Source organism: Triticum aestivum, chromosome 3A (assembly GCF_018294505.1).
Source record: "Triticum aestivum cultivar Chinese Spring chromosome 3A, IWGSC CS RefSeq v2.1, whole genome shotgun sequence".
In the NCBI taxonomy this organism is placed as follows: Eukaryota; Viridiplantae; Streptophyta; class Magnoliopsida; order Poales; family Poaceae; genus Triticum; species Triticum aestivum.
Window position 1 is genome coordinate 552,672,760 of NC_057800.1, and position 144,179 is coordinate 552,816,938.

The window sequence follows — 144,179 nt, forward strand, 5'->3', positions numbered from 1 at the left end:
CCAACTTGACAAACTATCATTGTGGTTTTGATGCGTAGGTAAGAACGGTACTTGCTCAGCCCGTAGTAGCCACTTAAAAACTTGCAACAACAAAGTAGAGGACGTCTAACTTGTTTTTGAAGGGCATGTTGTGATGTGATATGGTCAAAGCATGATGGTAATTTTTATTGTATGAGATGATCATGTTTTGTAACCGAGTTATCGGCAACTGGCAGGAGCCATTGGTTGTCGCTTTATTGTATGCAATGCAATCGCCCTATAATGCTTTACTTTATCACTAAGCGGTAGCGATAGTCATAGAAGCATAAGATTGGCGAGACGAGAACGATGCTATGATGGAGATCAAGGTGTCGTGCCGGTGACGATGGTGATCATGACGGTACTTCGGAGATGGAGATCACAAGCACAAGATGATGATGGCCATATCATATCACTTATATTGATTGCATGTGATGTTTATCTTTTATGCATCTTATATTGCTTTGATTGACGGTAGCATTATAAGATGATCTCTCACCAAATTTCAAGATAAAAGCGTTCACCCTGAGTATGCACCGTTGCCAAAGTTCGTCGTGCCCAGACACCATGTGATGATCGGGTGTGATAAGCTCTACGTCCATCTACAACGGGTGCAAGCCAGTTTTGCACACGCAAAATACTCAGGTTAAACTTGACGAGCCTAGCATATGTAGATATGGCCTCGGAAAACTGAGACCAAAAGGTCAAGCGTGAATCATATAGTAGATATGATCAACATAGTGATGTTCACCACTAAAAGCTACTCCATTTCACGTGATGATCGGTTATGGTTTAGTTGATTTGGGTCACGTGATCACTTAGAGGATTAGAGAGATGTCTATCTAAGTGGGAGTTCTTAAGTAATATGATTAATTGAACTTAAATTTATCATGAACTTAGTACCTGATAGTATCTTGCTTGTCTATGTTGATTGTAGATAGATGGCCCGTGCTGTTGTTCCATTGAATTTTAATGTGTTCCTTGAGAAAGCAAAGTTGAAAGATGATGGTAGCAATTACACGGACTGGGTCCATAACTTGAGGATTATCCTCATTGCCGCACAGAAGAATTATGTCTTGGAAGCACCGCTAGGTGCCAAACTTGCTGCAGGAGCAACACCAGATGTTATGAATGTCTGGTAGAGCAAAGCTGATGACTACTCGATAGTTCAGTGTGCCATGCTTTACGACTTAGAACCGGGACTTCAAGGACGTTTTGAACGTCATGGAGCATATGAGATGTTCCAGGAGTTGAAGTTAATATTTCAAGCAAATGCCCAGATTGAGAGATATGAAGTCTCCAATAAGTTCTATAGCTGCAATATGGAGGAGAACAATGACAATTGCCAATGGTGAGTTGCATCATTGCAGTGTCACAGGGGCGTTTCAATGATGTGTCTCTCCTGACGAAGGTCAAGAAATTCTTCGTGAAATCCATGAAGGAGATTTTGGCCATCATGTCGGTTCAAAGTCCCTTGTAGCCAAAGCCTTTCGTCATGGATTTTACTGGTTGATGGCTCACGCTGATGCGGAGGATCTGGTCAGTAAATGTGATGGTTGCCAGAAATTCTCACCACGAGCACGCGTGCCGGCTCAAGAATTGCAGATGATTCCAATTACTTGGCCTTTTGCAGTCTGGCGGCTCGACATGGTTGGACCTTTCAAAAGATCCAAAGATAAAAAGACACACCTTCTGGTGGCAGTTGATAAATTCACAAAGTGGGTTGAGGCAGAGCCGGTTAGTAAGTGTGATGCAGCCACGGCGGTTCAATTCATGAAAAAGGCGATCTTTCGTTTTGGCTTTCCACCCAGCATTATAACTGACAATGGTACTAATATGTCCAAGGGTGCTATGGAGGAATTCTGCCAACGTGAGCATATCCGTCTTGATGTTTCATCAGTATCTCACCCCCAATCCAATGGTCAAGCTGAAAGAGCCAATCAGGAAATCTTGAAAGGTCTCAAACCCCGTCTTATGGTTCCCTTACAACAAACGATGGGTTGTTGGGTGGAGGAGTTACCCTCTGTGATATGGAGCATCAATACTACCCCTAACAGGTCTATAGGTTACACGCCTTTCTTCATGGTTTAAGGAGCAGAGGCAGTCTTGCCTAGTGACATCCGTCATGACTCGTCCCGCGTGGCGGCTTACGTTGAAGCTGATAACTAACAAGCCCGTCAGGATGCACTTGACCTGTTAGATGAAAAGCATGACTTAGCAGCAACCTACTCGGTGATTTACCAACAACACCTCCGCCACTATCACAGCCGCCGAGTTAAGTCCAAAACCTTTCAAGAAGGTGACTTAGTGCTCTGGCTCATCCAGGATCAAACTAATGCGCACAAGTTATCCCCACCTTGGGAAGGACCTTTTGTGGTCAGCAAGAACTTGAACAACGGGTCATACTACCTTATCGATATTCAAGAGTACAAAGACTCACGTAAATTGGAGGAAGAGACCCGCCGGCCGTGGAATATCGCTCATCTTCGGCCTTATTATACTTGAGCCACCGGCTCTCATGATGTACATATTTTGACGTTGTATATATTTTGATAAGTAATAAAGCAGGACATCTGTCCTTTTCATCCTCAATAGTCATATGTATTCATCATTATAATTTCAAAATGACCAATTGGGGGCCGATTGTGTTCAAATCCAGCTTAACCCTTTGGTCCGACTCTTGATCGTATTCGAATCTAGCCGTTAAACCATATGATCATTTGGGGGCTTCCTGTTCAAACATAGGTCGTATTCAAACCAAAGAGAACATAGTTGTCGGTACCCTCTTGATCGGCACAATGCCAAACTCACTAGGGGGCTTCTTGATCATATTTGAATCATAGCTTAACCCATTTTGGGTCCGACTTTGATCGTATTCGAATCAGAGTCGTTAAAAAATTTCTCAAGGTCATTTGGGGGCTTCCTATTCAAACATAGGTCGTATTCCAACCAAAGAGAACATAGCTGTCGGTACCCTCTTGATCGGCGCAATGCCAAAGCCACTGGGGGCTACATGATCGTATTCGAATCCTAGCTTAACCCCTTTGGTCCGGTTTACTGATCGTATTTGAATCAGAAGCCTCCAAAATTTTCTTTTTATTTGGCTTACATTTTTGAAAAACAATTTTTGTTTTTTAGTTTTCGGCTTTTCGTCTAAGATCTAAGTATAAGTATGGTCTCAATTTAACCCGGCTTAGTTTTTTGACAATAAATCGCCAGTGTATGATAATCATCATACATATGGAAGTGTTGGCTTCTAAAAGATTGGGTTATCACCCTTACTGTTCGGGTCACATGAACCGGCAGTGCAAATTCAAATTCATAGGTATGATATTGCCGTTGTGTTTCAAAGTTAAAATTCATAACAGGCTTATCGGTGTCTCTTCTTTCAATATTAATGGTTGTATATTATGACCGACCCTGTGGTAAGACACCAATATAATTCAATATCATAGGAATGATATATTTCATGTTGATTATTCTTGCATCCAGCCTTAATTATACAGTTATGTTGGTTTCCATGGTTGTGTATTGGGCGTTATGACCCGTCCGGCGATAAACCGCTAGGATAGTTTTTATATATTGCATGCAGGAACAGATTCAACACTACTGATAGTGTAAGGGATGTAAAGCATATGTTCACACGACGAACAAAAGTGTTGTACGCAGCACAATATGCACGATGGCATAAGCAGAACATGAAGTTTTAAGCTAGCCTATTACAAGGAGCTTGGAACCCAAAAGGATAATATTGTTTTTACTCTCGCACATAGCAGATGATAAACTGGAGCCGGTTCATGAATCCTGGCCGGGTTGACTAGATGGTTGCGACTCATCCCTTGTCGGTTCGTCCTCCTCCACTGTTTGGAAATTGGATTTGGACCAATCAAATCCATGAAGGGCGACGAACTCAGCCTCATCATCAATCAGACCGGACGGGTCAACTTCAGGGGCAAAAGTGTGCTTGCAAATCGGTGGGATTAAGTCCGTCACTTGATATGAAGGAGTGGCCATCTTCTTATTTTCTGCATCAAACCCCGGCTGATACTTGGTGAGATTAGTTTCTTCAGCAATGATGGTCGCATGAGGACGAATCTCTTTCACACAGGCAGCAAAGTCTTCTTATCGAAGGGGCTTCCATCTTCTTTAAAGCTGGCGTACCCCCTGGCTACGTCCGCCGGGTCTAACTCTGGTACCCAGGCTTTGGAGCGGCTCAAAGCAGTTACGGCTCCGGCTCTCGCACAAGAATGCTTGACTTCCTGAAACCTGGCGGGTAAGATGATGGACAGCTTCTTCAAGACATCACTCAATAAGTTTGGTCCTTGGTTCGCTTGGGAGATAATGGCAAGAGCCCACTGAGCTCCAGTATACAATTGCTCCACAAGAGTGTAAACCGCCTTGAGCTTTATCAGACTATCTTGACTCAGATTGCTGCTCCGGGGACCTATGAAGTGTTCCCAATGAGTTAAGTAGGCGACTTACATTATGGTGACAAATATAGACTTTGAGTAAGTAATAAGGTGATTTACCGAAGATTGCAGAAACCATCTGAGACACACGGTTCTTTAAACCGGTGAGTTCAGCGGTAACTTCTTTCAAAGCCGCCTCGGCCATTTCAGCACGCTGTGTCAGGGCAGTCTTCTCATCAGCCCAAGCCTTTTTCTCTGCACTAAAACTGGTCTTTAGTTTCTCTGCTTCAGATACACTCAATTGGAGTTTGGATTCAATTTTCTTTGTTTCAATCTCCTGAGTCGACAGTCGGGTCTTGGCTTCAGACAATTGAGATTCCAGTTCTGCGGTTGCAACCTATATACAAAATAAGGTTGTTAGTTTCATGGCGGATTATAAAAGCAAGTCCCAAGTGCTTTTGCAAGTAATAACACTTGGCACTTGGGGGCTAATGTCCGTCAGCGCAATTTTATTGTCAAAGGAATTGGATTTTTTCCAGAAGTCCCAAGTGCTTTGCAAGCAATAACACTTGGCACTTGGGGGCTAATGCATTTTGCTATTTTTCCTACCAAAGGTAAGCGGGATATGTTATTAATAGCCTCAGCCAGCTCATAAGGATATCTGGTCAAAGTATTTGTTTCTTCCATATTGGCTACAAGGACCAGCTCATTCATACTGATTAAACCGGCCCTTGGGGACTACACATGCAAATTGAAAGAACTATCAGCATCCGGTTTGGTTGTAAACCGGGAATCGAAAGGAGTCCAAGGCAAAAGCTTATAAGTCTATTAAAAGTCTACGGATCATTCACTCTTATCATACTCCACAGACTTGGGGGCTGCCATGGTACATAACTTATATAAACCAGAGAACATACCTCATATTTTTGGTACATCTGTTTGACCATTTCAATCTCTAAGTCATGGCTGGAGTTGACTTGGCTAAGATAGCCAGATAGTACTTCACCAATACTCAGATGGATGTAGTGGGAGACATCAAACCTCACTTTCTTCCTCTCTATGACTTCTTGCTTTGCGGAGTGTTTGGCCAGCATAGTCGGATTGCCTGGTTCAATGAATCTGGTACTAGTGATTAAAACATCATTGCCGTAAGTCTCTGGCGGGTTAGCTGAGCTTGACGGTTCAGCAGTGGATGGATTAAGAACGGTTTCATCAATAGATGGCTTAGGAAGATCTGATTGAACATTGATACCAGGGTCTTCCGGTGCTTCAGTTTGTTCCGGGGCAAGAGTCGGTTGCGCCGGTTCAACGGCTTTTGGATCCTCAATTGGTTTTGCCACTTTTGCTTTCTTGGGCTTTGCTTGACCACTAAGAAGAATTTGATGAGTCAGTATAACAATATGAGCAGAAAGGTGCAGAAGAAGGATAATTATCTTTACCCGGGGGGTCTTAAAAGCCGGCAGCTGAGTTTGTGAAGAATCACCAGAGGAGGAACGAGAAATCTCCTGCAAAGTGGAATTATAGTTGAGTGACTTATAAAAGTGACTCGTTCATCAGAGTTAAGATTTAAAAGGACCTCATTTTGGCATTTCCGAGGGGTTTTCGGTAAGCCAGAGGGTAACTCATCGTCTCCACTAGTCTGGGTCTGACGGCGGCTCTCATGTTGATGTTATTTCAAAAGAAAATGAGGATCCAAATAAGCCAAGCGGCATGAAAACCTTACTTTCCGGGTTACCCGCCGAAGTTTCTGCCTTGGTAAAGGTTCTGAGTCGGAGGAAATAATAGTTACCTCTTCTTCAGCTGCCTGGCTGGCCCTCTTGTCCTCCTGATAATAGTCAGTGTCAATAAGGTTATCAAAAAGCAGGCCAAGAGAGTCAAGGGCTACCTCCGACTCAGAGATGTCATCCAACTTGAGTAAGTCAGAAGCAGTTGTTTTATTCTTAGATTTTCAGGCGGTTTTCTTGGCGTCTATTGCAGCGGCTCTAGCTTTTTTGGCAGCCTCATGATCATATTTAGCATTCCAAAAGTCAGATTTAGCCTGTCGAAAAATAGCATGTTGAAACTCATGCAAATACTTAACTGTTGAGGAAAAAGGAGTCAAGAGGATTTACCTCTGGTGCCGGGTTAAGCTTGCAGAAAGGATTCAACCCTACTTTGTTGCAGTCTTCATATTTGTTGTTGACGAGGGTGGTCGCCATTCCAACAATGGCTTCTTCGGTCAGACGTAGGGAGCTATGACATAACGGATCGTCTATTCCTCCGGTATAGTTGCACATCAAGTCAGATTGGCGGCTCAGAGGGATGATCCGCCATGCGATCCAACAGCGGATCAAGTCAACTCTAGTTAAGCCATTTCCCAGCAAGGCTTGAACCCTTTTGATTGTTGGGATAAGTTTCTTGCGTTCAGCGGCAGAAAGTTTATCAGGGAGTAAATATTTAGCGTTAAGACGCTCAGCGCGATAACCCGACATTGGTTTTTCATCAGCCGGCGACGTGTCTTTGCAATAGAACTAGGTTTGGTTCCAGTCCTTGGGATGGCTTGGCAAGAATACTAGAGGAAAGACAACATCCCGTCTACGCTGAATCGAAATCCCGCCAAGTTCCAAGCTGGGGCCGTTGGTGTACTCATTCTGGCGGTTCAAATAGAAGTATTCTCTGAAGAGTTCAACAGTAGGTTCTTCTTGAAGATAAACCTCGCAGAAAACTTGGAAGTTACACATGTTTGATATGGAATTGGGTCCAATGTCTTCCTGATGAAGCTTGAAAAAATGCAGAACATCTCTAAAGAATTTTGAGTCGGGCGGCGAAAAGCCCCGGTTCATATGATCAGTGAAGACGATGATTTTACCATCCTTTGGCCGAGGTCTTTATTCGGCCGGGTCAGGGGCGCGGTAAGACATGACGCTCTTCTCTGGTAAATATCCGACAGTGACAAAATCCTTTAGAGTATCTTCAGTGACTGTGGAAGTGACCCAGATGCAAACTGTCGTCATCTTCGGCGGCATGGCGAAAAGACAATCTAAAAGGAAGTAATTTACCGGCTCAAATTAATTGGTGGAATTACAAGCTAATGACTGCAGTACAGATGTATAATGGCGGCTTAAATAAGGGCTAATGGTATATTAAGGAAAAATAAGCCGGCATGGTAAGCCGCCATGAATAAAGATACTCAAGAGTTGCCAGCAACGAAAAGTTGGCTAAGTACTAAGATAAACAAGTTTCACAGGCTGCAGCTATTATTTTGGATCAAAGGTTGTTCAGAAAAGGAAAAATAAATCTAGACCTAAAAATTAGTACATATGAGTTCATGAGCTTGCACAAGATTTTTTCTTCCAGAAAAGGAGATCTACTGATATCAAAGGTAGAAATAAAACAACTACCACATTGGTTTAACATAGTTTTTAGATCAAAGAAGCTCGTGGTGCAGCTTGGAAGATGAACTACGACGAAATAAGAAGAACACAAAGAAGCTCGCAAACCCTAGTGCGGATCTAAGGTATGAGAAGGCAGAAACTTACAGCTACAGATCTGCTGCGGAGGGTCGCCGCCGTTACCTGGATCGACTTAGGCTGATGCAGCGGCCGAGGTTGAGGAAGACGAGGTGCTCTGTGGCGGCGGTGGAGCTCGAGCGACAGAGGGGTTGCGAGACAAAGAAGGAAGAAGGAGAAAAAAATGGGAGATGGCTTTCAGATCCTATTTATAAGGAGATAGGGAACAGACAGGTGCAAAATACGAGGATACCAAAAATATGGTTATCCAGCTACGAGGACGCCTCGATTCTCAGGATAATCATTAAAATAAAGATCCACTGAGATATGTTAAATGAAGTGTGAAGTAATGGCAGATAACGTCATGGCGGGTTATCACAAATCCTGGAGATGACATCATGGCGGGTTACAAATTTTTGCACAATAAAGAGCAGAAGATTTCCTATAAGTGTTGAAGATTGACATGAACCAGTTCAAATCAATCTAGGGCCTAATGTTGGGGATATAACTATTAGGTATGACCCGCCCAGGAGGGATCGGGTTATAGCTATGGAGATTCATGAAGCTCAAGATAGCTCTAGAAGATGGCGGTTTAGTTAAGGGCCCAAGACCCAAAGGTGACTCAAGGCCCGTAGAGATAAACCACCATATGTACAAAACTTGCATTGTAAGGCAGGAATAGTTAGAGACCGAGTCGGACACTGTTTGTGAGCCGGCCGGGGGCAGCCTCTTTATATAAAGGGACGACCCGACGGCGGTTCAGGAAGAGTAAGATCAGATCGAAAGCTAGGTCAAGCGGATTCGCTCCCTAGTAATCAAAACATAATCAATACCACCTCAAACTGGATTAGGCTTTGACCTTCACCGCAAGGGGGCAAACCAGTATAACCCTCATGTCCTTTGTCCTGTTTTAACCCCTTTAAGCTTCCTAGTTGCGATGGCTCCATGATTAAGTCCTTCCACTAGGATATCTGCTGTGGCAATTCCACGACAAGCAGCATTATCACGCTGAAGACATTTAGACATGGTGGTTCAAATCCTTCCTGAGTGGAACTGATCTATTGAGCGTGGAGTGACTCGTTCTCCTTTTGAAGATCTTCATGAGCCGATCTCAAGTTCTCAAGCTCTTGCTTCCTTTGAAGATAATCATAGGAGAGCTTTTCATGAATAGTTGAGAGAGTTTCATGACGACTTTCAAGTTCCTCGTACTTAACATGAAGACTTTTAATGTCTTCAATTAAGGATTGAGTTCGAGTCATTTCCGTGTCCAACGGGTCATCGCTTTTGTCTAACAGTTTTTGAATATGTTGCATAGCATTATGTTGTTCAGTTGCAATTTTAGCAAGTGTTTTGTAGCTAGGTTTAGATTCACATTCAGAGTCATCTTCACTTGATGTTTGATAGTAAGCATCGCGTGAGTTTACATTGGCATCACGTGCCATGAATTAGTAGGTGGGTGCAAAGTCATACTCATCATTAGCATCAGCGTTGGTGACGAGGCCATTGTCTTCACTGTTGAAGATGGACTTGACGACGTATGCTGAAGCTAGAGACAGGCTTGCCACGCCTGAATCAGATTCCTCTTCAGACTCCACCTCCACCTCCTCAGATGCAGACTCCTCCTCTGAATCTATCTCCTTGCCAACAAACGCATGAGCCTTGCTGGATGAGCTCTTCTTGTGTGATGAAGACTTCGACGAAGACTTGGAAGAAGACTTTGAGGATTTCTTCTTCTTATTGTCATCAAAATCATATTCCTTGCTCTTCTTCTTCTTCTTCTTGTTATTCTCATTGTCCCATTGAGGACATTCAGAGATGTAGTGACCAAGTTTCTTGCACTTGTGGCATGTTCTCTTCTTGTAGTCACGGGAGGAAGCTTCATCATTTCTTGAGCTGGATCTCGAAGACTGTCTGGAGCCTTTCTTCTTGGTGAACCTCTGGAACTTCTTCACTAGCATGGAAAGTTCCTTTCCAATGTCTTCAGGGTCCTCAGAATTGTAGTCAGATTCTTCTTCAGATGAGGAAATAGCCTTTTCCTTCAAAGCACGAGTTCGGCCATAGTTGGGACCATAGATATCTCTTTTCTCAGATAACTGGAACTCATGTGTGTTGAGCCTCTCAAGTATGTCAGACGGATTGAGAGTCTTGAAGTCATGGCATTCTTGAGTCATCAGGGCCAAGGTGTCAAATGAGCTGTCGAGTGATCTCAAGAGTGTCTTGACGATTTCATGCTTGGTGATCTCAGTGGCGCCGAGTGCATGAAGCTCATTTGTGATGTCAGTGAGGCGATCAAACGTCAGTTGAACATTCTCATTGCCATTTCTCTTGAAGCGGTTGAAGAGGTTGCGAAGAACAATGATCCTTGAGTCTCTCTGGGTTGAGACGCCTTCATTGACCTTGGAGAGCCAGTCCCAGACTAGCTTCACAGTTTCTAGAGCACTCACACAACTATACTGTCCTTTGGTCAGATGACCATAGATGATGTTCTTGGCAGTAGAATCCAGTTGAATGAACTTCTTGACATCAGCTGGGGTGACACCTTCACCGGCCTTGGGAACGCTGTTCTTGAGACATACCAGAGGTCAACATCAATGGCTTCAAGATGCATTCACATCTTATTCTTCCAGTAGGGGTAATCAGTGCCATCGAAGACAGGGCACACAGCGGAGACTTTGATTATCCCTGCAGTCGACATAGCTAAAACTCTAGGTGGTTAAACCGAATCACACAGAACAAGGGAGCACCTTGCTCTGATACCAATTAAAAGTGCTAGTTATGAAAGTCTTCAAAACACGGGGGCTTTGAAGACAAACAGTAGAAATGAACCTATTGATATGCAGCGGAAGGTAGACTACACTAGACAAGCATAGTCAAGTAAGCAATGAAGTGAAAGCATGAAGACTATCAGCAGCTAGGTAGTATGGATCAGGATGGAAGATAATATGAAGCCAAACAACAATAGTCTTCACACAATGAAGTCAATCAGATCATGCAAGAAGGCAATGACTTCACGAAGACAAACTGTAAGTAAAGAGAGGTAAAGGATAGAACCAGTTGCTTGGTGAGGACAAGGATTTGTTGGACCAGTTCCAGTTGCTGTGACAACTATACGTCTGGTTAGGGAGGCTGAGATTCAACTCAGAAGACCGCGTCTTCACCTTATCCCCCTTGAGCTAAGGACACACAGTCCTCGCCCAATCACTCTGGTAAGTCTTCAAAGTAGACTTCCAAACCTTCACAGACTTCATTCACCGGCGATCCACAATGACTCTTGGATGCTCAAAACGCGATGCCTAACCGGCTGGAGGATTCACAGTCCTCAAGTGTAACAAGTCTTCAGATCACGCAGACAGAAAGACTTCAGTGATGCCTAAGACTCTTTGGCTCTGGGTGTTTAGGGCTTTGTCCTCACAAGGATTTCTCTCTCAAAAGCTTCGGAGGTGGGTTGCTCTCAAGCGACAAAAGCCGTGCACTAACTCTGAGCAGCCACCAATTTATGGTGTAGGGGTGGGCTATTTATAGCCAGGAGGCAACCTGACATGATTTGTCCGAAATGACCCTCGGTCACTAAGGAACTAACACGTAACGGTTAGATTTCAAACACACGCGACAACTTGACTTGGGCTACAAGTAAAGCTGACTCATCTAGCTCTGGATAAGACTTGCTCTCATTGTCTTCACTCGAAGACATAGGATTTGGTTGAGCATCACTTCAGTCACACCGACTTTGTTCACTTGGACCCCACTTAACAGTACGGTGGTTCCTATGACTCAACAAAGAAGAAAAGGAAACTACGAAACAACTATGTCTTCGCAATCCATAGTCTTCATGCGATGTCTTCTCATGTCATAGTCTTCAATGTGAATCTCTTCACAGACCACCATTGTCTTCAATGTCTTCACACATTTTTAGGGGCCATCTCTGGTAGGTAAACCGAATCAATGAGGGACTACTACATGTGTTATCCTGCAATTCTCACAAACACATTAGTCCCTCAACCAAGTTTGTCATCAATACTCCAAAACCAACTAGGGGTGGCACTAGATGCACTTACAGAGTCCCTGTTGAAGAACATCGTATAGTAACATTACTTAGCAATGAAGTTTAGCTTGAAAAATAATGTATGCAAAAGATGCACTGATGACAAATAGTAAAAATCTTACCATCTTTCCTAAATAGATGTGACCGTAGTTCAATACGATCACTATTCGTTGCATGTTTTGAGTACTAAGATTTTTAAATTCAGGAAAATAATTTCTCTTGACAGCATCAAGATCCTCAAGCCATGAAACATAATGACTTATCTCCTCGCAGTTTAGTTCAGCCCTGAGGCAGTGGACGGTCCTGTCTACCAAGCGCTGGACATGTTTGCTTGAAAGGAAATAAGCTGTCAATAGAAATTAGTTGTCAACTATTTTTGAATAAACAATATCAAAGACATAAATATGGTTGAGAAAACTCACATAATGGTACAACTGGAGGCGTCTGCACATCGACCCAAATGTCTCTATTACCTTCAATATCATCTTCGGGACGAATATCAAAGGTGATAAACATATTAGGCTCAAATGCATAAGACTTGCATAGTGCTTGCCAAGTTTTGCATTCAAAATAGGTGTAGGTGTCTACATTGTATAATTTGACATTGAAGGTATAACCATGCTCGGTCTTCAGGTAAACTCTCTTTACCTCCATAGTTTTGTTAGGACTAGAACATATCTTATCCAAGACAAAAATTCTTGCATGGCAGGGGATACGCTAGTAGAATAGTGAAAATTTAAAATTATAAGTTGAAGCAAATGAAGCATAAGTCATGCTTAATTACGAAAAAAGATTGTCGTTGTGATTTACTATATCCACTTTGAAGTTCTCATCTAACTTCATGCTGAAGCGTCTACCATCAACTAGGAAATTTCATCCCATAGGCCGCGCTGGCCTTCACGGTATTCGCACATAATGAAATTGTTTTCGTCGTCAAATGACATTTCCTATGTTCATAGGTGAAACATTAAACACTTATTAGTTCTATTAATTCAACTAGTTCTATTAATTCAACTAGTTCAACTAATTAACTCAACTAATTCAACTAAGCACTTTCTAAAAATATACCTAAATAAAGTAGCTCAACTAATTCAACTAACTAGTTCAACTAATTCAACTAATCCAACTAAACTAGTTCTATTAATTTTCTTACTAAAAATAAAGTAGCTAGTTCTATATAATATAATTTTAATTAGATGATCAAATCTCATATACCTAAATTTAATATATATATATATATATCTAATTCATCTAACATTAATATATCTAATTCATCTATAACTAAAAGTATAAAAAAACTAACTCATCTAACATTAATATCTAGCTAATTCATCTAACATTTATATATATAATCTAACATTTATATGAACTAAAAGTATAATAAACAGAAAACCGAAAATTCATCTAACATATATTTATGTCTGTGTGTGTGTGTTAATTACTTATGTGTCTGTGTGTACTGTGTGTGTGTGCGCATCTGCACAGAGGCCGCCGGTGAGCGGCCGGGCGCGGGGTCGATCTTACAGCGGGGTGACGACCGTCGACGCAAGGCGACGGGGACGGGCCGGGGCGATGACAGGGGCGGCACAGGGACAAGGGCGGCACAGGGACGGGGGCGGCAACGACGGCAACGGGGCGACGAGGACGACGATGGGGGCGGCGATGGGGACGATGAGGGACGGGGGCGGCGAGGACAGCGACGGGGGCGGCGCGGGGACGGGGGCGGCGACGGGGGCGGCGCAGGGAACGGGCGCGACGAACATATGAAGAACTGAACTAACTAAAAATTTTGTAAGTGCGGTTTATATAGGGGAGGCCTTTAGTGCTGGTTGGAGCCACCAACCGGTACTAAAGGTCAATTTTGGCAGCCCAAGGGGCGGGAAGCGCACCCTCTTTAGTACCGGGTCATGGCTCCACCGGGTACTAAAGACTAGCCCTTTAGTACCGGCTCGAGCCAGGAACCGGTACTAGAGAGGGTGCGCTCCCGTTCTGCGGTGCACAAAGTTTAGTCCCACCTCGCCGAGCGAAGGACAGCCGCACTGATTTATAAACCCAGCTGCGGCTGCTCCTTCGAGCTCCTCTCTAAAGTAGGCTTCTGGGCCTAACTTTGATGCGCTGTCCTGTGAGACTGCTGGGCCTTATGGGCCTACGTAACCACGCCCAAGGCCGAGCAGGCCCATTGGGCAGCGCTGAAATAATTTTTTATATAATTTTTTTCTTTTGTGCTTTATATATTTTCTTCTATTTATTTCTGAGTAGTTTTTTGCTGTATTTAGAGTTTCTTTGTGAATATTTTTGCATTAGGTACAAAAAATTTGAATAGTTTAAATTTGAATTATTTGAAATTTGTGTGAATCACTAGTTTGTGAATAACTTAACTTTAAAAATAGAATTTTCAGTGATTATTTTCTCTTATGTTTAATATTAGTGTGTTTTATCATTATATTCAAATTGGTAATACGTCCAGAGTTGTAATAAGTTAATAAAATTTTGAATAGCCGGTGTAACAGATGAGTTTTTGTCCTAAACCCTGATACTTCGAAAGAGATTGTCGAGTTTGTACACAAAGTGCATCTAGTTTTTGCCGTAACCCTCTCTACTTTTTTGCACATGCTATGTGGGTGAAATGATGATACCATGCCAAGTTTCAACCTTTTCAGAGTTCATTTGTAGTGCTTTTCAATTTTAGGGTCATTTTAGCTCAAAACAAACCAGTAAATGCATGAAAAATAGCAAATGAAGGCACAAAGGTTTGAAAGTTGACGACATGGCTTTGAATGGTGCAGAATGAATGCACAAAGAGTCCTGAGTTGTAATAAGTTTAAAAAATTAAGTGCCTTTGTAACAGATGAGTTTTCGTCCTAAACCCTGATACTTTGAAAGAGATTGTCCAGTTTGTACATGAAGTGCATCTAGTTTTTGCCGTAACCCTCTCTACTTTTTTGCACATGCTATGTGGGTGAAATGATGATACCATGCCAAGTTTCAACATTTTCAGAGTTCATTTGTAGTGCTTTTCAATTTCAAGGTCATTTTAGCTCAAATCAAATTAGTAAATGCATGAAAATAGCAAATGAAGGCACAAAGGGTTGAAAGTTGACGACGTGGCTTTGAATGGTGCATAATGAATGCACAAAAAGTCTGGAGTTGTAATAAGTTTTTAAAAAATGAAGTGCCTTTGTAACAGATGAGTTTTCGTCCTAAACCCTGATACTTCGAAAGAGATTGTCCAGTTTGTACACAAAGTGCATCCAGTTTTTGCCGTAACCATATCTACTTTTTTGCACATGCTATGTGGGTGAAATGATGATACCATGCCAAATTTCAACCTTTTTAGAGTTCATTTGTAGTGCTTTTCAATTTCAGGGTCATTTTAGCTCAAAACAAATCAGTGAATGCATGAAAAATAACAAATGAAGGCACAAAGGGTTGAAAGTTGACGACATGGCTTTGAATGGTGCATAATGAACGCACAAAAAGTCTGGAGTTTTAAAACATGTAAAAATATACATAAAAATACATTGATCATCAATGATCTTTTTGTGTAGAATCTGAATTGTCAATAGGAATCTTCCCCGGTTTATTCCTATTGCGGCCACAGATCCTACACATAGAGTTCAATGAACACCAAGTGGTTGTGATAGTTTGAGCAGTAACATATTTAAGGTGGTAAAAACCCTCTTAGGGGAGCAAGGTGGGACTAAAAAACCACTACATGGTGAAATTTTGGTGCCGGTTTGTGGCATGAACCGGTACTAAAGGGGCTGGTGGGGCCTGTCGGTGTCAAAACCGGTGGATCTCGGGTAGGGGGTCCCGAACTGGGCGTCTAAGGTCGATGGTAATAGGGGGCAAGGGACACAATGTTTACCCAAGTTCAGGCCCTCTCTATGGAGGTAATATCCTACATCCTGCTTGATTGATATTGATGAATATGTGTATTACAAGAGTTGATCTACCTCGAGATCGTAATGGCTAAACCCTAGAGGTCTAGCTTGTATGGCTATGATAATGAAAAATCTCTCCAATCCGGACTAAGTCCTCCAATTTATATAGACACCGGGAGGATCTAGGGTTACACAAGGTCGGTTACAAAGAAAGGAATCTACATATCTGGTCGTCAAGCTTGCCTTCCATGCCAAGGAGAGTCCCATCCGGAAACGGGTGTTGTCTTCGGTCTTCGTATCTTCACAGCCCATCAGTCCGGCCCATGGCTAACAGGCCGGACGCCCGAGGACCCCTTAGTCCAGGACTCCCTCATGGCCACAGTCTGCCGACAGCCTGCCACAAACTCTTTAGTACCGGTTTGTGGCACGAACCGGTATTAAATGTTCTCCATGGACCGGTACTAATAAGTGCCACCCGCCTAGCCATTTGAACCGGCACTAATGGTCACATTAATGCCAGTTCAGCTACAAACCGGGACTAATGTGCTGAACATTAGGCCCTTTTCCTACTAGTGTGTGTATCACTACTATCACGATTTAGTAAAAACAGACCACTCATCAAGGGTGCATGACCATAAAAGATATTATTCATATAAATGGAACAACCATTATTCTCTGATTTAAATGAATATCCGTCTCGCATCAAACAAGATCCAGATATAATGTTCATGCTCAACGCTGGTGTAACACCCATAGTGTCTTGCTACAGCAACCCCCTATGATTAAACTAATCATTTTTTTAAACAGTCCTTGGTCACTTTGATCAAAATTCCATTTCAAATTCTAGTTGAATTCAATTTGAATTTATGTGTGAAATTCAAAAATGCTCAGACATGAAAACTGTAATGTTCATCATGTGGAACATATTCTTCCGGTAATATTGGTGGTGAACCAACATTTTTGCAAAATGTCTAAGTGGCCTAAAAATAGCTAAAACAGAAAAGCTTTAAAAAAACAAAAACAAAAGTTAAACCCCCCACCCTCCCTAGTGGGCCTCGTGGCCCAGCTAGCCATTGCTGGCCAGGCCGGCCCGATCCCTCACGCCCCCTGGCCTATTAGTCCACTCCCTCCCCGTAACTCTAACCCCGCACGACCCCCACTCCTCCTAGTTCCCCACTCCCCCTCCCTCACCCGATCCCATCTGGATCGATATCGGGGCAGCGAGCCCCGACCACCTCGCCGTCGCCCCTCGCCACCTCATCGGCGCCCGCCTCTCCGTCTCCTCCCGCACGGCGCGCCCCGACCCTGAGCCTTCCCCTGACGCCGTTGCCTCGCCGCTCGCCGTCGTCGGACCCCGACGCCTACGCCACCACCCAATGTCTCCACCGTCACCTCACCGCCCGACCCCGCTACCGCGCGGAGTTCCCCCTTGACGGACCGCCCAACACCACCCCCTCGAGCTCGCACGCGACCCCCCTGTGAGCCTCTGATACATCCATTTTGCATCATGCTTTTATATCGATGTTTATCACATTATGGACTGTTATTTCACTTTATGTCACAATACTTAAGGCTATTCTCTCTTATTTTACAAGGTTTACATAAGGAGGGAGAATGCCGGCAGTTGGAATTCTGGTCTGGAAAAGGAGCAAATATTAGAGACCTATTCTGCGCAACTCCAAAAGTCCTGAAACTCCACGGAACGTCTTAAAAGAAATAAAGAAAAATCCACGCCAAAGATGAAGGCCAGGGCGCCCACACCCTTCTCACGAGGGTGGGGGGCGCCCCCCCCTAGGGCGCGCCCCCTGGTGGCTCTCCGATGCCCATATTCTCCTATATGAGGTCTTTCGATGAGAAAAAAAGAAGGAGGAACTTTTCGGGACGAGACTCCGCCGCCACGAGGCGGAACCTTGGCGGATCCAATCTAGAGCTCCAGCAGAGCTGTTCTGCCGGGGATACTTCCCTCCCAGAGGGGGAAATCATCACCATCGGCATCACCAACGCTCCTCTCATCGGGAGAGGGCAATCTTCATCAACATCTTCACCAGCACCATCTCATCTTCAAACCCTAGTTCATCTCTTGTATCCAATTCTTGTCTCAAAGTCCGGGATTGGTGCTAGTAGGTTGCTAGTAGTGTTGATTACTCCTTGTAGTTGATGCTAGTTGGTTTAATTGGTGGAAGATCATATGTTCAGATCCTATATGCATATTATTACCCCTTGATTATGAACATGAATATGCTTTGTGAGTAATTACATTCGTTCCTGAGGACAAGGGAGAAGTCTTGCTATGAGTAGTCATGTGAATTTGGTTTTCGTTTGATATTTTGATAAGATGTATGTTGTCTAGCCTCTAGTGGTGTTATGTGAACGTCGACTACATAAAACTTCACCATTATTTGGGCCCAGAGGAAGGCATTAGGAAGTAATAAGTAGATGATGGGTTGCTAGAGTGACAGAAGCTTAAACTCTAGTTTATGCGTTGCTTCGTAAGGGGCTGATTTGGATTCATATGTTTCATGCTATGGTTAGGTTTACCTAATACTTTTGTTGTAGTTACGGATGCTTGCAATAGAGGTTAATCATAAGTGGGATGCTTGTTCAAGTAAGAACAGCACCCAAGCATCGGTCCACCCACATATCAAATTATCAAAGTATCGAACGCGAATCATATGAACGTGATGAAAACTAGCTTGACGATATTCCCATGTGTCCTCGGGAGCGCTTTTCCTATTATAAGAGTTTGTTCCGGCTTGTCCTTTGCTACAAAAGGATTGGGCCACCTTGCTGCACTTTATTTACTTTTGTTACTTGTTGCTCGTTACAATTTATCCTATCACAAAACTATCTGTTACCACTTATTTCAGTACTTGCACAGAATACCTTGCTGAAAACCGCTTATCATTTCCTTCTGCTCCTTGTTGGGTTCGACACTCTTACTTATTGAAAGGACTACGATAGATCCCCTATACTTGTGGGTCATCAAGACTCTTTTCTGGCGCCGTTGCCGGGGAGTGAAGCGCCTTTGGTAGGTGGAATTTGGTAAGGAAAAATTTATATAGTGTGCTGAAATTTACTGTCACTTGTTACTATGGAAAGTAATTCTCTGAGGGGCTTGTTCGGGGTATCTTCACCCCGTCCAGTAGAGCAAAGAGTTGCTCCTCAACCCACTGAACCTATTGAAAATGAAATTCCTTATGAGTATCCTTCGGGTATGATAGAAAAACTGCTAGCTAATCCTTTTACAGGAGATGGAACAAAGCATCCTGATGAGCACTTAATATATGTGGATGAAGTTTGTGGATTATTTAAGCTTGCAGGTATACCCGATGATGTTGCTAAGAAGAAGGTCTTCCCTTTATCTTTGAAGGGAGACGCATTGATATGGTATAGGCTATTAGATGATATGAGATCATGGGACTATAAAAGATTGAAGCTGGAATTTCATCAAAAGTATTACCCTATGCATCTTGTTCATCCCGATCGCAATTATATATATAATTTCTGGCCTCGCGAAGGAGAAAGCATCGCTCAAGCTTGGGGAGGCTTAAATCAATCTTATATTCATGCCCCAATCATGAGCTCTCGAGAGAAATAATTATGCAAAGTTTTTATGCTCGGCTTTCTGAAAACAATCGCACCATGCTCGATACTTCTTGTGTTGGCTCTTTTATGATGAAGACTATTGAATTCAGATGGAATTTATTGGATAGAATTAAATGCAACTCTGAAGATTGGGACCTCGACGAAGGTAAGGAGTCAGGTATGACACCTAAGTTTGATTGTGTTAAATCTTTTATGGATACCGATATTTTCCGTAAGTTTAGCACTAAATATGGACATGACTCTGAGATAGTAGCTTCTTTCTGTGAATCTTTTGCTACTTATGTTGATCTCCCTAAGGAGAAGTGGTTTAAATATCATCCTCCCATAGAAGTAAAAGTAGCTGCACCTATTAAAGTTGAAGAAAAGACTGTCACTTATAATGATCCTATTGTTCCTACTTCTTATATTGAGAAACCACCTTTCGCTGTTAGAATAAAGGATCATGCTAAAGCTTCAACTGTTGTTCATAAAAGCAATATTAGAACTTATACACCTCCTGAGCAAGTTAAAGTAGAACCTAATATTGCTATTGTTAAAGATCTCTTGTCTGATAATATTGATGGGCATGTTATTCAGTTCGAAGGTGAAACTGCTAGAATTGCTAAACCTTGTGCTAAAGATAAACATAGACCTGTGGTAGGCGTGCCTGTTATTTCTGTTAAAATAGGAGATCATTGTTATCATGGCTTATGTGATATGGGTGCGAGTGCTAGTGTTATACCGCATACTTTATACGAAGAAATTAAGAATGAAATTGCACCCGTTGAGTTAGAAGATATTGATGTTACTATTAAACTTGCTAATAGAGATACTATTTCAGCAATGGGAATTGTTAGAGATGTTGAAGTCTTGAGTGGGAAAACTAAATATCATGCTGATTTTCTTGTTCTTGGTTCCCCACAAGATAGCTTTTGTCCCATTATATTTGGTAGACCCTTCTTGAATACTGTCAATGCTACCATAGACTGCACTAAGAATATTGTTACTGTTGGTTTGGATGATATGGTTCATGAGTTTAATTTCTCTAAATTTAGTAAACAACATTGTGAGGAAGAATTACCTAGTAAGGATGAAATTATTGGTCTTGCTTCTATTGCCATACCTCCTAGTGATCCTTTAGAACACTATTTGCTAGACCATGAAAATGATATGTTCATCAATGAAAGAAGGGAAATAGATGAAGTATTCTTTAAACAGGAACCTGTTCTGAAACACAATTTGCCTGTTGAAATCCTAGGGGATCCTCCTCCACCCAAGGGTGATCCCGTGTTTGAGCTTAAACCTTTGCCTGATAATCTTAAATATGCTTATCTTGATGAAAAGAAGATATATCCTGTTATTATTAGTGCTAACCTTTCAGAGCATGAAGAAGAAAGATTGTTGAAAACTCTGAAGAAGCATCGTGCTGCTATTGGATATACTCTGGATGATCTTAAGGGCATTAGTCCCACTCTATGTGAACATAAAATAAATTTGGAAGCAGATGCCAAACCAGTTCGTGATCCTCAATGACGTCTAAATCCTAAAATGAAAGAAGTGGTAAGAAAAGAAATACTAAAGCTTCTGGAGGGAGGTATAATCTATCCCGTTGCTGATAGTGAGTGGGTAAGTCCTGTCCATTGTGTCCCTAAGAAAGGAGGTATTATTGTTGTTCCTAATGATAAAGATGAATTGATTCCACAAAGAATTATCATAGGTTATAGGATGGTAATTGATTTCCGCAAATTAAATAAAGCTACTAAGAAAGATCATTACCCCTTACCTTTTATTGATCAAATGCTAGAAAGATTATGCAAACATACACACTATTGCTTTCTAGATGGTTATTCTGGTTTCTCTCAAATACCTGTGTCGGCTAGAGATCAATCAAAGACTACTTTTACATGCCCTTTTGGTACTTTTGCTTATAGACGTATGCCTTTTGGTTTATGTAATGCACCTGCTACCTTTCAAAGATGCATGATGGCTATATTCTCTGACTTTTGTGAAAAGATTTGTGAGGTTTTCATGGACGACTTTTCCGTCTATGGTTCCTCTTTTGATGATTGCTTGAGAAATCTTGATCGAGTTTTTCAGAGATGTGAAGAAACTAATCTTGTTTTGAATTGGGAAAAATGCCACTTTATGGTAAATGAAGGTATTGTCTTGGGGCACAAAGTTTCTGAAAGAGGTATTGAAGTTGATAAAGCCAAGGTTGATGCTATTGAAAAGATGCCATGTCCCAAGGACATCAAAGGTATAAGAAGTTTCCTTGGTCACACCGGATTTTACAGGAGGTTCATTAAGGACTTCTCAAAAATTTCTCGGCCTCTGACTAATTTATTGCAAAAAGATATACCATTTGTCTTTGATGATGATTGTGTAGAAGCATTTGAAATACTTAAGAAAGCATTAGTCTCTGCACCTGTTGTTCAGCCACCTGATTGGAACCTACCCTTTGAAATTATGTGTGATGCTAGTGATTATGCTGTAGGTGCTGTTCTAGGGCAAAGAGTTGATAAGAAATTAAATGTTATTCATTATGCTAGTAAGACTCTACACAATGCTCAAAGAAATTATGCTACTACTAAAAAAGAGCTTTTAGCAGTTGTATTTGCTTGTGATAAGTTCAGATCTTATATTGTTGATTCTAAAGTAACTATTCAAACAGATCATGCTGCTATTAAATATCTTATGGAAAAGAAAGATGCTAAACCTAGACTTATTAGATGGGTTCTCTTGCTACAAGAATTTGATTTGCATATTGTTGATAGAAAGGGAGCTGAGAACCCCGTTGCAGACAACCTGTCTAGGTTAGAAAATATTCTTGATGACCCACTACCTATTAATGATAACTTTCCTGATGAACAATTAAATGTTATAAGTACTTCTCGTAGTACTCCATGGTATGTTGATTATGCTAATTATATTGTTGCTAAATTTATACCACCTAGCTTCACATACCAGCAAAAGAAAAAGTTCTTCTATGATTTAAGACATTACTTTTGAGATGACCCACATCTTTATAAAGAAGGAGTAGATGGTGTTATTAGACGTTGTGTACCTGAGCATGAACAGGAACAGATCCTACGCAAGTGTCATTCCGAGTCTTACGGAGGACACCACGCTGGAGATAGAACTGCACATAAGGTATTGCAATCTAGTTTTTATTGGCCTACTCTCTTCAAGGATGCCCGTAAGTTTGTCTTGTCTTGTGATGAATGTCAAAGAATTGGTAATATTAGTAGATGTCAAGAAATGCCTATGGATTATTCACTTGTTATTGAACCGTTTGATGTTTGGGGCTTTGATTATATGGAACATTTTCCTGCCTCTAATGGATACACACATATTTTAGTTGCTGTTGATTACGTTACTAAGTGGGTAGAAGCTATTCCAACTAGTAGTGCTGATCATAACACTTATATTAAAATGCTTAAGGAAGTTATTTTTTTAGGTTTGGAGTCCCTAGATATTTAATGATTGATGGTGGTTCACACTTTATTCATGGTGCCTTCCGTAAAATGCTTGCTAAATATGATGTTAATCATAGAATTGCATCCCCTTATCACCCACAGTCTAGTGGTCAAGTAGAGTTGAGCAATAGAGAGCTCAAATTACTTTTGCAAAAGACTGTTAATAGGTCTAGATAGAATTGGTCTAAGAAACTTGATGATGCATTATGGGCTTATAGAACTGCATACAAAAATCCTATGGGTATGTCTCCGTATAAAATGGTCTATGGAAAAGCATGTCACTTTCCTCTCGAACTAGAACATAAGGCATATTGGGCTATTAAAGAGCTCAACTATGATTTTAAACTTGCCGGTGAGAAGAGGTTATTTGATATTAGCTCACATGATGAATGGAGAGCCCAAGCTTATGAAAATGCCAAGTTGTTTAAAGAAAAAGTTAAAAGATGGCATGACAAAAGGATACAAAAGCGTGAGTTTAATGTAGGTGATTATGTATTGCTATACAACTCTCGTTTAAGATTTTTTGCAGGAAAACTTCTCTCTAAATGGGAAGGCCCCTATGTTATCGAAGAGGTCTATTGTTCCGGTGCCATAAAAATCAACAACTTCGAAGGCACAAATCCAAAGGTGGTAAACAGTCAAAGAAATAAACATTATATCTCAGGTAATCCCATAAATGTTGAAACCAATATTATTGAAACCATAACCCCGGAGGAATACATAAGAGACACTTTCCGGAACGTTTCAGACTCCGAAAAGGAATAGGTATGTGGTACGGTAAGTAAACCGACTCCAAAACAATTTTAAGGCAATATTTCTCCATTTTGGATTATTTAGAAAAATAGAAAAATAAGTAGCAGTCCGGGAAGGACACGAGGGCCCCACGAGGGTGGTGGGAGCGCCCTATCCCCTGGGCGCGCCCCCTACCTCGTGAGCACCTCGTGTGCCTTCCGGACTCCGTTTTCTTGCACGTTACGTATTTTGGTCGGTAAAAATTCATTATATATTCTCCCGAAGTTTTTGACTCCCGTATCACGCAAAAATCTCCTGTCTTTGTTTCGAGCTGTCCCGTTGTATATTAAATCAATATGTCTTCCCAGGATTCGGAAGGAGAAAGCTATGTGGATGATTACTTAGCAAATCCAAAGGTCTATGGAGATGTGGAACATAATGGATGGACCACGGAGGAAGAAGAGGACTATGAACCCAAGGGGAAGGAGGAGACGAGCTCAGATGAAGATGAAGCACCATTGCCTCAACCTGGGGACATGCACGTGGAGTTCAAAAAGTCAAGTCTCCCTGATAGGGTAAAGAAACCCAAGTTCGAGTTTATCCCTTTTCGTCTCTTGCAGGAAAATAAGCAGGACCTATGCAAAAAGATACTAAACCTGGAGTGGGAAGTTGATGGTCTGAGGGATCAAAATGCCGTCCTCAAGCGCAAATTAAGGGAGAAGACTAAGCCATCAACTAAGCCAACATCACCACCACCTTCTTCACCAACCAAGGAGACATAATCACATGGGTATGGGCACTCCCCTTGGCAACTGCCAAGCTTGGGGGAGGTGCCCCGGTATCGTACCACAATCACAACTCTTATCTTTACCGTTTTTCTTAGTTCGATCCTTTTGATAATATCTTGATCCAGTAGAATAAAGTTTATGTCATGATCTAGCTTTGAGTTTTGCTTTATGATCTCTCTATGTAATCGAGTCCGTGAGCTATATATAATAAAGATTAGTGTTGAGTCAAGGGCTTGATTATTTTGCTATGATATTGGGTGAATAAAAGAAAGAGAAAAAGAATAAAAAGAAACAAAAAGTTCATATTGATCTTATTGAGAGTAATGACTTCACATAGAAAGAGTATGATGATTAAAAGTTGTTGGGAATTGACAGACATAGCTTTGGTCATTGTTGCAATTAATAGGAAGTAATAAGGAAAGAGAGGTTTTCACATATAGATATATTATCATTGACATCTTTTATGATTGGGAGCACTCATTAAAATATGACATGCTAAAGAGTTGATGTTGGACAAGGAAGACAATGTAATGAGTTATGTCTTTCTTATATCTGAGATAAAGTATGTTGTCACGGTTCCTCTAACTTATTGAGCTTGCCTTTCCCCCTCATGCTAGCCAAATTCTCAGCACCAAGTAGAAATACTACTTGTGCTTCCAAATATCCCTAAACCAGTTTTGCCATGAGAGTCCACCATATCTACCTATGGATTGAGTAAGATCCTTCAAGTAAGTTGTCATCGGTGCAAAGCAATAAGAATTGCTCTAAATATGTATGATTGATTGGTGCGGGAGAAATAAGCTTTATACGATCTTGTGATGTGGAAGTAATAAAAGCGACGGACTGCATAATAAAGGTTCATATCACAAGGGGCAATATAAAGTGACGTTCTTTCGCATTGAGATTTTATATATCCAACCATAAAAGCGCATGGCAACCTCTGCTTCCCTCTGCGAAGGGCCTATCCTTTATTATCATCTTCTACCTTATGCAAGAGTCACGGTGATCTTCACTTTTTCTTTTTCATTTTATCCTTTGGCAAGCTCAGCATGTTGGAAAGAACATGATATATACATATATATCTAATTGGATGTAGGGGAGCATGAACCATTATTGTTGACATTACCCTTGAGGTAAAAAGTTGTGGGGCAAAACTATAAGCCCCTATCTTTCTCTGTGTCCGATTAAAACTCCGTAACCACAAGTATTGCGTGAGTGCTAGCAATTATGGAGGACCAAATGATAGTTGAGTATGTGGACTTGCTTTTTAGCTCTGACATAGACTCTTTCCGATGTTATGATAAATTGCAATTGCTTCAATGACTGAGATTATAGTTTGTTGGAGCCCAATAAAGTTTTGATTTATACTTTTGCATTGTGAATAGATCATCACTTGAACATAAGTAATCATATGACAAAATCTATATATGTTGCTGTTATAAGAATAATCATGATGCCTTCATGTCCGTATTTTATTTTTATCGACGCCTCTACCTCTAAACGTGAGGACATATTTATTGTTATCGGCTTTTCGCTTGAGGACAAGCGAGGTCTAAGCTTGGGGGAGTTGATACGTCCATTTTGCATCATGCTTTTATATCGATGTTTATCGCATTATGGGCTGTTATTTCACTTTATGTCACAATACTTATGGCTATTCTCTCTTATTTTACAAGGTTTACATAAGGAGGGAGAATGCCGGCAGATGGAATTCTGGTCTGGAAAAGGAGCAAATATTAGAGACATATTCTGCGCAACCCCAAAAGTCCTAAAACTCCACGGAACGTCTTAAAAGAAATAAAGAAAAATCCACGCCAAAGATGAAGGCCAGGGGGCCCACACCCTTCTCACGAGGGTGGGGGGGTGCCCCCCTAGGGCGCGCCCCCTACCTCGTGGGCCCCCTGGTGGCTCTCCGATGCCCATCTTCTCCTATATGAGGTCTTTAGATGAGAAAAAAAGAAGGAGGAACTTTTCAGGACGAGACTCCGCCGCCACGAGGCGGAACCTTGGCGGATCCAATCTAGAGCTCCAGCAGAGCTGTTCTGCCGGGGATACTTCCCTCCCGGAGGGGGAAATCATCACCATTGTCATCACCAACGGTCCTCTCATCGGGAGAGGGAAATCTCCATCAACATCTTCACCAGCACCATCTCATCTCCAAACCGTAGTTCATCTCTTGTATCCAATTCTTGTCTCAAAGTCCGGGATTGGTGCTAGTAGGTTGCTAGTAGTGTTGATTACTCCTTGTAGTTGATGCTAGTTGGTTTAATTGGTGGAAGATCATATGTTCAGATCCTATATGCATATTATTACCCCTCTGATTATGAACATGAATATGCTTTGTGAGTAATTACGTTCGTTCCTGAGGACAAGGGAGAAGTCTTGCTATGAGTAGTCATGTGAATTTGGTATTCGTTTGATATTTTGATAAGATGTATGTTGTCTAGCCTCTAGTGGTGTTATGTGAACGTCGACTACATAACACTTCACCATTATTTGGGCCTAGAGGAAGGCATTGGGAAGTAATAAGTAGATGATAGGTTGCTAGAGTGACAGAAGCTTAAACCCTAGTTTATGCATTGCTTCGTAAGGGACTGATTTGGATCCATATGTTTCATGCTATGGTTAGGTTTACCTTAATACTTTTGTTGTAGTTGTGGATGCTTGCAATAGAGGTTAATCATAAGTGGGATGCTTGTTCAAGTAAGAACAACACCCAAGCACCGGTCCACCCACATATCAAATTATCAAAATATCGAACGCGAATCATATGAACGTGATGAAAACTAGCTTGACGATATTCCCATGTGTCATCGGGAGTGCTTTTCCTATTATAAGAGTTTGTTCCGGCTTGTCCTTTGCTACAAAAGGATTGGTCCACCTTGCTGCACTTTATTTACTTTTGTTACTTGTTGCTCGCTACAATTTATCCTTTCACAAAACTATCTGTTACAACTTATTTCAGTACTTGCAGAGAATACCTTGCTGAAAACCGCTTATCATTTCCTTCTGCTCCTCGTTGGGTTCGACACTCTTACTTATCGAAAGGACTACGATAGATCCCCTATACTTGTGGGTCATTAGCATCGGCCTCATCCCCCCACTCTCCCTGCCCCGCACGCCCGCCGTCGTGTCTGGATCGCGCTCACTGCGCCCGGCCGCGCCCAGTAGCCCGCATCCGTCTCGCGCTCACCGCGGCCACCCCGTGCGTTGCCAACCGCTTCCGGTCGTGCTCCGACTCTCCCCGGCGACCCCATGCGCCCCCCTGTGCGCGTCCCACCGTGCTCGTGGCTCGCCTGCTCCTGCCGCCACCGTTGCTTCCTATTGCTACTGCCGCCGTTCGCTCACAGCCGTTCGCCGCTGCAGTTTTCCCCTGCCTCTGCTCCCCGCTATGGCACCCTTCTGTGCCCCCTGCCTCTCTGCTTCTCGCCGCCCTCCTAGGCCCCCGCTCGCCACCACTCGCTCACGCTGGCGCCACCCGCGCGCCCATGCCACGCCGCTCCTCCTGGCCGCCTCTGCTTCGCGCTGGCGGCCGCCCTCGCCGGCTCCAGCCGCCGGCCCTCGCCCCGGCGCTGGCCGCCCGTAGCGCCCGCTCCCCGGCGCCGGCCTGTCGTGGCCTCGCCGCCGTCGGGCACGACCCCGGTCGGCTGGCCTTGCCTCCCCTTACCCCCCTGCGCCCGTTAACACGCCCACCCCCTGTTAAAAAAATAAAAAATAATAATATATACCTAATTAATTAACTTAATTAATCTAGTTTAATTAAACTTAATTAATCCTACTTAATTATAAACCCTAATTAATATGTTTAGTCCATGACAGGTGGGTCCCACTAGACCCACATATCAGTTTTGACTCTGGTCAACTGGTCAGTTGACCTGATGACGTCACGGTGATCTCATGCTGACATCACCTTTCACTGTTCTGGATAATGTTCGTTTTAAATAATTGAATAATTTCAAAATATTGCTAAAACTTTAGAAAATCATAGAAATTAATCCGTAACTCGGATGAAAATACTTTGTACATGAAAGTTGCTCAGAACGACGAGACGAATCCGGATATGCGGTCCGTTTGTCAGCCACACGTCCCTAGCATATCGAACGTGCAACATTTCACCTCCGATTCATCTATCCAAAAACGTGAAACACCGGGGATACTTTCCCGGATGTTCCCCCCTTCGCCGGTATCACCTCCTACCGCGTTAGGTCACACCCGGCACATCTTATTGCCATGTTATGCTTTGTGCTGCTATGTTTGCTTTATATTTACTGTTTCTTCCCCTCTTCTCTTCGGTAGACCCCGAGACCGATGCTGCCCTTGTGATCGACTACGTTGTCGACGACACTTCTTCTTTTTCAGCAGAGCTTCTAGGGAAGCAAACCCCCCTTGAGCATTTCGATATCGCCCATTTCTTTCCCTCTCATGCTTGCATTAGAACTGCTACTGCTTTCTGTATGATCCTACTCTGATGCATAGCCTGTTTTTGTTACCTGCTTTCATACCTTAACTGCTTATTCTAAACTGCTTAGTATAGGTTGGTTAGAGACCCATCAGTGACCCCCACCTTGTCCTAGTTGCCCCGCTTTAAGTTCAATGACTAGATCAACGTGATCGACGTCCAGGCCCCGACATTGCACATCACCCCCCTAGTTGTACGACTCTGCAGAGTTACCATCGAGTGCCGAGGGTGGAACCTCATACATCACTCCTGATGAGATCTCTGTAGTGTAGCTATTTGGTCGTGGTCATCGAGGGTGATTTCCTCCTTAACCACTAATGATACAGCTTTGTCGTGCAACCCCTCAAGTGTGAACCTCGAGGGTGGATCCTCTTACGTTCACCTTGATGATTACATCGAGTGGAATTCACCGGGGGTGATTCCTCAGGTTTCCCCCTTGGTGTTAGACACATAGTTACTATGGTTACTATGACTTTACATTGAACCATGTTACTAAACACGGGTCAGCCCTGAGGGGTACCCGCGCGAGCTTAATAGCGAGTTATGTGGAGTCGGGTTGACCTGGAAGGTGCCCGCGAGATACTTACGAGGCGTGGCCGGGCATTCTTAGCCCTTGCTGCAAGTACTCGAGACGGGGAGACGGGGTCACATCTTTCGTGAGTCTCTGCTTGTTACCGCGTGTTCCTAATCCACTACGATTTGGGTATTTGATCCGAGGGGCCTCTAGCCTTATAGCACTAACCATCACGTGGGCATTGTATGGGCGTTCTGCGTCGTATGCATCAGCCGAAGCTTAATCGACGTCAGCGACTGACCGGTGCACGCCGGGTTGGACTGGTAAGCACCTGCCTTTTTGAAGGAGGTAGCTAGGTCTGCTCACCGGCCGCGTATGCAACGTGCAGGAGTTCCCGGGGAGATGGCCCATGACCCCCCTGGGGGCATAGGTTTAGTCCGGCGTGCTGACCTCTCTATTAAGCCTAGGTTGGGTTGCGGCGTATTGTTTGGCCGAGGCCGGGCATGACCCAGGAAAGTGTGTCCGGTCGGAGTTAATTGAGCGTGGTGGGTAAGTTGGTGCACCCCTGCAGGGAAGAAAACATCTATCGATAGCCTGTCCTATGGTAACAGACACTTGGAGTTGTATCCCGATCGATACAACTAGAACTGGATAGTTGAGATGAGAAATGGATATGAGAAATGGATAGTATGGCTCTGGGATTGCTTTCTCGCAGGGAGTTGAGAAAGGATCTATGGCCGAGGTTGATAACACTACTACTACTTTACATTATTTTGATCTGTACTCTTCTACATGCTGCAAGATGCTTGAAGATGCTGGAAGATGCTAGTCTTCGATAGGCTAGGATTTCCCCTTCTTTCTGGCATTCTGCAGTTTAGTCCACAGATACAGCCCATTTCCTTTGATACATATGCATACTTAGTTTAGATCTTATGTAAGTCTTGCGAGTACTTTGGATGAGTACTCATGGCTGCCTAGCTACCTCTTTTCCCCCATACCCGATTGTTGCGACTAGATGACGGATCCCAAGAGCCAGACGACACCACTGATGACTACTGCTACCCCGAGGGTGCCTACTACTACGTGAAGACCGCCGACGACAAGGAGTAGTTAGAAGGCTCCCAGGCAAGAGGCCTTGCCTTTTCGATCGTTGATGCTTTTATGCTAGCCTTCTTAAGGCAAACTTGTTTAACTCATGTATGTACTCAGATATTGTTGCTTCCGCTGACTCTTGTGTATTTGAGCTTATGTATTCGAGCCCTAGAGGCCCTTGGCTTGTAATATAAAGCTTGTATTATTTTAATTTGTGTCTAGAGTTGTGTTGTGATATCTCCCCGTGAGTCCTTGATCTTGATCGTACACATTTGCGTGTATGATTAGTGTACGGTCAAATTGGGGGCGTCACAGCTGGCACCAAATAACAATTGTTTAGGTCTAATACTAATCCCGAAGGTAGATGTAGAGGTAGCGTGCCGACGGCGATCACATCGACTTTGGAACCATTTCCCGCGTGCATCGTCACCTCGTCCTTAGCCAATCTTCGTTTAATCCATAGCCCCTGTTTCAATTTGCAAATGTTAGCAACTGAACCATTATCAAATACCCAGGCGCTACTACGAGCATTAGTAAGGTACACATCAATAACATGAATATCAAATATACCTTTCACGTTGCCATCCTTCTTCTCCGCCAAATACTTGGGGCAGTTCCGCTTCCAGTGACCAGTCCCTTTGCAGTAGAAGCACTCAGTCTCAGGCTTAGGTCCAGACTTGGGCTTCTACACTTGAGCAACAAATTGCTTGTTGTTCTTCTTGAAGTTCCCCTTCTTCCCTTTACACTTTTTCTTGAAACTGGTGGTGGTCTTGTTGACCATCAACACTTGATGCTCTTTCTTGATTTCTACCTCCGCAACTTTTAGCATTGCGAAGAGCTCGGGAATCGTCCTATAAATCCATTGCATATTATAGTTCATCACGAAGCTCTTGTAGCTTGGTGGCACTGATTGAAGAACTCTGTCAATGACACTATCATCAGGAAGATTAACTCCTAGCTGAGTCAAGTGGTTGTGGTACCCAGACATTATGAGTATATGTTCACTGACAGAACTATTCTCCTCCATTTTGTAGTTGTAGAACTTATTGGAGACTTCATATCTCTCAATCCGGGCATTTGCTTGAAATATTAACTTCTACTCCTGGAACATCTCATATGCTCCATGACGTTCAAAACATCGTTGAAGTCCCGGTTCTAAGATGTAAAGCATGGCACACTGAACTATCGAGTAGTCATCAGATTTGCTCTGCTAGGTGTTCATAACATCTGGCGTTACTCCTACAGCGGGTTTGTCACCTAGCGGTGCTTTCAGGACGTAATTCTTCTGTGCATCAATGAGGATAATCCTCAAGTTACGGACCTAGTCTGTGTAATTGCTACCATCATATTTCAACTTAGCTTTCTCTAGGAACGCATTAAAATTCAACGGAACAACAACACGGGCCATCTATCTACAACAACATAGACATGGAAAATACTATAAGGTACTAAGTTCATGATAAATTAAAGTTCAATTAATCAAATTACTTAAGAACTCCCACTTAGATAGACATCCCTGTAATCATCTAAGTGATCATGTGATCCATATCAACTAACTCCCACTTAGATTTTGATCTGCGGAATACAACTGCTTTGACCCAATCCTAGAAATGGACAAGGTACTAGAGTTTGTTTCTCCTAGTCATTCCGGAATAGAATGGCTTGACGGACCACAAAAATAATAGGCATCGATAACATGAATGCACAACTATTCTTGACTATCAAATGATATACGGGGGTCAGAATACAACTAAAGTGAACAACTCAAGGAACATATAACTTTTTGAGTTGTGGATTCATGGGTTAGTATGTCAAACGAGTTCAACATATTTCTTCCGGATAACCCATGCAGAATGATAGAACTGGCAAAGTCACAATATAAATGGAGTACTCCTCAAGAGCACCCTGGTTGTGATCTTTTGGTTCAAAGAACTTCTTCCTTAATGGTTCATGGTATTTGGAAGAAGGAAATACCACGGACCTCGAGGACTACCGCAAGGTTACTAATTTCCTAAAGGTACGAGCAACACTATCAACACGGGGTAAGTAGAGTGAATCTTGGGTCAAGAACTCAAGAGTAGAATACCTACTACTAAGTAGCATCGCGGGATGCTCTCGAGAATGGTGGCCAGAATCATCACAATGGGAATGCAAAACATGGCTAGATTACTAGGTGGTCCTCTAAGACACCTAGGGTCGTAATAATAACTCCAACATATATGTCGAGGCAATAAATTACCTTAACGCATCGGATAGTATGGTTAGACTGGCCCAAAAAGACATCGAACACAGGAGAAAGGGATTTGCAAATGCATCAGATTGTTTAGAAACCTGGGATGACTCGGACAGCATAACGGCTGTAAATGCTCAAAAAGATTTGAGACATCCTGCAAAATGGTGGCATAACCACTCAACATCACAATATCAAAGTTCCAGGATCAACGGTCAACATACGGAAGTAGTAGGAACTGAACTGAGGCTTAAACCCAACAATCCTAGGCAACAACGGTTTAGTAACACGTCATCCTGAGAGATAGAAGAGAAGCCTAGTTCTTAACCCCCATAGAAAAGAAGAGGTTGACTCAGAGCAGAAGGGCATAAGGTAAAGGAGTAAAAAGAGCCTTACGTTCCCATCCACAATCAATTCCCATATATAACTAAAGCATTTCTAGACACGACTTTGACCAACTTGGCTTGGTAATCCTACAGGCAGTCAGGCTCTGATACCAACGCTGTCAGGACCCCGATTCCAAGTCACATCAATCTAGCCGGTAACACCTCATATCACTTTGCGGCCTCACCCACGGTAATCCCACGAGTGTCGCCTTACCATGGCCCGGGACCGTTTACGCCTTTTGGCTCACGTATATGATAGTGTCGCTAGCATCCATATGACAGAGAACCCGGGCCGACATGGCTAGTCGTGATCCCAAAGCGGCGACTAACCTATGGGGACAGGCATACATGAATCACATCGAGCATGTTGGTCAACAGCGTGTGAATCCGGGCTGTAGCACTGGGCTAACAGGACTCCGGGAACCCGGGCTATAGCAGGCTAGGCAGGACTCCGGATGTCACCGCGTGACATTTCCCCAAAGGGACAGACACATGAACGAAGTGAATCACATGCCGGCCAGCCAAGTGTTCTGGAGCAGTAGTGCTGGGCTAGCAGGACTCCGGTGAACCGGGCTGTAGCGGACTACTATGGCTCATGGAAGCACAAGACTACATTTTCCCATAAGAGAGGCTACCAAGGATAAACAACTAGGTTGTCGGATCCCACACATACCAAGCATTTCAATCATACACACAATATGCTCGATATGTGTAAATACAACATGGCATCACAGCATAACTCTATGACTTAGAGTATTATTCATTAGGCTCTGAGGAGCCAAGCATTACAAACATGGGTCTCATGACCCAACATACAAAGCATACAAGCAACAAGCACATGCGGAAGCTTAACTTGTCTGAGTACAAACAACTACAAATGAAGAAGGCTCTGAAGCCTGACTATCTACAAGACCCTCCCAAGGTACAAGATCGTAGCTGAGGTAACAAGCTAAACGTCGAAGTCCACATGGAACTACTAGCGAGATTGACGTCTCTCTGCAAAACATAGAATAAGCAAACGTGAGTACAAGTGTACCCAGCAAGACTTACATCAGAACTATCTACATATGCATCAGTATCAACAAAGGGGGGGAGTGGAGTTTAACTGCAGCAAGCCAGCTTTGACTCAGTGGCTAACCTGAACTACGACTACAAGCAACTCTTTGAGGTGGCGCACACGAGTCCACATATTCACCATACCAATACACCATTATGGATCCGCTCTCGTCTCCCTGCGAGAACGCCATCCATAGCACTCACACTCATCTTGCGCATTTTAGAGTATCCACTTTCACTTGTCTATGAACTATGCAAGGGGTCCAAGTTTCCATATCCAAGGAATCCGGCTATTCGAATAGATAATGATAACATTGCAGGGGTGTACTTCTTCACACACGCTCTCGCCACTTACCACCATGTACACGTCGTGTATCTTGGCAACCTTCAAGCGGAAGCCTGGTGAGGGAGTCGGCCACGACCTGACTAATCACACAAGTCTCTCGTCCAGGTTTATCGCCTATTCGGGTTCCATCCGCAAGGAGATCCGGCCGGGGTGTCGCTCACGGCCCCAAACGATGTGTACAGGGTTCCCAAGCCCACCATCCGGGTGCCACTTGGTACACCGGGCCACTGTGCCTAGTCTGTCCCAAGCCCACCTGTACCGGGTGCCACTTGGTAGACTACTAACACTACCTACAAACACCAAAAACTAGTTGCAACTCCTGGACAGAGATCGAGTTGATTAATAAGTTGAGAGAGCTTGGAGCGCCCGGAGCCCAATGTGTGGTAGTAACTATTCATGGATCACAAACACAGAACTCAGTTCCGGAGGACGGCTGCAATGAGACAACCCACCATGTACTCCTACATGGCCTCTCACCGCTACCTTTACCAAATCGTGTTCACACACTTAGCTCACACACAGTAGGACATGTTCACCACATTCTAATTCATCCCCGATGAATCGGACCTGACTCAACTCTAAGCAGTAGCAGGCATGACAAACAAGCATGAATGAGTAGGCACATCAGGGCTCAAACAACTCCTACTCATGCTAGTGGGTTTCATCTATTTACTGTGGCAATGACAGGTCATGCAGAGGAAAGGGGTTCAACTACCACAGCTTGTAACAGTTGAATCGTTGTTGTCCTAATGCAGTAAAAGAGAGCAGGAGCAAGAGAGTAGAATTGTATCGAAATGAACAAGGGGGTTTTGCTTGCCTGACACTTCTGAAGATAGTATAGTTCTTCATCGGTGTCATCGATCAAATCATCAGAATGTCATCTACTGAGAGGGGACAAACACCAGCAAACAAGGAAGAACACAATCAATGCGATGCAACAATATGATGCATGATCATGACATGGTAATATGTTGTTGATTGAGATAATACAACTAGCAACAAGTTAAATGGAGTTGGTTTGAACACTAGGTTCAAATTCAAACTCCACATATGGTTATTTAAATGCCATACATTTGATTTGTCCTAAACAGTAGCTATAAGTTGTTGTAACATGCATGAAAATTGTACAGATAGCTAGATTGGATTTTTTTGATCATTTTTCATATATAAATCGTTTCATTTGGAGTTACGGTTGAATTTCTATGAATTTTAGAAGTTTGGGGTATTTTCTAAAATTTATAAATCATTTCTGATTTATTTTAATTCTAGAAAACATTTACTATGTAAGCATGATGTCAGTGTGACATCAGCAAGTCAACAGAGGTGGTCCAGGTCAAACATGACAAGTGGGACCCTCACGTCAGTGTAATAGGGCAGGGAGAGAGGCTGACCTGTGGGTCCGGGTCAACGTACACGTCAGCATAGTCAAAGCTAACGCGTGGGCCCGCTGCAATTAGATTAACCTTAATCTATTATTGATAGTCGATTGGTTAGGCAGTGGGGCCCGGCTGTCATTGACTCAGGTGGTAGTTAGTGGGGTAATTAGCCCTAACAGCCGGGTTAGGTTGGCGGTTAGTCACCGGCGACGTCCAGAGACGGCGGCGTTGCTCGGGTTTTGCCCTCCGGCGACCAAATGGGCGGCGGAGGGGCTCTACGTGCAGCTGCGACTCGTCCCTGTCCAATGGTGCGGTTAGCTCGAGCCGGGGTGAACCAGAACGACGGCGGGGAGCACATCCGCGGCGGCGCCCTCACAGGGTTGGCCGGGGCGGCGTTGTGGTGTGCGGGAAGAGGAGTTGGTGGAAGTTATTGGATCCTAGGAGCGTGATGAGCATGATGACGCCCTCGTACGCGAGCTATAGCAGCTGTGGCTGCGGCGGCGCCATGGCCGGCGACGAGGAGCGCTCGGGCTCAACGAAACCTGCGGTTAGAGGAGGAAATCGGCAGAGGGAAGAGAGGGGTTCGGTGCGGAGGCTCACAGCAAGGCTAACGAGCGTGAGGGGGAGGTCGGGGACGCCCGGTAGCTCCCGAATCAACGGCGAGGTAGCTGATGGTCGGAGGTTGAGGATGAGCTCGGGGACGACGCTACAGGCCCCCCGCGGTCGAATGGGTTGGTGCAGACGACACATAAGGTGATGGCGGTTCCTCTGGAAGCATCAGCGAGGTGTGGGGTGGACGATGGCCCCGGTGGTGCTCGTCGGCGCTCTCGGGTGTGCGTGGTCGACACGGGAGAGGGAGCAAAGGAGGGGGAGGGGGTCCAGAGCGAGAGAGGGGGAGTGAGAGGGGGTTAGGGGGTGTCGTGGCGCTGTCTGGGCGCGACGAGGACAAGCCAGGCAGGCAGCTGCCGGCGTGGCGCGCCGTGGCACCATGCTCGGCCTTGCCTCTGCCAGTAGGCAGAGGTTGAAGACAAGGATGCCCCTGGTGGGCCGGGCTGGTTTGTTGGGCTGCCAGGTAAGACGACCCAGGTGAGTCCTCTCTCTCTCTCTCTCTTTCTAATTCTGTTTCTGTTTTCTATTTATTTTGATTTGTTTTGAATTAGTAAAAATACTAACTCATTTTGTAAAATCCTGACAAAAATTGTGGGCACTATTTGAATTATTTCCAACAGCCCCCAATTGTTTTTAGAAGTATTGAAGCATTTAAAATATTTATAGGCATTAAATGCTCCAATTCAAATACAATATGATTTAAATCAAAAATCCATAAATGTCCAAGAAATATGCTCATCACCTTTATCATAAATCATGAACATTTTCCAAGGGCATTTTGTGTTTATTGAAAATGATTTTATGTTGAACCTATTTGATTTGATCTGGTGCTAGGGTTTGATCAATCTCCATTTCAATTTCAAAAGAATTTAAACATGATGCAACACGTGACTAGCTAGCTCAGAGCATACCAGAAGTAGGGATGTGACAACTTGCCCCCACTAAACAAGAATCTCGTCCTGAGATTCAAGAAGTGGAGTAAGAAGACAGAGGGGTCACAAAACTATCACAGTCTTCTCGATCCAACTGCCCTTCTCGAAGATACCGATATATTGCATCACATTGCTCTTGACGTCTTTGTCTTCGAGATCTTCATCCAACACGATGACGACGGAAGGAAACTCTACAGGAAACGATCTTCTCAGAGATCGAGCAACTCAAGATCAACTCATGGAGTGAGACGTTGAAACATCTCTTGGGCTGAGACACAAAACACACATCGAGAGAGATGGGAGGTAATAGATGACAAGGGTTGAAATTGGTAGGCAACAATTCCACGCTGGAGTAGGATGGTGCATGGTTTCAAAGTAGCGAGGAGGTAATTGCCATGATTCCAGGACACCTTAGGGAAAGGTGACTCGTAGAGCATTTCCCTTAAGTGGCAAAAAGAATTACTTTTGATACAAAGATCATTGAAACTCTTTATACCAGCCTGAGGTAATCACAATCGATCGTTGGAAGGGGTTCAAAAGAATGGCATACTCCGACTAGGATGGATGATTTGGACTACCTTGTTGAAGACAACGCAATGTATGATTTTGCTCATCATCAAAAAAATGGATGGGACCCATGGTAGGACCACTTCTGAAGATGATCCGGAACAACAATTGGTGAGCAGGGCAGCCCATGGGAGATTGGCACAATGGCGGTGCAAGCTGGGAACAACATGCAGATGTTGGGGATTTTTTCAACCATCATATCTGCCTGAGATTCAGATCTGGTTGATAACAGGATATTTCAGACGTCATATCTGGAAAAGAAAGTTTGCAACACAAACCGACGAGATGACGTTGCGAGATTCTCGGGAAATGAACTGCGATAGCAAGCTCCAAAATATGAGCTGGTTCTGCTACATACATGTGAACACACTGTCCGAGACAAGCATGATCACGTAGTAGTCTTATAATAAAACACTACTGAGTTTTGATTGGGAACCATCATTGCGGAGAGCGAAGTCCTGCGCATGTACCTTTGGGTCCTTAAGGGTTAGCACTCAAGAACTTCTTTTCCTTGAACAAATCAATCAGTGGCTTGGTGTGCTAGGGAATACATATGGGGTGGAGGTAATTAATCTACCAAACCATAGTATACTTTGCACATGCATGACTGACTTGGGACGATTCCAGAGGAAGCAAAACTAACTCTCTCAAATTCACGGTGGGAACTTGCATCGAATGCACATGAATGAGAGGAAGTCACTTCTTCATCCAAACATATACTTCATGAACGGGGCATGAAGAAAATGCTTACACAAGTTTTCAACACTAGGTTGATGTTCAACATGAATCATGGGGGAGACAAAATGTTGTTGATGGGCTCAATAGCAACTCATCGGGATTTCCATATCACTGGACTTCCACCATCGTGTGAACACGGTGATAGCATTGGTCAGACCGAAAGATGTAATGGTGTATGCTCGAGGGATGAACCACGAGTAAGACAACATTACGAACATCGTTGGTTCTGATTTGACTTGACGATAGCCCATACTCAAGTCAAAGTTTTGACAAGACAAATAGATCCAACAACTGATCATGAGGACCAATCGATGAAGATATCATCTTTCTTCAACACACACACAACACACAAGGATATCCCTTTGGAGATGAACTAAGCGGGACAAGCTTTCATCTTCCAACTCTCCAAGTTGTTCTCTAGCTCAACCAACTAGCTCAGGGATATCCTACACAAGTTCTTGGAGAAGGGTGGTTCATAAGAAAACCAACTTGATCGCGAGCTCAACATAACGGTCAGGGGGAAACCTGGTGATACTTCCAAGAAGATAATCGGAAAATCATGAACCACCAATATGTTACTAAGCTTGAGAACAATATTGCTTTTCAGACAAGACGATATGATCAAAAGAGCAAGGGATTCAATCCTAACTCAAAGATCGAAGAGTGCACCAGAAATAAGAACAAGGTAGCACGATCAATCCTAGAATAGTGTTTCGATAACCAACACGCTAAGAATGATATTAGTGTCCATTAACTACCAAGCAACACGGTGGCTAGGAGTATTGATTTCACACATCATGATTCACTTGTCGGCATTCCAGTTACGACAACACGGGACCGAGGAATGAATAATGATGGAGAGAGGTATCACTGCCTCAAGTGTTCATAAGAGGCGGTGCAATTGTCATGACATTCCTGGCATAAAGATGGTAACACTCCAAGGTAGAACAAAATAAAAGCTGGATTGGCATTTTGATCTGCGGAATACAACTGCTTTGACCCAATCCTAGAAATGGACAAGGAACTAGAGTTTGTTTCTCCTAGTCATTCCGGAATAGAATGGCTTGACGGACCACAAAAATAATAGGCATCGATAACATGAATGCACAACTATTCTTGACTATCAGATGATATACGGGGGTCAGAATACAACTAAAGAGAACAACTCAAGGAACATATAACTTTTTGAGTTGTGGATTCATGGGTTAGTATGTCAAACGAGTTCAACATATTTCTTTCGGATAACCCATGCAGAATGATAGAACTGGCAGAGTCACAATATAAATGGAGTACTCCTCAAGAGCACCCTGGTTGTGATCTTTTGGTTCAAAGAACTTCTTCCTTAATGGTTCATGGTATTTGGAAGAAGGAAATACCACGGACCTCGAGGACTACCGCAAGGTTACTAATTTCCTAAAGGTACGAGCAACACTATCAACACGGGGTAAGTAGAGTGAATCTTGGGTCAAGAACCCAGGAGTAGAATACCTACTACTAAGTAGCATCACGGGATGCTCTCGAGAATGGTGGCCGGAATCATCACAATGGGAATGCAAAACATGGCTAGATTACTAGGTGGTCCTCTAAGACACCTAGGGTCGTAATAATAACTCCAACATATATGTCGAGGCAATAAATTACCTTAACGCATCGGATAGTATGGTTAGACTGGCCCAAAAAGACATCGAACACAGGAGAAAGGGATTTGCAAATGCATCAGATTGTTTAGAAACCTGGGATGACTTGGACAGCATAACGGCTGTAAATGCTCAAAAAGATTTGAGACATCCTACAAAATGGTGGCATAACCACTCAACATCACAATATAAAAGTTCCGGGATCAACGATCAACATACGGAAGTAGTAGGAACTGAACTGAGGCTTAAACCCAACAATCCTAGGCAACTACGGTTTAGTAACATGTCATTTTGAGAGATAGAAGAGAAGCCTAGTTCTTAACCCCCGTAGAAAAGAAGAGGTTGACTCAGAGCAGAAGGGCATAAGGTAAAGGAGTAAAAAGAGCCTTACGTTCCCATCCACAATCAATTCCCTTATATAACTAAAGCATTTCTAGACACGACTTCGACCAACTTGGCTTGGTAATCCTACAGGCAGTCAGGCTCTGATACCAATGCTGTCAGGACCCCGATTCCAAGTCACATCAATCTAGCCGGTAACACCTCATATCACTTTGTGGCCTCACGCACGGTAATCCCACGAGTGTCGCCTTACCATGGCCCGGGACCGTTTGCGCCTTTTGGCTCACGTATATGATAGTGTCGCTAGCATCCATATGACAGAGAACCCGGGCCGACATGGCTAGTCGTGAACCCAAAGCGGCGACTAACCTATGGGGACAGGCATACATGAATCACATCGAGCATGTTGGTCAGCAGCGTGTGAATCCGGGCTGTAGCACTGGGCTAACAGGACTCCGGGAACCCGGGCTATAGCAGGCTAGGCAGGACTCCGGATGTCACCGCGTGACATTTCCCCAAAGGTACAGACACATGAACGAAGTGAATCACATGCCGGCCAGCCAAGTGTTCCGGAGCAGTAGTGCTGGGCTAGCAGGACTCCGGTGAACCGGGCTGTAGCGGACTACTATGGCTCATGGAAGCACAAGACTACATTTCCCCATAAGAGAGGCTACCAAGGATAAACAACTAGGTTGTCGGATCCCACACATACCAAGCATTTCAATCATACACACAATATGCTCGATATGTGTAAATACAACATGGCATCACAACATTACAAACATGGGTCTCATGACCCAACATACAGAGCATACAAGCAACAAGCACATGCAGAAGCTTAACTTGTCTGAGTATAGACAACTACAAATGAAGAAGGCTCTGAAGCCTGACTATCTACAAGACCCTCCCAAGGTACAAGATCGTAGCTGAGGTAACAAGCTAAACGTCGAAGTCCACATGGAACTACTAGAGAGACTGACGTCTCTGTGCAAAACATAGAATAAGCAAACGTGACTACAAATGTACCCAGCAAGACTTACATCAGAACTATCGACATATGCATCAGTATCAACAAAGGGGGGTAGTGGAGTTTAACTGCAGCAAGCGAGCTTTGACTCAGTGGCTAACCTGAACCACGACTGCAAGCAACTCTTTTAGGTGGCGCACACGAGTCCATATATTCACCATACCAATACACCACTATGGATCCGCTCCCGTCTCCCTGTGAGAACGCCATCCATAGCACTCACACTCATCTTGCGCATTTTAGAGTATCCACTTTCACTTGTCTATGAACTATGCAAGGGGTCCAAGTTTCCATATCCGAGGAATCCGGCTATTCGAATAGATAATGATAACCCTGCAGGGTTTAGTTCTTCACACACGCTCTCGCCACTTACCACCATGTACACGTCGTGTATCTCAGCAACCTTCAAGCGAAAGCCTGGTGAGGGAGTCGACCACGACCTGACTAATCACACAAGTCTCCCGTCCAGGTTTATCGCCTATTCGGGTTCCATCCGCAAGGAGATCCGGCCGGGGTGTCGCTCACGGCCCCAAACGATGTGTACAGGGTTCCCAAGCCCACCATCCGGGTGCCACTTGGTACACCGGGCCACTGTGCCTAGTCTGTCCCAAGCCCACCTATACCGGGTGCCACTTGGTAGACTACTAACACTACCTACAAACACCAGAAACTAGTTGCAACTCCTGGACAGAGATCGAGTTGATTAATAAGTCGAGAGAGCTTGGAGCGCCTGGAGCCCAATGTGTGGTAGTAACTGTTCATGGATCACAAACACAGAACTCAGTTCCCGAGGACGACTGCAATGAGACAACCCACCATGTACTCCTACATGGCCTCTCACCGCTACCTTTACCAAATCGTGTTCACACACTTAGCTCACACACAGTAGGACATGTTCACCACATTCCAATTCATCCCCGATGAATCGGACCTGACTCAACTCTAAGCAGTAGCAGGCATGACAAACAAGCATGAATGAGTAGGCACATCAGGGCTCAAACAACTCCTACTCATGCTAGTGGGTTTCATCTATTCACTGTGGCAATGATAGGTCATGCAGAGGAAAGGGGTTCAACTACCGCAGCATTTAACAGTTGAATCACTGTTGTCCTAATGCAGTAAAAGAGAGCAGGAGCGAGAGAGTAGGATTGTATCGGAATGAACAAGGGGGTTTTGCTTGCCTGGCACTTCTGAAGATAGTATAGTTCTTCTTCGGTGTCATCGATCAAATCGTTGGAACGTCGTCTACTGAGAGGGGACAAACACCGGCAAACAAGGAAGAACACAATCAATGTGATGCTAAAATATGATGCATGATCATGACATGGCAATATGCTGATGATTGAGCTAATGCAACTAGCAACAAGTTAAATGGAGTTGGTTTGAACACTAGGTTCAAATTCAAACTCCACATATGGTTATTTAAATGCCATGCATTTGATTTGTCCTAAATAGTAGCTATAAGTCGTTCTAACATGCATGAGAATGGTACAGATGGATAGATTGGATTTTTCCGATCATTTTTCATATATAAATCTTTTCATTTGGAGTTACGGTTGAATTTCTATGAATTTTAGAAGTTTGGGGTATTTTCTGAAATTTATAAATCATTTCTGATTTATTTTAATTCCAGAAAACATTTACTGCGTAAGCATGACGTCGGTGTGACATCAGCAAGTCAACAGAGGTGGTCCAGGTCAAACATGACAAGTGGGACCCGCACGTCAGTGTAATAGGGCAGGGACAGAGGCTGACCAGTGGTCCGAGTCAACGTACACGTCAGCATAGTCAAAGCTGACGCGTGGGCCCCCTGCAATTAGATTAACCTTAATCTATTATTGTTAGTCGATTAGTTAGGTAGTGGGGCCCGGCTGTCATTGACTCGGGTGGTAGTTAGTGGGGTAATTAGCCCTAACAGCCGGGTTAGGTCGGCGGTTAGTCGCCGGCGACGTCCAGAGATGGCGGCGTTGCTCGGGTTTTGCCCTCCAGCAACCAAATGGGCGGCGGAGGGGCTCTACGTGCAGCTGCGACTCGTCCGTGTCCAACGGTGCAGTTAGCTCTAGCCGGGGTGAACCAGAACGACGGTGGGAAGCACATCCGCGGTGGTGCCCGCACGGGGTTGGCCGGGGCTATGTTGTGGTGTGCGGGAAGAGGAGTTGGTGGAAGTTATCGACTCTTAGGAGCGTGATGAGCATGATGACACCCTTGTACGCGAGCTACAGCAGCTGTGGCCGCGGCAGCGCCATGGCCGGCGGCGAGGAGCGCTCGGGCTCAACGGAGCCCGCGGTTAGAGGAGGAAATCGGCAGAGGGAAGAGAGGGGTTCGGTGCGGAGGCTCGCAGCGAGACTAACGAGCGCGAGGGGGAGGTCGGGGACGCCCGGTAGCTCCCGAATCGACGGCGAGGTAGCCGGCGGTCGGAGGTTAAGGATGAGCTCGGGGACGACGCTACAGGGCCCCCGCGGTCAAATGGGTTGGTGCAGACGATGCATAAGGTGATGGCGGTTCCTCTGGAAGCATCAGCGAGGTGCGGGGTGGACGATGGCCCCGGTGGTGCTCGTCGGCGCTCTCGGGTGCCCATGGTCGAACGTGGGAGAGGGAGCAGAGGAGGGGGAGGGGGTCCAGAGCGAGAGAGGGGGAGTGAGAGGGGCTCAGGGGTGTCGTGGCGCTGTCTGGGCGCGACGAGGAGGAGCTAGGCAGGCAGCTGCCGGCGTGGCGCGTCGTGGCGCCGTGCTCGGCCTTGCCTCTGCCAGTAGGCAGAGGTTGAAGACAAGGATGCCCCTGGCTGGGCCGGTTTGTTGGGCTGCCAGGTAAGACGACCCAGGTGAGTCCTTCTCTCTCTCTCTCTCTCTCTCTCTCTCTTTCTAATTCTGTTTCTGTTTTCTATTTATTTTGATTTGTTTTGAATTAGTAAAAATACTAACTCATTTTGTAAAATCCTGACAAAAATGCACTATTTGAATTATTTCCAACAGCCCCCAATTGTTTTTAGAAGTATTGAAGCATTTAAAATATTTATAGGCATTAAATGCTCCAATTCAAATACAATATGATTTAAATCAAAAATCCATAAATGTCCAAGAAATATGCTCATCATTTTTGGCAGAGGTTTTCACCTTTATCATAAATCATGAACATTTTCAAAGGGCATTTTGGGTTTATTGAAAATGATTTTATGTTGAACCTATTTGATTTGATCTGGTGCTAGGGTTTGATCAATCCCCATTTGAATTTCAAAAGAATTTAAACATGATGCAACACGTGACTAGCTAGCTCAGAGCATACCAGAACTAGGGATGTGACACGATCATCACGTGGTGTGTCGGCACGACGAACTGTAGCAACGGTGCATACTCAGGGAGAACACTTGTACCTTGAAATTTAGTGAGAGATCATCTTATAATGCTACCAACGAACTAAGAAAAATAAGGTGCATAAAGGATAAACATCACATGCAATCAATGTAAGTGATATTATATGGCCATCATCATCATGTGCCTTTGATCTCCATCTCCAAAGCACCGTCATGATCACCAGCGTCATCGGCTTGACACCTTGATCTCTATCGAAGCATCATAGTCATCTCGCCAACTATTGCTTCTACGACTATCGCTACCGCTTAGTGATAAAGTAAAGCAATTACATGGCGAATGGATTTCATACAATAAAGCGACAACCATATGGCCCCTGCCAGTTGCCGATAACTCTATTACAAAACATGATCATCTCATACAATAAAATTTATCATCATGTCTTGACCATATCACATCACAACATGCCCTGCAAAAACAAGTTAGATGTCCTCTACTTTGTTGTTGCAAGTTTTACGTGGCTGCTACAGGCTGAGCAAGAATCGTTCTTACCTACGCATCAGAAACCACAACAAGGTATAGTGATTGCTTTTTGATCTTCAGAAAGAACCCTGTTCATTGAATCCGATTCAACTAAAGTTGGAGAAACTGACACCCACTAGCCACCTGGGTGCAAAGCACGTCGGTAGAACCAGGATCGCGTAAGCATACGTGTAATGTCGGTCTGAGCTGCTTCATCCAACAATACTACTGAATCAAGAATCAACTAGTCGTGCATATAACATCTATGCATAGACCTGGCTCGGATGCCACTGTTGGGCAATGCGGTAATTTCAAAAAAAGTCCTACGCACACGCAAGATCTATCATGGTGATGCATAGCAATGAGAGGGGAAGAGTGTTGTCCACGTACCCTCATAGACCATAAGCAGAAGCATTATGACAACGCGGTTGATGTAGTTGAATGTCTTCACGATCCGACCGATCCTAGAATCAAAGGTACGACACCTCCGCGATCTGCACACGTTCAACTCGGTGACGTCCTGCGAACTCTAGATCCAGCTGAGTGTCGAGGGAGAGTTCGTCAGCATGATGACGTGATGATGGTGAAGATGAAGCTACCGGAACAGGGCTTCGCCTAACCACTGCAACGATATGAACGAGGTGGATTATGGTGGAGAGGGGCACCACACACGGCTAAACAATGTCAACTTGTGTGTTCTAGGGTGCCCCCTACCCCCGTATATAAAGGAGCAAGGGGGGAGGCCAGCCGGCCCTAGGGCGTGCCAAGGAGGGGAGGAATCCTCCTCCTAGTAGGAATAGGATTCCTCCTTTCCTAGTCCTACTAGGAGGGGGGAGGAAGGAGTGGGGGAGAGGAAGGAAAGGGAGGCGCCACCACCCTCCTAGTCCAATTCAGACCCAAGGGGGAGGGGCGTGCGGCCTACCCTGGCAGCCCTCTCTCTCCACTAAGGCCCATCTAGGCCCACTAGTTCCCCCCCCCCCGGGGGGGGGGGGGGTTCTGGTAACCCTCCGACACTCTGGTTTTCTCTGAAATCACCCGGAACACTTCCTATGTCTAAATATAGCCGTCCAATATATCAATCTTTATGTCTCAACCATTTCGAGACTCCTCGTCATGTCCGTGATCACATCCGGGACTCCGAACAACCTTCGATACATCAAAACACATAAACTCATAATATCGATCATCACCGAACGTTAAGCGTGCGGACCCTACGGGTTCGAGAACTATGTAGACATGACCGAGACTCATCTTCGGTCAATAACCAATAGCGGAACCTGGATGCTCATATTGGTTCCTACATATTCTACGAAGATCTTTATCGGTCAAACCGCATAACTAGATACATTGTTCCCATTGTCATCGGTATGTTACTTGCCCGAGATTCGATCATTGGTATCTTAATACCTAGTTCAATCTTGTTAATGGCAAGTCTCTTTACTCTTTCCGTAACACAACATCCCACAACTAACTCATTAGTCACATTGCTTGCAAGGCTTATAGTGATGTGCATTACCAAGAGGGCCCAGAGATACCTCTCCAACAATCGGATCAAAAAATCCTAATCTTGATCTATGCCAACTCAACAAACACCATTGGATACACCTGTAGAGCATATTTATAGTCACCCATTTACGTTGTGGCGTTTGATAGCACACTAAGTGTTCCTCCGGTATTCGGGAGTTGCATAATCTCATAGTCATAGGAGTATAAGTTATGGAGAAAGCAATAGCAGTAAACTAAACGATCATCGTGCTAAGCTAACAGATGGGTCAAGTCAATCACATCATTCTCTAATGATGTGATCCCATTCATCAAATGACAACTCTTTGTCCATGGCTAGGAAACTTAAACATCATTGATTAACGAGCTAGTCAAGTAGAGGCATACTAGTGACACTCTGTTTGTCTATGTATTGACACATGTACTAAGTTTCCGGTTAGTACAATTCTAGCATGAATAATAAACATTTATCATGATATAAGGAAATATAAATAACAACTTTAGTGTTGCCTCTAGGGCACATTTCCTTCAGTTTTGTAGTAATTTGGATAAATAAATCTCGCGGGAATGCGAGATAAAATGAATAACAAAAAAGTGCAACAAGGTGTTTTGGGTTTTTGGAAATATAGATCTGAAAATAAAAGCAAGGAAAAATAGATCGCAAAGGCAAATATGTTTAGAAGAGACCCCGGGGCCATAGGTTTCACTAGTGGCTTCTCTCGAGAAAAATAGCAAACGTTGGGTGAACAAATTACTGTTGGGCAATTGATAGAACTTCAAATAATCATGAGGATATCCAGGCAATGATCATTATAGAGGAATCACGTCCAAGATTAGTAGACCAACTCTTGCCTGCATCTACTACTATTACTCCACACATCGACCGCTATCCAGCATGCATCTAGTGTATTAAGTTCACGGAGAAACGGAGTAATGCCGTAAGAACGGTGACATGATGTAGACAAGATCTAACTATGTAGAGATAGACCCCATCATTTTATCCTTAGTAGCAATGATACATATGTGTCGGTTCCCTTTCTGTCACTAGGATCAAGCACCGTAAGATCGAACCCACTACAAAGCACTTCTTCCCATTGCAAGATAAATAGATCGAGTTGGCCAAACAAAACCCTACTATCGGAGAAGAAATACGAGGCTATAAGCAATCATGCATATAAGAGATCAAAGAAACTCAAATAACTTTCATGAATATAAAAGGATAGATTTGATCATAAACTCAAAGTTCATCGATCCCAACAAACACACCGCAAAAAGAGTTACATCATATGGATCTCCAAGAGACCATTGTATTGAGAATCAAAAGAGAGAGAGAGAGAGAGAGAGAGAGAGAGAGAGAGAGGAAGCCATCTAGCTACTAACTACGGACCCGAAGGTCTACAAGGAACTACTCACGCATCATCGGAGAGACACCAATGGAAGTGGTGAACCCCTCTGTGATGGTGTATAGATTGGATCTGGTGGTTCTGGACTCTGCGGCGGCTGGATCAATGTTTCGTCGACTCCCCTAAGGTTTCTGGAATATGGGGTATTTATAGAGCAAAGAGGCGGTATGGGGGAGTCCCGAGGTGGGCACAACCCACGAGGGCGCGCCTGGGCCCCCAGGTGCTGCCTTGGCCCATTGGGTGTCTTCTAGTCCACAAAAAATCTCCATGAAGTTTCGTTGCATTTGGAATCCGTTTGATGTTGATTTTTTGTGATGTAAAAAACATGCAAATAAAAGCAACTGGCACTTGGCACTATGTCAATAGGTTAGTACAATATATATAATGACTATAAAATGATTATAAAACATCCAAGATTGATAATATAACATCATGGAACAATCAAAAATAATAGATACGTTGGAGATGTATCAGCGGTCAAGAGCATGAACCCTGATTCCGCTCCAGGCCCCGACGGCCTCCAGGTGTGCTTCTTCCAAGTGTTCTGGCTGGCCGTGAAACATGAGCTTATGGCCATGTTCCAGGACGGTTTCGTGGGAGTCTTAGATCTATCACGCCTCAACTACGGGATTATGGATCTTATCCCTAAGGTGCCGGGCGCATCGGACATCCGACAGTTTCGGCCGATCACGGTGATCAATGTGTTGGGGAACGCAGTAATTTCAAAAAAATTCCTATGCACACGCAAGATCTATCATGGTGATGCATAGCAACGAGAGGGGAAGAGTGTTGTCCATGTACCCTCGTAGACCATAAGCGGAAGCGTTATGACAACGCGGTTGATGTAGTTGAACGTCTTCACGATCCGACCGATCCTAGCACCGAAGGTATGACACCTCCGCGATCTTCACACGTACATCTCGGTGATGTCCCGCGAACTCTAGATCTAGCTGAGTGTCGAGGGAGAGTTTTGTCAGCATGATAGCGTGATGATGAAGCTACCGGAATAGGGCTTCGCCTAAGCACTGCAACGATATGACCGAGGTGGATTATGGTGGAGGGGGGCACCGCACACGGCTAAATAATGTCAACTTGTGTGTTCTAGGGTGCCCCCTGCCCCCGTATATAAAGGAGCAAGGGGGAGGCCGGCCAGCCCTAGGGCGCGCCAAGGAGGGGAGGAATCCTCCTCCTAGTAGGAGTAGGATTCCTCCTTTCCTAGTCCTACTAGGAGGGGGAAGGAAGGAGTGGGAGAGAGGAAGGAAAGGGGGCGCCACCCCCCTCCTAGTCCCATTCGGACCCAAGGGGGAGGGGCGCGCAGCCTGACCTAGCAGCCCCTCTCTCTCTCCACTAAGGCCCATCTGGGCCCACTAGTTCCCCACGGGGTTCCGGTAACCCTCCAGCACTCCGGTTTTCTCCGAAATCACCCGGAACACTTCCGGTGTCCGAATATAGCCATCCAATATATAAATCTTTATGTCTCGACCATTTCGAGACTCCTCGTCATGTCCGTGATCACATCCGGGAGTCCAAACAACCTTCGGTACATCAAAACACATAAAATCATAATATCGATCGTCACCGAAGGCGTGCGGACCCTATGGGTTCGAGAACTATGCAGACATGACCGAGACTCATCTCCGGTCAATAACCAATAGTGGAACCTGGATGCTCATATTGGTTCCTACGTATTCTACGAAGATGTTTATCGGTCAAACCGCATAACAACATACGTTGTTCCCTTTGTCATCGGTTTGTTACTTGCCCGAGATTCGATTGTTAGTATCTTAATACCTAATTCAATCTCGTTACCAGCAAGTCTCTTTACTTGTTCTTTAATGCAACATCCCGCAACTAACTCATTACTCACATTGCTTGCAAGGCTTATAGTGATGTGTGTTACAAAGAGGGCCCGGAGATACCTCTCCGACAATCAGAGTGACAAATCCTAATCTTGATCTATGCCAACTCAACAAACACCATCGGATACACCTGTAGAGCATCTTTATAGTCACCCAGTTACATTGTGACGTTTGATAGCATACTAAGTGTTGCTCCGGTATTCGGGAGTTGCATAATCTCATAGTCGTAGGAACATGTATAAGTTATAGACAAAGCAATAGCAGTAAACTAAACGATCATCGTGCTAAGCTAATGGATGGGTCAAGTCAATAACATCATTCTCTAACGATGTGATCCCGTTCATCAAATGACAACTCTTTGTCCATGGCTAGGAAACTTAACCATCTTTGATTAAAGAGCTAGTCAAGTAGAGGCATACTAGTGACATTCTGTTTGTCTATGTATTCACACATGTACTAAGTTTCCGGTTAGTACAATTCTAGCATGAATAATAAACATTTATCATGATATACGGAAATATAAATAACAACTTTATTATTGCCTCTAGGGCTGCTACCTCTCGAGCACTGCGTTGGTTTTCCCTTGAAGAGGAAAGGGTGATGCAGCAAAGTAGCATAAGTATTTCCCTCGCAACCAACATGCACCTACACAAACAAATAAGAACCTCACAACCAACACGATAAAGGGGTTGTCAATCCCTTCACGGTCACTTACGAGAGTGAGATCTGATAGAGATAATAAGATAGATATTTTTGGTATTTTTATTATATAGATTGGAAAATAAAGATTGCAAAATAAAATAGATTGGAAACTTATATGATGGAAATAGACCCGGGGGCCATAGGGTTCACTAGTGGCTTCTCTCAAGATAGCATAAGTATTACGGTGGGTAAACCAATTACTGTCGAGCAATTGATAGAAAAGTGCATAATTATGAGAATATCTAGGCATGATCATGTATATAGGTATCATGTTTGCGACAAGTAGACCGAAACGATTCTGCATCTACTACTACTACTCCACACATCGACCACTATCTAGCATGCATCTAGAGTATTAAGTTCATAAGAACAGAGTAACACATTAGGCAAGATGACATGGTGTAGAGGGATAAACTCAATTAATATGATATAAACCCCATCTTTTTATCCTCGATGGCAACGATACAATACGTGCCGTTCTGCCCCTGCTGTCACTGGGAAAGGACACCGCAACATTGAACCCAAAGCTAAGCACTTCTCCCGTTGCAATAAAGATCAATCTAGCAGGACAAACCAAACTGATAATTTGATGAGACTTTCAAAGATAACAAATAATACATAAAAGATTTCAGAGAAGAATCAAATTTTGTTCATAGATAATCTTGATCATAAACCCACAATTCATCGGATCTCGACAAACACACCGCAAAAAGAATTACATCGAATAGATCTCCAAGAAGATCGAGGAGAACTTTGTATTGAGATCCAAAGAGAGAGAGAGAGAAGAAGAAGCCATCTAGATAATAACTATGGACCCAAAGGTCTATGGTAAACTACTCAGACATCATCGGAGAGGCTATGGTGTTGGTGTAGAAGCCCTTCGTGATTGATTCCCCCTCCGGCGGAGCTCCAGAAAAGGCCCCAAGATGGGATCTCTTGGGTACAGAAAGTTGCGGCAGTGGAAATAGGGTTTTGTGGTGCTCCTGGATGTTTTTGGGGTATATGGATATATATATATATATATATATATATATATATATATATATATATATAGGAGGAAGAAGTAGGTCGGTGGAGCTGCGAGGGGCCCACGAGGGTGGGGGCGCGCCCAGGGGGCAGGCGCACCTCCCTGCCTCGTGGCCTCCACGCTCCTTTCTTGACCTCTACTCCAAGTCCCCTGGATCACATTTGTTCCAGAAATAACTCTCACAAAGGTTTCATTCCGTTTGGATTTTGTTTGATATTCCTTTTCTGTGAAACACTGAAATAGGCAAAAAAACATCAATTTGCACTAGGCCTTGGGCTAGTAGGTTAGTCCCAAAAATAATATAAAAGTGTATAATAAAGCCTATGAAACATCCAAAACAGATAATATAATAGCATGGAACAATCAAAAATTATAGATACATTGGAGACGTATCAAGCATCCTCAAGCTTAATCCCTGCTCGTCCTCGAGTAGGTAAATGATAAAAATAGAATTTTTGATGTGGAATGCTACCTAGCATAATTCTCAATGTAGTTTTCTTTATTGTGCCATGAATATTCAGATCCGAAAGATTCAAGACAAAAGTTCAATATTGACATAAAAATAATAATACTTCAAGCATACTAACTAAGCAATCATGTCTTCTCAAAATAACATGGACAAAGAAAGTTCATCCCTACAAAATCATATAGTTTGTTCATGCTCCATTTTCGTCACACAAGAATGCCCTCATCATGCACAACCCCGATGACAAGCCAAGCAATTGTTTCATACTTTAGTAATCTCAAAAAAAATTAATTTTCACGCAATACATGAGCGTGAGCCATGGATATAGCACTATGGGTGGAATAGAATATAACGAAGGGGGTTATGTGGAGAAGACCAAAAAGGAGAAAGTCTCACACCGGCGCGGCTAATCAACGGGATAGGGAGATGCCCATCAATTGATGTCAATGCAAGGAGTAGGGATTGCCATGCAACGGATGCACTAGAGCTATAAATGTATGAAAGCTCAACAAAATAAAATAAGTGGGTGTGCATCCAACTTGCTTGCTCACGAAGACCTAGGGCATTTAAGGAAGCCCATTGTTGGAATATACAAGCCAAGTTCTATAATGAAAAATTCCCACTAGTATATGAAAGTGACAAAACAAGAGACTCTCTATCATAAAGATCATGGTGCTACTTTGAAGCATAAGTGTGGAAAAAAGGATAGTAGCATTGCCCTTTTTTATTTCTTCTCTTTTTTTTCTTTTTTGGCCTTCCTTTTTTGGCCTTCCCCCTTTTTTATTTGGGACAATGCTCTATTATGATGATCGTCACACTTCTATGTATTTACAACTCAATGATTACAACTCGATACTAGAACAAAATACGACTCTATATGAATGCCTCCGGCGGTGTACCAGGAAGGGCAATGAATCAAGAGTGACATGTATGATAAATTATGCATGGTGGTTTTGCCACAAATACGATGTCAACTACAGGATCATGCAAGGCAATATGACAATGATGGAGCGTGTCATAAATGAAACGGTGGAAAGTTGCATGGCAATATATCTCGGAATGGCTATGGAAATGCCATAATAGGTAGGTATGGTGGCTGTTTTGAGGAAGATATAAGGAGGATTATGTGTGATAGAGCGTATCATATCACGGGGTTTGGATGCACCGGCGAAGTTTGCACCAACTCTCAAGGTGATAAAGGGCAATGCACGGTACCAAAGAGGCTAGCAATGATGGAAAGGTGAGAGTGCGTATAATCCATGGACTCAACATTAGTCATAAAGAACTCACATACTTATTGCAAAAATCTATAAGTCATCAAAAACCAAGCATTATGTGCATGCTCCTAGGGGGATAGATTGGTAGAAAAAGACCATCGCTCGTCCCCGACCGCCACTCATAAGGAAGACAATCAAAGAACACCTCATGTTTCAAATTTGTTACACAATGGTTACTATACGTGCATGCTACGGTACTTGCAATATTCAACACAAGTAGTTCTCAAATTCACAACTACTCAACTAGCACAACTCTAATATTACCATCTTTATATCTCAAAACAATTATCAAGTATCAAACTTCTCATAGTATTCAATGCACCTTTTTATGAAAGTTTTTTATTATACCAATCTTGGATGCCTATCATATTAGGACCAATTTTATAGCCAAAGAAAATTACCATGTTTTTCTAAAGGATTCTCAAAATAATATAAGTGAAGCATTAGAGATCAATAATTTCTATAAAATAAAACCACCACCGTGCTCTAAAATATATAAGTGAAGCACTAGAGCAAAATTATCTAGCTCAAAAGATATAAGTGAAGCACATAGATTATTCTAATAAATTCCGATTCATGTGTATCGCTCTCAAAAGGTGTGTACAACAAGGATAATTGTGGTAAACTAAAAATCAAAGACTCAAATCATACAAGACGCTCCAAGCAAAACACATATCATGTGGTGAATAAAAATATAGCCTCAAGTAAAGTTACCAATGGACGAAGACGAAAGAGGGGATGCCTTCCGGGGTATCCCCAAGCTTAGGCTTTTGGTTGTACTTGAATTTTACCTTGGTGTGACTTGGTCATCCCCAAGCTTAGGCTCTTGCCACTCCTTATTCCATAATCCATCAAATCTTTACCCAAAACTCGAAAACTTCACAACACAAAACTAAACAGAAAATCTCATGAGCTCCGTTAGTATAATAAAACAAACCACTACTTAAGGTACTGTAATGAACTCATTCTTTATTTATATTGGTGTTAAACCTACTGTGTTAAAACTTCTCTATGGTTCATACACTCCGATACTAGACATAGATTCATCAAAATAAGCAAACAACACACGAAAAACAGAATCTGTCAAAAACAGAACAGTCTGTAGTAATTTGTAGGTTTCGAATACTTCTGTAACCCCAACAATTCTGAAATAAATTCGTGGACGTGAGGAATTTCTCTATTAATCATCTGCAAAAAGAATCAACCTAATCTCACTCTCCAGTAAAAAATGGCAGCAAATCTCGTGAGCGCTAAAGTTTCTGCTTTTTACAGCAAGATCGCAAAAACTTCCCCCAAGTCTTTCCAAAGGTTCTAGTTGGCACAAACACAAATTAAAAGCATAAAACAACATCTGAAAAGAGGCTAGATGAATTATTTATTACTAAACAGAACCAAAAAGTAAGAAACAAAAATAAAATTGGGTTGCCTCCCAACAAGCGCTATCGTTTAACGCCCCTAGCTAGGCATAAAAACAAGAATAGATCTAGGTATTATCATCTCTGGTATGCAATCCATAGGTGGCTCTCATAATAGATTCATAAGGTAATTTAATTTTATATCTAGAAAAGTGTTCCATGCCTTTCCTTGACGGAAATTGGAATCTAATATTACCTTCTTTCATATCAATAATTGCACCTATCGTTCTAAGGAAAGGTCTATCAAGAATAATGGGACATGTAGGATTGCAATCAATGTCAAGAACAATGAAATCTACAGGCACATAATTCCTATTTGCAACAATAAGAACATCATTAATCCTTCCCATAGGTTTCTTAATAGTGGAATCCGCAAGATGCAAATTTAAAGAACAATCATCAAATTCACGGAAACCTAACACATCACACAAAGTTTTTGGGATCGTGGAAAGGCTAGCACCCAAATCACATAAAGCATAGCATTCATGATCTTTAATCTTAATTTTAATAGTAGGTTCCCACTCATCATGAAGCTTTCTAGGGATAGAAACTTCTAATTAAAGTTTTTCTTCATAAGATTGCATTAAAGCATCAACGATATGTTTGGTAAAAGCTTTATTTTGACTATAAGCATGCGGAGAATTTAGCACGGACTACAACAAGGAAATACAATCTATCAAAGAGCAATTATCATATTTAAATCCCTTAAAATCCAAAATAATGGGTTCATTGCTATGTAAAGTTTTGACCTCTTCAATCCCACTTTTATTAATTTTTGCATCAAGATCTAAAAACTCCGAATCATTGGGACGCATTTTAACTAAAGTTGACTCATCTCTAGTCCCATCATTATCAAGATTCATATTGCAAAACAAAGATTTGATAGGAGACACATCAATCACTTTTAGATCTTCATCCTTATTATCATCAAAACTACAAGAACACGCTTTTATAAAGAAATCTTTTTTAGCACGCATCCTAGCGGTTCTTTCTTTGCACTCATCAATGGAAGTTCTCATGGATTTGAGAGACTCATTGATATCATGCTTAGGTGGAATATATCTAAGTTTTAAAGAATCAACATCAAGAGAAATTCTATCCACGTTCCTAGCCAACTCATCACTCTTGGACATTTTTTCTTCAATCAAAGCATTGAAACTCTTTTGCGAACTAATAAATTATTTAATACTAGATTCAAAATTAGAGGGCATCTTATTATAATTTCCATAAGAATTGTTGTAGGAATTACCATAATTATTAGAGAAATTACTAGGATACGGCCTAGGATTAAAGTTTCCTCTATACGCGATGTTACCAAAATTGTTCCTACCAACAAAATTCACATCCATAGATTCATTATTGTTCTCTCAAAGTAGACAAAGGCATATCATTAGGATCATAAGAAACACTCTTATTAGCAAACAATTTCATAAGTTCATCCATCTTTCTACTCAAAACATTAATTTCTTCTATAGCATGAACTTTTTTACAAGTAGATCTTTCGGTGTGTCATTAAGAATAATTAACCATAATGTTATCTAGGAGTTTAGTAGCTTCTCCTAAAGTGATTTCCATAAAAGTGCCTCCCGCGGCCGAATCTAAAAGATTTCTAGAAGCAAAATTCAATCCAGCATAAAAAAATTGTATGATCCTCCATAAATTCAAACCATGAGTAGGGCAATTGCGAATCATTAATTTCATCCTCTCCCAAGATTGTGCAACATGCTCATGATCAAGTTGCTTAAAGTTAATAATATCATTCCTAAGAGAGATGATCTTAGCGGGAGGAAAATACTTAGAGATAAAAGCATCTTTGCACTTATTCCAAGAACCAATACTATTTTTAGGCAAAGAAGAAAACCAAGTTTTAGCACGATCTCTAAGCGAAAACGGGAATAGCTTCAATTTAACAATATCATTATCCACATATTTCTTCTTTTGCATATCACACAAATCAACAAAGTTGTTTAGATGGGTAGCAGCATCTTCAGTAGGAAGGCCAGAAAACGGATCTTTCATCACAAGATTCAGCAAAGCAGTATTAATTTCACAAGATTCAGCAAAGCAGTATATAGGCACCACGTCCACGACAAGTAGACCAAAATGATTCTGCATCTACTACTACTCTACACATCGATCGCTATCTAGCATGCATCTAGAGTATTAAGTTCATAAGAACAGAGTAACGCACTAGGCAAGATGACATGATGTAGAGGGATAAACTCAAGCAATATGATATAAAACCCATCTTTTTATCCTCGATGGCAACAATACAATATGTGCCTTGCTGCCCCTGCTGTCACTGGGAAAGGACACCGCAAGATTGAACCCAAAGCTAAGCACTTCTCCCATTGCAAGAAAGATCAATCTAGTAGGACAAACCGAACTGATAATTCGAAGAGACTTGCAAAGATAACAAATCATACATAAAAGATTTCAGAGAAGAATCAAATATTGTTCATAGATAATCTTGATCATAAACCTACAATTCATTGGATCTCGACAAACACACCGCAAAAAGAATTACATCAAATAGATCTCCAAGAAGATCGAGGAGAACTTTGTATTGAGATCCAAAGAGAGAGAAGAATCCATGTAACTAATAACTATGGACCCGAAGGTCTATGGTAAACTACTCAGACATCATCGGAGAGGCTATGGTGTTGATGTAGAAGCCCTCCGTGATTTATTCCCCCTCCGACGGAGCTCCAGAAAAGGCCCCAAGATGGGATCTCTTGGGTACAGAAGGTTGCGGCGGTGGAAATAGGGTTTCGTGGTGCTCCTGGATGTTTTGGGGGTATATGGATATATATATATATATAGGAGGACGAAGTAGGTCGGTGGAGCTGCCAGGGGCCCACAAGGGTGGGGGGTGCGCCCAGGGGGCAGGCGCACCTCCCTGCCTCGTGGCCTCCTCGCTCCTTTCTTGACGTCTACTCCAAGTCCCCTGGATCACGTTTGTTCCAAAAATAACTCTCCCGAAGGTTTCATTCCGTTTGATATTCCTTTTCTGCAAAACACTGAAATAGGCAAAAAAATAGTAATTTGCACTGGGCCTTCGGTTACTAGGTTAGTCCCAAAAATAATATAAAAATGTATAATAAAGCCCATTAAACATCCAAAATAGATAATATAATAGCATGGAACAATCAAAAATTATAGATACGTTGCAGACGTATCAAGGGCATATCTCCTTTAGTCTCCCACTTGCACTAGAGTCAATAATCTAGATTACATTGGGATGATTCTAACACCCATGGAGTCTTGGTGCTGATCATGTTTTGCTCGTGAGAGAGGCTTAGTCAACGGGTCTGCAACATTCAGATCCGTATGTATCTTGCAAATCTCTATGTCTCCCTCCTTGACTTGATCATGGATGGAATTGAAGCGTCTCTTGATGTGTTTGGTTATCTTGTGAAATATCGATTCCTTTGGCAAGGCTATTGCACAAGTATTGTCACAAAAGATTTTCGTTGGACCCGATGCACTACGTATGACACCTAGATCGGATATGAACTCCTTCATCTAGACTCCTTCATTTGTTGCTTCCTAAGCAGCTATGTACTCCGCTTCACATGTAGATCCCTCCACGACGCTCTGCTCGGAACTGCACCAACTGACAGCTCCACCTTTTAATAAAAATATGTATCCAGTTTGTGACTTAGAGTCATCTAGATCAGTGTCAAAGCTTGCATTGACGTAACCGTTTACGATGAGCTCTTTGTCACCTCCATAAACGAGAAATATATCTTTAGTCCTTTTCAAGTATTTCAGGATGTTCTTGACCGTTGTCCAGTGATCCACTCCTGGATTGCTTTGGTACCTCCCTGCTAAACTAATAGCAAGGCACACATCAGGTCTGGTACACAGCATTGCATACATGATAGAACCAATGGCCGAAGCATAGGGAATGACTTTCATTTTCTCTCTATCTTCTGCAGTGGTTGGGCATTGAGTCTGACTCAACTTCACACCTTGTAACACAGGAAAGAACCCTTTCTTTGCTTGATCCATTTTGAACTTCTTCAAAACTTTATCAATGTATGTGCTTTGTGAAAGTCCAATTAAGTGTCTTGATCTATCTCTATAGATCTTGATACCCAATATATAAGCAGCTTCACCGAGATCTTTCATTTAAAAATTCTTATTCAAGTATCCTTTTATGCTATTCAGAAATTCGGTATCATTTCCGATCAACAATATGTCATCTACATATAATATCAGAAATGCTATAGAGCTCCTACTCACTTTCTTGTAAATACAGGCTTCTCCAAAATTATGTATAAAACCATATGCTTTGATCACACTATCAAAGCGTATATTCCAACTCCGAGAGGCTTGCACCAGTCCATAAATGGATCCCTGGAGCTTGCACACTTTGTTAGCACCTTTTGGATTGACAAAACCTTCTGGTTGCATCATATACAAATCTTCTTTAAGATATCCATTAAGGAATGCAGTTTTGACATCCATTTGCCAAATTTCATAATCATAAAATGCGGCAATTGCTAACATGATTCGGACGGACTTAAGCATCGCTACGGGTGAAAAGGTCTCATTGTAGTCAACTCCTTGAACTTGTCAAAAACCTTTTGCAACAAGTTGAGCTTTGTAGATAGTAACATTACCGTCAGCGTCAGTCTTCTTCTTGAAGATCCATTTATTCTCTATTACATGTCGATCATCGGGCAAGTCAACCAAAGTCCACACTTTGTTCTCATACATGGATCCCATCTCAGATTTCATGGCCTCAAGTCATTTTGCGGAATCTGGCCTCATCATCACTTCCTCATAGTTTGTAGGTTTGTCATGGTCAAGTAACATGACCTCCAGAACAGGATTACCGTATCACTCTGGTGCAGATCTTACTCTGGTTGACCTACGAGGTTCGGTAGTTACTTGATCAGAAGTTTCATGATCATCATCATTAGCTTCCTCACTTACTAGTGTAGGAATCACTGGAACTGATTTCAATGATGAACTACTTTCCAATAAGGGACCAGGTACAATTACCTCATCAAGTTCTACTTTCCTCCCACTCACTTCTTTCGAGAGAAACTCTTTCTCTAGAAAGGATCCATTCTTAGCAACGAATATCTAGCCTTCGGATATGTGATAGAAGGTGTACCCAACAGTCTCCTTTGGGTATCCTATGAAGACACATTTCTCCGATTTGGGTTTGAGCTTATTAGGTTGAAGCTTTTTCACATAAGCATCGCAGCCCCAAACTTTATGAAACGACAAATTGGGTTTCTTGCCAAACCACGGTTCATAAGGTGTCGTCGTCTCAACGGATTTTGATGGTGCCCTATTTAACGTGAATGCAGTTGTCTCTAAAGCATAACCTCAAAATGATAGCGGTAAATCAGTGAGAGACATCATAGATCGCACCATACCTAATAAAGTGTGGTTACAACGTTCGAACACACCATTACGCTGTGGTGTTCCAGATGGCGTGAGTTGTGAAACTATTCCGCATTGTTTCAAATGAAGACCAAACTCATAACTCAAATATTCACCTCCACGATCAGATTGTAGAAACTTAATTTTCTTGTTATGATGATTTTCCACTTCACTCTGAAATTCTTTGAACTTTTCAAATGTTTCAGACTTATGTTTCATCAAGTAGATATACCCATATCTGCTCAAATCATCTGTGAAGGTAAGAAAATAACGATACCCGCCGCGAGCATCAACACTCATTGGACCGCATACATAAGTATGTATAATTTCCAACATCTCTGTTGCTCGCTCCATTGTTCCAGAGAACAGAGTCTTAGTCATTTTTCCCATGAGGCATGGTTCACAAACATCAAGTGATTCATAATCGAGTGATTCCAAAAGTCCATCGGCATGTAGTTTCTTCATGCGCTTTACACCAATATGACCTAAACAGCAATGCCACAAATAAGTTGCACTATCATTATTAAACTTATATCTTTTGGCTTCAATACTATGAACATGTGTATCATTACTATCAAGATTTAGTAAAAACAGACCACTCATCAAGGGTGCATGACCATAAAAGATATTATTCATATAAATAGAACAACCATTATTCCCTGATTTAAATGAATAACCGTCTCACATCAAACAAGATCCAGATATAATGTCCATGCTCAACGCTGGCACCAAATAACAATTATTTAGGTCTAATACTAATCCCGAAGGTAGATGTAGAGGTAGCGTGTCGACAGCGATCACATCGACTTTGGAACCATTTCCTACGTGCATCGTCACCTCATCCTTAGCCAATCTTCACTTAATCCGTAGCCCCTGTTTCGAGTTGCAAAAGTTAGCTACTGAACCAATATCGAATACCTAGGCTTTACTACGAGCATTAGTAAGGTACACATCAATAACATGTACATCAAATATACATTCCACTTTGCCATCCTTCTTCTCCGCCAAATACTTGGGGCAGTTCCGCTTCCAGTGACCAGTCCCTTTGCAGTAGAAGCACTCAGTCTCAGGTTTAGGTCCAGACTTGGGCTTCTTCACTTGAGCAGCAACTTGCTTGCCATTCTTCTTGAAGCTCCCCTTCTTCCCTTTACCCCTTTTCTTGAAATTGGTGGTCTTGTTGACCATCAACACTTGATGCTCTTTTTTGATTTTTACATCCACAGCCTTTAGCATTGTGAAGAGCTTAGGAATCGTCTTATCCATCCCTTGCATATTATAGTTCATCACGAAGCTCTTGTAGCTTGGTAGAAGTGATTGAAGAACTCTGTCAATGACACTATCATCAGGAAGATTAACTCCCAACTAAGTCAAGTGGTTGTGGTACCCAGACATTCTGAGTATATGTTCACTAACAGAACTATTCTCCTCCATTTTGCAGCTGTAGAACTTATTGGAGACTTCATATCTCTCAATCCGGGCATTTGCTTGAAATATTAACTTCAACTCCTGGAACAACTCATATGCTCCATGACGTTCAAAACATCGTTGAAGTCCCGGTTCTAAGCCATATCGCATGGCACACTGAACTATCGAGTAGTCATCATTTTTGCTCTGCCAGGTGTTCACAACATCTGGCGTTGCTCCTGCAGCGGGTTTGTCACCTAGTGGTGCTTCCAGGATGTAATTCTTTTGTGCAGCAATGAGGATAATCCTCAAGTTACGGACCCAGTCTGTGTAGTTTCTACCATCATCTTTCAACTTAGCTTTCTCTAGGAACGCATTAAAATTCAACGGAACAACAGCACAAACCATCTATCTAAAATAACATAGACATGCAAAATACTATCAGGTACTAAGTTCATGATAAATTATAGTTCAATTAATCAAATTACTTAAGAACTCCCACTTAGATGGACATCCCTCTAATCATCTAAGTGATCATGTAATCCATATCAACTAAACCATGTCTGATCATCACATGAGATGGAGTAGTTTTCAATGGTGAACAGCACTATGTTGATCATATCTACTATATGATTCACGCTCGACCTTTCGGTCTCAGTGTTCCGAGGCCATATCTGCATATGCTAGGCTCGTTAAGTTTAACCCGAGTATTCCGCGTGTGCAAAACTGGCTTGCACCCGTTGTGTGTGAACGTAGAGCTTATCACACCCGATCATCATGTGGTGCCTCGGCACGATGAACTGTAGCAACGGTGCATACTCAGGGAGAACACTTGTACCTTTAAATTTAGTGAGGGATCATCTTATAATGCTACCGCCAGACTAAGCAAAATAAGATGCATAAAGGATAAACATCACATGCAATCAATATAAGTGATATGATATGGCCATCATCATCTTGTGCCTTTAATCTCCATCTCCAAAGCACCATCATGATCACCATCCTCACCGGCTTGACACCTTGATCTCTATCGAAGCATCATTGTCGTCTCGCCAACTATTGCTTCTATGACTATCGCTGAAGGAAATATGCCCTAGAGGCAATAATAAAGTTATTATTTATTTCCTCATATCATGATAAATGTTTATTATTCATGCTAGAATTGTATTAACGGGAAACATAATACATGTGTGAATACATAGACAAACATAGTGTCACTAGTATGCCTCTACTTGACTAGCTCGTTGATCAAAGATGGTTGAGTTTCCTAGCCATAGACATGAGTTGTCATTTGATTAACGGGATCATATCACTAGTAGAATGATGTGATTGACTTGACCCATTTTGTTAGCTTAGCACTTGATCATTTTAGTTTACTGCTATTGCTTTCTTCATGACTTATCCATGTTCCTATGACTATGAGATTATGCAACTCCCGATTACTGGAGGAACACTTTGTGTGCTACCAAACGTCACAATGTAACTGGGTGATTATAAAGGTACTCTATAGGTGTCTCCGATGGTACTTGTTGAGTTTGCATAGATCAAGAATAGGATTTGTCACTCCGATTGTCGAAGAGGTATCTTTGAGCCCTCTCGGTAATGCACATCACTATAAGCCTTGCAAGCAATGCAACTAATGAGCTAGTTGCGGGATGATGCATTACAGAACGAGTAAAGAGACTTGTCGGTAACGAGATTGAGCTAGGTATTGAGATACCGACATCGAATCTCGGGCAAGTAACATATCGATGACAAAGGGAACAACGTATGTTGTTATGCGGTTTGACCGATAAAGATCTTCGTAGAATATGTAGGAACCAATATGAGCATCCAGGTTCCGCTATTGGTTATTGACCGGAGACGTGTCTCGGTCATGTCTACATAGTTCTCGAACCCATAGGGTCCGCACGCTTAAAGTTCTGTGACGATCGATATTATGAGTTTATATGTTTTGATGTACCAAAGGTAGTTCGGAGTCCCGGATATGATCACAGACATGACGAGGAGTCTCGAAATGGTCGAGACATAAATATTGATATATTGGAAGCCTACATTTGGACATCGAAAGAGTTCCGGGTGAAATCAGGATTTTACCGGAGTGCCGGAGGGGTTACCGGAACCCCTCGGGGGTTAATGGGCCTTGTTGGGCCCTAGTGGAGAGAGAGAGAGGGGCCGGCCAGGGCAGGCCGCGCGACCCCTCCCCCCTGGTCCGAATTGGACTAGGAAGGGGGGCGGCGCTCCCCTTTCCTTCTCCTTCTCCCCCTTCCTTTCCCCCTCCTAGTAGGAGTAGGAAAGAGGGGAGTCCTACTCCTACTAGGAGGAGGACTCCTCCTCCTGGCACGCCCTACAGGGCCGGCCGGCCTCCCCCCTTGCTCCTTTATATACGGGGGCAGGGGGCACCTTAGAACACACAAGTTGATCATTGATCTCTCCCAGCCGTGTGCGGTGCCCCCTCCACCATAATCCACCTCGGTCATACTGTAGCGGTGCTTAGGTGAAGCCCGACGACGGTAGCTTCATCAACATCGTCACCACGCCATCGTGCTGACGAACCTCTTCCTCGAGCTCTACTGGATCGTGAGTTCGCGGGACGTCACCGAGCTGAACGTGTGCTGAACGCGGAGGTGTCGTACATTCGGTACTGAGGATCGGTCGATCGTGAAGACGTACGACTACATCAACCGTGTTGTCATAATGCTTCCGCTTAACGGTCTACGAGGGTACGTGGACGACACTCTCCCCTCTCGTTGCTATGCATCACCATGATCTTGTGTGTGCGTAGGGAAATTTTTGAAATTACTACGTTCCCCAACAATCGCTACCGCTTAGTGATAAAGTAAAGCAATTACATGGCGATTGCATTTCATACAATAAAGCGACAACCATATGGCTCCTGCCAATTGCCGATAACTTTGTTACAAAACATGATCATCTCATACAATAAAATTTAGCATCATGTCTTGACCATATCACATCCCAACATGCCCTGCAAAAACAAGTTAGACATCCTCTACTTTGTTGTTGCAAATTATACGTGGCTGCTACGGGCTGAGCAAGAACCGTTCTTACCTACGCATCAAAAACCACAATGAGGTATAATGATTTCTTTTTGATCTTCAGAAAGAACCATGTTCATTGAATCCGATTCAACTAAAGTTGGAGAAACTGACACCCACTAGCCACCTGTGTGCGAAGCACGTTGGTAGAACCAGTCTCGCGTAAGCGTACGCGTAATGTCGGTCTGAGCTGCTTCATCCAACAATACTACTAAATCAATAATCAACTAATGATGGAAAGCAATATGTATATACCCACGCCCACAACTCCTTTGTGTTCTATTCATGCATATAACATCCACGCATAGACCTGGCTCGGATGCCACTATTGGGGAACGCAGTAATTTCAAAAAAATTCCTACGCACACGCAAGATCTATCATGGTGATGCATAGCAACGAGAGGGGAAGAGTGTTGTCCACGTACCCTCGTAGACCGTCGTAAGCGGAAGCATTATGACAACGCAGTTGATGTAGTTGAACGTCTTCATGATCCGACCGATCCTAACACCAAAGGTACGGCACCTCCGCGATCTGCATGCCTTCAGCTTGGTGACGTCCCGCGAACTCTAGATCCAGCTGAGTGTCGAGGGAGAGTTTCGTCAGCACGACGGCGTGATGACAGTGATGATGAAGCTATCAGAACAGGGCTTCGCCTAAGCACTGCAACAATATGACCGAGGTGGATTATGGTGGAGGGGGGAACCACACACGGCTAAACAATGTCAACTTGTGTGTTCTAGGGTGCCCCCTGCCCCCGTATATAAAGGAGCAAGGGGGAGGCCGGCCGACCCTAGGGCGCGCCAAGGAGGGGAGGAATCCTTCCTCCCAGTAGGAGTAGGAGTCCTCCTTTCCTAGTCCTACTAGGAGGGGGAAGGAAGGAGTGGGGGAGAGGAAGGAAAGGGGGGTGCCACCCCCCCTCCTAGTACAATTCAGACCCAAGGGAGAGGGCGCGTGGCCTGCCCTGGCAGCCCCTCTCTCTCCACTAAGGCCCATCTAGGCCCACTAGTTCCCCGGGGGGTTCCGGTAACCCTCCGGCACTCCGGTTTTCTCCGAAATCACCCGGAACACTTCCGGTGTCCGAATATAGCCGTCCAATATATCAATATTTATGTCTTGACCATTTTGAGACTCATCTTCTTGTCTGTGATCACATCCGGGACTCCGAACAACCTTCGGTACATCAAAACACATAAACTCATAATACCGATCATCACCGAACGTTAAGCGTGCAGACCCTACGGGTTCGAGAACTATGTAGACATGACCGAGACTCATCTCCGGTCAATAACCAATAGCAAAACCTGGATGCTCATATTGGTTCCTACATATTCTACGAAGGTCTTTATCTGTCAAACCGCATAACAACATACGTTGTTCCCTTTGTCATCGGTATGTTACTTGCCCGAGATTCGATCATCGGTATCTTAATACCTAGTTCAATCTCATTAACGACAAATCTCTTTACTCGTTCCGTAATGCAACATCCCGCAACTAACTCATTAGTCACATTGCTTGCAAGGCTTATAGTGATGTGCATTACCGAGAGGGCCCAGAGATACCTCTCTGACAATCGGAGTGACAAATCCTAATCTTGATCTATGCCAACTCAACAAACACCATCGGATACACCTGTAGAGCATATTTATAGTCACCCAGTTACGTTGTGATGTTTGATAGCACACTAAGTGTTCCTCCGGTATTCGGGAGTTGCATAATCTCGTAGTCATAGGAACATGTATAAGTTATGGAGAAAGCAGTAGTAAACTAAACGATCATCGTGCTAAGCTAACGGATGGGTCAAGTCAATCACATCATTCTCTAATGATGTGATCCCATTTCATCAAATGACAACTCTTTGTCCATGGCTAGGAAACTTAACCATCTTTGATTAGCGAGCTAGTCAAGTAGAGGCATACTAGTGACACTATGTTTGTCTATGTATTCACACATGTACTAAGTTTCTGGTTAATACAATTCTAGCATGAATAATAAACATTTATCATGATATAAGGAAATATAAATAACAACTTTATTATTGCCTCTAGGGCATATTTCCTTCACAATGTGGTCTTCCGCATTATGGCCAAGGCTTACACCAATAGGGTGGCCCTCTTGGTAGACACCTTGACACACCCCAATCGATCGACCTTCATCCAAGGCCGTTTCATTATGGATGGGGTGCTTGTGTTTCATGAAGTCCTTCACAAAATCAAAAGCAAACGTAAAAAGCCTATCTTCCTTAAGATCGACTTCCATAAGGCCTACGACATGTTACATTGGCCCTTCCTACGATAATTCCTCCTTCCCAAGGGCTTCGATGACCTCTAGGTGACGCCGCATGCAATTGGTGTCTAGTGGCCGCACCACCGTCAACATTAATGGCGAGGTGGGTCCTTTCTTCCCCACACTTTGTGGGGTTAGGCAGAGGGACCCCTTTATCCCCTTCCTGTTCAACATGGTGGTTGATGCCCTGGCCGCCATTCTGGACTTGGCCAAGGCGGCCAGTCACATCTGTGGCATCGTCCCGCATCTGGTGGCCTTGGAGGGGTCTCCCTCATGCAATATGCGGATGACAAGATTATCATGGTTGAAGGGCCCAACAACGATATAGCCAACCTGAAATTCCTCTTGCTCTGCTTCCAGCAGATGTCGGGTTTAACCATCAACTTCACTAAGAGTGAAGTTATGTCCTTAGTTACTCTGCTGTGGAAAGTCAAAGCATTGCGGACCGTCTCAACCCCCCCCCCCCCCCGGGGGGGGGCGGATTTCCCAACCGTATATTTGGGAATCTCCATTAGTGACTCCCGCCTTTCGGTAGCGGATCTTCGGCCATATGTGACCAAGATCTAACATCGGGTGGAGCCTTGGTAGGGCAGGTGGCTCGGACAATCCTGATCAACTCGTCCTTGTCGAGTCTCTCCATGTTTATCATGAGCTTCTATAGCCTCCATGAAACCTTGCACGATGAGATCGCCAAATTCCTATCAAGACTTTTTTGGCAGGCGACGGAAACAACAAAAGCACCACATGGTACGACGGTCGGACATTTGTCGCCCCAAGGACCAGGGCGGTCTTGGCATCATGTCCTCCAAGTGCATGAATATTGCCCTACTATATCGCTAATAATGAGGGCGGGCTCTAGCTGGACATTATCAAGGAGAAGTACCTCCGCAGCCATCCGCTTGCCTTCTGCCAACGCGCGGGAGGGCCACAGTTCTAGGAATCCGTCATCCAGCTCCTTCTAGTGTGGCGCATAGGGTCCTCGATCTCCGTAGGGTCGGGAGCAGTGACCCTCTTTTGGTTCGATTGGTGGGTGTCCGACGAACCCTTTCCGGCTAGATTTCCGGAGCTTTTCTCCATCTGCATGACCCCGCTTGTCTCGGTCGAGACTGCCCATATTGACTTAGGGAGCCTCGCCTTCCGACGGGCCTTTGGGCCCATTTAGCAGTTGGTCCGAGATGAGCTCCTAGCTCGTGTCGCCCTCCACACTCCTAGCCTTGCCCCTGACCGGATTAGGTGGTGTCTTGAGCCGAGCGGACGCTTCTCTAATCGATCCCTTTACCATGCCATTGCGGCGTCTCCAGTGTCGGAACACCTATCAGCCGTATGGACAATCCGGCTTCCGCTTAAGATTAGGGTTTTCCTATGGCAATGGATCCGCGGGACGGTACCTTCAGGGGTGGAGGTGCTCAAACGCAATGGCCCAGGGAATGGCAAGTGCCCTCTTTGCGATGTTGAGGAAGGTTCGAATCACATCTTCTTCAAGTGTGTGATGGTTCGTTTCCTTTAGAGTTGTTTCCGGGAAGTGGTAGGTGGCGAGTAGTTCCACTCGAACCTCCCAGAACTCTTTGAAGAGATTCAAGCTTGCTCTACCAGCACGCGTGCGCCACATTAGGTGGCTTGGCGTTGGAGCGCTTATGTGGACTTTGTGGACGCCCGCAACAAGCTTGTTATTGAAGACTCTCCTCTGCGTCGCTCTTCTGACGTCATCTACAAACTATGTGGTTTTCTGCAGCCGTGGAAGCCTCTTAGGCGAGGACAGGAGCACGCCGCCATCGACCATGATTGCAGATCTCCGCTCGTTGGCTCGTCGCTTGGCGCCGCCTCCCACCGCAACCAGATTAGGCCCCTATTTGGTCTTTAGGGATTGTTGAGCCGTGCCCTCAGCATTAACCTTGCACTTTTTCGTCCGTTGTTTTTCTGTTTTCTTTCGTACTTTGTTTGTAACTTGTGGTATCGGTGGTGGTATCGGATGTGGCCCATGGAATATATCACGAAAGTCATTTTGAAACAGTCAATCTCTAAATTGCTGGCAGTTGACTCAGATAATTCTCTCATGAGAACTAGTTCAACATTCTTTAACACTTGATTCCCTTTGTCAGACAAACCAAAAACAGACCTAAAGAACTGAACTGAACTTTCGGCTTGTTGATATTCAGGACTATGAATGCCAATTGTGCCACATGGTATGCCAAAAACTTTGTGGATATCCTCTGGCCAGAATTTAATCGATCTATCATGAGATAGCTTGATGCATCTGTTCGGACCATCAACCATGCTCATGATCCATGTGATAAATTTTAAATTAAGCCTAGGAATAGCCGGGAGACGCAACATGCCACCAAAACCAATTTCTACAACCAGTATGCATTTGGATTCGTTGAATGTAGAGATAAGAGCGCAAACTTTCTGAAGAGAGGTCCTGGATGTTGGGGTCAGCCAAGCGGGGTCAGTGGTGGCAAGATCCACGCGGGGTGGTGCAGCTCGTCATCTTGGTCCATCGAGTGTGCTGCAAGACAAAAATTTATGGACTATATTATGAGCGAGCGATGGAATCGAAGAAGAGGTTGAAGAATCCAGATAGGGGGGCTTACAAGGGATTTGGGAACCTCACCGGACGGTGACGACCGCGCGTTGCAGGAGCAGACGGCGTGCTTCAGATCCCTCCTACCTGGATGAACCTCACCAGACGAGAGATTGGGGTGGGGGCGCGATTAAGGGGACGAGGAGGAGAGGGGAATGGATCTAGGGTTCTTACTGGAACAGAGCGGCGAGTGAAGAGATGGTAGTTTGGGGAGCAATAGCAGCCGAGAATGTTTTTTTGTCCAGGCGTCCATGAACAGTGAGCACTACCGATATTGCGTTCAGTGCTAATCATGCCCGATTCATCAAGGCGTCGTTTTGTTCTTTGGGACGGCCCGGTAAGAACGTAATCTGCGTGCTTCCCTGTCCTAATTAGCAGTCCACATCAAATAGTTTCATCTAAATGGGAAATCCGGATCTTCATGTGACAATGGATCCGCAGTCGGCTTTCGTCGGGAGTTGAGGTTCGCAAGCGCAATGGTCCGGGCTCTGGCCTCTGCCCCCTTTATGATACCCCCGAGTACTTGAACCACATTTTCTTCTTCTGCGTGTCTGCTCAGTTCGTTTGGAGCTGCTTTAGAGAGGCAGTTGGTGGGGATTGGTGCCACTCCAACTTCCCCGACCTCTTCGCCGAACTACAGGCCTCCCCGCTGCCCTCTCGCCACATTAGGTGGCTTGAGATTGGGGCTCTCGCGTGGACGCTCTGGACGATTTGCAATAAATTTGTGATTCAGCGCTCCCCTCTTCGATGTGCTACTGACGCCCTCTTCAAACTGTCTGGTTACTTGCAGCTCTGGCGGCCGCTTAGCCGCCCTCGGGACCGAGACGCCATCTCCGCCTTCATCGCCGATCTCCGTTCGATGGCCGTCCGCCTGTCGCCGCCCCCTCCGCCTGTCGCCGCCCCCTCCGCCGCCTCCTCCTGAGCCTGATTAGTCGTCTGTTGCTCTCCGGCTCCGGCTCCGGCCTTGGCCCCGGCTGAGCCTTGTCTCTTATTTCGTGTGTGTTTTGGGCTTGTTAAGCTGTGTCCTCAGCAATATCTCTGGATCTATTATTGTGAGACTTGGGTGTGTATGTTTTGAACTAGTCCTTCTATGTGCTCTTGGCAGTTTGTTTTATTTATAAAGTTGGGCGAAAGCCTTTTTGGGTAATGGGCAGCTACTTTTTGCATCTACACGCAAAGTCAATCAGGGACAGTTGGGGAGGAGGTGGGTAGGTAAATGGGTATGGGGCAGGGTGCGGGACAGGTGTGGAGGACTGAAATACGAGAACAGCAGCTGCGGAGAGAGTTGCAATACGAAACGCGCGGACAGAACTATACTAATAATAGGCAGGTGCGGATGTGCGGCGAGATTCCGAGGACAGATGTCCCAGGAACCAATGAGTATTTCCCCTTGTATCTGCCGCTAATCGAAGATAGAAATTTTCGAATTAGAATCAATCAACCAGACAAAGTATACAAAGTTCAGTTTTTGTATGTCATGCCATCATCATCATGGTCTTGAACTCGTCGAAGGTGAGGACCCCGTCGCCGTTGAGGTCGAACCGGCGGATCATGGCCTGGCACTCGTCGACGTCCAGGTGCAGCCCCAGCCTGCTCATCATCAGCTTGAGGCTGAGCGGGGTGATGCAGCCCCTCCCTTCCATCTCGTACATCCCGAACGCCTCCCTGCACCTGTCCCCTTCTTCCTCCTGGCCGGCCTCCGCCTCCCGCACCAGCCTCACGAACTCCTCCTCGTCCAGCAGCCCGTCACCGTCGGCGTCCGCGGACGCCATCAGGGCCTGCACCTCCTCGGCCGACATGTCGCCACCCAGCGCCGCCTTCATGCAGAGCCGCAGCTCGGCAGCGGAGATCTTGCCGTTGCCGTCCTGGTCGAACGCCGAGAGCACGCGCGTGAACTCACCTGATGCTGCCATGCTGAGTCGCCTGCAAAGATCGGTTTGTCTTTGGGTGCTTGATGCTCAGTTCGTCGCTGGTTTGCTGCTGATTGAGATCGAGCTGTTCCGTGTTGGTATTTATAGCTGAGAATCTTGGCATGGGCAAGCAAATGGGAACGGTGTTTGATCAAGTTCCGCAACTAGCCGATTAGCACGTAGTACCGCATTTCTACGGTGACACCAAGAGCGAGTTAAATTTTAGACCAGGATAAATAAAATGAGTGAAATTCTTTGACGGAATATATAGCACAACTTTGAGGCGAGAACCATGGGTTTTTCAGAACCGCCGTGCCATTTAAAATTGAACTTCAGTTTTGGCCCAGTGAACTTCTTTTGACTGTAATGTAGTACGGCGCTTCGGTGAGTTCAATCTTCAGTGGCACACGTACGCGTTACGCCTACATATAGCGTGCGTGCACACGGACTTCTCATCGCACCATCTCAGCTACTGTCGCTCACACAAGCATCGAACCGTCCACGCATCAGTCCAACACCAGTTAACTCACCATGGTGCGGATGGCCCGTGCCTTCTCATCCTTCGACTGCGACAGCGACGGCAAGATCTCGGCGGCCGAGCTGCGGCTCTACGTGGAGGCGACGCTCGGCGACGGCATATCGGCCGAGGACGCCGCGGCGCTCGTGGAGTCGGTGGACGCGGACGGCGACGGGCTGCTCAGCGAGGAGGAGTTCCTGAAGCTGGCGGCCGAGGGGGAGGGGGGAGAAGAGGACCAGAGGCGCAGGGGTCTGAGGGACGCGTTCGGGGTGTACGAGGTGGAGGGGAGAGGGTGCATCACGCCGGCCAGCCTGAGGCGGGCGCTGAGCCGGCTGGGCGCCAGCCGGGACGTCGGCGACTGCCGCGCCATGATCCAGAGGTTCGATCTCAACGGAGTCGGGGTGCTCACCTTCGACGAGTTCGAGACCATGATGGACTCGTAGGGGACTCCGTTGGCGCCAACCGTGTGCGTGCTTGGTATGCCCGGACGTGACGTCTTGCGCCTATGACTATGAGAGAGTCGTGTATGTGTTGTGTCATGTGTGTATCGCGATTTCTTCAAAAATTGAATAAGAGTATAAAATATGCGAGTACTACGCGTGGTACAAGAGTATTGTGCATCCAAACTGTTGGAATGGGTGGCTCCCCTCCATGTCATGGTTAGGGCCTCTTTGATTTGCATGATTGCAGAAGGACAAAAATAGGAAAAAAAACAAAAAATTGCAGTTGCATCTTCACTTAGGACATCTCCAATGCCATCCTTGCATCTTCACTTAGGGCATCTTCAATGCCGTCCCTCAAAATGTCCGCATACATTCAGACGGTGTCCAACATCCCTCAAAACACCTGCCTATGTCCAAACCGAACTGCCCGGACATAGTTTGTCATCCAACCGCACTCCTATTATCCGCGGACACGTCTCGGGCCACTCAAATAGCCCTCTCGGACCACTTTTCTTCCGCTCTACCCCAACCACCCCTTACTCTGCATCCGCACCCTCCTCGTTCGTCATTGCCATTGTACCTTTCCGTCCGTCGCCCAGGCATTATTGGACATCTGCAATCCCCACCATCACGAGCTTGCCCACCTTGGACTACGCCGCTGTCCACACAGGATCCGTAAATAGCCAGGTACCCTCGCTCGCTGCCCACATTGTTCATGGCGGACACCACGCCAGTCAAATGTCATTGACCTTTTTTAAACCTGTTATTTCCTAGTGTGAGCACCATGGCATGATACTATGTGATAGAGGATAAGTTAATGTGTGATCCGTGATTTATTAAGCCCACCATTCTGCAAGTGGACCATACTTAACCGGGCAATCTTTTTTTTTCAAACCGGTGAAAAAATCAGGCGGTCGAACCAGCCCAACACGCATAATAAAAGAAAATGGCATGCTTGCAGCAGGAATAGAAGGGAGCTCCTTTTTTTTAATGTTGGTAGTTGATCTACCAAATTCATTGATCGGGACAAAGAGGGTTGGTTCAGTTTATGAGGGAAACCGGACCCAAAAACCATACAAACGGCGTCTTTCGGCAAACAACACACACACACCCACGAGCCACGGGTCCCTCTGACCGAATCCATCTCCAGGACGATGCCCCCAAGAGAAAACGCGACGCCGAAAGACGCCGCCATCGTCCGATCTAAAACTAGATCAAGGGTTTCCCCCGGAGCACGTCGGGTAAGGCAAGGTGAGAGCAGCTACATCGATGCCTCCAACGAGGGAACGACGCCTGAAAGCGCCGCCATCAATGACTCCGGCCAGAACAGGAGTACGATTTTCGCCGGCAGTCTCACCTGCATAGCCCGAAACCCAGGATCCGATCAACCTACACACCGAACCACTATCCCTGCCTCCACGGCCAACCGCACCTCCCCGGCGGGCTCGACATGCTTCCAACCTTGCATCCGCATCCCCACTGGACGGAGGATGCAACCCCTAGCGGCGCCATTTGTCTCCCAACGAAAGGATGCAACCAAGCACAACGCCATTCGTCTCCTCGAGGATGCAACGCCTGCCGGCCATTCCTCTCCCGGCGAAGGATGCAACAACCGCAACGAGGCCATTCCTCTCCCTCCAGCCACCTCCATCTAGTCCTCCCACCCGAAGCAACGTCGAGCTCACCGAACCACCAAACAGGAGGATGCTACACCAGGCGACGTGTGACGCCCCCTATTCAATCGTACACTAATCATACACGCAAATGTGTACGATCAAGATCAGGGACTCACGGAAAGATATCACAACACAACTCTACAAATAAAAATAAGTCATACAAGCATCATATTACAAGCCAGGGGCCTCGAGGCTTGAATACAAGAGCTCGATCATAGACGAGTCAGCGGAAGCAACAATATCTAAGTACAGACATAAGTTAAACAAGTTTGCCTTAAGAAGGCTAGCACAAACTGAGATACAGATCGAAAGAGGCGCAAGCCTCCTGCCTGGGATCCACCTAAACTACTCCTGGTCGTCGTCAGCGGGCTGCACGTAGTAGTAGGCTCCTCCCGAGTAGTAGTAGTCGTCATCAACGGTGGCGTCTGGCTCCTGAACTCCAACGTCTGGTTGCAGCAATCGGATAAAGGAAAGGGGAAAAGGGGGAGAAAAGCAACCGTGAGTGCTCATCTAAAGTACTCGCAAGCAAGGAGCTACACTACATATGTATGCATTGGTATCATATGGAATAAGGGTATCATATGTGGACTGAACTGCAGAATGCCGAAATAAGAGGGGGATAGCTAGTCCTTTCGAAGACTACGCTTCTGGTAACCTCCATCTAGCAGCAGGAGACGAGAGTAGATGGTAAGTTCACCAAGTAGCATCGCATAGCATAACCCTAACCGATGATCCTCCCCTCGCCGCCCTGTGAGAGAGTGATCACCGGGTTGTATCTGGCACTTGGAAGGGTGTGTTTTATTAAGTATCCGGTTCTAGTTGTCATAAGGTCAAGGTACAACTCCAAGTCGTCCTGTTACCGAAGATCACGGCTATTCAATAGATTAACTTCCCTGCAGGGGTGCACCACATAACCCAACACGCTCGATCCCATTTGGTCGGACACACTTTTCTGGGCCATGCCCGGCCTTGGAAGATCAACACGTCGCAGCCCTACCTAGGCACAACAAAGAGGTCAGCACGCCGGTCTAAATCCTATGGTGCGGGGGTTTGGGCCCATCGCCCATTGCACACCTGCACGTTGCGAGGGCGGCCGGAAGCAGAACTAGCCCCCTTAATACAAGAGCAGGCTTACGTTCCAATCCGGCGTGCGCCGCTCAGTCGCTGACGTCACGAAGGCTTCGGCTGATACCACGACGTCGAGTGCCCATAACTGTCCCCGCGTAGATGGTTAGTGCGTATAGGCCAGTGGCCAGACTCAGATCAAATACCAAGATCTCGTTAAACGTGTTATCTTGAAATAACCGCGAACGCCGACCAGGGCCAGGCCCACCTCTCTCCTAGGTGGTCTCAACCTGCGCTGTTGCTTCGCCACAAAGATCCACACAGAGGGCCGTTGGGACAAAGGTCCTTTCAGCCCCCAATCCGTGAATCACTCGCGGGTGCTCCACGAGCCGACCCGACTTTAGTCACCGCATGTATCATGTATAAAGTATATAGTATATACCCGTGATCACCTCCCGAGTGATCACGGCCCGATAGTATAGCATGTCATACAGACAAGAATGTAGGGCCACTGATGATAAACTAGCATCCTATACTAAGCATTAGGATTGCAGGTAAAGGTAACATCAGTAGTAGCAAGGACAGGCTATGCATCAGGATAGGATTAACGGAAAGCAGTAACATGCTACACTACTCTAATGCAAGCAGTATAGAGAAGAGTAGGCGATATCTGGTGATCAAAGGGGGGCTTGCCTGGTTGCTCTGGCAAGAAGGAAGGTTCATCAACAACGTAGAAGTACTGGGGGTCTCCGGCGGTCTCGGGGTCTATCAGAAAGAAGTAACGAAGGGGAAACACAATAAATAACAAAGCAATCAATGTAACAAAAAGCAAGATGTGGCATTACGTTGTGCTAGGGGGGACCTAACGCAATATGAGGTGATACCGATGAAGGGGGAAAACATCCGGGAAAGTATTCCCGGCGTTTCGCGTTTCCGGGCAGATGAATCGGAGGGGGAAAGTTGCGTGTTCACTATGCTAGGGATGCGTGGCGGGCGAACAGGCTGCGTATCCGGATTCGTCTCGCCATTCTGAGCAACTTCGATGTACAAAGTTTTTCCATCCGAGCTGCGGATTATTTTATATTAATTTTCAAAGTTTTATTCATTTTCTAAATTTAATTTAGTTCGAAATAATGTGAATTGCTAGGTGCACCCAGCTCTGGGTACACATAAGTGTACCAGAGGGGCTGACATGTGGGTCCAAGTGGTCCCAGTTGACCAGTCAAACTTTGACTGGTCAACAAGGGGTGGGGCCCCCTTGTCATACACTGTTTTACTAACCTAACAGATTAAAAAGACTAAGTAGGTTATTAGGTTAACTAACACAGGTTAATTAAGTTAATTAGCTAACTAAACAGGATTAATTAAGTTAATTATTTAGTTAAATAGTTAATTAATTTTATTATTAATTTATTATTATTTTTTATTATTTATTTTTCATTTTCGTTCTGGGCGTGGGCCCCGTTCGTCATAGGCACCAGGGGGCCAAACCGGGGCGGGCGCCGACACACCCGAATGGGTGCTGGCCCGCGGGGATGCACCCGACACGAGCGCTGCGAGCGCCGCAGAGGGGTGGAGCGGTTGGAGACGGCGCGCTCGGCGCGGCGCGTGCGCGCGCGATGGGGCCTAGGCCACGGCAGAGCGGAACAGCAGGGGGGCTCCAGGGCAGCAGCGGGCGCGAGCGTGCGGGCGTGGGCGCGCGCTGGCGAGCGGCCAAGCGCGGATGCGCGCATGCGCAGCGGCGGTGAGCGGCCAAGGGGGATGCAGGCGGCACGGCAGGGGCGAAGGCGACCGCCGCAAGGAGCAGGCGCGGGCGGGACGGTGGCGCGGCAACAGCGGCGCCGACGAGGATGGTCGGGGCCAGATGTGGTGGCGGCAGGAAGAAGCGGCAGCGGCAAGAGCAGCAGCGGCCGAACGGAGACGGGCGTGGGGCGGCTACTGTGCGATCGTCGGCAGGCTGGGGCAACGCGGCTGTGTGCGGGCACGTGCCGTGGAGGGGGTGGCCGGAGTGAGCTCCAGGCGCGGGTGCGGCGTGCGACAGAGGAGAGGAGGAGATCGGGGCTCACGAGACCGATAGGGGAAAGGGCAGCGGGGGTCGGGGTGGTCGATGGGGACGACGGCGTCGGAGGAGGCAGACCGGCGAGGAGGTCCGGCGAGTCCGAGCGGCGGGCGCCGGCGGGGGCGGGCGCCGGTGTCGCCGCACGGCGTCGGGGTTCGGCCCGATCCAGTTCTGGATCGGGGGGAGTGGGTGCGAGCGATGTGGGAGTGGGGGGGAGTGGGTGGATCGATCTAGGTCACCGGGGGAGTGGGGTGGGTTGTAGGCGCGGTTGGGCCGGGGGAGGGAGTTGGGTCGGCCTGGCTGGGCCATGGCCCAGTTGGGCCGAGCGGGAGTTCTTTCTATTTTTTTGTTTTTATTTTTTTATTTACTTATTTCTTTTCTGTTATATTTTGTTCCTCTTTTTTTGTAAAGTACCAAAATGACCTCGAAATTAGTACTACCACTAAACCCACTACCATATAAAGTTTAGACCCTAAATAGAATAGTTTAACATTTTTATTAAGTATAAAAGGCATTTTAATAATTATTTTGCTACACTTTTATTCACTTTAGAGTATTTAAAGATTTTATAAAAGTGGGGTTTCTTCACCAAGATTTAATATGGATTATTTGGCTCACTCCGAACATTTTAGTTTTAATATTTGAAAACTTTTATTGTTTGCTTGATTTTGAATTTGAATTTGAACCGTTTTCGAACTAACGCGAGATTACCAACAATAATCAAGGTGACGTGGCATCATTAGCAGAGGTTCACTGTAGCCTAATTATCCGGGTGTCACAATTCTCCTCCACTACAAGAAATCTCGTCCCGAGATTTAAGAGGGGAGTAAGGGGGAAAGTTCTGGTTACGATATTCTAACGGATCTTCTCGAAGAAGTTAATCCCTTTCATTGATGTCTCCAATTCTTTATTCCAATGCATCATGATGAAGTTTTCGTCCTTTCTTCGGGGAACTCCATCGTACTTACAAATAGGGAAGTGGCAGCTCTACAACGATATGATGTTATAAGGGAAAATCATCTGGGGGTATCCCAAGAATGAACATATGAGTATCTCTTGAGTTGAACAAATGAAACACATCGAGAGCAAAGTAAGATGGTGCAATAAGAAGTTTCAATGGTATAGGCAATCGTTCATGGCCTGAAACAGAGTGTGAAAGGGGTTCAGAGTGACGGGAATAAGTATTGTGTCTGCTACCAGAATTGATCACTAGGAAGGTGGCTCGCAAATTACATACGAAACGAAGCACAAGGGATAACTTCGAAACAGGGGTGTATAGGAGAGTCAAGTTTCGATCCTGCGGAACTGTGGGTTATGGGCCCACCATGTGGGTTAAAAGTAGAGGAGCGGTGACATCTTGCTCGGTCATGAGAGCAAGGCATGTCAAAGGGTAGCATGTCAATTATGTCGGCAACAACGTTGGTACCAAGGGCGAGGGACGAAGAGAACCATTTTCCTGCTCGTTGCAACGAGGCGGACCAATAGGCAAAGTTCTCGTCCATCGGTGGTTACCGGAATGTCATCAACAAAAGTAACAGGGTCTTACTGACAGAATTGTACACGAGGGGTTTACATAAGCAGGGAATTAGTACTGCTTAGACCATAATGATCACCATAAAGGTTAAACCAAATAATGGAAAGGAAAATATGATTATTAGATATTTCAGGGGTATATCCTTCCCAATGATAAGCAAAGCACGATATCCATGACAGGATATAATGTAGAAAACCCTTTAGGTAAGGGGAGAAAATTTTCATGACATTACCCATACAACGGTGTTCGGATAATTGAGCAAGAAACATTTGGCATTGGGATTCAAATGTTCTTGTTGAAAATCGGAGTACCATAGACATGCTTCTAGATAGCATTGACATGGTCAATAGGTGAAGATCAGACTTTGGAAACAAAAAGGATCCATCAGGAACAACTTATAGAATAAGTCTTACAATTTCCTCATGGAAGAATGGTTAACCTTGCTAAAATGGAAACTATAACAATAGGGCCTCCGTCCAGGTGTGCTAGGCATGACATCATCTTACCGGGTCTTATGAAGGCCGATGTTATAACTCTTGGAAATATGTTCCAACCATCATATCTGACCGAGATTCAAATCTGATTGGTGTCAGGATAACTCAGAGTCAGGATGCCTGAGAAGAAAGGTGCAACACAAATTTACGAGATAACCTTGTAAGTTTCTCGGGAATTGAACTATGGAAGCGAGTTCCGAAACAAGAGTTCATCATTAAATCAAGAAGAGGTGAGGGGGTGGCTGATTGACTCAGTGACAATTCATTGAGATTTTCAAAAGATGGATTTCCACACTTATGTGAACAAGGAGATAACATTTGTCAGATCAAATGATATAATGTGGTATGCTTGAGGAGAACATACATAGTTAAACATTGGTTGAAAAGTGCACCCGAAATATGGGTTTAGGTAGCATGATCAATGTTAGAATGGTGATTCGATAACCAATGGTCTAAAAATGAAATGACGACCCTTAACTTCGAAGCAATAGGGTTGCTAGAAGTTTAGAATTTACACATCACAAACCATTTGTCGGTATTCCGGTTTAGAACAACACGGAGACCAAGAAATGAACGCAAAAGGCGAGAGATATTACTATATCAAGAATTCTCAAGAGGTGGTAAAATTACCACGACATTCTTGACATAAAAGGTGGTAATATTCCAAGGTAAAGAAGAACAAATGCTGGATAGCAAGGATCTCAAGGTATAACACAAAACACGAATAAGTTTGTGTTGAACGGAAGGCAATAAAGTGGTCGATGATAACACAAACCATTGAGGGGCGAGGATGGTATTTCTCATCAAGAATTCAATATATATCTTGGAAGAGCTCAGGATGTTGATGATGACCACGACACATTTGTCGAGAGATTTCATGAAGATGTAATCGGTTGGCGATGACATCAAGTCAAATGATGATGCAGCGAAAGTCGGATAATACTTGAAAAAGAACTCATAAGAAGTTATGCAGTTCCGTGATAATCTCGAGATACTAGAGGGGGTAATACTCGATGACAGATCAAAGTAGAGGTTGGACTGGGGTATTGCTCTACAGAAGACAAGCGCCTAAACTTGCACGCGAAATGGTATTTAAAGGAGAACATGGTCGGAACCACGATTGCAAAAGGCCAGATCACAGATATAAGAACTTATACCAAGGGAAAATTTAATTTAAGATAAGCTCTAATGATAAGATCTACATCGTGTCTATGGGCATGAACACAAAGTTCAAGGTCGACTCCCACTTCTTCAATGCATAACCTTTCATTCACTGCTCTAGATAAGAATGATTTCAGTGTCAAAACCTACCTGGTGAATTACCAGAGGAGTATGACCCGTGAAAACTTTCGGGTTCACACAGATTAAGAAAGGCATAAGTTCAACCCGTCAGGGTATCGTGGAAACATATACCACAAGCTTCAATCGTAAATACCACCAGCTCGAAAACAGAGCATGGTTGAGAAAATAGAGGATACAATTTACCAAAAGCATTATGTATCCGAGGAAAGGCTCACAAGGTTATTGAATAAGGAGGACACTGTCGAATAATAATCCAATAAAGAATCTGACGGTCCATAGCGGAGCTGAAGTGAGCATCGGCACACAGTCAGTTGAAGAAAGGATGCAAGGGCATCAGACTATAGGACACCTGAATGATTCCATGCTTAGATATCAAAGGAATTATGATTTCCAACTAGAAGGATCAAAAGCAGACGCTCTGATCAAGGGTGGATAAGTTCAATAGACCTAAGGGTACAATTGATGGCAAACAAATTGGTCGAGAACAAGCTCATGTTCAAAAATGACGTCTAAGCCAGAAAGACAATTTAAAAGGATCAACTGATGATTGCGTGCATTCGCACTCATGTTGAATCAATAGGATCAAAATGACGGTGTCTAAGGATACTAACGAATATTGCCAGAGATATGGAAAGCACCCATAATGCAAGCAGACAAGTATTGCAGAGCAATAAGCTACTAAGGATTTTTTGGAGGATCGAATAGTATTTCGAAGACCATTGTGAAACACATGAACAACTGGGGATGAGCGGATACTCGACAAGTGCGAGAATTATCCATAGGGGTATTCAGGTGGCAAGGAACTTCAAGGCAGTAGGCACAAAATATTCTCGGAACAATAGAGATAATTTTCGGTGTATCTTGTAATAATAAGATCAATGGGATTTGAAAGGGCAAGTGTATGTAGTCATCCATAATGATATAACAGTGGTAGGAAATTTGCAAAGGCGATGGGCACAAAGTCTCGAAAGAGTAGCAGAGAGTAACTTCGAAATCTTCTGGTGCAGCCGATGATCATCTGGTCTGAAGGGGCTCTTCGGGTGGATGTGACCACGAGTCCCTAAAGTTAGATTTAGCAAAATTCATTTAACCCGAATAGAAGAGAGATCAGAGTCCCAGAGTATAGACAAGGAGTAAAAGATCTTAATACCACCCAGATGCCGACGTGGGCCCGTAAGGCACACAACCATGTTAGTAAAAGTTTTTGAAATGTCTAGACTCAACTTCGGCCAAGGAGTGTGGAAGGGGGATTCCTACAGGCAGTCGGCTCTGATACCAACTTGTGACGCCCCCGATTCAATCGTACACTAATCATACACGCAAATATGTACGATCAAGATCAGGGACTCACGAGAAGATATCACAACACAACTCTACAAATAAAAATAAGTCATACAAGCATCATATTACAAGCCAGGGGCCTCGAGGGCTCGAATACAAGAGCTCGATCATAGACGAGTCAGCGGAAGCAACAATATCTGAGTACAGACATAAGTTAAACAAGTTTGCCTTAAGAAGGCTAGCACAAACTGAGATACAGATCGAAAGAGGCGCAGGCCTCCTGCCTGGGATCCACCTAAACTACTCCTGGTCGTCGTCAGCGGGCTGCACGTAGTAGTAGGCTCCTCCCGAGTAGTAGTAGTCGTCCTCAACGGTGGCGTCTGGCTCCTGGATTCCAACGTCTGGTTGCAGCAATCGGATAAAGGAAATGGGAAAAGGGGGAGAAAAGCAACCGTGAGTACTCATCCAAAGTACTCGCAAGCAAGGAGCTACACTACATATGTAAGCATTGGTATCATATGGAATAAGGGTATCATATGTGGTCTGAACTGCAGAATGCCGGAATAAGAGGGGGATAGCTAGTCCTTTCAAAGACTACGCTTCTGGTAACCTCCATCTTGCAGCAGGAGAAGAGAGTAGATGGTAAGTTCACCAAGTAGCATCGCATAGCATAACCCTAACCGATGATCCTCCCCTCGTCGCCCTGTGAGAGAGCGATTACCGGGTTATATCTGGCACTTGAAAGGGTGTGTTTTATTAAGTATCTGGTTCTAGTTGTTATAAGGTCAAGGTACAACTCCAAGTCGTCCTGTTACCGAAGATCACGACTATTCGAATAGATTAACTTCCCTGTAGGGGTGCACCACATAACCCAACACGCTCGATCCCATTTGGCCGAACACACTTTTCTGGGCCATGCTCGGCCTCAGAAGATCAACACGTCGCAGCCCTACCTAGGCACAACAGAGAGGTCAGCACGCCGGTCTAAATCCTATGGCGTAGGGGTCTGGGCCCATCGCCCATTGCACACATGCATGTTGCGAGGGCGGCCGGAAGCAGAACTAGCCCCCTTAATACAAGAGCAGCCTTATGTTCCAATCCGGCGCGCGCCGCTCAGTCACTGACGTCACGAAGGCTTCGACTGATACCACGACGTCGAGTGCCCATAACTATCCCCGCGTAGATGGTTAGTGCGTATAGGCCAGTGGCCAGACTCAGATCAAATACCAAGATCTCATTAAACGTGTTATCTTGAAATAACCGCGAACGCCGACCAGGGCCAGGCCCACCTCTCTCCTAGGTGGTCTCAACCTGCCCTGTCGCTTCGCCACAAAGATCCACACAGAGGGCCGTTGGGACAAAGGTTCTTTCAGCCCCCAATCCGTGAATCACTCGCGGGTGCTCCACGAGCCGACCCGACTTTAGTCACCGCATGTATCATGTATAAAGTATATAGTACATACCCGTGATCACCTCCCGAGTGATCATGGCCCGGTAGTATAGCATGGCATACGGACAAGAATGTAGGGCCACTGATGACAAACTAGCATCCTATACTAAGCATTATGATTGCAGATAAAGGTAACAACAGTAGTAGCAAAGACAGGCTATGCATCAGGATAGGATTAACGGAAAGCAGTAACATGCTACACTACTCTAATGCAAGCAGTACAGAGAAGAGTAGGCGATATTTGGTGATCAAAGGGGGGGCTTGCCTGGTTGCTCTGGCAAGAAGGAAGGTTCATCAACAACGTAGTCGTACTGGGGGTCTCCGGCGGTCTCGGGGTCTACCGGAAAGAAGTAACGGAGGGGGAACACAATAAATAACAGAGCAATCAATGTAACAAAAAGCAAGATGCGGCATTATGTTGTGCTAGGGGGACCTAACGCAGTATGAGGTGATACTGATGAAGGGGAAAAACATCCAGGAAAGTATTTCCGACGTTTCGCGTTTTCGGGCAGATGAACCGGAGGGGGAAAGTTGTGTGTTCACTATGCTAGGGATGCGTGGCGGGCGAACGGGCTGCGTATCCGGATTCGTCTCGCCGTTCTAAGCAACTTTGATGTACAAAGTTTTTCCATCCGAGCTACGGATTATTTTATATAAATTTTCAAAGTTTTATTCATTTTCTAAATTTAATTTAGTTCGAAATAATGTGAATTGCTAGGTGCACCCAGCTCTGGGTACACATAAGTGTACCAGAGGGGCTGACATGTGGGTCCAAGTGGTCCCAGTTGACCAGTCAAACTTTGACTGGTCAACAGGGGGTGGGGCCCCCTTGTCATATACTGTTTTACTAACCTAACAGATTAAAAAGACTAAGTAGGTTATTAGGTTAACTAACACAGGTTAATTAAGTTAATTAGCTAACTAAATAGGATTAATTAAGTTAATTATTTAGTTAAATAGTTAATTAATTTTATTATTGATTTTTTATTATTAATTTATTTATTTTTCATTTTTGTTCTGGGCATGGGCCCCGTTCGTCATAGGCCCCACGGGGCCAAACTGGGGCGGGCGTCGGGCACACCCGAATGGGTGCTGGCCCACGGGGATGCACCCGACACGGGCGCTGCGAGCGCCGCAGAGGGGCGGAGCGGTTGGAGACGGCGCGCTCGACGCGACGTGTGCGCGCGCGATGGGGCCTAGGCCGCGGCAGAGCGAAACAGCAGGGGGGCTCTAGGGCAGCAGCAGGCGCGAGCGTGCGGGCGTGGGTGCGCGCTGGCGAGCGGCCAAGCGCGGATGCGCACATGCACAGCGGCGGTGAGCGGCCAAGGGGGATGCAGGCGGCACGGCAGGGGCGAAGGCGGCCGCCGCAAGGAGTAGGCGCGGGCGGGGCAGTGGAGTAGGCGGCGGTGGCGCGGCGACAGCGGCGCTGACGAGGCTGGTCGGGGCCAGACGTGGTGGCGGCAGGAAGAAGCGGCAGCGGCAAGAGAAGCAGCAGCAGGGGCCGAACGGAGACGGGCGCGGGGCGGCTACTACGCGGTCGTCGACAGGCCGGGGTAACGCGACTGTGTGCAGGCGCATGCGATACAGGGGGCGGCCGGCGTGCGACAGAGGAGAGGAGGAGATCGGGGCTCACGAGACCGGTAGGGGAAAGGGCAGCGGGGTCGGGGTGGTCGATGGGGATGACGGCGTCGAAGGAGGCAGACCGGCGAGGAGGTCCGGCGAGTCCGAGCGACGGGCGCCGGCGGGGACGGGCGCTGGCGTCGGCGCACGGCGTCGGGGTTCGGCCCAATCCAGTTCTGGATCGGGGGGATGGGGAGCGAGAGGGGGAGTGGGTGCGAGCGACGTGGGAGTGGGGGGGGGGAAGTGGGTGGACCGATCTAGGTCACCGGGGGAGTGGGGTGGGTTGTAGGCGCGGTTGGGCCGGGGGAGGGAGTTGGGTCGGCCTGGCTGGGCCATGGCCCAGTTGGGCCGAGCGGGAGTTCTTTCTTTTTTTATTTACTTATTTCTTTTCTGTTATATTTTGTTCCTCTTTTTTTGCAAAGTACCAAAATGACCTCGAAATTAGTACTACCACTAATCCCACTACCATATAAAGTTTAGACCCTAAATAGAATAGTTTAACATTTTTATTAATTATAAAAGGCATTTCAATAATTGTTTTGCTACACTTTTATTCACTTTAGAGTATTTAAAGATTTTATAAAAGTGGGGTTTCTTCACCAATATTTAATATGGATTATTTGGCTCACTCCGAACATTTTAGTTTTAATATTTGAAAACTTTTATTGTTTGCTTGATTTTGAATTTGAATTCGAACCGTTTTCGAACTAACGCGAGATTAGCAACAGTAATCGAGGTGACGTGGTATCATTAGCAGAGGTTCACTGTAGCCTAATTATCCAGGCGTCACACGAGGTGCCATTCATCTCCCACCACTTCGTCCGCACGGCCAACAGAAACCCAGATCGAGCCCTGCTGCCTGCGGAACTCACACCTCTAGCAGAACCAACGTCGTGCCTCTGTCATGCGGAGAACCACCGGCCGCCGAAGACAACCGGCTGCCACCCAGCAGATCCGCGCTGGGGGCGCCACCGGCGCGCCTCCCACGCCCCGCCAGCCGCAGATCCACGCTGGGAGCAGCGCCTGGCACCCTGCCCACGCACCGCCCCGGATCTGACGACGACCACCACGCCGTGCCCCGCAGCCGCTCACCGCGCCCAGCCGCACGCCTCCTCGCGCGCCTGCCGTGCTTCCTCGCGCGACTGCCACGCCCAAGCCTCCAGCCACGCGCCACCTCGGGCCACTCCGTCGCGGACGCGCGCCCCCGCGCAGCCATGGCAGCCAGCTCGCCAAGCTCGCAGTCGTGGGAGATGAAAGGGCCCCACCGCCACCTTCACCGGAGCAGGCGCGGGATTTGCCGGCCGCTCCTCCGGCGGCGGCGGCGAGCAGTGGGGAGGGTGGAAAGGGGGGCTGGCGGCGCCGATCTAGCTTTCCCCCGTGTCGCCAGGAGGGCGACGCGGGGGCAGACTACCGGGTTGAAGTCCCGAGGAGAAACTGATTGCTACTAGAAGGGAGCTCCTATTGAGCGCCTTATGCGCTAGCAAGCGGAACGGCGCTCACACGCACGCCTCGTGGGCCGACCCATTATGGAGGCCAACGCTCGATGCGCCAGCGAATGCGACCGGCGCAGTAAGGCAACGGTTCGTCCTGGTTTTCTGGCCACAGTTGACCAGTAGCAGTTGACTGGTCAATCTTTGACCAGTTGACCATTGACTTTTCAAAAAATGCATTTTTCTAAAAATCAGGAATTAAAAAGTCATTCACAAAAAAAGTCCGTGGGTTCAAAACTAGTTGACGAACTTCAAAAAAAGTTCACAAAAACAAAGAAAGTTCATCAATTTTGGAAAAAGTTCATTCGGTTCTTGAAAAAGTTCGTCCATTTTGAGAAGAAAATCAGCGATTTTGAAAAAAGTTCATTCAATTTTGGAAAAAAAAATCATCAATTTTGAAAGAAAGTTTATCAATTTTTAAAAGTTCATCAATTTTGGAAAAAAGGTTCATCGATTTGAAATAAGTTCATTCAATTTTGAAAAAAGTAAAGAAAACAAAGAATAAAATAGAAGAATAAAAAAGGTAAAAAAAGTTCCAATAAAAAATAAAAAGAAAAAAGAAAAAAGGAAAGAAAAAGAAAAAGGAAAGAAAAAGAAAAAGGAAAGGAAGAAAAGCAGGAAGACGATGAAACATAGCACACCAGGTGGCGATGGTGGGGTGGTTAACGCATCTGATGATCGACCATGAGGTCACCAATTCGAAACACCACGCTATATATTCAATGAGAAACCTCCAAAAACTTCAAAAAAGAAAACGTATCCATTCCATATTAAGTGTCACTAATTTAGTATAACTTGGTACTAAATCAGCAAGGTTAATATGGAATGAAGGTAGTACTTGACATCAGGATAGCTTTCAAAGATTAATCGAGATCATAACACAAAACTGCTAATAGGTACCCCTAAAAATTAAGAAAAAAGAGCTGACTAACTGGATGATATTTGCGCTGCGAAAAAACTTCTTACAAATTTCTGCTGAACTGAAACCAGAATAAAAGAAAATACCTTCATTACACTCATGAACCACCAATTCTACCTCAATTACATCGTCCTCTCGTCACCAAAGCGTAGGATTCCCATCGTTGCTACATGAGAGAAATCAGCCAAATTTTGTCTGGCTTTCAGTCACGCGTTCTCAAAGTCAACCATTTCAATTTGTGTTCATTGACAGCCTGTTATAGTGGCGGCAAGGACCAGAAAGCAGCAGCTGAACCACACAAAGAAACCCACGGTACTGGAAACCCTACCACTAGTTTCCTACAAGATTACAACAACAACAAAATATAGCTTGACTATTGGTTACCAGCAATGACAAAATGCTCAGTTGAAAGAAGCATTTAACAACTAAATGATGTGGATGATTGTATTCTCTGAAGCTTATTTATGTGCCGATCTATGAGTCCTTGGCGGCTTTAATTATTTTCTTGCTGACCTGGCCAACATGTATCATTTTCATTCAAACTCATCTGCAATATTACTAGATGCATCCTTATAGACTAGGAAGAAGTAAGCACGAAGGAAGGAACTAAGAAAAATATGCAGAAGACTCGGACAAGTGGTGCCTAAGTAACTACAAGTAGCCCAACTCCGCTATAATGAACAGCCAAACAAAGTAGATGTAAGTGCACCACCGCAAACCACATTGCAGATCCACAAAATACAGAATTGCAGACATGGCTAGCAAGAAGATTATGTTCTTCAAACTGATCATAAGCCTTAGCCTTGCTGCTCGCAGTACTGGCAATGAGGACGATCAATTTGTATACTCAGGCTTCACCGGCAGCAACCTCGCCCTTGATGGCAATGCCAGGATCATGCCAAGCGGTCTCCTCGAGCTGACCAATGGTACAGCTCGGCTTAAAGGCCACGCATTCCATCCAAACCCCATGCGCTTCCACAAATCTCCCAATGGCACGGTGCGTTCTTTCTCTGTATCGTTTGTGTTTGCCATCCTCTCCACCGACCCTGACTTGAGTGGTCATGGCCTTGCCTTCTTCATTGCACCAACCAGGAATTTCTCAGCTGCATTCCCAACCCAGTACTTGGGCCTCTTCAGTGACCAGAATAATGGTGACCCAAACAACCACATTTTTGCGGTTGAGCTTGACACCAAAATTATGACTTAGAAGACATCAACGGCAACCACATCGGCATCAACATCAACAATCTTCACTCTGTGCAATCTCATGATGCTGGCTATTACAGTAATCAGAGTGGCATCTTTGAGAGGTTGGCACTCAATAGCCACAAGGCGATGCAAGTGTGGGTGAACTATGATAGAGAGGTCATACAGATCAATGTGACCATGGCCCCCATCAATCTGGCAAAACCTGAGAGGCCACTGCTTTCAACCACTTTTAATCTCTCGACAGTAATCACTAGTCCAGCATATATTGGCTTCTCGTCCTCTACAGGCACAGTCAGCGCGCAGCACTATGTGCTTGGTTGGAGCTTTGGCATGGACAGCCTCACTCCGCCCATTGACATTTCCAAACTCTCCGAGCTGCCTCGTCTTGGTCAGAAGGCTCAGTCCATGAGATTACATATACTTTTACCAATAGGAATTGTGGTGTTCCTCTTTGCAGTAACTGCTACCATTTTTCTGCTCATACGGAGGAATCTAAGGTATGCTGAGCTATGTGAAGATTGGGAGGTTGAGTATGGGCCGCACCGGTTCTCATACAAGGATTTGTTTGATGCCACAGAAGGATTTAAAGACAAGAACCTACTAGGTGGTGGAGGGTTCGGAAAGGTATAAAAAGGGGTGTTGCCTATATCAAGATTCAATATCGCTGTGAAGAAGGTGTCACACGACTCAAAACAAGGAATGAAGGAATTCATTGCAGAGATTGTTAGCATAGGCCGCCTTCAACACCGCAATCTTGTCCAATTACTGGGATATTGCCGGCGAAAAGGTGAGCTTCTTTTAGTATACGATTATATGCCAAATGGAAGCCTAGACAAATACTTATATGGCAAAGATGGAAAGCCTACTTTGGATTGGTCTCAGTGGTTTCAAATCATCAAATGTGTATCAAATGGATTACTCTACCTTCACGAGGAGTGTGAGAAAATTATCATACATCGAGACATCAAGGCAAGCAATGTGCTCATCGACACCGAGATCAGTGGGCGAATAGGTGACTTTGGTCTTGCAAGGTTGTATGACCATGGTAGCGACCCAGAAGCCACACGTGTTGTTGGCACCATAGGATACCTAGCTCCAGAGCTTGCACGCACTGGCAAGGCAACCCCATTTACGGATGTATTTTCCTTCGGTGTGTTCATTCTTGAGGTCACCTGTGGGCAAAAGCCCATCATGAAAGATACGGAGGAAAGCCATCTCATGCTAGTTGACTGGGTGCTTGAACATTGGCATAAATGTTCACTCAATGATGCAGTGGACATCAAGCTTCAAGGCGAATTGATGTTGGTGAAGCATTCTTAGCACTAAAGCTAGGATTATTGTGCTCTCACCCATTTACAAACATAAGGCCAACTATGAGGCAAGTCATGCAGTACCTCAACAAGGAAATGCCACTACCGGAGTTGATGCCAACGCATTTAAGCTTCTGCATGCTGTCTTTGATGCAGAGCGAAGGTTTCAACCCTTACGTCATATCACATTCTTCATCAGCAACGAGCTTTGGCACAATGTCAAGCTTTTCAGGAGGAAGATAAGTAGATGGCACACATATGCATCAAGACTGCAGGGTGTGCTTGCTCATATGTTTGGCATGCACACATAACTGGATTTGTGACTGCAAGTTCTGTAGTTCTTAAGTTTCACACCAGTTATTTTTATGTGGAGATTGTGTATATAAATTTGATATTTGTTCAAGGCCTTGTAATAAATGACACAGTGGGTACATGGAGATAGGCTAAATCAAACAGGCACACAAACACGAAAGGAAGTGCTAGTCTATTAAGTTTCACAACAAAATTACATGGAGACAGGCTAGTTTATTATAGTTCTTGTTGCAAAACAAGCTAGGGTGAAGATATTGTTAATAGTTCCATTACAAAAACGAGAAAGGGCTAGAGTGAAATTGTAATTTTGTTGTTCTAGATATCATGTTTCATTCCCACCCACCCCCCCTTTAGGAGGCAAGGTGTAATCACGGTTTTCACTCAACAAGAGGCGCGGAACAAAGAGTAAGAATTTTAAGGTATATACTAAAAAAATATCTTAAGACACATTGTCCAAAGAACTATCTTAAGGGAAAATGACCGTTGCTCTCACTTCCTGCGTGCCAACTGGTGACCGTGTTGGCGACCAAGGGTGGGCTCTCTGGAAAGAGGTACTCTACTGCAATAAAACTCGGGAAAATTTCTCTGGCAACTGGTTAGGGGAAGGCTTCCCAGTGCAAACCAGGTCCTCAAGCACCACGGCCCTGGGGATGGGAAATGTACCTGATCTGGTGAAGATGAGTATGTGGATCACATCTTCTTTAGGTTTGTTAGGGATGAAATCAGGTGCAAGTGGTCACCTGTGGACTTTGCATGTTAGGCAAGGGGTTATCCGGGAAAGCTCGTCGGGTTACTTGGCTCGGTTTCGCCGCTCTGCTTGGCCACTCTAGAACATTAGGAACAAGGCCCTTATTGGGGGCATCTTTTTTAAACACCCAGCTGACACCTTCTACAAATTGATCATCTTTTTGCACCTATGGAGACCTTTGTGCAGGCAGCAGGATGCGTCGATGCTTGACCTCATCTCCAGTCTCTGGTCGCAGACAGCTTCGCTTCGAGTGGCTGCTGATGTGGCAAGCGTCGTCGACTCAGGTTAGCTAGTGGATCTTTGCGCCGGCCCCTCCCTTGGCTTTTATCTTCCTTTTTATTTCAGCCTGTCTCAGCTTAGCTGTTGAGCTACTACCTCTGGCCTGCGCAGCCCTATCTGGCATGGTTAGTATGACTTCAGAGGAACTGGCTACAGTGATGAACTGAAACCAAAGTCTAGAGAGCGATGCATTTGTTGGAACTTTCTAAATGATGGAGAAATGTGGATACTGAAAATCAGCAAGGAGACTTCCATTGGCGAGAACTAGCCTTCAGAGATACATCGAATAATACCAGTTTGTGTAGTTCACACTAACTTTAATATCGCTATCTGGTTAGCAGTTGGCTAGTGTGTTGAACAATAAACTATATGATGGTGACATTACTTTTGACCAAATGAGATAATGAACATTTCATGGATATTAGACCGTAAAGATCTTATTGAACTACAAAACATGATAAACACCCCCTTTGTTAAAAATGCTCTTAAAGTAACAACCAGGAGTCCACCACTAAAAGCTAGTATCATATTGGATTTCTCTAGCAGATAAAAAATTATAAATCCCTGTGATAATATTAAACCATTCAAAGAAAGTTTTAGGAAATCATCTGGTCCAACATGTGTTTGAAAAAATCATCCATTTCTGCGACGAGTAATTTAGAACGGAGGGAGTAGTAATTAATGCCATTGGCCAGTGCTATTGATAGGGACTCTCCCACAGATGACTAAGACCAACTTGCAAGTCATGCTAGCTGGCTGAGACAATTCCACTGAAAGCTAGTATCATATTGGATTACTCTAGCAGACAAAAAATTATAAATACCTGTGATAATATTAAACCTTTCAAAGAAAGTTTTAGGAAATCATCTGGTCCAACATATGTTTGAAAAAATCCGAACTAGTAATTAATGCCATTGGCCAATTGCTATTGATAGGGACTCTCCCACAGACAACTAAGACCAACTTGCAAGTCATGCTAGCTGGCTGAGTCAATTCCACTGAAAGCTAGTATCATATTGGATTACTCTAGCAGACAAAAAATTATAAATCCCTGTGATAATATTAAACCTTTCAAAGAAAGTTTTAGGAAATCATCTGGTTCAACATGTGTGTCATCCTGGCTGGCTGAGTCAATTCCGCTAAAAATGAAGAACAGGCTCCTAGAAGTAGAGGGCAACTAGAAACCATTGTTCACAGTTATACTTGCAAAATACTATGTTCTTGCATATTCTTGAGATGTCATGGGTGAAAGGATCGAGATGGACCTAGAGGGGGGGTGAATAGGTACAACTACAAATTTTAATTGTTACTTAACAATTTTTAGGCAATAATGCGAAATGTGAAAGTGAGCCTAACAATTGCAAGTGAAGTACTAAGTACTAAGCAGGTAACACAAGTAGTAACTAGGCAAATAGAAAGTGATGAAGTAAGTGCTAAGAGACAAGTAACCACAAGTAGAGAGTTAGGGTTAGGGATAACCGCAACTCCGGGAGACGAGGATGTATGGCGATGTTCACTTCCTTGGAGGGAAGCTACGTCACCGTTAGAGAGGTGGATGTTACCACGAAGGCACACCAACGCCACGAAGGCTCACCCTATTCTCCCTTTGAGACAACACCACGAAGGCGTTTCTCAACCACTAGTGGTAGACCTTGGGGTGGTCTCCAAACCCTCACAAACTTTTCGGGGGTAATCACAAAGCTCGATTCCTCTCTGAAAGACTCCTACCGCCTAGGAGTCTCCAACCTCCAAGAGTAACAAGATCGATGGGGAAAAGCTCAAGACTTGCTCAAATCACAAATTCCTTTGGTGCAAAGATGGAGAAGGAGTGGATCTATCACTTGATTGAACAACTTCTCTCGAATGCTCTCAAATCCCTTGGGGATCTAAGATTTGGTGTGGAGGTGTAAGAGAGAGAGTGAGATGTGTTTTAGGGTTTTTCAAGAGTGAATGGTCAACCCTCTCCCATGGGGGAGAAGGGCTATATATAGTGTGACCTCAAATATGGCCGTTGTAGTGCAAGTGAACGAGCAGGCCGGACATCCGGGCTAGGGGCCGGACATCCGGCCTGGCAAGCCACTTAAAGAGCAAGGCAGAAAATAGAGCAGGAAACAGAGGGGCCGGACATCCGGGGGTCAAGCCTGGACATCCGGCATAACAGGAAGGCCCGGACATCCGGCAGGTGGCCGGACATCCGGCGCGCAGCCCAGCATAAAAACGTCCTATGGACACCTATGCCCGGATATCCGGCAAGGAGCCCGGACATCCGGCGAGCACTGGGAGCCCGAACATCCGACAGCAACAGTGCACAAAAGTGCATTCTGGAATGGCTAGGCCCGGATATCCGGCGAGAGGCCCGGATATCCAGGGAGTAGCCCGGACATCCGGCACGAGGCCCGAACATCCGGCACTCCCAGAGACAGAAAGATTAGAAGTAAAGAGGGGATAAAAAGAACTATGTAAAGGAGTATTTTTTTTTGACTCGAGCAAGTCTGTTACGAACCCAATCGATCCCCTCTTAATAGTGTGGGATCTTATACTCAAGGAAACAAAATGTAACATCATTTTAACACTTCATCCTTGAGAGAACCCACTTCGTATGCTCTTAATCCACACACAATTTGATGAACCGGGGACCAACACCTGAGATTCACTTGACAACCATTGTTAGTCCCCTACATGTAGATTGTCATTAACATCAAAACATAATATAAGGACATGATTGCACTTTCAATCTCCCCCTTTTTGTTTGTTGATGACAATCATACATGTAGTATCATAAAATGTAATTACTAATCTTAGCAATGACAATCATGAGAGCAAAAAGGATACAAAATAGTTACAATTTGCTTTTAGCTCCCCCTCATTGTGTGCATGCGATGAGTATATTAGAATGACCAACACAAAAAATTCGTATGGTAGCATATGTAACACAAAGAGATACAAAAGTGAGAGACAAGCACATATGAAATCATCATAACTCATCAGATAGACTGAGAACATTTCATGGCCACACATTAACATAACATAGTCTCAGACGAACAAGTACCATAGGTAGCAGCATAAAGTTGGAATAACATCTCATAGCATGACCATATTACTAAGATACTACTTCTCCCCCTTTGACAGCAACAAGTAAAAAAGGGGCGAATAACTAAACAGGCTCAATCACTCCTGGCGGATGTCATCATCATCATCAAAGAACTCGGGGTACTTAGCACGAGATGGAAAGCCGAAAGTGGACGAGGATGGAGCTGCGGGAAGAGGATCATCATCACTAACGGGACTCCCACGGTCACGGAGGCGCTGTTTTAGCTGATTCTTGGAGATGACTAGATGCTTCTGAACATCATGATTCTGCTGGCGGCTGAAAGTGATCGCCTTCATGGTAGCAGACTGAGCCTTACCCAAGAATGATGCAAACCGGCCACGAGGAGCGGTCGAGGAAGATGGAACAGAAGAACCAGTGGGCTGAGTAGGAGCAGCTGTCCGCCCACCAGCAGACCTCCTAGGCTGAGGAGAAGCAGAAGCTCCCACGCGCATATGAGGAGGAGGCTTCCAAATGGAGTGCACAGTTGGCTTAACCACCTCAAAGGGAGCAGTGTGATCAATCAGAGCCTGAATAAATGGAGCATGAGGGAACTAGCGCGTCTGAATGAAACTGCAAAGATGGATCTCATGCCAAATGAAGTTGGCTGTGTCCAGAGGCTCAATGGATTTCTCATGCATACGAACCATCAAGTCAATGCAATAGTTGCGAGCCCTCGATCGATCTCCCTTCTTAGGGTAGAGAGTGCGAATCACACACTGATAGAGGATGAAGAAAGGAGCACGAAAGGTGGATACCTCATTGACTGGATATGCTTTTTCTTCATCAGTGAGCTGAGAGGGAGGTTTTACAAGGGGCAAGCAAGCATCAATTCCTTTGGGCTTGTACTCTGGATCCATACTGTGGATGCAATGGCCAATACCGGAGAGACCCAAAATCTGAACAAACCTGTCATAGGTGATGCTCAGTGTGGTGTCATCGGTCATCCAAGTGAGAGTGTTGTCCGGACCAAAGAAACAGGTGGCATAGAACTGTAGGATGGCAGCATCACTCCAATCACATCTGAAGGTCATTGCGGGACCAAGAGTCATGTCATCAATGATCTTGACCGGATCATTAGGGAACATGGCAGGATTATCACGTAGGAAGTTGAGATCCAAGTATGAGTGAGGAGCAAGGCCACGCCCATGGACAAAACTGGAATACAGATCCTGCTGCATACGAGTCCGGAACCGAGGATCTTCGGCATCAGCCACCATCTCATATTGGTTGACATCTCGACGGAACTGAAGATATTGCCCCGCCCCCACAGTTGTGAAGTCGTGAGTGGGGCGACCTCCACTGTCAAGAAGCTCCATGGAGATGCGACGACCATGGGGAATGGGCATAGCAGAACCTCGAACTTGAGGCACCGGCGCCCTCCTAGTACCGGGCTTGGGCTGTCCAACAGACTGTCTTGGTGCACTGACATCCTCTTCCTCTCCAACATAGTCCGCATCATCGGGATCCGAGGCCGACGGACTGATGGAAGGTGCCCGCTTATTCTTCTTGGTGGTGGTCTTCTTCTTCTTAGGCCGAGCATGCTCATCGGAGTCGGTTGAGCCTTGACGGCGATCAACCCGAGAAGACACCTCGGGACACTTGGGACCACAGTTCTTGGTGCGAGCCATGAAGAACTCCGGCGGTGAATCCCATGATACACCGGTCCCTCCCGAGGGATTCACACAACAACCCAAGAAATGGATTGGATAGAATCGTAGATCGGGAGGAGAAGTGTCCGTGAGCAGGAGATCGGGGCCGGAGGTCGGTGGAGATGGTCGGGGCAGCACCGAAGTGATGGCCCGGCAGCGGCGGCTGTCAGGGGAGATGAGGAGAGGAACGAAAGAAGTGAGGTACTGCCCCCAAATCCCACACCCATCCCCAGGCATATGCGACTGCGGGCGACGGGCCGGACATCCGGGGTTAAGCCCAGATATCCGGCGAGTGGAAACAGAGAGCAGAAGACGCAGTGCCAATGGGCCGGACATCTGGCGAGAGGAAAGCGGCAGCATGGGTACAGGGCCCGGATGTCCGGCTGGGGCCCGGATGTCCGGCCACTGTAATTGGTTGATGATCTTCTTTCTTTCTTTTTTGAGTGGCAAGGTATTTTTCCCAGGGCCCGGATGTCCGGCTAAGGCCCAGATGTTCGGCTACTGGATAGAAGACCAGGGTAAGGGAAAGATGTGAAGGAGGGGGCCAACAGGTATAATTTTGATATAGACTCCACCAAGGAGTTTACATGAGACTAATAGGGGAGAAACCTGAGACATCTAAGGCCATACTAAGATGCATTAACAATCCAAACATTATTTAAGAAAGAAAGGTCCATACAAGCATTGTACAAGCGGTGACCGAGGTCACCATGTTTGAGCATATGGAACATAGTACCGCAAAGATGTAAACTTTGAGCACATGGTCACGACTCCATCATGTTAAAGTACCCTAGTTCGAAAACTATGATAACTTTGAGAGTGTTTGTTCTATTTATGCATTATATAAGGTGAGAGTGCTCATGAATTGAGTGTCTCCCCCTAAATATATGCCTACATCAAGACAAGACATAAGTTTAAGTATGAAGGATTACTAGATTTCACATAATGTTGTCAAGCTCCAAGATACCAAGTTCACGCCTAAGTTGACAAAACCTTGCTTCATCCAATGGCTTGGTGAAAATATCTACAAGTTAAATATTTGTGCCAACATGAGCAATGTCAATATCACCCTTCTCCACATGATCTCTCAAGAAGTGATACCTAATGTCAATGTGCTTGGTGCGGGTATGATCTTTGGGGTTCTCAGCAATATTAATGGCACTTTCATTATCACATAGAAGAGGCACATGTCTATAGGTGATACCGTAATCCTTCAAAGTTTGCCTCATCCATAATAACTGAGTTGCACAACTGGCGGTTGCAATATATTCAGCTTCGGCTGTGGAGAGGGCAACACAATTTTGCTTCTTCGAGGACCAACTTACCAAGGAGCGTCCAAGAAATTGACATGCACCAGAGGTGGACTTACGATCCACTTTGTCTCCAGCCCAATCCGCATCCGTGTACCCAATGAGATCAAACTTAGCATCCTTGGGGTACCATAGACCCAACTTTGGGGTGTGAACAAGGTATCTAAGAATATGCTTAACCGCCTTATGATGGATTTCCCTAGGGGAAGCTTGAAATCTAGCACACATGCATACACTAAACATGATGTCTTGTCTAGATGCACAACAATAAAGCAATGAACCAATCATAGAGCGATATTTAGATGGGTCAAAAGGGATACCGTTTGAGTCTTCAGTGAGTACAATTTTGGTTGGCATGGGTGTCTTACATGGGCTGGCATCAGTCATGCCAAATTTTGCTAGGATATCCTTGAGGTATTTTGCTTGAGACAAGAAAATTCCTTCTTGAAATTGTTGAATTTGAAATCCGAGGAAGAACTTCAAATCCGCATTGAGTGACATTTCAAAATTCTTGGTCATAGATGCCGCAAACTTCTTGCATAAATGAATGTTAGGAGAACCAAAAATGATATCATCTTGCCTTGTTGCGGATGATTACACCATTCTCATCTTGCTTGTTCTTGAAAATCCACTTTGTACCAATGACGTTGTGTTCCGTAGTTGGCCTCTTGACTAATGACCACACTTGATTGCGCTCAAAACTATTCAACTCTTCTTGCATAGCAATGAGCCAATCGTTGTCTATCAACGCATCTTGTACCTTGAGAGGCTCAACACTAGACACAAAAGAGAAGTGAGCACAAAAGTTTGTCAATTGTTTATGAGTGACTCTACCTTCCGATATGCCGGTGAGGATCTTATCAACATCAACACGACCGGCCACTCGAGGCATGATGGAGGTTAAGGTTTCGCGAGGTTCAACTTCATGTCCATCATCCACGTCCTCTACATATGGATCATTAATGTGTAGTGGAAAATCTTCTTCTTCTTGCATTTGTTGAGGTTCATTGTCAATGATTGCACTTTCTTGTTCTTGCCCTTGAGGAAGATCTTGTTCTTGATGATTATCATGAAGAGGAGCTTGATCATCATCTTGTACTTGGACTATGGGCATTGATTGAGTAATAGGGGCTTGTGGTGGTATGGGTGTTGAAGTAGTTTGATGGTGTGTGAGGCCTTCATCTTCTTCTTCATCATCATGAGGTTCTTGTTCCATTGGAAGAAGTGCACCAACACCCATCGTCAAGATATCTTGAGAAGAATCTTCTTCACCTACATCATTTAGATCAACTTGCTCCCCATGGGAGCCATTAAATTCATCAAACACCACGTCACAAGTTTCTACAACACATCCATTGGATTTGTTGTAGACTCTATAGGCGTGAGAGTTTGATCCATAGCCAACAAATATGCCCTCAATGGTTTTAGATTGAAATTTTCCTAACCGCTCTCTTTTGTTGAGGATGAAGCATTTACACCCAAATACACGAAAGTACTTGACGTTAGGCTTGTTCCCGGTTAGGAGCTCATATGGAGTCTTTTCCAATATCGTGCGGAGGAAGAGCCGGTTTGATGCATGACATGCAGTGTTGACGGCCTCGGCCCAAAAACTATGTGGCGACTTGTATTCATCCAACATGGACCTTGCCATCTCCACAAGAGTGCGATTCTTCCTTTCTGCAACACCATTTTGTTGGGGAGTGTATGGAGCTGAATATTGATGTTCAATCCCTTCATCACTAAGGAACTCTTCCAAGGTGTAGTTCTTGAACTCGGATCCATTATCACTTCTTATTGCCAGAATTTCTTTGTCAAACTTGCGTTGTGCTTGCTTGGCAAAGTCAATGAAGGTGATCTTCGTCTCGTCCTTGGATTTGAGGAAGAAGACCCATGTATACCTTGAGTAATCATCCACAATGACAAGTCCATATTTTTTTCCACCAAGACTATCCCACGAAGGAGGCCCAAAGAGATCCACATGAAGGAGCTCCAAAGGCCTTGAAGTAGATACAATATTCTTGGGTGGGTGCTTTGATTGATGTTGCTTCCCGGCTATGCATGCACTACACACACGATCTTTCTCAAAAGAGACATTTGTTAGTCCAAGGATGTGATTACCCTTTAAGAGATCTTGAAGATTTCTCATGCCGACATGGGCTAGCCGGCGATGCCATAGCCACCCCTTGTCGGCCTTGGCCATTAGACAAGTTGCATGGAATGTGCTCTCTTTCGAGAAATCAACCGTGTAAAGGTTGCCATCCAACTCTCCAACAAAGGCCACTTCAAGAGTATCTCTCTTAAAGACTTTCACATCCGTTAGTCCAAAGAGTGTATCATAACCAACAGAAGCCAATTGGCGAACAGAAAGCAAATGGTATTTGAGGGATTGGACAAGCATCACATTTGCAAGAGACATGTCATTTGTGATGGCCACTTTGCCCAATCCGAGTACCTGTCCTTTTGAACCTCCACCAAACATAATGCTCATAAATGGTTGAATAGCTTCCATGAAATCGTAGAGCAACTTGCTATCTCCGGTCATATGATTGGTACATCCACTGTCAATCACCCATTTTACTCCACCGGAGAAAGCAACCTACACACAATTATGGCTTGGTTAGAGGCACCCATTTTGCAATGGGACCTCTCAGGTTAGTCACAAGGGTCTTAGGGACCCAAATAGCATAAAACCGAAATGCATTTCGAGGACCAACAAATTTAGCAAAAACTTCTCCATCCTTAGTCTTACGAAGTACATAGGATGGAGGCATAAACACTTTTGGCTTGTTGAGAGTAGGCATGCCCCTTGTGGCCTTCCCACTAACAACCTTACCTTTCTCCTTGTGCCCTTCTCGTACAAAAGTTTCTTTTAACGGAGTGGTGCACTTTTGAGAGGACGTCTTCTTCTTGCTTGTGCTTGGGTCAAACCCGAGTCCCTCTTTGGCAAACACCTCATTGTGTTGGCTCAACACCTCATTAAGGTTCTTTTGCCCTTGAGCACATGTCATGAGTCCTTTCTCAATTTGAGCTTTGAGAAAGCGATTCTCCTCAAGAATAGACGCTAGATCACTACTAGAGTTAGTAGTACAAGCATCAACATTGATAATAGGAGAAGAGTAAGCCTTGGCTAGAGTTTCAAGATAAGTAAGCTTGAGTGTCTCAAAACTCTTTGTAAGGAGGGTGAGCTCTTCTTCCTTGGTCTTGAGGGACACGGATAGGAGCTCACAATCCTTAGAGAGAGAAGCATTAGACTTTACAAGCTTACTTTTATCATTCATCAACTCTTCGCAAGAGTCGATAGCCTTTTTCAAGGAGGCAAGATCCCTAGTATGAACATCAATGTTTGCACCAATTTTTAAGCATAGTTCATCATTGCGTGCTTCCTCATATTGGACTTTCCGCTCAAGGATTTCATATTTTTCCTTTTCCTCGGTGACGAGGGTTTCGAGTTCCTTAATGGAAATGGTGTGCTTACTCACCATCTCCATAAGCATACGAAACATAGTGAGCTTCTTTCCTTTAAGGGAGCACATGAACTTATTTAATTTAGCAAGCATAGGATCATTTATATCATCATCCTCATAACTATCCTCCGCATCAAGATACTCATCACTAGAAGTAGGAGGAGTGAAAAGAGGAGGGTTTGATCGTGGGGTTACCTTGACCTTGTCAAGAGAGTGTTGGTCCTCTCCATCTTCTACCACGGCCTTCGCCATGAGGCACTTGTGAGCGTTGCCCTTGTAATCTTTCATGTAGTTGTAGGTGACAACTTCACCACTCTTGTTGACTAGCCTCAATGTGTTTTGAGAATCTTGAGCAACTCCGGCAACACCACTAACATCATCTAGATCGGATTATTCTTGAGCAACCATTGCTTTCCCATCTCTCTTCTTGAGCTTGGAGTTCAACGGATTTGGCAACTTCTTCTTGGGAAAGGTCTTGGGAAACCTTGGTTTATCTTCTCTCTTCTCATAAGGGCACTCGTTGGAGAAGTGGTTGGTTTCTTCACAGTTGTAGCATTTTCTTACTTTCTTCTTTTGAAACCTTCCCTTGAATTTTCCCGCGCTAAACTTCTTGACAAAGAGAGCCATGTCTTCATATGAAGGGCCCTCATCGGATTCAACCTCATCACCATCTTCTTCTTCATCATCATCATCTTCTTCTTCACTTTGCTCAACTTCACATACATGCTTGGCCTTCAATGCAAGATTGATCTTCGACGATTGAGTACCATGCATGGCAAGATGTTTTGTAGCATTTGCCTTTGACTCTTCAAATAGTTGGAAAGTGGATATGATGTCATCTGTAGTCATTTCCTTGAAGGCGTGGTGTTGTCTTATGTCCCATACCATCTGATGGTGATATGGAGCAAGAGCATGGAGCAACTTGTCCACAAGGAATCGCTTAGTCATGTTAAATCCATCTTATGTCTTGTCACACTCACACGACTCAATATCAGCGGTGAGAGTCATGAGACGCTCAAGGAGTTGATTTGGAGTTTCACCTTTCCCCATACAAAAGTTTTGCAATTGTCCCTTGGCAATTTCATATTGAGCACTCCAGAGGGTGGAGGTACCGGTCTTGGATCTTATAATACTTTCCCATAATTCCTTGGCACTTGTGATGTGTATGAAAGGTCTCCTTTGCTTTTCAACCATACCTCTCCTTATACACATGATTGCAGTGTCATTGAGATTCTTGTCATAAATTTCTCTTGGTGTAGGATTCTTTGGATCAACCACATGGTAACCATGCTCCAAGATCTCTAGCATCTCATCGTTTCCATATTGAAGATGATCCTGCATACCAACTCTCCACAAAGAAAAATCGGAAGTGGCATCAAGTAAAGGAGGTTTGCCTTGAGGGTTATATTTTGGTTTCTCAACTTGGGGTCTTGCATAAAGCCAAGAAACACTAGAGTGTTCATTGCTAGGAGGTTGTTGACCAAGTGACGGAGTAGGCACAGTTGGCCTCGAAGCCGCACCACCCGAAAGTGGTGCAAGCACCGTGGACAATGTGGCTATCCTCATTTGGACCAAGGCCTCGATAGAAGCATAATGCTCCTCCTTTTGCTTAGCAAGGGCCCGTTCTAGATACTCAGAAGTAAAGGTCTTGAATTCAGAAGAAGCCTCGCCTTTATCCTTCGGATCTACAACAAGGGGAGTCCCATCGGGGTTCATCTCGCTCTAGGGCGGTTAAGCCACAAGAATAGAGCACGAGGCTCTGATACCAATTGAAAGGATCGAGATGGACCTAGAGGGGGGGTGAATAGGTACAACTAAAAAATTTAATTGTTACTTAACAATTTTAGGCAATAATGCGGAATGTGAAAGTGAGCCTAACAATTGCAAGTGAAGTACTAAGTACTAAGCAGGTAACACAAGTAGTAACTGGGCAAATAGAAAGTGATGAAGTAAGTGCTAAGAGACAAGTAACCACAAGTAGAGAGTTAGGGTTAGGCATAACCGCAACTCCGAGAGACGAGGATGTATGCCGATGTTCACTTCCTTGGAGGGAAGCTACGTCACCGTTAGAGAGGTGGATGTTACCACGAAGGCACACCAACGCCACGAAGGCTCACCCTATTCTCCCTTTGAGACAACACCACGAAGGCGTTTCTCAACCACTAGTGGTAGACCTTGGGGTGGTCTCCGAACCCTCACAAACTTTTCGGGGGTAATCACAAAGCTCGATTCCTCTCCGAAAGACTCCTACCGCCTAGGAGTCTCCAACCTCCAAGAGTAACAAGATCGATGGGGAAAAGCTCAAGACTTGCTCAAATCACAAATTCCTTTGGTGCAAAGATGGAGAAGGAGTGGATCTATCACTTGATTGGACAACTTCTCTTGAATGCTCTCAAATCCCTTGGGGATCTAAGATTTGGTGTGGAGGTGTAAGAGAGAGAGTGAGATGTGTTCTAGGGTTTTTCAAGAGTGAATGGTCAACCCTCTCCCATGGGGGAGAAGGGCTATATATAGTGTGAGCTCAAATATGGCTGTTGTAGTGCAAGTGAACGGGAAGGCCGGACATCCGGGCTAGGGGCCGGACATCCAGCCTGGCAAGCCACTTAAAGAGCAAGGCAGAAAACAAAGCAGGAAACAGAGGGGCCGGACATCCGGGGGTCAAGCCCGGACATCCGGCATAATTGGAAGGCTCGGACATCCGGCAGGTGGCCGGACATCTGGCGCGCAGCCCAGCATAAAAACGTCCTCTGGACACCTATGCCCGGATATCCGGCAAGGAGCCCGGACATCCGGCGAGCACTGGGAGCCCGGACATCCGATAGCAACACTGCACAAAAGTGCATTCTGGAATGGCTAGGCCCGGATATCCAGGGAGCAGCCCGGACATCCGGCACGAGGCCCGGACATCCGGCACTCCCAGAGACAGAAAGATTAGAAGTAAAGAGGGGATAAAAAGAACTATGGAAAGGAGTATTTTTTTGACTCGAGCAAGTCTGTTACGAACCCAATCGATCCCCTCTTAATAGTGCGGGATCTTATACTCAAGGAAACAAAATGTAACATCATTTTAACACTTCATCCTTGAGAGAACCCACTTCGTATGCTCTTGATCCACACACAATTTGACGAACCGGGGACCAACACCTGAGATTCACTTGACAACCATTGTTAGTCCCCTACATGTAGATTTTCATTAACATCAAAACATAATATAAGGGCATGATTGCACTTTCAATGGGTCACACCCATGCTTGACAAGAAACATAAGTGTTTCATTCCATGCCAACTCTTCTTCCTGTTCATTTGCCTCAACCGAGCACCCTTCACCATTGCTAATGACCAGTTTGTCTACTCCGGCTTCGCCCAAGCTAACCTCAGCCTTGATGGAGCTGCCACAATCACACCAGATGGGCTCCTTGAACTAACAAATGGCACCTTTAACCTGAAAGGCCATGCTCTATACCCAACTCCTCTACACTTCCGCATGTCGCCTAGTGGTTATGCACAGTCTTTTTCTATCATCTTCGTCTTCAGCATCCTCTCCGCCTACCCTGACAAGAGTGCTGATGGCATGACCTTCTTCGTCACCAGAAACAAGAATTTCTCTAGTGCGTTGCCAGCCCAGTACTTGGGGCTCCTCAACAACCAGAACAATGGTAAAGCAAGCAACCATATATTTGCGGTGAAGCTTGACACCAATGAAAATAGTGAGTTCCAGGACATCAATGGCAACCATGTTGGTATCAACATGAATAGTCTCCACTCTGTGCAATCCCATGATGCTAGCTTCTTTGACGACAAAACTGGTATGTTCAAGAACTTGAGCCTCATTAGCCGTGAGATGATGCAGGTGTGGGTAGAGTATGACGGAGGAGCTACAAAGGTCGATGTAACTTTGGCTCCCATCAAAATGGCCAAGCCTGCAAGACCATTACTGTTAACCATCTATGATCTCTCAACAGTTTTCACAGACACGACATACATTGGCTTCTCGTCCGCAACTGGAGTCATCAACTGAAGATACTACATACTTGGCTGGAGCTTCAGCATGGGAAAGACTGCTCCTGCGATTGACACAACCAAGCTGCCACAGTTACCTCATGTTGGCCCAAAACCTCACTCAAAGGTCTTAAAGATTGTCCTGCCAATAGTCATTGCAACATTCATCCTTATTGCTGGAATTATCATTATTTTATTTGCTCGAAGGAAATTGGCATATATCGAGCTACAAGAAGACTGGGAGATCGAGTTTGGGCCACATCGATTCCCGTATAAGGATTTGTTCATAGGCACACAAGGATTTAATAATAAGAACATACTCGGAGTAGGAGGATTCGGAAAGGTGTATAAAGGCATACTTCCTACATCTCAATTGGAGGTTGCGGTGAAGAAATTATCACATGATTCAAAGCAGGGAACAAAGGAATTCATTACTAAGATTGTTAGCATGGGCCGCCTTCGTCACCGCAACCTCGTGCAGTTACTTGGCTATTGCAGGGGAAAAGGTGAACTCCTTTTGGTCTATGATTACATGCCAAATGGTAGTCTTGACAAGTACCTGCACTGTGAACAAGAAATGCCCTTACTAGATTGGGCTATGCGGTTTCATATCATCAAAGGAGTTGCATGTGGACTGCTCTACCTCCATGAGAAGTGGGATAAAGCTATCATCCACAGAGATATCAAAGCAAGCAATGTGCTTCTTGATAGCGAATTAAATGGGCGACTAGGAGATTTTGACCTTGCAAAATCGTATGATCATGGTACTGACCCACATACCACACGTGTGGTCGGTACCATGGGTTACCTTGCCCCAGAACTGTTACGCACAGGCAAGCTGTCTCCTCTTATGGATGTTTTTGCCTTTGGCATATTCCTTCTTGAGGTCACCTGCGGGCAAAGGCCTGTCAAGCAGAATGCAAATGGCGATCGAGTTATGTTGGTTGACTTGGTACTTGAGAATTGGCAGAAAGGAACAATGGTGGAGATGATAGACCAGAGGCTCCAAGGCAAGTGCAAAACGGATGAGGCATGCCTGGTCCTGAAGCTTGGTCTATTGTGCTCACAACCCTTTGCTAGCACAAGGCCTAGCATGCATCAAGTCATGCAATACCTCAACGGAGACGTGCCATTATCAGAGTTCGCACCAACCGATATGAGCTTCAGCATGCAAGCCTTGATGGAAAACAGGGGATTCAACCCTTCTATCGTGTCAAATCCACAGCTCATGACAAGCATTGCTACATTGTCAGGCCTCTCGGGAGGGAGATAAAAAAATATTCCTAGCCCTTAGCACTGTTATGGGTGTTTTATTGTATATTTTTCATGGGACCTTTAGCTATATATGGGGAAATACATCCTACTACTGGGTTGTACTCCCTCCGTCCCATGATATAAGAGCATTTTGCAAGCTCGAGCATTTTGCAAGAGCTTGCAAAATGCTCTTATATTATGGGACGGAGGAAGTACCATTTATGATAAATACTACAGTACCTATAATGTGTCAAAAACACATATATAACCATGTGTAATATTCCATTGTATAAGGAATTTTTACATATTGTTCTACGGTCTCATGGAAATACAAGTTGCAGCCCTAGTAATTTTTTCTTCCCACCACACGTGCAACACGTGATCCCTCAGATCGATCCTCTTTTAGTGGTGTCACTAGTTTTTATTCAATCAAAATAGATTTTGGGACACAATTAGCAATATCAGGGAGATTTAGAAGCCACACACGGCGCGCTGGATCTAGTGACACGGCAGCTTTAGCTAGAGAATGGGCTTCATAATTTGTACCTGTGGTCTTGTGATCCACGCTAAAATCTTCGTACTCTTCCATAGCACTCCGGTACTCGTCTTGTAGATGACTTACAGTTGCCAAACAAACGGTCGCCACACGGATCTTGCTAACATATAGCTTCTCTTCACGACATTGGCTCGGTTAAATCCTGTAGAACGACTGCCCCGTCCAGATTGCCCGGAACTTTACAATTGGATCGGACAGTGAAGAAATTCTGCCTCGTTCCCAGTCCAGATTGCCCGGAACTCCCCAACTGGATCAGGCCCGATTGGGTCGTCCCTGCCCCGTCCACATTACAGCGCCTCAGGGTCGTGCCCGTTGCCCTCAGCGCCGGTCGCCACCGGCTCCCCGGCACTGGGCAGCGCCCTGCACCCGGACTCTGCTCCGCCCCGCCGTCCAACATCAGCCGCCGCCAGCAGCAGGCCCTTTCAATTTTGAGGCTCCAGTTCGAGGGCGCTGATGCCAGATTAGCTGAGCCACCAACGAGCTCTCACGGCAATTTGAGCTCCTCGTCCGTCGGATCACAATGTATGGACGTATCTGATCGTTTGGGCGTTACCTCCTTGTGTTCATCGACGGGGAATTTGAGGATTTGCCATACCTTTCCCTGCACTTTGAGGATTTGCCCTTCTTTATATTGACACTGATGATTTGCCACAACTTTGTTAAAAACTTGAGGATTTGCCCTTTCTAACCGATTTGAGATTACACTATAGATTGAATGACCAAAATGCCACTCTTGCCAAAACCAATCCAAGAAGATACCCCTTCTACCCTTCACTCTCTCTGTAGACATTGCGAGAGGTTGGCCGCCCACTCGGAGGGGTAAAACTGGAACGGGCAAAACCTTACCCCTCGCTCCGAGCCCATCGCCCGCGCCCGCACGGCGCCACGGCTAGACAAGCCTGCGCAATCCGGCGCCCGATTCGCCGGCCACGATACACAGCTCGCTCGCGAGGCAGGTGGGCCCGCCGATCCGGCCTGGCTGCGCGAACCAGAGCTGCCGCCGCGATCGATCCGGCTCGGTCCGGTGCCGCGCCGAGGCCGCGCCGCCGGTGTCCGTCGCCAGGACGGGGCCGTACACCGGGAGGGACCCGGAGGTGAAGAAGCCGGCGTGGCTGAGGCAGAGGGCGGCGCACGGGGAGAAGTACGCGCGGATGCGGGAGTCGCTCGGCGAGCTCAAGCTCAACACCGTCTGCGTCGAGGCCCAGTGCCCCAACATCGGCGAGGTATTCTACACGCACCGGTGCACGCCTCCCGCCGCGGCGATGCTTCGCTCGTGCGATTCGATCCTGCGTGCCTAGCATAATACGATCGGCACGAGGAATTTCTGCTGCTTTCGAGTGTCGGGTTTAACGAAACCTGCTGCTTTTGGGGGCGCAGTGCTGGAACGGAGGGGGAGGGGCGGGCGGGGAAGGCGACGGCATTGCCACGGCGACCATCATGGTGCTCGGCGATACTTGCACGCGCGGCTGCCGATTCTGCGCCGTGAAGACCAGCAACAAGCCTCTGCCGCCGGATCCCATGGAACCTCTGAACACGGCCTTGGCAGTTGCAAGTTGGGGGTAAGTTTCTGCTGGTTGCTTATCTACAGATTTACCACTATTGGCTTGTCATCTTTGAGCGACTGATTTAGTAAGAAGAGATAACGGTGCAATTTATGAAGTTTGGATTTGAACCAATGCAAATGTGCCAATTTACGATGCATGATTACACAGAATATCTGACAGAATGCTGTTCTTTCCAGAGTAGACTATGTTGTGCTGACAAGTGTTGATAGAGACGACTTACCTGATGGTGGAAGTGGCCATTTTGCTCAGACAGTGAGAGCTTTGAAGGTCTATCTCATATACTGTATTGGTGTGTCTTTCAATAAGTTTATCTTTTTTCAAAATACCATGCTAAAGACTTCTGGACTCCCTATTCAGGAGCTCAAACCTGGGATATTGGTGGAATGCTTAACCTCGGACTTTCGAGGTGATCTGGAGGCTGTTTCCTCTTTGGCCGATTCTAATCTAGATGTCTTTGCACACGACATTGAAACTGTGAGGAGTCTGCAGAGAATTGTGAGGGATCCTCGCGCAGGGTAATTTGATCCACTGATTTTAGTTGCATGACATTGTCTGTTAGACTATTGTAAAATTGAGGTTTGAAGCACCAATAACTTAATTCCCCAGATTAACTGACCTGTTCGATTACCACTCATCAACAATTCCGGAACAGCTAAATTACAAAGAATCGCTACTTCCGGTTTCTTTCTGTTTTACTTTCTGATATTCTCCTCCAAGCTATACAATGGCTAGAGGTTTGAAACACTATAGCATCCACATAGAAAATCGATGATTATAAATTTATTTGCTTTATCTTATTTTTACTCTAATAATATGCATAATCCTGGCTGAAACCAACCTAACAACGTTAAACAAATGTTGCTTCTGTTCATTCTGGTGCTCTGACACTTGAATCAGTTGTACAACATAACTGTACTACGGCAATGTGATCAACCTCAGGCCATTGGAGTGTTTTAGTCTGGGTGATGTATCTTCAAATTTGACCTAACTATGAATCCAATTTCTATCCAGCTCCACAAACCTTACCAAATGTGGATGTGTACCATATCAAGAGACCTTACTTAGGTTCGATCAAAAGCAGAATGTTACTGTCAATTTGATCAGTGAGTTGCTATAGCTATATCACTTTATAAATGCCAGATATTGGATTATTTCTTTTAGATGGCCAATTGTCATTCCCTAGTATCTGGATGTCTTCAATTTGCATGACACGGTGTCTTTTATTTGAGTTTTGCTAAAAAAAATTACACCTGTTGATATAAATGCTAGACGAAGGTGCCTAGTACAGAAGTTAGTATATTCTGGCAATGTCCAGTTAGCCCTTGTATCTTCTTTTCTCATGGTATTTGGCTCTGGAAGGATCTCTTATGACCTCTCATTTTTACAGGTATGAGCAGAGCTTAGCTGTTCTAAAGCATGCAAAAATTTGCAAAGAAGGGATGATAACCAAGTCTTCTATCATGCTTGGTCTTGGGGAAACTGACGAGGAGGTGAAGCAAGCCATGATTGACTTAAGGGCAGTTGGTGTTGATATTCTCACATTGGGCCAATATTTACAGGTTAGCCCTGTACCCATATTTAACTTTGGTGTAGCATGTAATTAAATCCTTCTCTTCTTATAAACCAAACTACTTGATGTTACAGCCAACAGAAAAATATTTGACGGTTAGAGAGTATGTGACGCCTGAGAAGTTCCAGTTTTGGAAGGAGTATGGTGAATCATTGGGTTTTTGTTATGTTGCTAGTGGACCTCTGGTAAGTGCTACATGTCGTTGATTACTCCTGTGTACTGCTGCTCTGAAAAAATTGGTACTACTATGCATAACTGAAGTTCTGGAAATATTATCTTGATTGCCCATGCTATATAGGTAATCAAGAAATACAGTTTCTGGTCCTATTTCTAGTTCTTCGATCCAGTAGTGGAGTGGCCATGTAGTTCCATAATAGCCCGTACCAGTGAATTTTATAAGATGAACAGGTGGACAAGCCCCTGTTTCATATAGTGAAATCCGTAAAGAAATGGTTAATAGTTCAGGAGTCTGAAACAAGAAATAAAGAACAGACTGAGCTCAAAGGCAACAGCCTCTGACATGCAGCAACGGATGCAACACAATGGTCAAACGCCTTGGACTAGGTTTTGCAAGCATACAAACGTAGCCCTCAGCAGTGCAGCCATTTGCATGAACTCACTTTTTCTGTGGTGCGATTCTTGTCAGGTCCGGTCTTCGTACCGTGCAGGAGAGCTCTTTGTCGAGAATTTGGTCAGAAATAAGAAGATTAAGCCTGCATCTGGCTCCTCTTAAGTCTCAACCAAGATATGTCAACCTACAAAAGCAGTCCATCGGGTTCTTCCACTTTGTATGTTCAGAGCAGCACCAGAAAAGCGGGGGCGGCACAATCATTATATTATTCTGGAAGTTTGTCCCCTGCTTTCTTTTTTGAATATGCACACACACTTTTGATAGTTATCACTGTAGATGCCCAGATGCCATTTTTGCTGTTGTATCATTACCTTTGAAAGAATATAGCAAAAGCTATTCATGAGTCCACATGAAGCTGTCCCTCTGTCGTTTGATTATGCGATCCTTTATCCATCACTTGGGAGAACGCATCAAGCACTTTCATGTCTTAGGTACTTCCGGTGCACCTGTATGTTTTGGCCTATTTAAAAGTTAAATATTTTTTTGGAGACCTAACACTACATATATCTATTATGCTATAAAATTATAGAATCAAAGTCTAACAATAGAGTGTTAAATTGTCCGAATTCACAGTTCAATTTGAAGTAGCTACCATTCATAGCTAGATTTGTCATTTTTTTTAGTTTTCTGAGTGATGTTTTGAATTTGGATTTGAAATTTTGTGACACAGTCGATATATTATCTTCTCTTTGTTCCTAGAATTTTCCGTGACTTTTATTGTGAAGTTCTCAGAATCATATACGTGGGTGCTGGAATTTTTGTCACTCTTATTGTAAAGTTCTCAGATATAGGAGTGCCGGAAATACTCCAAACTCGAGAGAGCACGTGATAGGTTGATATGGAATGTGTTTTAGGCTTTGCTTTATCTTTACTGTTCCTTCTGTTTTTAGTTTGTGTAATAATTTTGTTGCGGTTTCTTTAATGGAAATGGACAAGGAGCTTGTTGTTTTAAAGAAAAGGTTCCTAATAATCCTCTGGTAGAGCATGTGATACATTGTTAACAAACTTTTTTTGCAGAACATTTTTTAAAATCTACCACAAAATTTACAATATGTACAGATCAACCAAAAATGAATTATATTGTACAAAGCAAAGTTTGTTGAAAGCATTATAGCACAATGGTAGACTCCACAGATTTAAGTCCACCGAAAGATAAAATGTGGTCACATCAGAAGCTTTGTAATGACCTAGTTGAGCATACGTGGAAGTGGTTTCTTTTTTATGTTTCAATCATATATCTTCATGTTTTATTTGGATTGGTTTATGTGTTTCTTGTGCAGATTTCACTCATATTTGATTTTTTTGAAAATTATGACTTTGAAATATTGTTGAATTTGCATGGATAGAAATATACTCCCTCTGTCCGGAAATACTTGCCGGAGAAATGGATTTATCTAGACGTATTTTAGTTCTAGATACATCCCTTTTGATGCATTTTTGCGACAAGTAACTCCGGATGGAGGGAGTACAAGTTTGAATCGTTAGTGTGTGCCAACCAAACATTCAATACGCTTTGGTCGATTGAAACTTCAATAAATGGTCTTTGATAAGCTTTAATACGACATGGAAGGAAACTTTAGAACAATATATGAACTTAATGGATTGGTCTATTGCATGTTTAATGTTTGTGATATATCTGTGATTTCAACACTTATGTTTGGTATTTGTCTGTTCTGCGTATCAGCATAGTTAGGTATTTTCCGGTTGCTTTGAGATGTGCTTTCGGCAAGATGATTGCCTGCTCCATTATTTTTCCTCCACAAGAAGGCATTTATGTCGTACGTCACCGCCTCCGCGGACATGTCACTGCTGTCCTGCCCGACTGACCACTGATCGTCGATGGCGTGGATCCCTGAGCTCACCGGCGGTGAGGCAACGCAGAGGCAGAGGAGCTCCAGCTGTCCCAACACTGGGGGCGTCGGCGCTGCCCTGCGCCTGGGCCTGGGCGGTTAAGCCAGCGGCTAACGAGGCCACTCTCTCGGTAGGGAGAAACGGGCCAAGGCTTACATAGAAAAGCAGCCCATCAGTTTGTTCTGCATTGTAATCGAGGGAGGGGGTATTTCTCAAAAAAAAAATCGAGGGAGGGAGGTCTCTCTCTCTATATATGGGAAAATATAGAAGGCAGGGCGACATAATCATTCCGTTCTTCCGAAAGTTTACACCCTGCTTTCCTTTTCTTTTTGGATGTGCATAAGCTTCTTTGATCTTTATACTAAAACTGGCCATGATTTCGGTTGTTGTACCATTACCTTTGGAACGGTACACGAAAAGGTGTTCAGTGTTGGTGAAGAATGAATGGGAAGCTGCCTCTCCGGCTTGATTATGCAATGCTTTACCCATCATTTCTCGTCAGAGGAAAAAAGAGAAAAACGGTTAACTTGTACTTATTCCCATATGCATGTCTAGACTGGCTGCGGACTACGTACACATCAACCTGGGTGTGTTTTCAGACACGACACGCGCACACGGACGTGGTATCCTACCACTACCACTCTACCAGTACCAGGCAATTCCGTTCCACTGTAGAGCTGTAGAAAAGCAGCAGCAGCAGTAGTAGTGCACAGTGTCAATTGCGTTCGTGGCTGTGGGCTCGTGGCAGGTCAGCTTTACCTAAAAGGCTAAAGCAGCTCGTGTGGTGTGGTTAAATGGCCGCCAGACACGGCGGTCTAGCTCATGAGTGAATTATCACATCTGTTCTTGTCCCCAGAACCACAATGGTTGGGGTAAAAAGAAAGAAAGATGTGAGGCCAACTCCACCGCGCGATTCCAAATGGACGTCCGTTTTATCCTGTTTTTGTCTCTTTGGATAGAGATTTGGGGTCGTGTCCGGGCCTGTCCTGGGATGCGGTGGTCGTGCGCCCACCGCGCGGACGTATCCTTTTACCTCATCCTGTCCGCGTCTATTTAAAAAAAGGACGTTTCAAATGCTAAGCCCCAGTTCACGATCCCAGTTCATCACGCCGGCAACAATGCCAGCGGCCTACAAGACCATCACCGGCAACACAGCCAGCGGCCGGCAACACAGCCAACCTTCAAAATGAATAGTTGTCCTCGCCGGCAACACAGCCAGCGACCGGCAACACAGCCGGCCTCTAAAGTGAATGTTTTTTTGCCAGCACACTGCCAGCGGCCCAGCGGGCGGGCGGCACACATGCCAGCCTCCAAAAAGAACGGCCACACCGATCGGACGACCTAGTTCAGGCCTTCGGCGTCGAGCATCTCCTTCTACTTGGCCTCGAACCAGGCCCTCGTCTTGTCGCTCATCTTTAACAAGTCCACGCTCATGATCGCAAGGGTCACCTCCTTTGCTTTGGTGGCGGCATTGGTGGCCTCGATGTCGAGCTGCCTCTGCCTGGCCTTGACGTTGTCGGCCTCGATGTCGAGCTGCCTTTGCCGGGCGGCCTCTTCCATGTCGAGCTGCCTTTGCCGGGCCGCCTCCTCCATGTCTATCTTCCTCTTCTTGGCCGCCTCCTCCATCTCAAGCTTCTGTCTTTAGAGGTCTAGGTATTGCTTCATTTGCTCGTCCTTGCTTTGCCGCTTCTTCTCGTCCCTCACATCCTTATGTGACATCATGCCATGCAAAGTCTCATGCAAGGCCATGGTTGAGGCGTCACGTATGTCGTCCACCTTGGAGTTGGTCTTGCCCCTCGGCCTCTTCAACGCCTCGCCATCCCCACCTCCGGCGAACTTGGCCGTTTTCTTGCCTCTCTTCCTTTGAAGTTCACGGTATTGATCCTTGAACTTAGGGCAATTGTTGATGAGCGTCCAACAATGCGTAAGAGTGAATGGCTTGTCATTGTGCCGGGCCTTGAATGCCTCCAAAGATTGAAATGCCTACACCACATGATCAACAACAAGTGAACATGCAAACATATACACGGCCGAAGTATCATGGCCGTAGCAAGGAAAGGGCTAGAAAGAGAAGAGCATACCATGTCCCCAACGCCGAGACCACTCACGGGCCGTGCTTCAACGCTCTCAAATGCGGCACAATACTTGTTGCACTCTTGTTGGATGAACAACCATTTTTTTGAATCGAACCGATGCCACGGTTGCTTGTAATTTGGTAGGGCTCAAACATCTTCCTTTCATGGAATGTTTTGTGGACTCTCGTCCAAAAAACAATGCCCTTTTGTTGCGCGCCGGTCCTTGGATCTTGGCTAATCTCCATCCAACATTGACAAATCAACTTGTCCTCATCTTGTGTATATGAACCGGTGCGAATGCTCTTCCGCTTCTTTTGTGCTTCCGCTCTTTGGGTGAGCTCGTCTATGAACAATGGAGCGCCACTAATATCAACATCATTGGCTTCATCTTCATCTTCACCTTCGACATAGATGTCGTCGTCTTCATGCCACGAATCACCATGGTCGTAGTCAGCACGGTCGTCGGCCTCCTCATCGGGCACGTACTGGGCGCGGCCATCCTGACTTTGGGTCTCCTCGGGGTCGTAGGCACGGCCATGCCCACCCTGGAAGATCACGTCCTCCATGTACTGGTTGTAGAAGGGGTCGTCCATCGTCGGCGTTGAGGTTGGCATTCCGTCAAACAACACGCGGGGGCCCGGCATGGTGCCCGTGAACGGTGCACGCGCCTGCTTTCTTTGCATCTCGACGGACGGCCGCCCGCCGCTGCTGGACCCAGGCGTGACGTTGAGGTCGATGACGGCCGCGGGGCGTGGTGTGGATGGCGCGAACAAGCCCACGTCCGGCGACGCCGAGAAACGGGTCTGGCCGTCGTGCCTGGGCGGAGGAAAGCCGGGCGACATGGGCGCGGCGCGCGACGTCGGCGACTGGCAGTGCGTAGGCCGGGCGACCGACGAGCCTGTGCTCGCCGGGCCGACGGCCGCTGCATGGAACCCCGCCGGACGGCCCATGCCAAGCATGAGGATGGCGTGCGCTTTGTTGACGAGGTCATCCTTCTCGTCGGCAGCGGCCTTGCGCCGCGTGGCCTCCAGCTCCTCGCGCTGGGCGGCGAACTTGGCCGCGGCGGCATTGATCTTGACGGCCGCTCTCCGTTCCCTCCTCTTCGCCGATTCCGCGTCCAACTCGGCGATCTCCTCCGGCGTGCACTCCGACCGCGGCTTCCTTGGCGCCTTCTTCTTCACCTTTGCGGTCGGGTCGACGGCCAGGCCGCCGAAACTCGGCGGGGCGTCGGCCATGGACGGAGGAGAGAGGGGGCGGCGGGAGGGACGTGGGAGGGTTTGGGGAAAATGGCGCCAAATGGGCGTGGTGGTGGCGGTGGGGGGGGGGGGTTGGTTTCTCCCACCGACAGGCGGGCTAGGGGAGGACAAGCGCGCGCATCCCGCCCGTCTGCGCGCTGTCCGTTCACCCCAAAACCGGCGCAACTTTGGGCCCGGGATGGGTCGAAAGCGGACAAAAGTCCGTTTATGCCCGCGCGCTGGGCCATCTTGTTTGTTCCTTTTATCCCAAACGGACGGGGGCGGACAGAATAGGGTCGCGCGGTGGAGTTGGCCTGAGGCGGCTGTCATTTCTCCATCTGTGTCATTGCTGCTGAGTTGATCCGCGCCTTGGAGCTTCGGGCGCGATCTGCATTCTGCACGGTACGCTGATGTACATGTACGGCGCACGATGTAAGGAGCCGGCTCCTCTTTCTGCACCGATAAATGCTGAACGGACAGCAGGTAGTTGCTTTGGTTGCACCGTGTACGGTCACGCCGCTTCAGTCGGTCTTGATCCGTGAATGGTCACGGCAGGCTGCCTTGGCACGTACTCGCTGTCGCCCCAACGGGTCCAGGTGTGGTGTGGGCAGCAGTAACTTCAGCTCCACCGGCTGATACCCGGGCTTTCAGTGCGACTCTGTCGGAGAGCAGTTGTTGAAGGTACACTACACACCGAGGAGGGGAGAGGAGAGGACCACTAGCACTGGGCAGGATGAAGATGGAAGAAGACAGCGCATGGTCCACGGCCCGTGATCGAGTGTCAGGAGGCGATCAGGTCGGCCATCGGTCTCAGAACGTTCAGACAAGTCCCGTGCCGTGCCGTGCCGTGCCGGCGCCGCCATGAGGACACCTTACGGACCACGGAATATGTTGGGCCGGAGACGCCGCCGGCCGAGAGGTCCTCTGGCCACGGGCGCACCGCACGCGCTCGAGTGGCAACAAATCTGCTGCGGGAATCTGATCCGGGTCGCCGGAAACTCGCCCGGCGCTGGTTCACGGATCTTGGCCGGCGGCGGCAGAGACCAGCGACCAGGCCAGGCATAAGTCCGTGTCACGTACTACTACAGTAGTCCCACTACACGCATGCGTACGTTGTGATTGGTACTACTGCTTGGTTGCTTTGCTTGCCTGCCTGTGAACTGCATGCACACGGATCTGATGCAGTGCAATGGCCGGCGACACCGTGGACCCAGAGCGTTTAGAGCATCTCCAGCCGCGTCTTCGACAGGTCCTTTTCAGATGATTTTTTTGCGCTGACGCCCAAAAATCGGTTCAGTCGCGTCTTCAAAAACCCGTTTTTCGCCGGTTTGAACCGAAATTGACGCCGGCGGATCTAGACCGAACCCGACGCACTGGGGGACGTCCGGGGCACCGGAGCGAGCGTTTTTGGCACGAAAGAAGATGGGCCCGCCGAGTCCGCGAGACGCCGCTTCGTCGCCCTCATCGCCTTGGTTCCCGTAGGAATCAATGCGAAGGTTGCCGCGCCAGTCAGCCTCCATTGATGCCTCACGGGCGGCGTAGTGAAGGCGCCGCGACGCGCATCCCGCCCTCTCCCGCCACGCGTCGCCCGGCATGCAGCCCGTCGCCGCCCCAGCTGCGGCTATGAAAGGCGACCTCCCCGCCGGTGGACGCCACAACTCTCATCCCCCCCCTCTCCGGCGCAGAAAGCAGCACTCTCCCCTCTTTCCACCGACGAACAGATGACCGAGAGGTTCCCAGGCGACAGCGCGGCGGCGAACGGTTTCGGATGCCGCCACCTTCAAGAGCTGGAGGCGCGCCTGCTCTACGAGGCCGAGTTCCCGGCGCCCCCGGACATGCGAGTGCCGGGGGCGTGGAGGCTGAGTGTCCGCGGCGTCCCGATGCCACTGGTGCCCGAAGAGGCGGCGCGGCGGGCCGAGATCGCCCGCATCCGCTCGTCCCTAACGGAGGAGCAGTGGAACGAGCCGCGCTACGCCGCCGACAGCCACTGATGTCTACTACGCAACCTTCTTCTTGTAGACGTTGTTGGGCCTCCAAGTGCAGAGGTTTGTAGGACAGTAACAAATTCTCCTCAAGTGGATGACCTAAGGTTTATCAATCTGTGGGAGGCGTAGGTTGAAGATGGTCTCTCTCAAACAATCCTGCAACCAAATAACAAAGAGTCTCCCGTGTCTCCAACACACCCAATACAATGGTAAATTGTATAGGTGCACTAGTTCGGCTAAGAGATGGTGATACAAGTGCAATATGGATGGTAGATATAGGTTTTTGTAATCTGAAAAATATAAAAACAGCAAGGTAGCTAATGATAAAAGTGAGCACAAACGGTATTGCAATGTGTTGAAACAAGGCCTATGGTTCATACTTTCACTAGTGCAAATTCTCTCAACAATAATAACATACTTGGATCATATAACTATCCCTCAACATGTAACAAAGAGTCACTCCAAGTGGAGAACAAACGAAGAGATTATGGTAGGGTATGAAACCACCTCAAAGTTATCATTTCTGATCGTTCTATTCAAGAGTCCGTAGTAAAATAATACGAAGCTATTCTTTTTGTTCGATCTATCATAGAGCTCATACTATAATAACACCTTAAGACACAAATCAACCAAAACCTTAATGTCACCTAGATACTCCAATGTCACCTTAAGTATCTGTGAGTATGATTATACGATATGCATCACACAATCTCAGATTTATCTATTCAACCAACATAAAGAACTTCAAAGAGTGCCCAAAAGTTTCTACCGGGAGTCAAGAAAAGAACATGTGCCAACCCCTATGCATAAGTTCACGAGGTCACGGAACTCGCAAGTTGATCACCAAAACATACATCAAGTGGATCACATGATATCCCATTGTCACCATAGATAAGCACGTGCAAGACATACATCAAGTGTTCTCTAATCCTTAAAGACTCAATCTGATAAAATAACTTCAAAGGGAAAACTCAATCCATTACAAGAGAGTAGAGGGGGAGAAACTGATGCGGAGCATCCTACTATCATCCCCATCTACACTACGACGAGACCTCGACCTCGAGCATACACCATTGGACACAAGGTGAACTCATTCCTAAGTCTTTTCCCTTTCCATTCTTCCGAGACATGGTTGCTACCTAATGCAAAGACACTACATGTGCTCAGGAACCAAGGACGCAAGGAGAAGGAACAGGAAGCATCAAGACTTGTGCAGAGTTTCTGCCAGGCCCGGACCTTCCGGCCACAGCCCGGAACCTCTGGCCCCCGGACCTTCTGGCCAGCCCGGAACCTCCGGCCCTCGCCACTCCAGACGATGTCCGGGCGTGCCAACTCTCTGATCAGCCCGGAACCTTGCCCGGACCTTCCGGCCCCCGGACTCTAGCACCGCTCGCGCCGTGCCAACTCTCGGCTAACACCGGAACCCGCTCGGAACTTCCGGAGCCCGGACCTTCCGTCCCTGCCCGGAACTTCCGGCCTGCCTGCGCGCAGAGTCTTTGGGCCGAGGCCCCTGTACCTGTTTTGCCCCTCACTTACCCCTTCATGGCCCTAGACTATATATACTCCCCCACCCCCACCATTTTAGGGTTAGCAAAGGTTTAGCTCATGTTTGTGTGAGAGCTTTGCTCATCCACTTGGTTACCTTCTCCACGGAGACTCGAGCCTCCACCGAAGAAGATCCCCCAAGCGGATTCAAGACCCCTTTTAGGGAAGAACTCAAGACCTCCTCACGGAGAAGACCGGCTACCCTTGTATCGTCCTTAGTTGTCAGTGGATTGTGTATCTTTCCTTATGTACTCGAGGATCTAGCACATGTGTGACTTATTCGTGTTGGTTTAGTGTTTCCTCTTATGATTCCCCTTGTGTTTTCCCTCTTTCCCCCCTCGTGTTCCTCGTGTTCTTCGTGGGATCCGCTCCTTTCGTGAAAGATCAGCCGATTAGGGTTCTACCCTACATCATCTTGGTATCAGAGCCACGTTGATCATGATTTCAGAGCCTCCCCTCTTTGTTTTCTAGCCTAATTTTGTTGTGTTCTTCCCCAATTTTGAAAATCCCCACCAAAAATAGCCCCAATTTTTTTTGTGATTTGTTGGTTTGGATGATGTTTTGTTGATTTTGATCCATGGATTTAGTTGGTTTCAAGTGGATCTAGCATCTCCCCAAGTTTCCCCACTTTCCATCCACGAAATCGTCTCAATTTTGCCTCGGGAAATCGAGTTTTCTGCCCCCGTTCTCAGATCTGGAATTTAGGGTTCGTCCCAGAAGAAATTCCACGACCCCCGGAACTTCCGGACTCCCCCGGAACTTCCGTCCCAGCCCCGGAACTTCCGGGCTAAGCAGAAAGTTTACCCCAAAAAACCCCAGACTCCCGCACTTTTTACGCGACCCTCGGAACTTCCGGCCACCCCCCGGAACTTCCGGAGCCCGGAACTTCCGGCCTAACCCGAAACATTACACAGAATTTCAGCATCACCCTCCTTCACCGTTTTCATCACAATTTTTCACTCCGAACTCCGATTTGAGTGTTCTTTGGCTCGTTTTGAAGCTATCGAAGTGCCCGAGGAGCTCACCTTGGTTTCACCACCTTTTGACACAATAAAATATTTGGAATTTTGGCATCTTTGCCTAGGCCTTCCACCATATCATCCGCTACACCACCACCGACTTTCGCAACCTAACCAATTTTGCTCCCCATCGCATTAGTGGTTGCTTGAGGAGTGATTTGAGTCTCCTAAGGTGTCTAGGCTACTTAGGGACGGTTGCGTCTTCATCAACCACCACCACCACTTCCGCATAGGATTGACCACTATACACTTCCGCCACCCCAACTTAACCCAATTTTGTTTGTGTTGTGAGTTGTGTCTCCTAATGTGTTTCGGCTACTTAGTGACCGTGCTTCTAACTCTAACACCGTGTATAGTACACCACCTTACCCTCCATTTCCACATTGCGTACTCCACAACCCATCATTGACATTCCGCAATTCCATTGAGCTTCCACAAAACCACCACCATATCCCGCTACCACCATTTGACATTTTACATTTGAGATTTTGAGTTCGCGGTTTTTCCGTTTCCTAAGGTGTGTCAGCTACTTAGGGACGAGTATCCATCATCTTGGTATCTCCATCAAGATCACCGCCACTCATCATCGCCACGGACGGTAACCTCCATATCATCTTGGTATCGTGATATCCCCCCTTTGTGTATTCCCTTGCCATTGCATTGATAACCCCTAGCCCATTTTGCGTCACTTGCCTATCAAGACTAGCCATTTGAGTATTGCCGGCAACGTTACTTGTGCACATTAGTGATCTACACCATACATTGCATACATACCTTACCATATCGGTATCATCTTGGTATCATATCATCCTTCGTGCCTCAAGTTTGTTCCCGCATATACACAATAGCTATCTTGGTTTGTGCATTGTGCAAAAGTGGCCATACAAAAAAATAATAAAGCTTTTAAGCAAAGAAAAAGAGTGAACAAAGATCTTGTAAGCAAGTGCCATAGCATCATACCACATTGTCATATAAGATCATCTTGGATCATAACACCGGGAGCCATACATACATAGCATACTTAGGATAGAAAGTTCATACATTTTGCATCTTATAGGTTGTGCACAAGTGTCGTATCCGCCTTTTGAGCAATCGTGCTAGTGTCTCTCTTGAGTTGTGCAACACGAGCGTTTTCCGTGGATTCCACATTTTGTGCTCATCCTTGGTTGCACTACCCCATTTATCTATCCGTGTGTGTGTTTCCGTGTGCCACATATTGCTATTGGTCTACTTGTTTCACTTGCAAATCTGTGAATCTTTTTCAACATTATTGACTCTTGCTAACATTTTACATCAAATTTTTGTGCCACTATCCTCACCGAGCTCCACCATAAGCCTTATTTGTGTAGGTGTGAGAAACCGACAAGAATTGGTACCAATTGTGCTATTTCCTTGTCCACATTGGAGTGATCATTGATCCACTTTCAACTTCGGTCAAGGTACATTTGGTATTCATTCTTCTCTTTCTACCACTCACATTTTTCTCTTGGAGTGATGGATAGGCAAGGCATTTCATCTCCGGTCTTCCACAACAACGACGGCGTGAACAACTACATCACCAAAGCGTCAATCTTTGATCTACAACGACAAATGCAAGGCGCACAATTAAGATTGAGAGAGCGCATCGAGAACCTCTCCATTGACATTCGCCACTCCGAAGCAAGGAAAAGGGACTACATCGACAACAAGCTTTCCGCACAAAAGGAGGAGCAAGATGCAAGGATGGAGGAGATTCGGACCTTGTTGATCAACCGTTCTTCCCCTTCATCATCCTCAAGGCGACGACGTTCAAGTCACAAGTCTTCGGAGCGCAAAAACGATGCAAGCGCAAGTCATCCACGTCCACATCTCCATGGCGACCACCATCACGTTCGTGATCCACCTCGTCATGAAGGGCAAGTCACCTCCAAGCAACATGTGCACGACGATGACGAACGACATCTACTACAAGCTCAAGTGCGACAACGCCACCATCAACATGAAGATGCTCGAGATGCGCCTACCTACAAGTCCCAACAAGCCCTACTTCACGCCAAGTCCAAACTTCATGACCACAAGAGAAGACCGCGAGACAAGCACCACCAAGAGCATGCTACGGCTACAACAACCACTTCGGCATCTTCGCCAGGTGCTATCAAGGCATCTTCGCCTTCAGACGTACGACATCTTCGCCTACTTCCCGTGAGTTCGCCCACATCGACATCTTTAACAACGAGGCGACCACCTACGAGCGAGGGTGACACTTTCATCTTCGGAATCCCCTCAAGGAAGATGGCCGAGCATGGGACATTCCCTTCGGTCATGGAGACAAGCTACGAGGTGCCACATCATATGGGCCTCCAACAACAAGACGACGACAAGACGGTTGAGCTAGGGCCACCCCCTTCGACAATGGCGACGAGCACGAACCTCTTCAACAACATGAAGATGGCGCCCATATTGGACTCATACTCCGAGTCAAGCTACAAGACCGCACATGAGACTCATCTTTGGTCTTAGAGGAGAGTGATGATGTGCCATCTTCGGCATTCATCCATGGCTACGACTACGACATGATTGAGCATGGAGACATTTGCACCTACATCTCTCCGACACCCACATATGACGAGATGCCCCAATTGCCATGTGAGGAGAGCCACCACCACATGAGTGACATGAGTGACTCCACCCTACATGACATTGAGAGCATTTCCTATAAGAGGATGAGTGTGACCACCACTAGCCCCACACTTGAGAGGATGCCACACATCCTATGTGAGGTTGAGAGCCATTTGAGTGACTACACCAACCATATGAGTGAGAGAATCCAAGAGGGAGTGAGTGAGCCTCAACACTTAGTGAGTGAGGTAGTTGAGACGGCATGTGAGGCCACTATGATTTCTAACAACTTAACCTCCACTCAGAGTGTGTTTTCTTTGGTGCTAGGTCTCCTACATGACGACATGTCTATCCTCGACGAGTCCATACCTCCAATGGAGACGATGATGGCCATGGTGGAAGAAGATGCACCCCCCACATGGTTCCATCAAGATGAAGATGGCCACGACTCGGTCTTCAACACCTCACCTACAACACATGCGCGATGCTCCAAAGGTAACATAGGTGATGGTGTTTCTCTTGTCCCACTAGTGGACTATCTCACCAATGATTGCTTGCATAATGTTGACCCACCTATTCCCATGCTTCATACTAGTGTGAATTCTTCATGTCATGACTTACCTATTTATGATGAATATGATGATGATCATGTTGATTTGCCTAGTTGTGATGCTATGCTCCATAGGATATCATGTGAAAATTCTATTGGTCACATCATGTTTGCCAATCCTTTAAACTTGTCATATGCTATGAGTGAGATCTCACATATCGCATCATTTCAATCTCAACATAGTGACTATGCATGCCCCATTACAATATATCCCATTTGCACTTATGGCATAGATGACGAGATGATGGTCATTGGCTTTTGTTTTTCTTGTGATGATATTGACATGCTTCCTTTACATGATTTGCGCAATTCATCTACTATGCCATGCCATGATCGCAATGTTCCAAATATGCATTATTTTGGATGTTGTCAATATTCTCCAAGTGATGTTTCCATTAATGCTCATGAGGAGACCCCCATAGTTTCCTCATACATATTAGGAGATTTTGATGCATTCCATACTTGGCATGATTCCCATAATTGCTTGCACCATATGCATTCCACGCATAACAATGCTCTAGATATTTCCCATGACGCATTACATTATTTGAGTCCTCATTATGCTATACGTCACAACAAACCTATCATGATGGATGACATGTTTCTATATCATGCATCTCATTTATTTGAGCATTGGATATTTTGTGCTAACCAACACAAGCATGTGCGCATCATGATGGATGATGTGTACATATATCACGCACACACAATTTTCCCTTTGTCTTTGTTTTGTGTAGGTACTCACGTATACCCGTCAACCTCTCAATCCCAAGAGTTGACGAAAAGAGCTCTTGAGAGCAACGACGATTTGGGATCCCGTGGACTATCCTTACCATCGTTCTCTTCGCGCAACGACTATGCGTATCTATTCTACTTGTCTCTCACACGGCTATGGGCTATATACCGGTTATCACTTCATGCTCATTTTACCGTGTTCACTTTGCATGCTATGCTTGCTTCTATGCCTTTGCCATGCAATTGTGACCCTTGCTTGCATCTACCCATGATTCATCATTGTGCTACTCCTATGTGTATTTGCATGCTTGGTGGAGATCCTTGTTACTATTGCCATGTTTATCATGTGCCTCATGCTATTGATGCTATTTTGCTCATATCTTGCCTTCATGCTTGTGTTGTGTCTTGTGAATTATTCATGACTACCATTTGCACACATGACATACTTGACATGATTCCTTCTAGTACGTTGCATCTTTGCACTACTAGCTTGCTTGCCTTGATTCATATGATTGCTTGCTTTGTCACATCACCCATGTTCCATTATTACTTGCTTTCTTGGGTTGATGACGTATATGTTCATGCCTCTCACATGATATATTTTGTTCATTGTCGCTTGTCTCCAATTGTTGCATCTATGATTATTGATCCTGGAGACTTGGACACTTTACTTGTGATGCATGCTTGCTTGATTGCGCCTATTGTATTTGGTTGTTCTCGCGTCATATGCCTCCATACTATGAAATGCTCCCTTGTCCATTCTTATGATGAGCACGATTCATACACTTGTTGGGTATCTTACCACACGAATGATAGGTTTTGCATCTCCGCTAACCTCATTTGTTTTTCCGAGTGTTTGTCATGTTATTTCGTTTTAAAGGATTCACAAGGCGATACCGTCATGAGACAATTTGGTCATGTCAAGGCATAAACGATGTGCAACACCAACATTTGCGAGAATCTCCTAAAGGTGAACTCCTTCCTTTGATCCATCCTCAAATATCCATATTGGATGGGTCACTCTTTCATTGTTGTTTCGTTCTTGTTGTATACATGATACATCTCGCGAATGGAGGAGCGACATGGGAGATTGGCTCTATGGACCTTCAAGTTGAGGAGCGCTCGGACTTATTGGATGCACCTTCGAACCTCCACTCATGCCACGACATCAAGCATTGGTACACCAACACCTCCATATTTGTTGATTGTGCTCACACATGTCATGCTCGATGGACATATCAGACACATGACAAATTTGCATCTTATGCATGGATTGACTCACATTATGATTTCCTTGTTGCATCTTGTATCCCCATGTCATCCATGATATATGAGCTTGTACATCTTCCTAGCAAATTTGTTGTGATCTTTCTTGATGGCATATTCATACATCATGATCATATTGCCTACCATCAATTGCATGATAACTCATTCATGTTGAGCATCCATTGCCATATTCATCCTATTGATAAACCGTCTCACTATGACATCATTTTGCACCGTGGTTGCATTGATCATATTCGCAACACATATGTGTGCACAATGATTGAATTTCCGCTCATGAATGCTTTGCATATCTTTATAGATAATCTTGATAAGATTCATGCACTTTGTCACAAACAATCTTGCCGCACGGACTCTTTCTTACATGATGGACACTTTGTGTGCGCTAACCATTGTATTTTTGAGTGTTGTTTGTATTTGCTATTTTTGCATGTATACCACTCCGGCGACACCTTGGAGTACTTGGATGGCGCAATGTCTTCAACTCCGTCCAACTACAAGTCCATCCACAACAACCGTTTCCATGGTGATGAGGATCATGATCCGAGGTCGGATCTTTCCCAAGGGAGGGGAGATGATGCGGAGCATCCTACTATCATCCCCATCTACACTACGACGAGACCTCGACCTCGAGCATACACCATTGGACACAAGGTGAACTCATTCCTAAGTCTTTTCCCTTTCCATTCTTCCGAGACATGGTTGCTACCAAATGCAAAGACACTACATGTGCTCAGGAACCAAGGACGCAAGGAGAAGGAAGAGGAAGCACCAAGACTTGTGCAGAGTTTCTGCCAGGCCCGGACCTTCCGGCCACAGCCCGGAACCTCTGGCCCCCGGACCTTCCGGCCAGCCCGGAACCTCCGGCCCTCGCCACTCCAGACGAAGTCCGGGTGTGCCAACTCTCTGATCAGCCCGGAACCTTGCCCGGACCTTCCGGTCCCCGGACCTTCCGGTCCCCGGACTCCAGCACCGTTCGCGTCGTGCCAACTCTCGGCTTACACCGGAACCCACCCGGAACTTCCGGAGCCCGGACCTTCCGTCCCTGCCCGGAACTTCCGGCCTGCCTGCGCGCAGAGTCTCTGGGCCGAGGCCCATGTACCTGTTTCGCCCCTCACTTACCCCTTCATGGCCCTAGACTATATATACTCCTCCACCCCCACCATTTTAGGGTTAGCAAAGGTTTAGCTCATATTTGTGTGAGAGCTTTGCTCATCCACTTGGTTACCTTCTCCACGGAGACTCGAGCCTCCACCGAAAAAGATCCCCCAAGCGGATTCAAGACCCCTTTTAGGGAAGAACTCAAGACCTCCTCGCGGAGAAGACCGACTACCCTTGTATCGTCCTTAGTTGTCCGTGGATCGTGTATCTTTCCTTATGTACTCGAGGATCTAGCACATGTGTGACTTATTCATGTTGGTTTAGTGTTTCCTCTTGTGATTCCCCTTGTGTTTTCCCTCTTTCCCCCCTTGTGTTCCTCGTGTTCTTCGTGGGATCCGCTCCTTCCGTGAAATATCGGCCGATTAGGGTTCTACCCTACATCAGAAACATCATAAGATCCAACTATAACAGCAAAGCTCGCGATACATCAAGATCGTATCACCTCAATAACACGAGAGAGAGAGAGAGATCAAACACATAGCTACTGGTACATACCCTCAGCCCCGAGGGAGAACTACTCCCTCCTCGTCATGGAGGGCACCGGGATGATGAAGATGGCCACCGGAGAGGGATTTCCCCCTCCGGTAGGGTGCTGGAACGGGTCTAGATTGGTTTTCGGTGGCTACGGAGGCTTCTGGCGGTGGAACTCCCGATCTATTCTATTCTCAGATGTTTTTAGGGTATATGGACATATATAGGCGAAAGAAGTCGGTCAGGGGAGCCACGAGGGTGGGGGGGGGCGCCTCCCTGCCTCGTGCCTCCCTCGAAGCTTCCCTAACGTCTACTCCAAGTCTCTTGGATTGCTTCCGTTCCATAAATAAGTTCCGTGAAGTGTCAGGTCAATTGGACTCCGTTTGATTTTCCTTTTCTGCGATACTCTAAAACAAGGAAAAACAGAAACTGGCACTAGACTCTAGGTTAATAGGTTAGTCCCAAAAATCATATAAAATAGCATATAAATGCATATAAAACATCCAAGGTTGATAATATAATAGCATGGAACAATCAAAAATTATAAATACGTTGTAGACGTATCAAGCATCCCCAAGCTTAATTCCTGCTCGTCCTCGAGTAGGTAAATGATAAAAATAGAATTTTTGATGTGGAATGCTACCTAACATATTTCTCTAAGTAATTCTCTTTATTGTGGCATGAATGTTCAGATCCATAAGAGTCAAGACAAAAGTTCAATATTGACATAAAAATAATAATACTTCAAGCATACTAATAAAGCAATCATGTCTCCTCAAAATAACATGGCCAAAGCAAGCTATCCCTACAAAATCATATAGTCTGGCTATGCTCTATCTTCATCACACAAAATATTTAAATCATGGACAACCCCGATGACAAGCCAAGCAATTGTTACATACTTTTGATGTTCTCAAACTTTTTCAATCTTCACTCAATACATGAGCGTGAGCCATGGACATAGCACTATAGGTGGAATAGAATGGTGGTTGTGGATAAGACAAAAAGGAGAAGATAGTCTCACATCAACTAGGCGTATCAACAGGCTATGGAGATGCCCATCAATAGATATCAATATGAGTGAGTAGGGATTGCCATGCAACGGATGCACTAGAGCTATAAGTGTATGAAAGCTCAAAAAGAAACTAAGTGGGTGTGCATCCAACTTGCTTGCTCATGAAGACCTAGGGCATTTTGAGGAAGCCCGTCATTGGAATATACAAGCCAAGTTCTATAATGAAAAATTCTCACTAGTATATGAAAGTGACAACATAGGAGACTCTCTATCATGAAGATCATGGTGCTACTTTGAAGCACAAGTGTGGTAAAAGTATAGTAGCATTGCCCCCCTTCTCTCTTTTTCTCTCATTTTTTATTTGGGCTTTTTCTCCTTCTTCTTTTATGGCCTTTTTTCTTTTTTTCTTTTTCGTCTGGAGTCTCATCCCGACTTGTGGGGGAATCATAGTCTCCATCATCCTTTCCTCACATGGGACAATGCTCTAATAATGATGACCATCACACTTTTATTTACTTACAACTCAAGAATTACAACTCAATACTTAGAACAAGATATGACTCTATATGAATGCCTCCGGCGGTGTACCGGGATGTGCAATGACTCATGAGTGACATGTATGAAAGAATTATGAACGGTGGCTTTGCCACAAATACAATGTCAACTGCATGATCATGCATAGCAATGTGACAATGATGAAGCCTGTCATAATAACGGAACGGGGGAAAGTTGCATGGAAATATATCTCGGAATGGCTATGGAAATGCCATAATAGGTAGGTATGGTGGCTGTTTTGAGGAAGGTATATGGTGGGTTTATGGTACCGGCGAAAGTTGCGCGGTACTAGAGAGGCTAGCTGTAACGCCCTGGATGCGGCTATATCTCCTACGTGTCGAAGCACGACTTAGAGGCATAACTGCATTGAAAGCAATGTCGCAAGTAAGGCAATCTTCACAACATCCCCTGTAATATATATAATAAAAGGGGAAGGTACATAGTTGGCTTACACTTGCCACGTCAAACAAAGTACATAAATAGCATTACATCATCCAATCACTCATGGCCCGACTACGGTGCCAAAATAAAAGATCAACCCAACATGCGACACAGTCCCGATCGCCCCAACTGGGCACCACTATTGATCATCAGGGAAAGACACATAGTAGCAGCATGAGTCCTCGTCGAACTCCCACTTGAGCTCAAGCGCGTCATCTGGAACGGAGTCATCAGGCCCTGAATCTGGTTTGGAAGTAATCTGTGAGCCACAGGGACTCAGCAATCTCGCACCCTTGCGATCAAGACTATTTAAGCTTATAGGTAAGGCAAGGTAATATGTGGAGCTGCAGCAAGCGACTAGCATATATGGTGGCTAACCTGTTCGCAAAAGAGAGTGAGCAGAGAAGGCAAAGCGCAAACGAATAACTAGAGAACAACCTGCGGCAAGCATTACTCCAACACCGTGTTCACTCCCCGGACTCCGCCGAGAAGAGACCATCACGGTAACTCACACATTTGATTCATTTTAATTAAGTTTAGGTTCAAGTTATCTACAATCGGACATTAACAAATTCTCATCTGCCCATAACCGCGGGCACGGCTTTCGAAAGTTCAAATCCCTGCAGGGGAGTCCCAACTTAGCCCATGACAAGCTCTCACGGTCAACGAATGAATATACCTTCTCCCGAGACATTTCGATCAGACTCGGCATCCCGGTTCTACAAGACAACTCCGACAATGGTAAAACAAGTCCAGCAACACCACCCGTTGTGCCGACAAATCCTGATAGGAGTTGCACATATCTCGTTCTCAGGGCACACCGGATAAGCTAAGCGTACGGGAGCCAACGTAACCCAAGTTGCCAAGGGACGGCCCCGCACGGTGCTCTAGGTTGGACCAACGCTTAGAGAAGCACTGGCCCGGGGGTTTAAAATAAAGATGACTCTTGAGTCCGCGAAACCCAAGGGAAAAGGCTAGGTGGCAAATGGTAAAACCAAGGTTGGGCATTGCTAGAGGAGTTTTATTCAAGGCGGACTGTCAAGGGGTTCCCATTATCACCCAACCGCATAAGGAACGCAAAATCTGGGAACATAACACCGATATGACGGAAACTAGGGCGGCAAGAGTGGAACAAAACACTAGGCGAGAGGCCGAGTCTTCCACCCTTTACCAAGTATATAGATGCATTAAGATAACAAGATAAATATAATGATATCCCAATAAGTAACAATGTTCCAACAAGGAACGATCTCCAATCTTCACCTGCAACTAGCAACGCTATAAGAGGGGCTGAGCAAAGCGGTAACATAGCCAATCAACGGTTTGCGAGGACATGGTGGGTTAGAGGTTTGACATGGCAATTTGGGAGACATGATAAGCAAGTGGTAGGCATCGTAGCATAGGCATAGCAAAAGAGCGAGCATCTAGCAAAGCAAAGATAGAAGTGATTTCGAGGGTATGATCATCTTGCCTGCAAAGTTGTCAGAGTTGACTGGATCCTCGAAAGAAAACTCAACGGACTCCTCGTTAGCGAACTCGTCTCCCGGGTCTACCCAAACAAGACAAACAAGCAAACGGAACACAATCAACCACGTGCAAACTCAAACAACATGATGCAAACATGGTATGCTATGCGGGATGCGATATGTGATGCATATGCAAGATTTGACAAGGAAAGAATGAACCTGGCCTCAACTTGGAAAACCAAGTGTGCCACTGGAAAGGTGAGATGATTTCGCTTTAAAACGATATAAAGATCACTGGAATCGGAGACACGGTTTGGAAATGGCAAGCAATTCAAAGATCGCATCGGTCTGCGATAAACAACAAATAGCCATCTAAATGCAACAAGACAAACATGCTACAGCACCCAAACATGGCAACAAAATACATGGCAGGGATCCATTCCTAATGCTTAACAAAATATGAACACTGAGCTACGGCCAATTCATCCATTAACAGGTTCAAACAAGCATGGCAAAAGTGCAATTGGTAAACAGATTTCAGACTTAGTGAAATTAACACTTGTCTGGAATTTCAGATCAGGTAGCACACTTTGGAGCATGAAAACTATATGCTACAGGAACTTAACATGACAAAGTAAAGCATGGCATGGAGCTACTCAAAGAGCTTAACAAAAATCCCTTAATGACCTTGAGCCAAAAGGGAACAGAAAATACAATTGCAAGCATGTGAACATGGCAAAAACATAATCAGATCATAGACTTAGTGAAAAACTGGAACATGCAAATCAGATATCAAGTAGGCATGTTTACGAGCTTGATGCACTCACTACAGAGCATGACATGACAATATAAGCATACACCCATCAAGAATACACATTATATAAGCTAGACATGGCAAGAACAATAACATAGCATGCACGGATCAACTACAACATCCTCGGCAAAATCGCTAACAAGTAGACAATCTACCCAGATTCACGAAATAGCAAAAGTAGAGCTCGATTGACTCAAGCTAGGGTGCTCCATAATTGCCAACAAAGACATGGATGGATAGAGCACTACAAGATCAACAAAACGTCCTTATTGATCATCCTCAAAAGAGGCACGGATCACTAGGAAACAACATGAACATATGGCATATTGATATAAACAAACCAAGGACTTAGTGGAATTGCTAAGTCCCTAAAATCAGCATTAACGAATGCTCCACTTTGCAAGTTTGTGCTAGTCACCACACACATCACAAAAATACATGGGTTGCACCTCTGGAAAGATGGCAATGAATATAACAAAACTCATGAAGAGCTCAGGGGCATATCATGCACACATTAATCATGGCAAAAATGACAAATGGTTATTTGGAGCAGCAGATCTGACAATTATCTCAAATAGGACTCTTCCAACAGCATTTCGGGCATCAAGATGAACTCAAATGAAAATGATGCAATGAGATGAAATGATGTACTCTCTGAGGCGAACATTTTGATATGCTATATGCCCAAAACGGAGCTAGGGATGCAAAGTTACGACATGATGAACATGGCAATCTAGTTAGGGTTTCGGAAGAAAGTCAACCGAGGCAAAATTCTCAGATCCAGATCCAGCCCGAAGACACTGTAGCAGCGGCACGGTTCCCGAGGTTCGACGAGGAGGTCAGCGCCGGAGTGGAAGAAGCTTGCCGGCGCGAGGGGGAGGAGGAGGCCGGAGTGGGCGAGGCGACCCGGGCGGTGCAGCGCGGCCTCCGGCGACGTGGGGCGGCGGCGCGGCGAGGAGATCCGGCGCGGGGGCTTGGTGCGGCGCCAGCCGGAGGGAGAGCCGGAGCTCGCCGGCGATGGCGTCTGTGGCGGCCAGACGCGAGGGAGGGCCGGGTGGCTCGCCGCGCGGGAGGAAGAAGGGAGGCGGCGGGCGGCGCGCCTCTTCGGGCCTGGAGGGCCGGACACGGGTCCCGCGGGCCCTGGCGGCGGCGGCGAAGTGGGCACCTGGGCGGGCGAATCAGGCGGCGACAAGTGGCGGCGGCGGGGTGGAAATGGACATGTCCGTCGGTGGAATTTTTGTCCGGTCGCGAGGAGAGGGAGAGGGTTAGGGTTTCACCCGTGAATTTCGGAGGGGGTTCTATATATAGGCATAGAGGGAGCTAGGAGTGTCCAAATGAGGTGCGGTTTTCAGCCACGCGTTCGTGATCGAACGCTCTAGATGGTGGAGAGGGTTTAGGTGGGTTTTGGGCCAAATTGGAGGGGTGTTGGGCTGCAACACACATGAGGTCTTTTCGGTCCCTCGGTTAACCGTTGGAGCATCAAACGAAGTCCAAATGGAACGGAACTTGATAGGCGGTGTACCGGTAGTAAACCAAGGCCGCTTGGCAAGTCTCGGTCCAATATAGAAATGTTTAACCCCCACACACGAAAGAAAGGTGGAAATGATCACCGGAGGAGAACGGAACACCGGAATGCAAAACGGACAACGGGGAAAATGCTCGGATGCATGAGACGAACACGTATGCAAATGCAATGCACATGATGACATGATATGAGATGCATGGCAACGACAACACCACACGGAGACAAAAACCCGAACCCGAGAAAATAAAATAACTTAACGCCGGAAACAGCAAGAGTTGGATTACATATTAGGTAAATCATATCCGGGGTGTTACACTAGCAATGATGGAAGGGTGAGAGTGCGTATAATTCATGGACTCAACATTAGTCATAAAGAACTCGCATACTTCTTGCAAAAATCTATTAGTTATCGAAACAAAGTACTACGTGCATGCTCCTAGGGGGATAGATTGTTAGGAAAATACCATCGCTCGTCCCCGACCGCCACTCATAAGGAAGACAATCAATAAATAAATAATGCTCCGACTTCATCACATAACGGTTCACCATACGTGCATGCTACGGGAATCACAAACTTTAACACAAGTATTTCTAAACTTCACAACTACTCACTAGCATGACTCTAATATTACCATCCTCATATCTCAAAACAATCATCAAGTATCAAACTTCTCATAGTATTCAATGCACTTTATATGAAAGTTTTTATTATATCCCTCTTGGATGCCCATCATATTAGGACTAAATTCATAACCAAAGAAAACTACCATGCTGTTTACAGACTCTTTAAATAATATTAGTGAAGCACGAGAGTTCATCTATTTCTTCAAAATAAAACCACCGCCATGCTCTAAAAGGATATAAGTGAAGTACTAGAGCAAATGACAAACTACTCCAAAAGATATAAGTGAAGATCGATGAGTAGTCGAATAATTATGCAACTATGTGAAGAATCTCTAACATTTAATAATTTCAGATCTTGGTATTTTATTCAAACAGCAAGCAAAACAAAAGAAAATAAAATGACGTTCCAAGCAAAACACATATCATGTGGTGAATAAAAATATAGCTCCAAGTAAAGTTACCGATGAACGAAGACGAAAGAGGGGATGCCTTCCGGGGCATCCCCAAGCTTAGGCTCTTGGTTGTCCTTGAATATTACCTTGGGGTGCCTTGGTCATCCCCAAGCTTAGGCTCTTGCCACTCCTTATTCCATGGTCCATCGAATCTTTACCCAAAACTTGAAAACTTCACAACACAAAACTTAACAGAAAACTCGTAAGCTCCGTCAGTATTAGAAAGTAAATCATCACTTAGATACTGTTGTGAACTCATTCTTTATTTATATTGGTGTAATATATACTGTATTCCAACATCTCTATGGTTCATACCCTCCGATACTACTCATAGATTCATCAAAATAAGCAAACAACACATATAAAACAGAATCTGTCAAAAACAGAACAGTCTGTAGTAATCTGTATCAAACGTATACTTCTGGAACTCATAAAATTCTCAAATAAATTTTTGGACCTGAGGAATTTTTCTATTAACCATTTTCAAAAATAATTAACTAAATATCACTCTCCATAAAAAAATGGCAGCAAATCTCGTGAGCGCTAAGGTTTCTGTTTTTTACAGCAAGATCGCAAAGACTTTCCCCAAGTCTCCCTAAAGGTTCTACTTGGCACAAACACTAATTAAAAGCATAAAAACACATCTAAACAGAGGCTACATGAATTATTTATTACTAAACAGGAGCAAAAAGAAAGGAACAAAAATAAAATTGGGTTGCCTCCCAACAAGCGCTATCGTTTAACGCCCCTAGCTTGGCATGATGATTTCAATGATGCTCACATAAAGGATAAGAATTGAAACATAGAGAGAGCATCATGAAGAATATGACTAGAACATTTAAGTCTAACCCACTTCCTATGCATAGGGATTTTGTGAACAAACAACTTATGGGAGCAATAATCAACTAGCATAGGAAGGCAAAACAAGCATAACTTCAAAAAGCACATAGAGAGGAAACTTGATATTATTGCAATTCCTACAAGCATATATTCCTCCCTCATGATAATTTTCAGTAGCTTCATGAATGAATTAAACAATATAACTATCACATAAATCATTATTTTCATGATCTACAAACATAGAAAATTGACTACTCTCTACATAAGCAAAATTCTTCTCAATCGGAATAGTGGAAGTATCATAAGAGACACGAATACTATAAATTGTCTCCACATTAAAAGAGTAATGTTCAGAAAAAGGGTAATCATAATCATGACAAGTTTTATAAACATAATCATCACTACTTTTTATAGCATATATATCATCACAATAATTATCATTAGTAGCAACTTTGTTCTCATCATAATCGATTGAAACCTCTTCCAAGATAGTGGAATCATTACTAAATAAAGTCATGACCTCTCGAAATCCACTTTCATAATTATCACAATAAGATTCAACATCCTCCAAAATAGTGGGATTACTACTTCCTAAAGTTGACACTCTTCCAAACCCACTTTCATCAATATAATCATCATAAGTAGCAGGCATGCTATCATCATAACAAATTTGCATATCAAAACTTGGGAGGCTAGAAATATCATCTTCATCAAACGTAGCATCCCCAAGCTTGGGACAGACATTAATTGCAGCAAATATATTCTCAAACATGTCATTCTCATCAAACATAGCATCCCCAAGCTTGGGCCTTTTCATATTATAAGCATAATCACTCTCATCATTAATAGTATGGATAGCACCAATAGTATAGCAATTATCATCATCACAATGAGTAATAGGAGCAACATCATTTGGGAGGGATACCGTTCTACCTTTACTTATTCTCTTTTCTTTTCCTTCTTCACATCATGTGTGGGTTTAACCCTCTCTTTTGAGCTCCTTATTAATGAGATTGGTTGAATAGAAAGCTCATCCTCGTTCCCTGATTCATCATAAGAAATAATAGGAGAATATTGGGAAGTCTCTTCCCTTTCATTAGTATTCTATTCATCTTCTATTTGTTTTCTTTTCTTTATGTAATTGGCAATATAAGGATTTTCAATGCAATTCACTGCACAATACATAATTTTTTTTCTAGATCAATATCGAGGAATTTCTCAAGGTTATATTCTGGAATATGCTTAGTTATACGTTTCATTTCTTCATAACCCAAAAGCAAACTAAGTTCATTATGACGTGCAAGGGAAATCAAATCATCACAATTTTTGGACAGGATACGATCATGAAACAATTTGCATTTGAGATTTAAATGACCATGTTCATTGCAGAGTTCACAAGTATGGTGAAGAAATTTTAAATTTTCAGCACAAACATCTAGCCTTTTTTGCAACCATTTAGTTTCCAAATACTTATGCCTCTTGCAGAATCTATCTTCCCTATTTGGTGTGTACTTGCAAACTCTAGGTACTCCACAAAAATTGACATGCTTATAAGAGACATTTTCATTATGACTAGTGCAATCATCATTAGTACTATGGATATTCAAGGAGTTCATACGAACAACATTGCAATCATGCTCATCATTCATAGATTTAGGGCCAAACATTTTATAGACTTCTTCTTCTAGCATTTGAGCACAGTTTTCCTTTCCATCATTCTCACGAAAGATATTAGGGTTTTTATCAGTTTTGCCATCGGTTGTATAACACTAGTCGATTTTGCCACTAAAAATTTTCACTACTAAAAAACACCACTGTATCGTTAGTCATGTGCTAAAAAAGACCATTTGTGACTATTACCGTCAGGTCAATGCACATTGACTGAAGGTAGATGACAAAAATACCCCTAACCCATTTGCCAACTCCCCTCTCTTTTTGTTGACTTGTGGGCCCATCTGCAACGGGCGCATGAAAAGATAAAAGGAAAATTGGCTATGCAGGGTTTCGAACCCAACACTACCACCTGCACGTTGCGTGGGCTAACCAACTGAACTACGGAAGTCTTTTGTTCTGCAAGCAGATATACTCCTTATATTGTTTAAAGGGAATAATATGCCAACACAACAGCGTGTCATGGCCGACTGGAAGAATCTCTCTGGTAACACCGCCACGTTCAATCGATTGATGCGTCACACACTAATTGGCAGCAACACCACATATGACAGCAGGATCACATGGTTTTATATTTTTCTCTGGAATTTTCGGCATGACGGCTCCCTATTCCTGAAAACGGCACAAACACAAAGAGGTTCACACCCTCAGCGTGTGGTGGCACTCGGCGTGCAGCATGGCGGCACTCGGCAGGAGGCACCGCAGCAACGGCAAGTGGGGGCACGCTGGAGCTGGGCGGCCAGCCCGGCGATCGACGATGCCAGGTGAGGACTGAGGAGTTAGGCAGGCGACGGCGACTAGGGATTTGTGGTTCCCACTGGGGAAACTAGCTAAGCTGGCACGAGCAGGTCGGCCAAAGGATTAGGTTCAATACAGTCAGTTCTGTTTAGCTAGGTGCAGATAGATTATAGTATAAGAATACTTCTAATTTCAAATGAATGCTTGTGTTAGTCGGTCTGGTTGTCATGCTTCTCCATCCACAGTGAGGTTTTTGGTTCGAACCCCAACAACGCTCTTTTTTCTCCGAAATTATTTATCCTTACACCCTGACTAGTGGGCCCACACTATGGAGAGAGAGTGTGCAAAATGAGATCAGGGGTATTTTCATCATCTGCCTTTAGTCAACTTGCATTGACCTGACGGTAACGGTGAAAATGGTATTTTTGAGTATGTGTCCAACGGAACAGTGGCATTTTTGAGTAGTGAAAAGTTTTAGTAGCAGAACTGAGTAGTGTTATATAACCGATGGCAATATTGATAAAAACCCAAGATATTAAAAAGATGAAGCGTATGAAGCAAACTCAATTCCATTTTTTGTCGTTTTCTTTTATAAACTAAACTAGTGCTAAAACAAGAAACAAAAAGATTCGATTGCAAGATCTAAAGATATACCTTCAAGCACTCACCTCCACGGCAACGGCGCCAGAAAAGAGCTTGATGTCTACTACGCAACCTTCTTCTTGTAGACGTTGTTGGGTGTAACATCCCAAATTCTCAATTTGGAATGTTATACATAGATCATTCCTGCATATCATATTTTTCTGCATTTTGTTTCGCGATCCTCAAAATTCTAAGCAACTCAAGGACCCTCGGAGAGAGTTGGGGATTTCACTGTTTTCATATTTGAATTCTAACAAATATTGAAACGAGGATTTTTGGTTTTAATTATTTTTCTCTCCAAAAATATTTCATATTAAAATATATGAGAGGAGATAATATGACTTCTCCAAAATAAATGAAATATCGGAGGAAAATATTAAAATCAAATATTGGATTTTATTCGGAGTTTATTGGTATTTTATTTAAATTAGAAAAATTGCATGTTTTTCAAAATTGCATTTTAGGGCCAAGAAAATGTTCATCTTGTTCTAAATATTTTATTCAGACGGTGAAAATTTGTTTTGGCATTTTTAGATTTTTATTTATTTTTCTAAGATTTATTTAAGTTTCGGGGAAATTATTAAAAAAAATCTCTTCACCGACTAGGCCAAAGCCCAGCCAGCTGGCCCAGCCCACCGCCCGAGCCGTCCGCCTCGTCACCGACGCGGAGACCACTGCCGCCGCAAGCCGAGTCCGGCCAGGACTCCTCCCTGCACCGCCTTGCCCCCTCCCTAAGCTAGCCTCCCTCCTTATATACGCCGCCCCCGCACCCCACACCACCACCCGAACCACCCTGCGCCGCCGCTGCCATCGCCGCCCCACCGCCTAGCACCGCGCCGCCGCCCGCCGTCGCCGCCCCGCGCCACCCGCGCTACCCGCCGCCGCAGCCGGACGTCGCCGAAGCCACCCGCCGCTGCAGCCGGACCACGCCGAAGCCGCCCCGCCTCGCTGGACCTCGCCGGAGGTATAAGTCGTTGTTGCTGCCGTTCGGTTTTATTTTTAAAATCGGTTCGTTTTTTTAGAAAACCCTAGGTTCGTTTTTTAGATCGGTTCGCCGGTTTTCTCGGTTTAGTTTATTTAGCAGACGTTCGTCCGTACGTTTGTTTTAACGAACGGTGTTCACTCGTTAGTCGAAACAGCCAACGTTCGTTCGTTAGCCTGTTCGTCAGTTTTCTTTTTCTCGGATTTTTTCGCGATTATTTCCGATCGCGATTTCTCATCCGATTGTCGTTTTAGTTTATCTTTTCGCTCATTTATCGGAATCAGGCGATTCAAGCGCCTAGATCTTCGTCTTGAAACCCTCTTTCTGTTTAACCAACTTGAACAAGATTTTGATACAGTAAAATTTGACCTTAGTCCAGATTAGTAATCGGATCTTGTTTCTTTCGCAGTTTGAGTTTCGTTGCAACGTTCGATTTGATTCTTTTTGCAAACTGGAGTTATTAAGTTGAACTTTCTGGTTAGGTATTCTTATTTGAGATTTACCCATGCATCTTTTCTTGATTTCTTATGTATGCTATTGTTTGTTTGCGATAGAACACCTGGAGTGCGAAGCGTGCTACTACGAGTCTCTAGGTTTTGCGGATCATCAGCAAGGCAAGTAACACATTGATCATACTCTTTTCATACCCGGTTTTTACGCATGAGCTCCAATCCTCAAACATTGCATGATTAGGATGTGAATTAACATGTGGGTTGGGAAGTAGTTGATGAGGTAGAGGCTATTGCCCTATTATTATCAAACCCTTGGGAGTTACTTCTACGCATTGCTTATATTGCTATGCTCATAGACGTGGTTTGGGCGAGTGAATCCATGACAGATGTGAGGTTATTAATTAATGGCTCAACTTAAGGTGTCAACTCGAATACACATCTAGGTGGATTGTTTGTCGGGCACCTGGAGAATCTAGTGTTGTCCTAGGATATCCCGGAGTACCCGTGTGATCATCCTAAGGTCTGCCACCGAGGCTCAAAGGGAACTGAGATGTTTCATGCTAGAAACATCTGTGTGCAGCCACATGCTATTATGGTCTCTAGCATAGTTGAGTAAGTTGCATGAGCTCTTGAAGAGGTGGATCAGCAGGTAGAGGGATGTAGGTTGGTATGGTCTACCCAGAGTAAAGAGTTAATGTTTCTGAAAGACCGTGTCTCGGTCATCCGTTTCTCAAACACCCGGTAGTGCGAGAAAATCCAACGGAGGAGATCGGGTCTTGTGCGGAAAAGTGTGCAAACCTCTGCAGAGTGTACAATCATCATGGTTAGTCGTGTCCCCAGTTATGGACAATCTTGATTATCTAGTACTTGGATTATCATATGTATCTCATCATTCTAAATTAATATTGTTGGGTTAATAATTAATTTTAATTGGGATTGAGTTGGAGGAACCTTCTCAATGATGTTTCAACTACCATGATAGTTAAATAAAATATATTCCTTTGTTGTAGAGGAAAATTGGCTTTTCGCAAAACTATAACCATAGAGCTTTCCACCAGCCAAATATGCATGTAGTGATAGCATTATTCTGTTCTTGCTCTACTGTGTTATATTGCCAGCATATTCCATGTGCTGACCCGTTTTCGGGCTACAACATATTATGTTGCAAACTTTTCAGATGAAGAGTAAGGTTCGCTAGGTCGTTGTCGTGCAGCTTAGCTATGCCGTTGGAGTTGATGGACTCACTTTATCTTCCAAGCCTTCCGCTGTTACCGTATTAGATGGCCTTAAGCCATATTTATCATAATAAGTTCTCTTTTGAGACATTCGATGTAATAAGTGTGTGATTGCTACTCTGTTATAAATCCTTCAAGTACTGTGTGTGTCAGCATTACCGATCCAGGGATGACACTGCAGCACAGAGACTTGACCGTTTGAGGTCAGGTCGCTACAAAATGGTATCAGAGCACACACTAAGTGTAGGACACGACCAAGCTAAAGCCCTAGATTACTATTCTCTTCTCATTTCTGACTCCTCTCCATTTTCTACTCTTTAGGGTGGCAGACGCAAGAAACAAGTTTGCACAACCGTATGAAGACGCACCCTTTGGACGACACTTGAAGGAAGTCACTAGGTACCTGAACATTGGAATACCAAACTTCATTGGGACTTACAATGCCACTTTACCAAAATAGGAACGATGGATGATTCAAGTTCAAGTTCCAGGAAGGACATTCACACCAGTCACTAAGCCAATAGAGTTTTCCTTTGATGTACCAACCTGGAGTCTAGGAAAGAGTATGGCAGCTCACATCACCATGGGACGCATTGGAGAAGTTTACCATAAGGAGCTTACGGATACTATCTACTAGATTTGTGAGCGCCGAGATGAGAAATGGGAGATGATCAGCACCAGGAAGGATAGATCAATCGCAGCTTTCATCCAGGAGTTAAACCAACACATTCGTCGCCAGGAGAACCAGATGTGCACGGACATGATAGATCTGAAGAAGGCGAAGACAAGGATCACGGAACTGGAGGAAGAACTCAAGGCTACTCGCGAAGATTATGAGGAGGGAATCGTTGTACTAGTGGAGAAGAATGGCGATCTGGAAAGGAAGCTAGGAGTCTTCATGGGAGACCCCGCGCCAGGAGGAGAAGACGAAGAACCCAAGGAGATTCGTTCTGAGGACTACATCATCATCGACGACACTGACTCGGACCCCGACAATAGCGATGATGACTATGAGGACGAAGCTGGAACAGACATCATGGAGTCTTCGACCGATCAATATTTTTAGTAGACCACCACGTCAGTAGTAGTATTCCACCATGTTTATAGTATAGTCCGAGCACTTTTGTAACGATAGTTAGATCGATTGTATGCCCTTGCTTGATTGATTGAGTGAAATGATTGTGTTTGTCTCATGTGCATATGGGTAGTGTTTCTCTCATTAGACCTCATTCTATTCTAATCTCTCCCCTCTAAACCCATCAGATGCCTCCGAGACATGACCCCGGATTTACCTTCCTACCGGAGCTCACTCAGTTGATCCAGCAACAGAATACCCTGATGCAGTTGTTAGTACAGAACCAAGGCAACAACAACAACCCACCGCCACCACCACCAGTTGATAACCTAGCCCGTTTTCTGAGGTTGCAGCCGCCGGTGTTTTCCAGTAGCACCGAGCCGATAGTGGCAGATGATTGGCTCCACGGGATTGGAAGGAGTTAACCACTGCAGGATGTACCAAAGCTGAGAAGGTGCGCTTTTTCGCACATCAATTGGATGGACCAGCAGCCTCATGGTGGGAGAATTACACTGTCACCTACCCTATAGCCATTGTTACATGGGATCAGTTTCAGCAAGCTTTTCGCATAGCCCATGTCTCAACTGGAGCTATGAGTATGAAGAAGCGTGAGTTTCACAACTTATGCCAGGGGAACCGTACTGTGGCTCAGTACGCAGATGAGTTTAGCAAGTTATCTCGCTATGCCCCTGACGATGTGGCCACAGATGCTGCAAAGCAGGAGAAGTTTATGGAAGGGCTGAATGATGAGATGAGCATGCAGTTGATGGTGGCAAAGTTCAACAACTACCAGGAGTTGGTAGATAAGGCTCTTATGATTGGAGGGAAGCAGCAGCAGATTGAGAGCCGTAAGAGGAAGTATGGACAAGGAAGGTATAACTTAGGAGCTCAGCAGAAGCCTCGTCTAACCCCGAACTCGGGAGGACTTGTTCATAACCATGGAGGCCACACCCACAATGGAGGAAGTACCCATAATCATACTAGCCCAAGGAATGGGAATGGGAATGGAGCAAGCAACCATCAGAACCGCCCCAATCCAGCCACACCCGCCAAGAGAGACCTAAGCCGCGTTACTTGCTTCAAGTGTGGGAAGACTGGACACTATGCCACGGAGTGCCCTGAAGCGAAGAATGGAAACAGTAATGGGAGCGCTGGGAAGAAGCCCAATCCATTCAACAAAGGACAAGTGAACCACGTTAACGTGGAGGAGGTTGAAGAGTAGCCAGACGCGGTTATTGGTAAATTTTTGGTTAAGTCTTTTACCGCCCTTGTTCTTTTTGATGCTGGTGCATCGCATTCATACATATCAAGGGGATTCGTGGATAAGTTTAAACTACCAACCCGAACCCTTAGCCCCCCTCTGTTAGTGAGTTCACCTGAAGCAGAGTATATGGCTAGTCGATGGTGCGACCAGATACCCTTAACCATTGTTAGCCATGTTTTCCCGCCAGACCCAATAATTTTGGAGTCACAAGGATTGGATGTGATATTAGGCATGGACTGGATGTCAAAGTATGGAGGAAGCATTGACTGTGCTAGTAAGTCAATTTATCTCACCACCCCTGAGGGAAAAAGGATTAAGTATGTATCTAGGCATGCGCCTAGGAGGAGCCAAGTAAATACCCTCACGGGAGTTGTTCGGGAGGAAGTTCCTGTAGTATAGGATTACCCGGATGTTTTTCCAGAGGAGTTACCAGGCATGCCACTGGATCGAGACATCGAGTTTTTGATAGAGCTATTGCCAGGCATAGGGCCAATATCAAAGAGACCCTACCGGATGCCCGCAAATGATCTGGAGGAGATTAAGAAGCAGATCAAGGAGTTATTGGAGAAAGGTTACATTCGACGGAGCTCATCCCCATGGGGAGCCCCAGTGCTTTTGGTTGAGAAGAAGGATAAGACTCTAAGAATGGTTGTTGATTATCGTGCGTTGAATGAGGTGACGATCAGGAACAAATACCCACTGCCGATGATCAATGATTTGTTTGACCAGCTGCAAGGAGCTAAGGTGTTTTCAAAGATCGATCTGCGATCAGGATATCACCAGCTGAAGATTTGAGAGAAGGATATACCAAAGACAGCATTCACCACACGGTACGGGTTGTATGAATATACGGTCATGTCATTTGGACTGACTAACGCCCCTGCCTATTTCATGAGCATGATGAACAAGGTGTTCATGGAATATTTGGATAAGTTTGTTGTGGTGTTCATGGATGATATAATGGTATACTCGAAGAATGAGGAGGAGCACAAGGAGCATTTACGTTTAGTTCTCGAAAAACTCAGGGAACACCAGTTGTATGCCAAGTTCAGCAAATATGAGTTTTGGTTGAAGGAAGTCGGATTCCTTGGACATGTTATATCAGGAGAAGGTGTAGCAGTAGATCCCACCAAGGTTCAGTCAGTCACTGAATGGTTGGCACCCAC

At 45.2% G+C, this 144,179-nt stretch overlaps 3 protein-coding genes, 1 long non-coding RNA gene and 2 pseudogenes across 4 annotated transcripts; 4 read left to right on the forward strand and 2 right to left on the reverse strand.

Annotated features, from left to right (window-relative positions):
* Positions 1-69,551: 69,551 nt before the first annotated feature.
* LOC123058615 (uncharacterized) lies at positions 69,552-70,260 on the reverse strand. Its single transcript, XR_006427247.1, has 2 exons — positions 69,957-70,260; positions 69,552-69,871 (listed from the first exon to the last, which is right to left on the reverse strand). It is a non-coding gene; the product is annotated as an uncharacterized lncRNA (long non-coding RNA).
* A 1,090-nt stretch (positions 70,261-71,350) lies between these two features.
* LOC123058616 (putative calcium-binding protein CML23) lies at positions 71,351-71,913 on the reverse strand. Its single transcript, XM_044481320.1, has one exon. The coding sequence runs from the start codon at positions 71,857-71,859 to the stop codon at positions 71,422-71,424; it is 438 nt and encodes a 145-aa protein (XP_044337255.1). The 5' UTR covers positions 71,860-71,913; the 3' UTR covers positions 71,351-71,421.
* A 474-nt stretch (positions 71,914-72,387) lies between these two features.
* Positions 72,388-72,891, forward strand: LOC123058617 (probable calcium-binding protein CML31). The gene has a single exon (XM_044481321.1). The coding sequence runs from the start codon at positions 72,388-72,390 to the stop codon at positions 72,814-72,816; it is 429 nt and encodes a 142-aa protein (XP_044337256.1). The 3' UTR covers positions 72,817-72,891.
* A 15,569-nt stretch (positions 72,892-88,460) lies between these two features.
* LOC123058618 (L-type lectin-domain containing receptor kinase SIT2-like) lies at positions 88,461-90,468 on the forward strand (annotated as a pseudogene).
* A 13,561-nt stretch (positions 90,469-104,029) lies between these two features.
* On the forward strand, positions 104,030-106,426 carry LOC123058619 (L-type lectin-domain containing receptor kinase SIT2-like; annotated as a pseudogene).
* Positions 106,427-106,601: 175 nt separating this feature from the next.
* On the forward strand, positions 106,602-111,001 carry LOC123056984 (lipoyl synthase 1, chloroplastic). Its single transcript, XM_044480178.1, has 9 exons — positions 106,602-106,618; positions 107,036-107,417; positions 107,781-108,110; positions 108,265-108,446; positions 108,629-108,719; positions 108,810-108,967; positions 109,840-110,011; positions 110,097-110,207; positions 110,669-111,001. Exons 1-9 carry the CDS (start codon positions 106,602-106,604, stop codon positions 110,753-110,755), a joined length of 1,530 nt encoding a protein of 509 aa, XP_044336113.1. The 3' UTR covers positions 110,756-111,001.
* Positions 111,002-144,179: the final 33,178 nt, after the last annotated feature.

Bases quoted from the DNA above. Each gene is read 5' to 3' on its own strand.
- LOC123056984 (XM_044480178.1), top strand. The intron at 108,447-108,628 runs GTAAGTTTCTGC...TGTTCTTTCCAG, and splicing joins TTGGCAGTTGCAAGTTGGGG to AGTAGACTATGTTGTGCTGA. The intron at 108,968-109,839 runs GTAATTTGATCC...TCATTTTTACAG, and splicing joins GTGAGGGATCCTCGCGCAGG to GTATGAGCAGAGCTTAGCTG.
- LOC123058616 (XM_044481320.1), bottom strand. From the start codon at position 71,859: ATGGCAGCATCAGGTGAGTTCACGCGCGTGCTCTCGGCGTTCGACCAG.
- LOC123058617 (XM_044481321.1), top strand. From the start codon at position 72,388: ATGGTGCGGATGGCCCGTGCCTTCTCATCCTTCGACTGCGACAGCGAC.